Genomic DNA, 125,755 nt, shown 5'->3' on the forward strand with positions numbered 1-125,755 from the left:
AACACTCTTTTTATAGTTTTGCTTCTACTTTTGACATCACTGAAAAGCAGCTCAGAGCCATTAGTGTCCACATCTTGGAAGAAAAATACAGTAACTTTATTTTGGGTAATTTTTTAAAAAAATTTTTTTGCTTGTTGAAACATTCTCTGAAACAGAACATGCAAATATTGAAACAAAAATCAAGACTCACAAAAGTTTGGTTCAGCCCTTTGTGGAAGCTAAGGTACTTTTTGTCATAGCCATTAAACTTTTATCAAGTATCAGAAATATAAAAAAATGTTTTAATCAGTTAACAAACAAACAAACAAACAAACAAACAAACCCAACCAACACCATTTTTTGTTTTTAGGGTAAGTTGCTTCTCCAGAAGCTGTTGAACAGTTAGGCAGCTGTCAGAGTAAATGGAAATCACTATAGTCCAGCCCTGATCAGGCTTTAGCCGAGGTACAGACAGGTTGGGCAGAAACTCCTTGTTTTATCATGATAATCTTAAAGTACACTATTAAGGTGTATACCCTTAATGTATCATATAATAAGGTACCATAGATTTCTCAAAATTCTATAGCCTATATCAGTCATGAAAATACTGCATTCCCTTCACATTTTCAAGCCTTTTTTCACCCCTTCAAGGGTTAGAAACATGTTCTTTCAAATTAAAGTTGAGATTCTGAAAGTACTGAATTCTGCACCCAACTTGCAACATTTTACAGATTAGCCAATGCTTTATTGCCAGGTAAACTGTTTCAGCTCTCCACTTTGCAACATATCTGGCTCCAAAATTCCTGCACAATGTCCACAGCCACCCCACACGCTTGTAAAAATGTATAATACAAAGAGGATCATTGTACAGTGGAAGGTTTAAAAAGTACATCTCCTTAATTTGCACAAAATATTCTGTCTACAGTGGATGGAGGTGGGTGGAGAAAAAACAACATTCAAGTAAAACTGAGTTACATTAAGTAACTTTAAAGTCAATAAAAATGAAGCTATGTTTCAATCTCTTGGATTTATTTAATGCATCCTTATTTTATGGCAGTAAGATACCTTCCACAGAAAAATATGAAATTGCAATTTGACACCAAGATAACATACCAGTCTAATGAGAACTTGGAAAACTGGACCGTGTAACGGGGTACAACACGTCGGGGTCTTCGGGGTGATCGTTCCCTCTCTCGCCGAGGTGATCTTTCTCTAGAGCGTTTTCTCTGGGGTGATCTTTCCCGTGACCTACGTCTCTCACGCTCCCTTTCACGACTTAACCATGTGTGAAATATAAATGTCTTGTTTTAGCGTCTACCATTATGAACGCAGAGCTCACATGCCTATAACTCTAGAACCAACAGCAACAAACATCAAAACATACAGAACTTCCATTCTCAAATCATCATTAACAAAACTGAACAGTACTTACATTCAGACTTCAAATACTTAAATTATTTGCTGTCTGTAATATGTACAGAAAATTGAGAGGAATTTTTGTATCACACCTTCTGTCATCTTTTCTGTTAGCCATGGGGTCTCCTCTGTCATTTCGCCCCGAAAATCTGGGTGGTGGATCTAATCTCCGTGCTGGCTGAGGCTGTGAAACTATCCGAACAGGGGGCTGTAGCAAACCAGCTAGGAGGGGGGGAAAAGCCCACAAGTTCTTAAGAATTTCATATCAGTAAGCAAATTATAACACAAAAATGTAGCTTATTTGTTGGACTATCCGTTTTCATGCTTTTTAATAGCGTAGAACATTTGCTCATTTGTTTTGCAGAAATGAATGTGGCAGCAATCCAACAATCATCTAATAACAATAGGCAACATAAGGTTTCTCATATTTAATCCAATGGGATGCATTCAGTTAACTCTTCAAATTATATAGGCAAGATGATGAATTTTTCTTCCTCAATGCAAGCCTCATCATACTGGGTTATGCAGCTAGTTTCACTTTAACAGAATTCAAGGGGAGGGACACAACTCTGAACAAAATGGTTCAAGAGAACATTATATTGATTGAATGTTTTAAACCTACATTACTCAGAAAATATTAACATGCTGGAAGATTTTGACTCAACCATTCAGTTTCCAGCAATGTGGGGTGTAAATCAGTGTCCATTTCAACAAAATACTGCTCTTGGTGTTTATTCTGAAGGCCAGTCCTCATTTTGAGGCTGTTTGTCCATCACATGCTCCCTGCTTAACACTTCTCAATATCTGATAGGGAAGCAAGTGCACGTAATCAGGCAGTGACTACATGCTGGAGAGTCACTGCTAATTAGTAAGCATCCAGAGACATGCAGCTTGCCCTCAAGCATTACAGTTGTTCACAAGAACACACAAGATGGGGGGAAAGGGTCACAAATAATTGCCAAGTAGTCTGAACTGGCCCTCAAATCATCAACAATCTATCATTTCTGTTGCTATAACTCCACAATGATTGCCTCATTAAGCACTGTGAGAGGGCAATGCCATAAACTACAACATGAACAACAGATAGAGGTTACTCTCATCAACTGGGCAATCCACAGTTCTCTGCAGCAAAGAAAAAGAGGTCTAGATTTGACTCAAGCTGTAGAAAAGAAGACTGAGCAACAGTACTCAAGAAAATGTCTACCAGAGCATATAACAGCATGCAATTGTGCCAGATGTCACACAACAGGATGAGACTCAGAAATAGTGCAAGCAAATACAAAGTCCACAGAGCAGAAGGAGGCCTAAGAAAGAACATGCGGGCAAAACAGATTTAAAACCAAACCAAACAAGGTAACTTCCCCTTAGTTCAGATTGTTCAAGTAAAGTCCAAAACATCAACAGTTTCTATGTAGACACTAAACAGGTTCTCTTGAAAGTTAAGGCTCTATATGAATGACACCCATCTTTTTTATTTACCTCTTCAGAAACCACAGAACTAGTCAATTTACCAGCCCTAATGCCAACCTATTTTACGCAAAAAGTAACCACAAAGTGATTATGAATTCTGGTCTTACGTTTTTTTAGAGGTACCTTGTTCTTAATGGAGGCTCGTAGAGGGGCTCATTTTTATTCTTTAGAAGGATGAAGCATGGTATTCTACAGCTGATGTTAAAATGCATATATATTATGGATACTAACAGGCAACACAAAGTTTAGACTATAGTTATAAACAAAATCATAGCATATCCACGGAGAACCTTGATTACAAAATGTGTGGCTGGGTTCTACATTCCAATGCTATAATAAACCAGTTTAACATTATGAGAATGTGCTATGGTGAATGTCAGGTTTATGAGCTACATTCCCACCTTTTGCACACAAGGCTTCCTGTTGCAGTTTGCAACAAGGCAGTTTCCCATTTAATCTGAATATGGGAATGTGTGGTTTATACATATCATAGCTAGTTAAATGAGAATTGAACTTGGTTAAATAACCATGGTTTGTATAAGCAGTTTTCCATACTGGGATAAAATTGGAAATTGTGGTTACAAACAGCAATTGGAAGCTTTAACAACTATACCCTGCGTGTGCGGGAATACGCAAGCCTGAAGTTCCCATCACAACAAATCATGGTTTGTTCTGACTTCGGAATGCAGCATCTCTCTTGCACTTCAGCTACAAGGTAAACTGAAGACCATATAGCCTTGATACTATTCAGTCAGTTATATTCTTCTACATTTTTTTTTTAAAGAAAACATCCAATATATGTCAAGTATTGAAGAAATACCTTTCTGCTGTGGCTGTTGTAACAAAGGCTGTGGTTGTGTCTGAAGCAAAGGTGTAATAGAAGCCGCTGATATCTGTGCCTGTAGCAGCGACTGTGGCTGCGGCTGTGGCTGCACACTGAATGCAGTCTGCTGTGCAATAGGCTGAAGTACAGGTGGAGGAGTCTTAAGTAAAGGCTGGGTTTGAGTCTGGTTCTAATGAGGAAGAAAAAGGGAACAACTTGTGAATCAGCTTTACACTAAAGGTGCCGACAAGAGTCAGACTGAGTGGCTGTATATACCTGATTTGGTAGAGTCTGAATTCTCTGCGCATTCCATTTGAAAGGCATATTAGGGTTATATGTTGCTTCTACCAAAACTCTGTCTCCTACTTGAGGACTCTTCCCTTTCACAGCACTGCAAAATGAAAAGAGTCGCATGATTAGATGTCACACTACCATATTTCTCGATAAACTTCTTTCTCTATATTATTTCTCATGCATTTTATCAGGATCACCACTTGTCCACGTATGGTAAAATTAAGTTACCTGAGCTGGAAGAATACATCTTCATCCACAAAACCAAACGTGTCATGTAGCTTTGTAACTACTCCAGTAAAGACACGCTGCTTCTGTGGTTGGCTCTGCTGCTGACTTGAGCGAGGTGCTGGATAAGAAACAGTTATCTGTGCTGCTGGCTGAGGGGTAGACAGGCTAAGGCTTGTTGGCAGTGCCACAGCTGGCTGCGTGCAAAATAAAACATGAAATTATGTAAGCACTGACAATCTTCTAAATAATGTAGCTGAAATAATTATAATAATAATTTGTATTTTTTCAATTTATTACCCATTCTTCACCATCAGGTCCCAACAATTTAAAATTCAATATTTAAAATGTTTTTTAAAATTACATCCATAGGAATAGGGTGGGTTCTGAAAACATGTCTCAGGTGTCAAAGGCCACACACTCTGAAAAATTATTTTGAACTAAAGTTGCATTGTACAAAGTGCAAAAAACTATACCTTTTTACATTGGGGGAGAAAAAAACAGATAAACCTTGATTTTTCTCCTATCAAACTGCAGTTGCACAAGCTGGTTCAACCAATATATCAAAACCCCACCTGCTTATTATGGTGGCCATTTCTTCCAAATCATTTCCTCAAACTGTAGGCTTATTTGTATTTCTATAAAAATAACCTCAAACATGAAAACTGTAAATGCACATCAGAACACAGAAATGCCTTCAGACTAGCACCAATCATGATCTGGAAGCAGAGATTGTTTTTCAGTTGCTATGTAATCAATGTTTTCCAAGAACATTTCCAGATTTTGAATTTTGCTTCTATTATTTAATTTGTGTCAATTATCTTTTCGGCAACCTATTCTTTCCTATGCTATATTTTGACCTCCCTAAAGTGGTTATGCACATTGAAACATGTTTACAACGTTTTCTGAAAGACTAGCACACAGACAAAAATATGAATGAATATCTTACATTGCTGCAAAATGTTTCATAATTTTCAAGTGCAATATAGGCTGCCTTGCGGGGGGGACGGGACGGGACTGTACATACCTTTTGTCCACTACTTTTTATGAACATAAAATAATTACTTTCCTATTCTAAGAAAAATCTCTTCAAATATCTGTATACTACTTACAGCACAATCCTATGCAGATTTACTTAGAAGTAAATTTCATCATATTCAATAGAGATTACTTCCTAGTAAGTGTGCACAGAATGGCAGCCTAAGTTTCTAGTCTTAACCATTGGTGTAAATATCTAAAAACTTTAAAGCATCAACAGAAGTCTAAGAGAAAATATGCATTAGAAATACCCCTTCTAATGACATGAAATTAATATCTCTCTATAACAGTAGAACTACAAGGGCACGTCTATTTTGGCTTGGGAGGGGGAGGTAATCAAAGGGATAAAGAGCACATTGGACTGAACTACCAGTTGTCTGTATTACATGAGACATAATAAAGGTCCCATTATGTTTAAAACTTTAAACAAAAGCAGAGCTGACAAGTGCACAGGCAAATTTATTATACAGTGATGAAAGCTTTAATAAAACTAACCTGGGTTAGAAGAGTTTGCTGAGGTTGCTGCAACTTAAAAAATACAAGACCATGAATTACTTTTTATGCTTTGTGCAAGTCCAGCTTCCTCTTTAGCCATATTTAGCTTTGAGAACTAGCTGCAAAATGTTTTCATGATTGCCTATACCTGCATTCTAGGATATTATTTATCTATACAATAGCTGCTCTTTATGCAGTTTTGGCCAACACTTAGCTTTCCACTCTTGCAGTAGTCCAAACTCACTTTGTGCTAGGCTCAGAGGGGATGAATTAGGTGGTGTCCCTCTGCTCAGCAATACTGGTCTTCCACTGGCTGCCACCACCAGGAGGACAGAAGCATCACTTTGCTGCCAGAATGGGTGTATGGAAGGAACGGTGTTTCCGTGCGCTGCTCTGGTTCGCCAGAAGCGGCTTAGTCATGCTGCCCACATGACCTGGAAGCTGTCTGCGGACTAAGGCCAGCTCCCTCGGCCTATAGAGCGAGATGAGTGCACAACCCCAGAGACGTCCGCGACTGGACCTAGCGGTTAGGGGTACCTTTACCTTTTACTAGCATAACCCCCACCAGCAGGAGCCAGCCGAAGGTCCCAAATTGGAGTATTCTGGAGGTGGGGTGGGCTGAGCTGGCCCAGGGTATGTTGGATCCTGAGCAGATATCATTACCATTGTGTGATGGCATCAGGCTGCGTCAAGTTCAGGCTCCTGCAGCTATCACCCTACTCCCACAACTTTTGCCCTGGCATGGTAGGGCTGTGGATACAGCAGTGGCTCCACAACTCCATAAAACCACACAGACCAGTGGCTGGGGTTTGGAATTTTCCCTTTTATGTAATACGGGATGAATCAAGACTAAAAATGGCAATGGCAGCGCAATATCGCCATGTATCAACAGCAGATGTCTATTGTCCAAAGATGAGTCCTTGAAAGCACATTTTCCAACACCACCGATATAGTTATCCCATCCACAAATTCTAGATTATAATGTGCCTCTATTTTGTGGCTCATTCTGAATTGCCCCAGTGGCGGAGGTTCAGGGGGAAGATGTGATACAAAGGATAAGGCAAGACCAATCCTCCCCCTTCTTAGTATCCAGGACAATATATGAGGGTTGGGGTACATCCACTTCCCTCATTGCCATACTCAGACCAACTTCAGTCTCATTACTCTTCTCAAAGAACCCAGCAAATGAAGCTTTTTTTTGACAACAATATAGATCAGTTTCATCACAGCAGAAAAACAGTTTCCAAGATGCCTTAGTTAAGTCACTACGGTTCTGTAGAGATTCAAATATAAGGGCACAGCAATTTGCACACATAGGGTTGCATATCACACTGCATTTGCAGAGATCTGCTCACACAGTGAGACTTTCCCTTCCTCTTCCTCTCCCCACATGTCCTCAGAATCTGCTCTGAAATGTCTTTCAACCCTCTGGAGCAGATTCTGAGGTTGTGGGCTGGGGAGGCTGAAAGAGATAAGAGGGGAAAGTTCCATTGAGCAAGCAGAAGTCTGCGGTTGGATACAACCCACTATGAGAAGGTAGCTATTTGGGTGGGGAACATATGCTGGTGTGTGTGTGTGTGTGTATGTGAGAGAGAGAGAGAGAGAGAGAGAGAGAGAGAGAGAGAGAGAGAGAGAGAGAGAGACTGAGTGTGTGTGTGTGTTTTAAAAAATGTACATGGTCTTACAATTTGTTAGCATATATTGAAATTGCTCAGTCTGATGTGACACTGGGAGGAGGAATATAAGACTTCATTGTTGAATCCTCCGCCACGTTATGAGTGTTGGAGGATATGTTAAAGTGAAGCTACGTTAAGTAGGGAGGTATATTGGTGGACAAATGGTTTTACATGTCAGTTAATGTGAACATTTCAATCATTTCTGTATTTAATGACATAAAACTAAAATACATTTTTGGGCTATCATCCAGAACTGGAAGACTATGGACCAATTCAGACTGAGCAAATAAGAGACTGACAATATGCACACAAAGAGGTGAACAAACCTGCTGTTGTACACTATAGAGGGTCTGCTGTGGTTGTGAATATTGCTGAAAAACAGAATCAGAATTGATAGCTAGACAGTACTCCAAAAAGATATATCTGTATACTACAATCTCAGAGAAATGTAAATATGGCAAAACCAAACTGTAGAAATAAAGTTTAAGACAAAAAAGACGATACTTGCATTTCTATTATTTCATCAGCTGAACAAAACAGTATTGTATCTTCTCTGAAAAGCATTTATTGTTTTTTAAAAATCAGTCTAGATATTACAACATGAACTAAATTAACGAATGCCGAGTACAATCTGCTATGAAATATCCATAAGCAAGCCTTAATGAAATGAACAGGAGCTTCGCAAGATCACAACACCCAGTTATGCCAGCTGCAGATTAAATATTCTAGTTCATTAACACATCCTAGTTTGACCTAATTTGGGTTAAACCACAGGGGACAGATATGCTGCAATGATTTTATTAGTGGCAAGCAAAAGGAGCCCTGCATGAACCTTTTCACCCCCTGTGAAGAGTGCCCCCTACTTTTCTGCAATTTTCACACCACTTTGCAAATATGTGAAGGTGAATTAGGCCAACACTCCTTCACTCAAATCTATTTGCTGTTTGCTAGTTATAAGAGAATGTCCACACATTTGGAAATACATCCCATTGAAAACAGTGGCAAGGACAACATCTGCATACAGCTGCAGTTGATCTACACTACAGTATCAATAGGATGCACATTCTCATCTATATTCTGTTGCAACTGGTCACACATAACTATGAAAGGTGGGGTACAAATTTAATATATAAATAGAACTGGATCAGGACACAAGTCATTGCTTGCCAGTACTGTGCATCAAGAAATCACCAGCATCGTTTGGCTGGGAACATCAGACTAATTGCTTTCGCAACAGGCAAATGTTTCTTCTTTTCCTCAATAATAAAAGCAATGTGAGGGCTGTGGTACTTTCAGTGACATCATCACGTAGCCAAATCCAATCATGTTGCTATAGTGAAGATCATACTGTGAGGAACGAAATTATGCTATACCAGCAGCATATGTTTGAGAGTTTTGTATAAAGTGACTAACAAATAATAATAACCACCATGAACATACTTAAGAACTAGGGAAAGCCACTAAGGGGTACGTGAATGTGTTTAGGTACTTGCCAAATCCCTTGAAAACCTACCTTTCTCCAAAAATGTTTTAAGCATTAAAATCTGATGCATCACTAGTTTTTACTCTAGTTTACAGAATTGTGATTTAGTGTTTTATTAGCTTTTCCAACGTCTTTTTCGGCATTGTTAGAGAAAGACACTAACAAATAACATTTGTCCCTACTAAAAAGATTTCCCTATTTCTGAGGGTATGTGATATTTTGAGAACACCAAACAGAGGCTCAGTGTAATTACGACAAGAAAGCCCTAGACATGACAGACTACACAAAAACTATATAGCATTCAGTATCTAAACAATAGTAAAATCATTTTACAAATAAAAATCTCAAAGCAGATTATAAAGTTTATCTGGACCTCGGCTTGTTTTACTGAAGTTGCCACTCACTGGCTGCACAAAAATAGGAGTCAGCAAATGCAGTTCCATTTACCTGCTGTAATGCGGCTGCTGCAGCTGCAGCTTGCTGTTGTAAAGCAGCTGTCTGACTGAGTTGATAGTTTGTTGGTGTCTGAGTACTGAGGCCTGCTGCTGCTAATGCAGTTTGTTGTGTATATATTGTAGGAGATGCTCCAAGTAAGGATGGTTGCTGAACACCAAGAGCAGCTGAAAATGTAGGATTTAAGCATTAGGACATCTTAGTTTGGGGTGGGTGGGTAGTACAGTCTCATCATGGTCAAACATGGGGTTTAACAGCACTAAGGATTTCCTCCTGTAAGTCAAAGCTTGTGGGGAAATGGCTCTTCCTTGCACCCCAATATACAGCACATGCACTTTTTATATAGGAGCTGCTGTTCAAATGCAGAAAAGGTTCAACTTTACTTTAGTTTAGAGCCAAAGAATATTATAGCTCATGTTTACTACATGTGGCTTAACACACACTTGGCAGGATAGATCCAAAGCAACAAATCAATGGAGTCTTCAGCAACTCTTCACTTGGAACATAAAACTGAGAGCAATAATAAAAACCTAGCCTTAAAGCTAATAGGTATATTCAGTTATAGGAAATTAAGGATGGAGTATGCTTTATGCCAAGACTTCTTGGTGTGCCAGATCACAGGCCATTTTCAAACCACATTGCAGACTTAATGATCTGATGCTAAATATAGATGAATTCTGGATCTTTTGAAAGCCAACATTTTGAGGAAAATAAATGCAATACTGGCTGATATATCAAACTGTAACTTAACCATTTAAAGATATAATGTGCTACTTAACAATTAACAAAGCAGTGTATGATATAAATCATTCTGCATTTATTCAAACAATTGTTACAAAATATATGTAGAATAAAAATGGAGCTGAAAACTGATGCACCATAAGAGTATGCAAGCACCTGCTATTGCCAGCTAATAGATGCAGCAGGGGAGAGGGAAGAAGAGAAACTATAACATGGTAAATAACATGGTATATTATTTGGACTTAGTATCAGCATCTAGGCCTCATCATGATCATGGAAGAGGTGCTGCACATGCTTAGAGGGGAAAGCCCAGAAATAATTATGCAATTAACAATTTCATTTCATTTCTGGCCTCACAGTTAAAACTGCTCATTCTCAAATTTTACTGGTCCTTCAAGCTTCTGTATTTTAAACTTCATTCAATTTTATTTCCATTATACCTAAGGGCACCAACAGAAAGCAACATATTATTTGTAAAGTGACCATATATTAGACAAATTCTGATATGTTCAGCTAAGCATTCTTAGCCTTGAACTTCATGCTCCAAACTCTTAAACACTTACAGAAACTTTGAAAACAGAGTTGGAAAAATACCAGCTGAAGGCCCAAGTCTGTCAAAATTATCAGGTTCTTCCCTTTTAAGCAGCAAAAAAACCACCTTGGGAACAAGGAAGAAAACCATGCTTCTGAAGAAATGTAGCATTCCTGTTTTAATAACTTGTCTGAATGTGGTATACTGCAAAGCATAGTTGGCTCAACAACTAACAAAATATGCTACTTACTATTTCAAGCTAAATCCAGTCTCTGTATAACAGGGGCACCAATATGTATTCAAAGCATGATGTATTCAAAGCAAATTTCCTGCCCTTTTCATATAAACACAATGCTACATTTAAGAATTGCTGAGTTTTAGGGATGTCACCTAGATAAAATTATTAAATCCACATATATATGCATATGAAAAATAAATACTACTAAAGAAAAGAGCACACCATCTTTATGATAATGCATATGTGTGTGGCAAAATCTTAGAAGAAGCATTCCTCATCTGTCACATCAGAATAAATTATTCATTTAAGGTGTTTGATGGCATGCATTTTTAATGAACTTATTAAAAAAATTTTTTTAAATAGTTCTGCTAATTAAACAGGATCACCTTGTTGGCTGGACAAAGCATTTTAATCAATCCAATTTATCAATTAAAACCCTTTGAACTTTTTATTTTATTTTGGTTTCCTCTGACAAAAAGTATGAAACCTTGAAGAATGTCAGATTGAAGCTAAGGCAGTAGTTACTGGTTAAAAAGAAATATAAACGCTGACCTGGCTGAGATACTGCAGTGGCTGTAAACTGGGTAGCCCAAGGGGGATTCTTCTGTCCTCCAAACTGAGCCATGGCGAGTGACAAAATTCTTTTGCTGTTTTAGTCTTCTACAACTGTGACCTATCAAAATAAATAACTTTATGAAAATCACACTAACACTTAAATTATTTTAATGCAAGTCTATTCCAGATTAGACAGACTGGTTTTCAACCCGTGATGTGGCAAATAACGTTTTAAAGTAAATTAACAATAGTACAATTATTAAACTAACCTTTGGTTGGGGAGGACTGCACAAAAGTCATAGGCAAATAAACACCTGGATGTTCTAAGTAAATGCATTAAAAAACCTGGTTTGTGACAAAAGTTCAATACGTAGCTGTAACCAAGACTTCTAGAAGCTCATCTTTCAAGGTGTGGATGCATCTGCAACATAATATGGCACCTTACCAAGAGCAACGCTATCGCTTTGTTCACAGAAGTTTAATTGACTTGCAGACTTTAAAATGGCACCGCAGTTAAAGAACAGGTCTTTGCACTGTAAATATCAGCGATTGTGAACCTAGGGGAGTCCAGCGACTGGAGCTGCTGCGCGAAAGAGCAGGGGAAAATACCAGGTATACTGAAACACTTAGGCCTGAGACAGAAATTGAGACTGCATTCCAAAGCAATATGTATTCGGAGAATAAAGATGAAAAGCAATCTCTTGAAAACGGAAGTTTCCCGAAAAGTTAGAGCGGGGGAGAGAAAAAGCAACGTCCACTAGAAACCTGCACGTAGGCAGACTGAGGTCGCGAGCACCTGACAGCCAGCTTAACTGAGCTCAGTCCGACTCGCTTCTTAGCAATCACACGTCCAATTGTCCTGCGTGAACCACTTGCAAAGAAAACCTCACCGGCAGGATGGAAGATATATTGTATTTAATGGGATACGTGGGGGGGGGGGCGACACAAACAAGGCCTACAAATAAGGAACGAGAGAATGCGAGTGGAGGAAATTCACGGAGTGAAACAAAGAAGTAATTATTGGGTGGCTCTCGCGCTGCCCATGCATGCGAGGCACGCGGGGTGGGGGGCGAGAAGAAGTGGATGGAGGGCGGGCGGGGACACAGACAAGAGGCCTTTGAGGGCGAAACTGCCAGCCAGCTCGCTCGCTCTTCCTCCTCAGGTGGAGGGACAGGGGCCCGAGGAGAAAGCAGAGCGGGAGACGCGCCTCCTCCTCCTCCTCCTGCAACAACAATGAGGGGCAGAGGCCTGCCTGCCGCCCGGGAGAAGAGCCTCCCTCTCTCGCATTGCCCAGCCCGCCCAAGGGCCGCTGTCGGAAACCTCAAGGCTCGTCACGTCTGAAACGGCCAACCCGGCCTCGGCGCCTTTGACGCGCCTCAACCCCGACGACCCTTTACCTGGCGCGGGCCGAATGAGGACTCACAGGGGCCATTTCAAACTCCTCCGGCACATTCCCCACCCCCTCCGACACCCCGCGCACACGGATAATCGAGGCACGGCGCATGCGTCGAAGTGGAGTGCGAGCGAGGACGGGTTGGAGGGGGCGATTCACTCGGGCGCCGCGCACCTCGGTGACGTCTCGAAGTGAGATTTCTCCGCCCCTCCCTCGTACACGTGCTCCGGGAAGATGGGGTCGCCGTCTCCAAAACAAGGAAGGGAAGTAACGGCGCGCATGCGTCAAGGGAAGCCCCACCCCTCCCCTAATGATCGAGAAGCGAAGAATCCTATGAGGAAAGCCGTCATTCGATTTGCATTACGTCGTATTCCGTCGCCACTTTGCTTGGCGGGTCATAATCGCAGCGCCATCTTACTGTAGAGTAGGCACCTTGAGGGAATGTCGAGGTTGAGAGGTCCGGGCCTAAAGAAGCGCCTCAGATTCTGCGCTGCCATGAGGCAAACAAACGCTTCCTGACGCCCGCTTCCTACCTGAAGCTCAGAATGCACCCCAAGCGTTGAAAAACCACGATCCCAAAATAGAAAACGAAATGTTACTGCTTTAATATTTATGTTTACACCAATCTTATAAATTTCCAGTGCTCAAATGCGCAGTGTCACGCCACGGGAATACTTCACATTTTCTCTCCAACCGCCAATACTGTAGTTTAATTATTTCAGGTACAATTAGAAATGTCACTTTAAATGAAAGCTGGTGGGTTATCCAGTGTTGAGCGTTCCGTGGACTAAATAAACAGAACTAAACGCCACAAGACGACAACAAAAGAACAAACCACACTGATTTCTGCCACAATATTAATTACTGTATCAACAACAGGAATACGGTTTTATTTTGAAAGCACTTAGCTACAAGAGACACATATGCTTTCCCCAAAACAAGCATTAGTTGCGAAACGTGCTTATTTTTGCCAGCTATTTAACTCTTTAACGGCAGAGGAGCTGTACCAGATGAAGAAAAAATCTCAGCCAATATAAATGCCACAAAGCATAATAGTACAGCTTTTCAGGACAAGCACCTGGTTCATCTGTCAAAGAAGTCACCCTTAGGGAATCAACAAGGTTTCAATTTGTGGTTTCCTCCCCTAAAATAATCCAAAATAACTGATCAATTGTGTTTAGCTTCTGTGCAATAGAATAGTGCAAGTGTGAAAATTAATTAAGCAATTAAGACAGAAGAGAACATTGTTAATCACAAACTTCCAACAGTGAAACCATATCCTGTCTTATATTTCCAAAGCTAAAAAGCAATTTAAATTAAAATATTTAAAGAGTGGCGTACTATGCAATAATCCTGTTGATTCTTCTGAACTTTGCATTGGCTTTTGATGTCCTGGACAGGCTGGATGGGTCAGAGTTTGGAAAGAAGATGGTGCTAGAGAGGTACAGTTCCACTTATTGCCATCTATTGCTATGGGACCTTGCACTGTTCTGCCATGTCTCCCAACATGTTTTGAGGTGACTTCAAATACAGATGACACTCATCTCTATTTAGAAATGTAGAAAACTGCCTGGGTGAGTAATATTTTACTAATACTTCACTAGACTGGGCTTCACTCCCTCAAAGAAACAAGCTAGAGTTTGGGGTGCTCCTTGATCCATCTGTGTTTTTGGAGGCACACACTGCCCCTGTGGCACAGTTTAGAACGATAACAATATCAGGACACCTCTATTGTAGCCGCTTACATGGACAGAGATACCCTGACCTCAGCAATCCATGCCCTAGTAACTTGATTACCTGCTAATAACAGATTAATGTGCTATAATATATTGGGCTCCCTTTGAAGACTCTTTGGAAACTGCAATTAGGCTATAATACATTATACCTGGAAAGCATAAGTGCTGGTTTTGATTTCCAAAAGCTTGGTTCCAGGATACTTTAACACTGCTTGTTTTCACATTTGTCTGCATGTATACCAAAATACTCAACTGAGGTGTGGTGGGTAACTACAGCGGTAAAGGCCTACTTAGTGGTGGCACCTTAACTGCAGCATGCTTTCCCCAGGAGAACTTGCCTGGTGTGTCATTTCAGCACCAGATGAAGCCCTTTAAATTTTCCCAAGGTTTTAAATAGTCTGCAAATTGTTTTAAGGCTAATTTTGTGTTTGCTTTATTTCTTATGTCTTATGTTTTAATTATTTGTTTTTTAAGTTCCTAAAGTAATTGTGCCTTTAACAGGAGCTTCAGATGCAGAAATCACTAGGAGTAGCTTCCACTCCAGACACTGAGGTGGAATTTAGTTGCATCTGCTAATGCCTGCAGATGAAACTGCTGTTAAAAGCACAAGAGCAGATAAAAGTGGGGAAAGGGCAATCTTACCTGTAGCTTCAAGCTATTACTAAGATGCATTTGTATGAATGGATAAAGTGCTCCTTTGCTGTGTGTACTATCCTTCAGAAGAGAAAATGCCCAAGAAATATAGAAAATAAAAAATTAAGACAATCAAGTGCAAAATAGAAGTATAAAATTTATTTGAAACCATCCACAATGTTCTGTGTTATCAGAAATGATACACTTTGTAATAATTTTTTTTTTGGAAAAAAAATCATGACAAAAATTTAAAATATATTTTCAATGACAGCAATTTATCTTGCCTTTTTAGGACATTTTTAAAGGAACATTTAAAAGTTTAAACAGATATGACACATACAAGAAAAAAACCAAGAAAAACAAAAACAAAAAACCAGAACAGACCATCTCCACAACAATAATTTTTACACATATGTTTCAATACAATTTAAATGCATCTTGCTACATAAACATGAAATAATGTACAACAACTGCTGTGCACCAAAAAGAGTAGCTTAGTAAGATCTTTCAAGTAACATGCAGTCAAAACCTACGTCTTCAAGTACTGCTGGTAAGCGTTCCCTTGTCTGCAGAGAATATTCAAATATATTTTCCCCCACCCAATGAAATGAAGTAGCTTTAATCCTTTTTCCTGTAAGTATTGTGAAATAGTGAAGTGCTTTCCTCCCATTTATTAGTAACTTAAAATAATGGTAAATGATAAAAATGTATTTGCCTTTTCATTTTTCAACCACTAGATCATCTAAATACAGTAGAATGTTAGAGGGAAAATCCACCAAAATCAAAGTTATATCTGTTGAAAAATAAATATTGTATGCACCCCAGTTTAAAAAAACAACAACACACTACACACAAGAAACAATACAATACAGGGAATATTAATCAACAACAGCTCAAGTTTCTTCTGCTTGAGCATAATGTATTTTCCTATTTTTGTTTTTAGGCTACTGAAACTGAATTTTTGAACATGTCTGCTGTGATTATTTTATGTATTACATTTTGGATACAATCTGGTGAGATTAGTCACAACTAATTCTTAATGAAATCAATGGGACATGCAACCTGATTATGCATTTTTAGTCAGAAGCATACTAGAAAGGAAGTCCCACTGAACACAATCTAATTCACTTCCAAACAAACATGCTTAAGCCTACGCACATTTAGCTGGAAGAAAGCACCTTTTAACTCAATGGGGCTAGCTTCTGAGTAGATATGCATAAAGTTATTCTATAACCTCACTGATTTTATTGACACCAAGGCTGTAGTCCTGTGCACAATTTACTCCCGTGTAATCCTCACTGAACTCAGTAGAATTTAGTTATGAGTAAACATTTACTGGATTAGATTGCATAACTGCATTCTTAAATTTACTTAATTTAATTCAGTGGTACATTTCTGAATAAATATGCCTAAGACTGCAGCTTTTACTAGATTGCACCCTTGGTTTCTGATTACCATAGCCATAATATAGTAAACCCCTTTATTCACACAGCAGCATTTCTGCTTTTCTAAACAGCATTCCTCCAACTCTCCTGATCAAGCTACTTTTGAAACTTGAGGCAAGAAGGTCCTCTAGATCAGTGTTTCCCAAACTTGGGTCTCCAGCTGTTTTTGGACTACAACTCTCACCATCCCTAGCTAGCAGGACCAGTGGTCAGGGACGATGGGAATTGTAGTCCAAAAAGAGCTGGGGACCCAAGTTTGGGAAACACTGCTCTAGATCACAGTTGTACTTCTGACATATTTTTGCAATGTGAAGATTTATTAAAAAAGAAAAAAAAGACAGCACTTCAAAAACTGGAACTATAAGGTCTTAAAATGTCTAACATCAAAATGTTTTGTTGCAACTACAATGAACATTAGATTTGTAATATTTTACAAAGCATTACCAGCCTATCTGGCTTCAACATCTTGGGCACTAGTTACATTCAGCATTGAAGGACACAACAGACAGAATCTCAAAGCTGCCATGTTTTGCTATAACTCTAAAATGGCATTCACAAATGCAAGAACATTGTATAGTCTTGCTAAACTGCAAACATTTATTAAATATTGATATACTATATAGCAGAAACCCAACTATCATAATTGCTTAATTAAAGCGTGTCTGTGTAGCTACATAGCGTTGTAACACTAGGCTTCTTTTTAAATGATCTTTGATTACCCTAACATTTCAGGTGCCTCTCAAGCCAGCTTGTATTTGCAGCCTATGCCACTACAACTTTTAATTCTCATTTATAGTGCTGTTTGCTAAATGAAACTATTTTTAGACAACTAGTAGATTTTTGCTCAATTTCATGATTACATTTTGAGGTTCTGAAATGATGGCTGCAATGGCCTGCACATAGAAACAGTTCAGCAAATTGCTAATTGCTTATAGACAAACGAAATAGCCACTTCCTAGAGTTCCAATCACATAATTGGCTATAAATCCTTCATTTGTGAACTTTTACATATCACAACTACAGGTTTGAGCAATTTATTTTGTTTTCTAGCATCAATCCTATAGTTATTTGTGAACACGTGTTAACTACCACTGTTATTAGAATTAACTGAAAATTACCTTCTACAAATGCTGTTTGATTTGCAACAGGGAATGAAGTTGGGTAAAATGCTCTTAAAGCTATCTCAGCAGGTCAAGGAGTGTGTAACATAGCTGTTCAATTAAACATTTGCCAAATGCTGAAATGATTCAGTCTTACCACATTCTGCTAGTATTATGACTCCTACCATCCCATGGAACAAATCAGTCAGTCACCCTGTTTTTTCTTACAGAAGGAATTGGGTAAGGTATGTCTACAGCTGCAAACCTATGTTCTGGATAATAAAAATATGTTTATTTTAATATCACATTTTTCTTCTGTTACGGAACTCAAGATACTGAATATGCTTCCTAGGGAGTCACCCACCCAAGCACTGACCAGACCTGCTTAGCTTCATCCTCAAATTTTCAAAACTGAAACCAACACATAATTGTTATTACTTGGCCTGTAGTAAAAGAAAGAAAAACTTCAAAGAAAGAATCCTTGATTGATTGCAGAACTGATTTATTTTATTTTTGTTCCCTTGGAGGAATGCTTTTCATTTATACTCCAAATGCCCATTTCACCCTGCAAGACGGACATAAAGAACTGGTGTTTATAAATGAAAATCTGTCTTTATTTTCAGCTTTTGAGAAGAGGCTTATGTTCATTAAATTGAAGCTCATTACATTAGAGAACACTTTTTCATGCTGCAACAGTACTTGTGGTAGTCATGGAGTCCTACATAAAGCTGCAACAGCACTATTTTTTTTGTGTGTGGTGTGTATTTTTGAAGGTTTAATTCAATTCTATCAATATACAACACTTGGTTAATTACACTTAAAAGGGGAGTAAGATGAAGATGTGGATTATAGGAGAATACATCTGCTTATAGGGTGAAAACTGATTTATTGTGGTAAGCTTTTGGGTAGACAAGAAGCCTCCCATACCTCTTAAGAGATGTTCTTCAATTACCTGACTTTGAAAGGGACAGCTCAAGAGCCACTTAAGTATGACTCTGTGGCTCAGGGACTGGGTACAGCAGTAATGTCTGCCATGTTGATGGAGTGCATTGCCAGTAACTCTCCCGGCAAAAGTCATGTTTGCCTTGGCTGCTAGCAATACTCTCCGGGCATGGTCAGGACCAGGGTTAGCTGTACAATTCTGAAGTCAGGGAGTTGTCTAGTTACTGGGATGATACAGCCTTATGGTAACATACAGGTAACTGTAGGGCTAAGTGAGTTATAGCAACCTCTTTTTAAATAGTGCTGGCATTATGTTGGACTTTGTATGCAACAACAGTGAGCTTCCATATCTTTCTCTAACAAAGAGATATGGTAGTCCTCTGCCAACCCCTCTAGGGAAAGCAGAGCTGGACTGCTTTGGCAGAACTCAAGGGAAGGGATCCCAGGTTGTGCTCTGCTCCTGGTAGAACTCTGACCCAGTTAAGCATAGAACACTTTTCATAGTAACTGTCTGTAGCAAATCAAAGAAGAATGATTATGTGGGAAAGTGGGTCTCTTTTTTACACATTTAGGTGACCCAACTGCAAGTCCCGAATTTCATGTTTTAAGAAATCCTGTTCTAGATAGCATCCTGTTTTTAATTCAGATTGTTGCTGATGCAGGGATGCTTCAAGTAGGAAGTTTAAGGGTGCACCAAGGTAGCAAGAACAGTTTGTGGAACCTTAAGCAAGATAGCACTAAAAGCAAAAACATTCAATGGAGAGACTTGATAATACAAGCAGAGTTTTTGTAGAGCATGGTAAAGCTAGGCTCTAAGCTTCCTAGTCTGAACTAGTAAAGGAGAACACACAGATTTTATGCACCTGAGACCCTCCCCATATTAACAAATCAGCCAACTATACACCATGTACAAACCTCACTGTACTGCCAATAACATTTTTTTTTCTGAGAAATCGGTTGGATGAGCTAGGAATTTAATAAAACAAAATACCACAATTCACAGGACCAAAATGTGATCTATGTATCTCAAGCACTTTGCAGAGCCAAAGCCACTGATAATTTGATCAATAGGAGTTATAGCAAATCAAGGAAAGCATGCATCTTTTACCATTCCATTCCTTTCATTTCCTTGTCTCTAGGCTCCTGAACTAGCTAGCATGGAAGGTCACCAATGAAAGCAATAGGGAGAATCTTAGACTAAACTGCTTTAAAAAGGGATTTGTGTTGCTACAGCAGTCTGAAGATTTTGCTGCTTGTTACAGCCCCAAAGAATCACTATTACAAGACAATAGTATTACAAACCTTTGTAGCTATAAGCTCATTCACAAAATTACATCAATTTCTATGTAAAAATGATAAATATTCTGAAATGCTACAATAAATAGCACACAGCTGTATATACAGTAAGTAGTTGCCAATTTGCACACCGCATGCATGGTTGATACCATCTGCTATTAAAACTGCAGTTAAATCAGATATTATAAAAATGTAGTTGGCTACATTGTATTCTATGTGTAACAGTAATAAGCAAGAGTATTTCATAAATTTATTCAAAAATAATTAAAATATACCACTGAAATCAGATTAAACACTTTTATTTCTTAATTTCAATAATATATTTTAAATGTTTTGGTAGCCTGATGAATCTAACGAAGTTTTATTAGCTGCTAAAAAGGATCATGCACTTCCATCTTAAACTCATTATATGGAAGGACAGCCCAATGAAATTAACAGGACTAATTAAAATCAGTGGGACTTCCAAGTAATGGATTTAGCATCAGGTTGATAAGTTACATTTTAAATACATATGGTTTTCCTATTTAGCATTGTCATTTTAAGACCTGCTTTCTTCTCCAAATAGAACAATACATTTTCCACTAGTAGCCATGTCAAAACTATGCAGTTCACAGAGATGTTAAGAGATATCCTAATTGGATGGGTCTATCCTGCTCTTAAGGACGCAGGTAGCACTGTGGTCTAAAACCACTGATCCTGGGGCTTGCTGATTGGAAGGTCGGTGCGACGGAGTGAGCTCCCATTGCTTGGTCCCAGCTCCTGCCAACCTAGCAGTTCAAAAACACGTCAAAGTGCGAGTAGATAAATAGGTACCGCTCCAGCGGGAAGGTAAATGGCATTTCCTTAGTCATGCTGGCCACGTGACCTGGAAAAACTGTCTGCGGACAAACGTCAGCTCCCTCAGCCAGTAAAGCGATATGAGCGCCACAACCCCAGAGTCGTTTGCGACTGGACTTAACTGTCAGGGGTCCTTTACCTTTTATCCTGATCTTAAGCTTTTGGTGATGTTTATTAGTTAAACCATCTAACTTTACATAAAGCGTGTGTGTGGTACAGTGTTTACCAAGAATCACAAGGAAATTCATTCATCAATGTTGTATCTGTAGTAATGTGTACACTGCAAATTTTACACAGCAAAATTTACAAGAACAAAGATGTTCTTGCTATAGTAGCATTGTAAGCTGGGTTTTCTTTAAATTTCTGAACTGGGTAAAACTGTGGCAGAGTGACATTAAAGTTCCCTATACAGTGGTACCTCTAGTTGTGAACAGGATCCGTTCCGGAGTTCTGTTCGCAACATGAGCAGAACGCAATCCGCGTCTGCACATGCCACGATTCGCCGTGTCTGCGCATGCACGTGACGTCATTTTGTGTGTCTGCACATGCGTGAGAGGCGAAACCCGAAAGTCACACACGAGGTATGACTATATAAGCAGCTGGTAACCCTTTCAGGAAAGTCCTTTTTGCAGAAAGATTGTATAGACAGCAATACTAAAAATCAACCCAGCCTTGCACAGATGAGTACTGGAGGAATTCACAACCCTATTTACTGTATAAACAGCTGTTATTTTTAATAACTTTTAGGCTCACAAAAAATATACAGATTTCAAAATGCAAATCTAAGGCACACAAAAATACCATAACAATTTAATGTTTATAGATATTCAAGAAGCAGAAAACTGCTGGTACAAAATGATGGTATAATATTGACTTTAGATTATTTACAATCCCTACATATCTTCTGTTTGAACTAATCATAATCTTTGAGCTAACAAAAATGCAGCATATGGGTGGGTTTTTTTTTTCTTTTTACAAAGTTTGTTTGCTTTAAAAATAGAATGACTGTGTTGAAATCTCGCTCTTCTTATACACTTTATAAGAATGTTATAATTCCAGCTGATTCAATGGGCGTAAATATTGGGGAAATGGTCTGAATGGCATTGCCATGTGACCAACATTGCTGAGTGGTAGGTGTGGGGGTATAATCTAAAATGCAATCATGCTGGCACAGTCTCAGAGATGTTCATAAAACCCCTCCAGGGTTTGCAGGATCATAGATTAGAGCCACAACTCTGAACAAGTTCGGCTTACTTGGGCCCCACAGAAATCAATGGGACTTGCTGTTTGCTAAATTACCACTGATTTTAAGGACACCAGTTGTTAACCTGGGCAGAGGAGAAAGGGGCCCCTGCATCTAGCACCCATTTTATACATAGTGCTGCTGTACCAGATCTGGATAACTTGAAAACAGTTTTAATCACTAATATAACACCAATCACATTGGTGTATGTGTGAGAAGCAGGAGCCAGATGTTGTCCAAACACCCTGTTCTTGCTCCCCACTTTGCCTAACAAGTTCTCTGTACTATTGAGAGTGATGATAATCTGAAAGATGGAGAAATGGAGGAGCCCCATGAGTGCAGGAGAGTTCTCTTCCAATGCTCTTTAATCCCTGGATTGGCATACACATCTAACATTTTAAAAAGTAGCTGCAGTGATATAATTGGGATGAATTCCACGTTTACATTTCTGTACGACCAGAATCATAGGCAACTAAGGGTAAACGGAAGAATTCACATATATGTAATTTTTTCCAAACCAAAAAGATTTTCAGATTGTACACACAACCATGGTAGACATTTTAAAAAAACAAAAGCACCATGTCTAGAGGATCTAGACATTATTTGTTACAGCACCACTACAATATCAAGTATGTTATCAGTAAAACTTCAAGCTCTGGTTAGACCTGTGGAATTTATGTACACGGTGGAGAATCACAAGTGTAACCAAAAAGCTTACCCTTATGGCCTGCAACCATTGCTCATACAAAATATGATAATTCAGAGCCCACTGATTTGAGCTGACAGGTCCATACCAAAAAAATTCCCCATGTCTAAAATGTAAACTGCTGGTCCTTGATAAGCATGATACTTATCAAGGCTGATATTTTGATTGTAGTTGGCTTAGTCAATTGAACTAAAATTAAAGGGGGGGGATAGAGAAAAGGAGTTGGATGCTATAGTGTTCCAGATCTGGAGTATCTACCACACCTAATGTTTAATTTACGATGCATTGTCATGAAAAGGTAAATAATTTCTAAGGTTCAATTCACACAATCTATGTATGGGTTGTAACCTGTTTTTACATAGGTCTACTATTCAAGTAGGTGTGATCAGTCCCATCTGCATTCCTTCATCAGTACTGCACCATCAGTTGTTCTGAGAACATTCAGTGCCCTGTGGCACCCATCTATTTGATCTGTTAGTAACCCCTTTGTCTGGGCATTCCCAACAGTTAATGAAATCCCTGGCATCTAGTCACCAGAAATTAGAAGCTGCTGCCTAGGAATCTGAATATCTTTCTTCCAGGACTAAAAATCTGGTCACCTAGAAATCTGAAACTAGTTGCTAGAAATGTGAAGGTTTTTTTCCAGCTTTGCTTCTTGTCAGAGCTACTAGAAGAGCAGTGTGGGCCATTACTATCTAAGAGATTTCAGATATTTGCCAAGATTGCTTCAAGATTGCTTTGTAGCAGGTTTATGCCTATTCAGGGCTCTTAAGCAAACCAATCAGTTCAGCAACTATGCTTCAAGGATGAAATCAGTAAGCTCTGGCATAAGCTTTACAAATGGGAAGTTGCCCTGTAGGACCAAGTGTCCACAGTTCCTGTGTGTGGCTGAAATTCTACCTGCATCTGTAATGTTTGGGAACATACGTGGCCTTAAGAGAGCATATGAAGCAGACTTTATTTGTCACACTGCAATCGTGCTGGATGAGTAAGAAAGTGAAAGGGGGGGGAGTGTACAGACCTAATGTGTAGTTTGAACTAAATATGCAACATAAACCAAAAAAACTTATCAAGTCAAGAGACTGTAGATAGCACTGATAACCTCATAATGTAACAAGTGAGAGTGAGAGTGTGTTCATGCGGTAAAGACCAAAGTGCATTTTAACTTCAGAAGATTTTTTAGCAGGACATTGTACAACAATATAAAAACAAAGCCATACCAGCAGACTATTATAAAACCAGAATCTAAAGGGTTTGAATTCTTGCAATGTTTGTGGTACCAGTTGTTGCTAAGGAGGAACCACATGCATACACATGAAAACTGTCCTATCCAGGGAGTTCCAGCCCAACTGGGAAGGGATTTGTTACATGTTTGCCTGGCAGTGTATTTTGATTTACTTCTCTGGACCTTATTTGGGTATTATATACACTTTAGCAGGGGTGGCTGAATTTAATTTAATTTTATTAAGGGTTACATTCACTTCAGCCATCCCTTTGAACCCACAAGCCAGCCACGAGTGTCACCCCCCCTACTTGCTTGCATGCATAAATGCACATGTGCATGCATGCACACATAGACGCAGACAGTCCACCACCTGGGCACTTCAACACTGCCTTTTCTTTTCCTGCTGTCAAAACAGGTGGGAACTTAAGAGTCAACAAAAGCTTGCATGGTGGACTGAATCAGGCCCTTGAACTGGGGGGGGGGTGCTTAGCCACCCCTGCCCTATAGCGCATAAGAACCAATTTAAATGTGGTGTATACAGAACAGATTCTATATGTGATTATTCTCTTTTTTACTAATATTTTCAATACATGGATAGAATGAGCTGGCATCCATGCATGTATCACGATGGCTCCTCCTGAACAACTGGTAACACAAACAATGCAATAATTTAAGAGGAGCCCTGCTGGGTTTAGAGACCAAAGGTCTATCTAGTCCAGCATCCTGTTCTCACTACTGATCGCCCCCAAGCAGGGCTAGAGTTCAAAAACACTCTCCCCACTTGTGCTCCCCAGTAACAGAATTCAGAGACATCCTTCCTCTGGCAGCAAAGGGAGTACACAGCCATCAAGCCTAGCAGCCACTGAGAGCCTTATGCACTGTGAACTTGTCCAATCTCCTTTCAAAGCCATCCAAGCTGGTGGCCATTATTACATCTTATGACATCAGATCCCATAATTTAACTATGCACTGTGTATAAGAGGGGAGGGGGGCATGGCAGAGGTGTGAATTTATATGCACCTCTATCATATTGTCCTCTTTAACACCTTTTTCCTTAACTCAAAAATTTGGAAGTGTTGTAACCTTCCCTCATAAAGGAGTTGCCCTCTTACAGCTGCTGTTTGAGTTGTGACAGCCAGAACTAGTTTGGGGTTTTTTACATTCTGCTGGTGTGGCTTTGCTTTTATATTTTGCATAATTTCTTACAGAAGGAAAACTTTTTGATACTGTCACACATTTAGGTCTTGGATACCCTCTCTTCTCCCCACACCATGTTGTCAGATTTATCAGTGTTATCTATTGTCTGTTGACTATCAATAATATTTTGTTTTAGTTTGCACATCAAATTAACTGAGATTTAAAATTATTTCCGTGCACTTTTCTCTAGTTTTGTTTTTGGTTGAGGCAAGATCATATTTCTGTTTTGTGTCGCTGCAATTGCGTCTCAACAAAAGTTATAATGCAGCTGGGCCCCAAAATGGAGACATAGCACAATACAGACTTCTGCCTACCTGAGACCTTGCTTTTGGCTGGAGATGCCAGGGATTGAACGTGCAACTTTTGGCATGCTATGGGTTCCTCTTTTGTGCAACGTCTGTGTGGAAATTAGAATGAGCCTGTGATCCTACAATTTCCTACCTGGGAGAAAAACCCAATGACAAAGTAGACTTAAGTTCTCAGTAATCACACACTGGGTTGGACTGCATGTTTATAACAGCTGGTGAAAATTCTGGAAGATTTAATGAACTCAAATATACTATAAAACAGCCGATACTGCAAATTTCTCTTGTAAATATTTTAGAGTCCTACTTTCCAGAATGTTAATAAGGCAACTTTAGGAGGGCAGTTGCTGATGCAATTAACAGTTCTACCCCCAAGACTCTAGGAACATTTGGTTGTCCCATGTAGCTTGCAATGCTCTGCATGAAAGACACACATGCACTTATTGCTGAAACAAACTACAGCAAATCAATTCTGACAACAAAACACCGTAGCAATACAGGTATAGACAAAATGATCCTTAAGCTTATATTTGCAAATCCAAACTCTCTGTTTTATTAACTGAAACAAACCAAAAATTTCAAGGGGAAAAGGTGGGGTGGGGGAAGAGTCTAAAAACCAAATATTCTTAGTATATGTGTATATGTGTACTGTTGTTGTAGCAGTATGGAACTCTACACAGTAAGAAAAATAACGATTTCTTGGTAGAGAATGTAGAAACCTTAGACAAATGTGATCCTTATACTATTTCAAGTTAACTTTAAAAATAGAAAGTGCTTTTAAATATATATATTTACAGGTTACAACCTCCAACCATCACTAGTGATACTGTTTGTGTGTGGATGTGTGTGGACCATACACGTGCACACACAAACCTATACAGACATGAAAGATCTGTACAAAGATAAATCATCATTGGTTTGTTATCCTTAACTTGGGCTTCACAGCAACGACTGGAAGCTGTCGGAGCAATGGCACCATGAAGGAAAAAAAAATCAGCTTATCTTTAACTGTTTCTTGTGATCGAGCACCAAGAGCTGTGTATAGCTAATACTGTCTAAATTGATTTTACATCATAAAAGTTGAAGTATGTTAAAATCTTTATAAAAAGCCCATTTGTAGTAAACAGACAATTCAAAGCACCAAAGTATAAATTCCAAAAGGTAATAAACTGAATAATTCAATCAGGATTAATAACCTAGCCAAAATCATTTAACTATACATATATTTTTTTTTTTGCTTAAAATGTGCTTGAAAATCACCAGATGTTAAAATATATAAAGTCACAGTTTAAGGAAAAAAATCATTTTTTTTTACCTCAGCCTTCAAAATGGTTGAGATGAACAAAGAGTAAACCATACAAGACTTTGTTCTTTAACAGCACCTTTAGGGATTATTGTGTAACACTGCTCCCAAAGCAAGGTTGTACAGTTGCTATAAAAACTTATGCCCAATGGTTATACGGCCCGGCAACTCGAGTGAGGGCATAAGTAGACACCGTTATGATGTTATCATGAGTTACTGTTAATGCTCGGCGCGATGGAATTTGGTTGAATTCATTGTCTTCATAGAAAATCTCTCTTGAGGCACTGGCCTGGTGCACATTCCTGTCATTGGGTTGTACATTGGTATTTTCAGTGCTTGATTTTTCCGCTGCTTTCTCCTTTGCTCTCTCGGCCATCTTTGCCTCCCACAGCGCTATCCCATGTTTTGGCTCATTTAAGTTTTTGTGTTGGTAGAAGACTAACGATATCCGTGTGGGATGATTCCGGTTCGGCTTTTTAATCGGAGTTGTGGCGTGTAGCTCACGGCGTGCACATTCAATTAAGATGGAGCCGTGTGATGGTGCTACAGCTACCCCACCTATGTCATTATCCAAAAAATTATGCTCACTGTCGGACCACATTTCCTCTGCTTTTTCTTCGGACTCTGTGCGCTTTAAGAGCTCGCAACTTGGGTGTTTATCCGCAGTGGCAGAATCGCAATTTGGGTTCTTGAAACCACCTTTTTGCATTGGACACTCCTGGGAAGAACCAATTTCATTTCTGACTATATCTTCTGGAGAATTTAACGGCACTGAGGAATCACAAGAGCTAGCCAACTGTGAGGCAGGAGAGTTTTCTAACTTTATTTCACAATTTTGCTTGCTGACTACTCCTTGTTCAAGTGTGTGGGGCAAGGTATCTCTGAAGGCTGTGGATTCTGAAACAGTGAGGTCTTGAAGAAATGGGGGCACCCCATTCCTCTTCTCATCCAGCAAAATTCCAGTATGATCGCTGATGGACACATCAAAGATCTTACCTTTGGGTGTCACATGAGGTTTGTTACTACTGCATTGCAAATACCCGTAGGGAGTTGAAAAATCTTGTTGATTATTACTCACTGGCATTATACCACCAGCTTTGTGAGTTAATGGAGAGCAAGAATGTAAACTATCCAGCTTTAAAGGGGAGGAAGGAGCATATTGCTTTAGTACAGAGCAATTTTTAGTAGTGTCTGAATTGTGTTTTATTGTAGAAAGGTGATCCCCACTCTCCATTTTTGTCCCAGGTTGCAATGGATTAGCTTTGCTCCCTGAGGAGAAAAGAACAAAATGTTTTAAATATAAAGCTGTACATTTTTCTGTAGCTGGTCAATAAAAAAAGCAAACTTAATTGTGAGAATATGAATTTCCCTACAATGGAGGCTTATCGTTTCCAGCAGAGAAGAGGCAGCTGTATCCTGGGTAAGAGTTTTAGCAGCCAGCGCTGAGCTGGAAATAGCATATGTGTGTCTTTGGGAGGCGTGGGGGAAATGTGAAGACTGGTTGGATATGGGAATCCAAAATGTGCTAAAGTACCCTGGCCTTTGACTAAAAAGGACTTCCTACTGAAGTGGCTGAAATTTTAAAATTTCAGCTGATGAAGTGGCTTTCAAACTCCAGCAGACACAGCTCACATGCACAACAGGTATACATTCTCTAAATATCATGTGAAAAATTACTATTAGTAGCTCTACCCAACCTAAATGCAGTACTTTTTCAGGATAGGAAATTAACAGAGTCAACACTGGTCACCTTCCGCTGAGTGCCTTCAGCAACTTACCAATATATAAATATAAATATAAATATAAATCTTCCTCCTGTAGGAGTCCAAGGTGATTCACAAAATTTTAAAATACAACCACCACAAAAAACAAAGCTTCTAAAATTACATTTTAATACTAAAAAAAGATGTAGCGCAACAAGTGATACTGAAACTGTTGGACTCCAGATTCCATTTGTGTCCCCAAAGTTCAGATGAAGGTGTCTTCGGTTGACACCTAAAGTTGCCAATGCAGGTGTCAGACACACTCTTCCAGGCAGGGAAATGTACCATGGCAGTATCAAGAAACCCCTGCCTTGTGTTACCTCACAAGATGCCATATTATTGGCAGGACAATGAGCATGGCCTCCCTCAACTGTCTCAAATCATGGGTCTGCAAGGTATTGGGAGAAGAACTCCTTTAAATATGGGGCTTTGAAGCCATTCAGGGTTTTGTATATCAGTATCAGCGCCTTAAATTGGGCCCAGGAGCTCACAAGCAAGCTGGGCAGTGCTTTAAGGATCAATTACATGTGATCCTACCTTGGTGCCCCACTTAACAATCTACCAGCTGCATTCTGCACCAGCTGTAGCTTTTGGACCATCTTCAAAGGTAGCCTATGCAGAGGGTGTTGCAACTTTAGAACTGTGAGATTGTCAGAATACGAATTACTGATGTCAGGCTGTCGCTGATCCAGGAACATCCATGGCTGGCAAACCAGCCATAGCTGGGCACAGGCACTCCTCACCACTGAAGCCACTTGGGCCTCTAACAACAGCTTTGAATCGAGAAGAACTGCTCAAGCTGCACACCTGTTCCTTTAGACACCTGTTCCTCCACCCAGAACAGGTTGTCTCCCAAATTCCTGGATCTGAGGACAACTTACCCACATAGGACCTCCACCTTGCCATGATTCAGTCCGTTTATTAAATGTACTCTTGAGATTCTGATTGCGCTAACGTTTTGCTTCATCCCACCCTCAATACCTAACTTATTAGACACACTGAGAGCTTGATTGTTGATTTCAGATTCTGAGAGTCAGCCCGACCTTTGATAAACAGATTTCTGCCAGTATCAGGTAACTTTCGAAACAAGGTTTATCGTACCTACCTAAACTTTTTGAAGCTTTATTGGTATTTTCCTGCACTCTGTTTTTTCCCTTTGCAGCAGTAGACAGCTTCTTCTCTGCTAAGGTTTGCTTCTTTGAGTCTGCTTTCTTCTTTTTCGTCGCTCTACGTGGCTCTGCTAGCATTCTTACTTCTCGTGGGAAAGCAGTAAGCACTTGGATTGCCCCAGCTTTTATCTTGGCTTCCAGACCCTCCTCTGTGCCAAATTCATCTGTCTGTGAGATTTTGTAAAGGGGCAGCACATGCAGCTGCTCATCATTGGGTATCACCCCAACCATGCGGTTATCTTCTTTTGTTAATGTACAAACCTAGCCAGAAAAATTGGGGGGGGGGATATAATAAATCATCTCTTATTTGTTAGTGAAGCAACTTTAGCAAAGGTGATATTTATGTTTTAGCATGCAGAATATTATTCTACTTAGGGTGCTTGTGTGAAAAATAAGGAAATTCCCTTCTCCTTCAAACATCAAGCCCACATGTCATGGTTTGAATAACATTGCACAATTTTAGAAACACTAACAGCACAATCATTCACAGCTGCTTTTCACCTTTAAAAAGTTCTTCTGTCTAATGACTTTCACAAGTGGGGAACCCCTGGAGCAGATTTTGGGCAGCAGAGGAGAGAAGTTTTGTTGCACTTGCGGAAGTTGTTCTCCACATGCAATGATTTGGTTCCCTTACCTCTATCAATCCATAAAAACTTTTAACTTTCAACCACGGCAACTTGAAGCGCCCCTTGCAAATTACTTCAGCTTTATAAAGGGGATTGCAACATATCCAAGAACTAGAGGTCTACTTAGGGCAGGAAGCCTATTATTTGTTTTGTCTTGCATTTGTTGCAGTTCTGAATTGCTTTTAATTTATTTTATAAACGTGGCTTTTTTGGATAAACTTTGCAATAAGACTTTGTAAAGAAGAACATAAACAATTAAGAACAAAAGCAAGTCTAGAAATAAGGGTGCATTCACAGCTACAGGGTAGCAACCTAAAGAAGCCAAGTAGATAAATTGTAAATGAACAAGCACTTGGGAAACTGAATCCCAACAATGTTGCATACCACAGTGCTTCCATTGTGCATGTTGTGTGTATCCTTATGGGCATGAGCACAAAAATCGATGCAAGCTGTGACACCAGAAAAAGGTCGGCCATCCTTAATCCCAAGTCGACAGTCAGGACCCAGGTGCTCATTTTCCACCTTAAAATAAAAAAAAATATTTATTCATTCATTAATTTTGTATACCACCCTTCATCCGAAGATCACAGGGAGGTTCACAAAATAAAAATACAAAATGAAAACACAAAATACATAATAAAACAAAAAAAAAAATTAATAACTGCCCTCCTACAAATACAAATAAATCTTACATGGACATAACATTGTATCTCACCAAACACCACCAGCTTCAGGGACAATTTTTCATTTGAAGTGAACAACTGGACTGAAAACACATAAACCCAATTTACATGCCATGGAATACCAAAGGTCACATAAGCATAAGATCACTCCTTTTTTGCCCCTTTCTTTAGCCATCAGGAACTAAAAACCACAATTCCTGGCTTAGCATTACTTCCAAACTAGGGGTTGTGGTTTGTTTTGCTCCAACAAAACAAAACTTGCACACTCCAAGAACGAACCTTGTGTTCACAACGTGGTTTGATTGGAGCAGAACAAACCATAACTCCCAAGGATTATGGTTTGTTGCTCTAACCCACTAGAGGAGAGCAGTGGCGTAGCGTGGGTTGTCAGCACCCAGGGCAAGGCAAGTAATTTGCGCCCCCTAACCCGTGGATTTTAGCAGGGGGCAGAGAGCTGCGAGTGCGAGCACCCCCTCCCCAGATGTTGCGCCCGGTGTGGCCGGCCCCCCTTGCACCCCCCACGCTACGCCACTGGAGGAGAGGACTACAGTAAGAACCATTTGCACACTCAAGGTAAACCATTAACCATGGCTTACTTGTTAGTGGTTTACCATGACATGCCAACACTGTCATTGTTATGCATTGCTAAATATGAAAGTAAATGCTTGACTTATTTGATGAGAATTGTGCTAAAAATCCTTAGATCTACAGTCTAATTAAAACAACATCTGTCAGGATTTATTGATCTACCATACTTCATGCAATACACTGATCGGCAATGAGGATGAAGAATACAACAATTAGTTTTTTGACCCTGTTAGTAAGCAGGGGACACAGCAGCAGGAATTTGAAAGCTGTAACACCAGCAGTGCATTTCTTTCTAGAAGTCCTACAGTGTTTAATGAGACATACTCCCAGTTAAGTGTGCATAGGATCGCAGCCTAGCTGTTCTTTCAGCTAGGCCAGTTAAGGTAACGAAAGGCCTTCAACTAACTTGTGCAGCTTTTCTTTCTGCATCACCAGTATTAAAACGATGATGTGTCATAATAGAGATAATGGAGTTTCTTTGATTTTACCTGGTTTTGAAAAGCATCAGGGGCTAGTTTCTGATACAGTGGAGCAACATCAGTGGCTAAAGTTTGCAAATTGTTTTCGAGATGTTCTTCCTAGACAGGGAAAGGAGTCATCATATCATTTTATAGCTTGAGAAGCAGACTAGTAAAACTGTGAAAGCAACATCAAACGTAGATTCAGTACGCTATTTAGTCAGCTTCCTGTGGTTTTGGTTACTAACCCACATGTAAGTTTGCTATCATAATGGCAAAACATAGAAACATTCTTGAGAGTTGCTCAAAGGAAGGGAAAAGCAGTCAGCAAATTAATTGCTTGGCACTAAAAGAAGTTCACAAAAGATCCCAAGTTCACTTTCCATTTCCAAGAGAAAGATATAATGGAGGTGTTGGATGGGAGTTCACATTGGCATTAAAATACAAACATATGTTTCTTCTTCAAATCAAGTACCATGTTTGGAAACCTGCTACATAATAATGAAAGTGTTTGTATGATGCTTTAGAGTGTTCCAAGCATTCACACACAACAGACTAGTTCACATGTCAAATTATGCCAAACCATGGCTACATTCCTCCCTAGTTATTTTGCTGCTGCACCATACTGACCGAAGCCACAGTGTGGCTTTGGGTGTTGTCTAAACCAGCTTCACTGTTTAGCTCTCTTCAGACTAATAACAAGCTGTAACCAAGATTTGTTGTCTGGTTTACAATTTGTAAACCATGGACCCAGGTTCATGCTAAGCCAAACTATGACATAGCTCAACACAGCACAGAAGCAAAATAACCTGAGAAGAGCAAAGCAGCCCATGACTTCACTCTAAGCCATGGTCTGGTTTTGCAAACCAGACTATTATTTCAGTAATACTTACAACTGTCCTGTAAAGTAGGTCATAATTATAATCATCCTAATGTTGCAGATGGGAGCAAAGTGATTCAAATTAAGAGACAGGAGCATACATTAGGCCGCCTACTAAGTTAATAGGGGAGATAAGTATGAGAACTCTCTGGGTGGATTTCAGTGATGCTTTAACACAATCATTGCAGCAGAAATTCTTGCCAGAGGGAAAGATCTCCCCTCCCCTCTCTCCTCCCTGCACCCTGTTCTCAGGGTTTGCTCAGCACCCCCAAGCAGATTTGGGGAGGGCGTGGGAGTGCAGGGGGGGGGGGAGACAAGGAGACAGTCCTGTTGTGCTAGTGGGACTTGTGCTGCTTTCCATTAATGCAACCACTTAGCTGAATCCTGCCCTCTGGGTCACAGCCAAGGCTATGGGGGGAGAGGGAAAGGAGAGAAGTGAAAAAGCAAACACACAAAATAAAAAAGTGTTTTATTTTAAATTAAAACATTACATTTGCTTAAAGAAAATTCACTTAGACCTATGCTAATATGGCAAGCACATCGGTTTGACCAAACAACTATTGTTACATTTCTCTGAGCACATAGTGGATATCCTTTAGTTTCTCCTTCCCCACCCCCCAAAAGTTTTTTGTCTACTGTCATCAGTCATTCAGCAATCCCTAAACACTGAGCATGCTTAGCTCTCACTGGAGTCTCCCTTGTTCCTTCCCTAGTTTTTTACCCTCCCTATAATTTTTTATACTTTGGCAAATCTCAACTTGCAGACTTCTCCAAAACCTTGTTGTGCCATTCTGGCTACATTAATCTATGGCCTGGACACTGAAAACAGAAGGCATGATGATGAATGGCGAGTGCCTTCTCGGTCTTAACTGAACAGTACAGAATACTCATTGCAATCACATTCTCCCAAGTTGATACACTTTTATGACTTTATTTAGGTTTTGCTAGTCTTGTAGTGGCTCAGTAGTTGAAGCAACATACTTATTTGCAAGACGCTCAGCATGACACTCTGATCCAGTGCGATGGCAATCTCACTCTCTTCTGTGAGATGGGGGAAACCACGCATATACCCCAAGGGATTCCTCTTTGCATCCGTGGATTATTCCCAGATAACACTCCTTGTGTACATGACACCCTCCCTGATCTCCCAAAGATTCCAGGGGATGCCCATGTTGCACAAGCATTAAGACGGCATCTGATGAAGTAAGACTAATCCAGGAAAGCTCAAGCCATAATAAGGGTGTTAATGTTTAAAAATGCTTCAAGCCTCTTTGCTGTTTTTGTTGTTGTTACAGCAAAAAACAGACTGAAGAAATCTGGTCGCTCTTAAAGGCATGCACAATATCATGAACTCCCACACACAAAAATGTTGCTATCTACCCAATATTTCTCTCTGACTGCATTCTAGCCGACAGAGATATCTGGCTTTATAAATCTATGCTACATGCTATTCTTACCTAAAAGAACAATCTTACACTTCTTTACATTAAACCTCATCTCACTCCGTCCAGTTGCTCAAATGATCCATATCTGTCTGTACTTTGAATCTATCTTCTTCTGCTTTTGCATTGCTATACTTCCTAGATTTATGTCATCTGCAAAATGATCAATATTCAGTATTTAGCTAAAATAACACCTAATAAAAACAGTGACAGAAACAGAAAACAGGTAAGTGATCCATCTTTTTCATCCTTAACATAAGAACTATATGATTTAGCACTTGCTTCAGCAGCACATAAGTATATGAAAATGCCTCATCCCACACCAGCCTGCTTGTTGATTAAGAATTGCACAGGAGGCCCTATTGTGGCCCTCTTACCAAAGGTAATTCACAGTGCAGGGACACAGGGGAGGATTTTCTTTGTGATAGCCCCAAAACTTGTAACAGTCTCTTCTCTGAGGTGCATTATTCCCCTACATGGTTTTCATTTAGATGACTGGCAAAAACACACCTGCAGACCCATGATTTTGGAAGAGATGAATAACTAGCACAAGGAGAAGGTTTTCACTGTACTTTCAACTTTTCCCTGTCATTATTGTATTTTACAATGGGTTTCAGTTTGTTTATAGCTAAATATGGCTTTAATGATTTTTTTAATGTTGAATGCTTTCAGTGTTTACTGTGTGCCACTCTGGGGCACTCAGATACAGGAAACTACTGGAAAATTTGAAAATAAACCAAAACCACTATCAGCATGCCCCCTATGCAAGCATGAAGTATTCCAACTTTTTTAAAAATTGGGACTATGGGAAATAAAAACTAATCAGTGGCTAAAATAACTGTTATTTAAACTGACACCTTGAATATGTCTGAGGATGTTCAATTTCTGTCTGGGAGGGCACATACATAAACTACAGTCAGCTATGGGCTATTGGAGGCATGAAAGGATGGCATTGGTGAAGGAGCCAGCAAGTTAACTGCAAACAAAAGGGTAAATAAAATGTCAAGAAAGACCTTGGTAAACCAATAATGTATGAGTGCTTTGGCACAAACAGCACTGTCGTGGTGCTCAGTCTTCACACAGAATCTATGTAGTAGGGATAGAGAGGGGGAAATGAGGAGATCGCATTAGGTATCATGCTGCCTTGAATGCTTATAAATGTATATGCCCAAGTGATCCAATTAGCAAAAAAAAAAAACCCTGCACCCTTTTTGCTTTTAGTCCCTAAAAAGTAAAATTAGAAATTATTTTGAGAAAGGCAGGAAGGACACTTACTTGTTTGTGATCATCAGTGAGAAGTCTAAATTTCCTGGGGGCTTTGCTTCTGGCAAACTTACAGCCATTATAATACATACTCCATGAACAGCCAAATGAGAAGGATGCTCCACATGTCTCTGGATCAAGGCCTTGACAGGCGCAGGTACGACTGTGGAAGATTTAAACAAGTGGCAATCAGCCAGCAGTGCAGCAAACTTCTATAAATGCATACCCCAAACATCTCTGAACAGAACAATGGAAAAACACACATGTCATAGTTCATCAGCGGTTTTTGATAATGACCGATTTGGGTATAAATGTTACTTTTCTATTACTGTGTATAAGAGATTTCCTAGTCAACTGACCTTCTAATGGGATATACTAAGTTTATAATTTAAGCTATTTAGAGAAAGATATCATGCTTGATAGGTTTGGTTGTGATTCCTTCACAGCATCAGAAGCAGCATAACAAGATGTGGCTCAAGTAAATTAAAATGAAGGGAAACACCTGTCTTCATGTAATTTCTTTTTTTGCCAGAGATGGAAACAGGAGGAGCAGAAAGCTCATTTTGGTCCTCCCACACTATACTCAAATTGGCAATTAAACGTTGGCTACATCCTACTCAACTACAAAATGACACTTTTTCAAGTTTTATGTACTAGGGCTATAATCTGAAATCTTAAGAAGACTAATTACAAGTCACAGAAGTAAATTATGTGGGAGAATTAAAACTTTCATGCATCAAAATATCAGTGTTCTGGAGTGCACTCACTCTTCGTTTAGTGCACATCTTCGGCTAGTTGGACAGCCATATTTTCTGAGGCTCTGGGTCAGTTCCTTGTATAGAGTGTCAGCCAGAAGATGAGGAATCCCCTCCCAAGCCAAAATAAGTATCACAATGACGGCATTTTGGCAGTGATGTCCTGCACGCTGTCGAACCAAGCAGAGCAGTTTTTCTTCATCGCTACTTCTTCGTATCACCTGAAAAACAGGTTGAGTTGTTTGTAGATCAAACAGAAAGGATCTAAGGCACTGATGCCAGTTATTTGTTTGCAGAGACCCTGCTGTCGTGTTGGATTTCTTCTAAAGATTGCATATTGCTACCAACCCTTATTTACCAGAATTTTGTTTTATTAGTGTCTTCACCATTCTCTCTAAGTTAGCCACATCTGGAGGGTTATTTGTTACCCATCCCTGTGTTAAGGCACACCAGAACTCCATTTCCTTCTCCTCTTCGTGGCTCATGTACAGAGATAAATATGTGCTAAAGTGAAGAGGGTAAAGTCAGGTCCTACAGAGCTTCTTCCAATCATGAGCACAGCATCAGACAGGAAAAAGGATTGTGCCCCAAATTTAGTGTTCATTTTGCAGAGATGATGGATTAGATTAATGGGATTAACTGGTCTGCACTATGTTACATGTTTGAAAGCTTGTAGATTCTTTTAAATTGGTAGGCAAAACAGTAAAATAATTATTACTAATCTAAACCCACCAGTGTTGTCGTCCCAATGCATCAACTGTAACCAGGTTACAAAACCACAGTTGGAGAGGGATTAACAAACTACATAGTTAGTTTCAGTACAGCAGTTAATGCTGAGCCACCACTAAAGTGGGAAAGACAAGGCAGAATTTGCAACAAAGGGGAGAAAGGGGAGGAAAGAGCACAGAAACCCATTCCTTGTTCAGTGATTGGACATGTAACATTGGCACTTTGGCCTATAAAAAAAATGCTTGATGGTAACATTCAATTTACACACTTACTCAATCCTTCTTTGAGAACAGTACCAGTAATGGAAGAGCACGCAAAGCATATGCAAGTCTGGATCTTAGGAAGTTACAGACCATAAAATACAGAGATACCTACTCACAGGCACATTATGTCACAAATGTGAATGAAATGAAGCGGATGAGACAGAAGGATGTCAAAAGAGGGCTTCTGCTGCCTATACCTCCCCTCCCACCCTGCTGAGTGCCATTGAGAACAGCTGTGGTGCATCCCCAGTAGTAGGCTCCTAATCTGTTTCAGGCCACACATGAAAGTCAGCTAAGGGCCCAAAGTGGCTCACCGATTTCCCAAATGTGATCTACACCCACACATTTTAGCAGTTACTTATGATCCTGGAACAAAGGCATCACTAGCTCATTTGTCTTAGAAACAACCTCCTATGCTATTTATTCCTTTGTAAAAGTACAACCTTGAAGTACTAAACAGAGATGGTCAGCACAAATTCACAACCAATTTTAGCAAAGTAGCAGGTTCTGTATTCAACTCTACTAGCAGCAAGTTACGTAGCGATTATTCAATGTAAGATATCAGATTTAAACTGCTAAAATACACCAGAAGCCTTACAATCCAGTCTCTCACTGAGTTGTATTCCACAATGCCATTTTTTTGACCAACACAGACTGTGTACTGTTAATAGCTGCAGAAATTCAATGTGAGCAGGTTTTCAAATCATTGCACATACTTGACAGCAAAAAGGCATAGCACTGAAATTTCTGCATGCCATGCAACTGTTGTAGGTTCTGTCGGGGAAGGAGGCACCCCTAAATTCAACATGTCTCCTCCAAATACATATCATTCTACTTAAAGTATTTTTGTTAAAACATTTGATGTTTCCAAATACCCAAGATTCCCAAACCACCTGGGGCAATTCTGAATCACACTTTTAAAGACACTTATGTTCCTTTCTAGACAGAGTGAAAATCTAAGGCCTATTGGAGAACAAACAAATAGTTTTTCAACAACTATAATTCACTGTGGATTGCTTACTTGTAGGGCTGTACCTTTTAATTGGTTTAAATGTTGGATTGAGTCAGCTGTAGCTTAGCTGTTAGTAGAACTATGAGTTATAAGTGCATTTATTTATGTATTTATGGCTTTGCTAAAACAATTTTATTTTTTGCTTGATGCTATGATTGGGAATGAAAAAGTATTAAAACAGGTCTACCAAGTCTACTACTCTTTTTTTTTACTGAGTTTTACAGAAGGCATGCCAGAATTTTAACTTCACATCTTCAGTAATGAAATCAAAATTAATTTAGCCCCAAAGTTCTCTCGAAACGGTCTCTCAATATTACACATCCCTCAATACTTAAAATGAAACCAGTGCTGATTTTCATAATAACACTAAGTCTATAAAAATAGTGGTATGATTGATTATTATTGCAAATTACTATAATAATAATAATAAACCTTTATTGACACTACACCACCTGCGTGCAGTGAAATTAAACAATTTTTCAGAATTTCTATTATCACCATCACATTACAGTGGTACCTTGGTTTAAGAACAGTCCTGTTTAAGAACGATTCGGTTAACGAACTCCACAAAACCAGAAATACTGTCCCACTTTGAGAACTTTACCTCGGTTTAAGAATAGAATCCGAACGGTGGAAGGGCACCGGCGGCGGGAGACCTCATTAGGGAAAGCGCGCCTTGGTTTAATAATGGTTTTGGTTTAAGAATGGACTTCCGGAATGGATTATGTTCGTAAACTGAGGTACCACTGTATACTGGAATTCGCAGTACTGCCTACAGAACAGGAGTAGGCACTATCCCAGTAACCACAATGTTCTGCAAACTTCCTGGGCAGAACAGTTGTGGAGCTCTATTGACATAAGGTTTTTATTTTTGAATTTCACCCTACTCTATATCAACAATGTTCAAACCTAGGTTATTCATCCTTTCTTTTACAAAGTTTATATCCTGCCTTTCTTCCATGGTATTCAAGGTTACCTACAAAATTCCCAAGCAGTGTCCCATCCAAGCACCAGCCAAACTGAGATCAGTTTAGCTTCAGACTGTCTCTATATGCAGCATGTCTATACTGCTCACCTTTACAGACATACAGTTACTCACAAACTCATGCAAAAAGTTAAACGTACGTTCTATTCTTAGGAGTCATTCTTGGTAACTTAATTGTTTCAAATCATGATGTTGAACAAATCCACTTACGTCTTCAACATCTTCAAGCAAATGAGAATTTTTATTTGGAACCACAAACAACAGAATAACTGAACACATTCAAAGCACTATCTTTCTCATTATTAAAAACATCAAACGCAGAGGATTATGAAAGTATATGATCTCCCCCTCAACTAAAGTTTGAAATGGTACAGTACAGGAAGGACTGGACCATGTGCTACTTCTGCATTTTTTTTTAATTGGCTTTTTAGATTGTCTGCTTTTCTGCTAAATTACATGCGAGAGAACCTGCTGTAGCCTGAATTTATCTCACACACTGGGGACTCCTGAATATGAAATGAGCAGGTAATAGATGGCATTTCAACATACTTCAAACTTGAAATACCTTCCCACTACGTTGGTGTTTCATAATGGCATATAATCATCAGTCATTATGCAGGAGTACTTTTAGGATCTTGCATGATCAAATATTCTAGAGATACTTAAATCTTCCCATGTTATTGACTTGTATATGTAAAAGACTATTCCTTAAATAAATTATTAAAAATATCCGTTTTTACAAAACCACATACCCCAATGTCTAGAATGCACTTATAAAAGTTAATGCCATGGGCAAGCATACTTCCTGCAGCAGTTTTAACTGCTTGGGTTCTACTTACTTGAAATATCTCTTTTAGATTGCTGAAGCAACTGTCTCAACCCTTGGCAGGAGCTCTGGAATAAGGAATAAGTTCTCTGTGAATAAATATTACTTGATGTAGACTGTCCCTTCAACATCAGCCAACTAACTAATATGAACGTGCATGGGTTCACACACATATAAATGATAGAATGAATTACACTTATGTGAAATCCAGACATAAGGTAAAATAGCTTCTCTCTGTGGCAGTATAGATTAGGGCAGTTAATTCCAAAATGGAACATTCTGCAGACAAGATTCCATCTGCCTGCAGAGACAGACAGCAACTCTAAGAAAGACTGTAGAGCAGTGGCTTACAATGCGTGCAAGACAAATGGAACCCAGAAAAAATACTCCAATCAATAAAACACTTGAAATCATATGAGTTTATAAAACCTGGTTCGCATAAAACATAAAGCCATGGTTTGTTTGAATATCTGGACTCAGCCCAGCAGTCTAACCATGGTTTGCTTTTGGCCATCAAACCACAATATGAAGCTGTGGCTTGTTATTGGCTTAAAAATAATGTCTGGTTTTAGCTTTATGCTTGAACACAACCATGGAATGCTTGGTACCCCAACCCAGATACTCAAAGGGACAAGGCAAGAGGAAGCAAACCAAGGTTGGGAGAAACAAGTCATGGCTTAGCATTATGTGCAAATACACCAAGTGTGTCACTTCCGCCAGTATAAAAAGCAACAATGCGGCAAAAACTAAATAGGAATTGAGGTATGCATTAACCAGCCCCAGGGGAAGAATGTAAATTGTGGCAATTTATTTGAACTCTGACACATTGCTCAAACCTTCATGTAGCAAGATCTCTAACCTATTATTCTTCCATCACCAAAGATACAACCATGGATTTAAATTTTCTGGATGCCTGGTCCAATCACTACTGAAAGATTGTGACATGAAGATATAACACAGGTGAGAACAGTAAGCTCTAAATGAAACGGTACAGTGTAGATATGCAAAGTCAAGTCTCTACTGGTCTGATATGAACAACGCTTTAAACCACAATTACAGAAAACTGTGGTTTTAAGGTGAACATGAAGCATACATGTCTCTTCTACCCTGCTTTTATTGCTGCCAGGAGCTAGGCGGCCATGGTCTGGCTAAGTGTTACCTCTGAACTTGAGCTTGTGATTCATTTCCTCCAAACAAGCTTAGCTCCCAACAGGGGTGGAAAACAAGCAAACTGCCCATGGTTTCAGTAAGGTGCAGCCGCATCCTGCGTGTTACTCTTGAAGCCATAGTTTAGTTTAACTATGGTTTAAAGGATGTGAAAATGAGACCACTGTCTAGAATGCAGGAAAGTGCTGAGCACTTCAGCTTTTTAAAAAGATCCTAACCGCAGCTTTGTTTTCTCTCTTAATTGTACCCTGTAGCTTCTTCAATGAATTATAATCCTTATCACACCAAGATGACATTTAAGAGACCAGTCAGATATAGACTGCAGAAAGGACCTTGTGATTCTATTGAGCAAAGGTCTATTGAACAAAAACACTGATCTTTCACACTTTTTTACAGCATTAGATTTTATAATTTAAAATTTCGACAGTGGAACAGACTCCCTCGGAAGGTTGTGGACTCTCCTTCATTGGAGGTGTTTAAGCAGAGATAGGATGGCCATCTGTCATGAATGCTTTAGTTGAGATTCCTGCATTACAGGGGTTAGACTAGATGACCCTCAGGGTACCTCCCAACTCTACAATTCTATGAGAATTTGAAATTGTAGACAAACTATAGGAACAGCTCAAAGCCACATGACAAAAAACAGGATGAAGCTTTTAGAAGATGGTCAAATAAAGACTACAGTGGTACCTCAGGTTAAGTACTTAATTCATTCCGGAGGTCCATACTTAACCTGAAACTGTTCTTAACCTGAAGTACCACTTTAGCTAATGGGGCCTCCTGCTGCCGCCGCGCCGCCGGAGCACAATTTCTGTTCTCATCCTGAAGCAAAGTTCTTAACCTGAAGCACTATTTCTGGGTTAGCAGAGTCTGTAACCTGAAGCAAATGTAACCTGAAGCGTATGTAACCCGAGGTACCACTGTACTGAGGTTCATCTCCCTGCTTTAGCAGATAATTACAGATAATTTCCAAACTGTATATATTACACTTTCCCCCATTCTCACTAATGTTATCTGTTCTTGAGACTTTTCATTTCTGTCTTTTATAGCTTGGGACCCAAGTGCCTAAATGAGCACCTCCTCCAATATCATCCATCTCAAGTCTTACAGTCAGTGGGGGAGGCCCTGTTGGTGGTGTCTGCCATCTTGGTAGTTCCCCATTTATGGAATGCTTTCCCTGGTGAGGTACATCTGCCTTCCTCATTATTAACATTCAGAAGGAATTTAAAAGCCTGCATATTCACCCAGGCATTTGCTGGCTGAAATATACTGCTTCCTGGCAAACTTGAAATTATCTAGGTGCAAGGATATCTGATTGTTTTCAAATGATTTGCATTGTTTTTAATTACAAAATCAATATAAGTGCTTAAAAGTTGGGGAGAAATGTCCCCAATAGTTTAAATACATCCTAAATCATTGTAATTTATTCTCTCTCTCACTCCCAATATATAAAGTAAAGGGACCCCTGACCATTAGGTCTAGGACGATTCTGGGATTGCGGCGCTCATCTCACTTTGCTGGCCAAGGGAGCCGGCGTACAGCTTCCAAGGTATGTTGCCAGCATGACTAAGCCGCTTCTGGCGAATCAGAGAAATGCACGGAAACCCTGGTTAACTTCCTGCCGGAGCGGTACCTATTGCACTTCGTGCTTTCAAACTGCTATGTTGGCAGGAGCAGGGACCGAGCAATGGGAGCTCACCCTGTCATGGAGATTTGAACCATCAACCTTCTGATCAGCAAGCCCTAGGCTCTATGGTTTAACCCACAGTGCCACCCGCATCCCTCCCGATATATAGATATATGCCACTTAATATTTTTATAATTCTTTAACTGGTATACAGCATAAAAACAATATAATTACAACAAAAATAAAGCAGTAGTATAAAAGCATCATGGATGACTTTGTTGGATACAACCCCAAACCAGGAATTAATATAAAGAAAAGCAGGATGAGATTCTTATGGGTCAGGGAAAGCCTGGGCGAAAATATCTGACTTCACAAAACATCTGAAACAACTGGTGGTTGCTGCTTCACTTACAGCAAAGGGTATTTCTTAATGCAGGGCAATAACAGAAAATGCCCATTTTCATATCATTACCCTATGACATTCTGTAGGGTACAGTACTACAAGAATTTCCTCAGATTATCTGATTGATCCTACAAGGGCAGGCAATCTTTCAGGTATCCTGGTCTGAGTTGTTTATTCATATGTTAACAACAAGACCTTCAACATGGCCCAGTACCTGATCGGCAGCCAGTGCGGTTTCCTCAGCACAATGTAACACATGCCTATCCAGGTATTCCACACAAAAACCGGGGCACAGCATTCTGCACTAGCTGCAGCTTCCAAACTAATCTCAAGGGAAACCCCACAAAGAGCACATATTTAACACCAATTCAGCAAAAATATAAACTATATAAATATCAAATATTAAGTTTGGTGTTATAGATGACCACAGTCTATAATAACAGAATACAAATGTTTCAATCCATTTTTGTATTCAGCATACAATTTTTATGTACACAGCTTGGAAACTTTAGTAATTCATTCATATATAAATACTTTAAACATTTTTTTTAAATGCAGGAAAAAATATTTAAAATTTAGTTTTCTTCAGTGTTGTCTACCCTTATATTGAGCACAATGGCCAATGTTGGTTCTCCAGTGTTTGTTCTATAAGAACAAAGCACAACAAATTGCCATTATTGTTTCACCTTAAATTAGTTCTTAGCACAACTTTGAAAGCCACACTTAAGCCAGTGAATCTCTGTGAATGGCATAAGTTTTCCTACTAACACAGAAAGTGGCATAGAGTTTACCAGTCCACAGACAACTCTGCTCCAAATAAGCTACTTCATTGTGCTATCCTAACTGCACTGCTTAGGTAATGCCGCAGAATTAAAATGGAAGAGAATCAACACAGGCATTCACTTTCAATACTGAAACCACAATACAAAGCTCAGAGCAAAATAGATCTTAACCTATGTGCATAGTTATATAAGAAACTGACACCGAACAAACCTTAATTTGCTCTTAATTTTCCAAGAACAGAAACAGGGGTTAGTTTACTCAGAAATTAATTTTATTCGAATGGTGTAAATACCTGCAGGTGAGCAGTGATAAGATAATGGGAGCAGTGGCATTTACTTTAGAATGCTTCATTATCAGTTCAGGTACAAACAAGGGCAAAAAAGCACTGCAGAATGACTCATTCCAACAGCTGTCACATTAAATGGTTTATTGGTAAGGAATAACAAATTGATATTCCATGTTCAAAATCAGACACCAGATTTAAGGCACATAGCAAACTGGAACACCTGGTTCTTCCATGGTTTTAAAATGCAGAGTTCACACACAAATACAGTACCTAGCACCCACAAATACACTGTGAGGAAGGCAGCATAGTATCATAGTTTAGGACCCCAAGCTGGTATAGTAGATGCTACAACCCATCCTAGGGATGAATTTGCTGATATCCATAATCTTCAGAACAAAGCCATTTAATAAAAACTGGACTAGACTATTGAAATCCAATATGCCTCTGTGAACAAGGCATAGCTTGCAGGTGGCTGGTGTAACATAGTGGTTAGTAACATAAGCTGTGATCTGAGAAGTCTACAGCTCATATCCCAGCTCAGTCATGAACTTACCCATTTGGCCTTTGGCAGACCAATCACCTTCAGCCTCGGGCCTCTTGTTTGTATCGTGACAGTAATACTGCCCTGTCACAGAACAGCTGTAAAACTTACCAAGATGAAATCCAGAGGTTCGGTGTGCAGTGACACCTGCATGCTGATAATACCCATGCCACCCTGCATTGTCTAAGGAGGCAATTGAAGTCCTCAGTGTGGGATTGGATAAGGCTAAAAACCCAAGCAAAACTTCAGTCCCAATAGTACCAGCCACCAATGAAGAAATTTCCGTCTTTGGATGATCTACTGAGCAGCTCGTAAGCTTTTTCCTGCTGGTTTTTGTTTTGTTTACTGCTGCTGGTTTTTAATTCAATTCATTCATTCATTCTTGGTTGACTGGCTTATATTAGATCATTGGTCACATTGTGCAACCTTTTTGTTCAAAGGGGGTAACAATTATTTTAATGTATAAATAAATAGCGCTTTGATCACTAAGAAAAAACCACTTCATGGGCGTTAAGCACCATAGCTGCAATAAAAAAAATGAATTTCAAGAATACAAATAAAGATATATTACTATAAAACAAAAACTTACCCACTTGGCAATTGGACACCCTTGGGAGCTTTTTCCTTCTCTGCCTGTATACACAACTACCTCAATTCTTACAGCACTTCCTTTTGCTCCATATCTGTAGAAAGGAAAAACTAGTAAGGATTATGAAATGTCCTAGTAATTAATTTCGTTAACAAGCAGAGAAGCAACAGGCCCCTTCCAGGCTTATGCCCACCACCACTTGGGGAAGGCAGCTATTAACCCCTTGCTCAGTCCTTAGGAATGGACCCAGTATGCATCTCCACCCCCATCGCTCAGCCCAGACACTGAGGTCCTCCTCTAAGGGTCTTCTGCTGGTTCCCTCACTGCAAGAAGCGAAGTTACAGGGAACCAGGCAGACGGTCTTCTTGGTAGTGGTGCCTTCCCTGTGGAACACCCTCCCTTCAGATGTCAAGGAAATAAACTACTATCTGACTTTTAGAAGATGTCTGAAGACTGCCCTGTTTAGGGAAGTTTTTAATGTTTCATGTTTTTACTATTCTGCTGGGAGTCGCCCAGAGTGGTGGGGAAAACCCAGCCAGATGGGCAGGGTATAAATAATAAAATTATTATTATTACTACCCCTTCTGTGCCACTGAAATAAAAAACCACTTTCCCAAGCTCCTTTTTCACATGTTGTCCAAGGGATCCCCTTTTCATTGCTAGCATACACTACTTTGACTATAGTACTTTAGAGAACCATTCCTATCTTGTCCTCTTAATTCCAGTTCTTTCTATCCCACGCAATAACTGCTATTAAAAACTAGGGCTGTCATCAATTATCTTAGCTGATCATATGAACTGTAATTCAACCAATTAAATCTGCATATGTTTGCACATTAATACAACAATGGTTTTATCAAATAAATGTTATAGCAGGAAGCTTTAAAAAGAGGCATTCGCTCCAGAAAGAGAGAGAGAGAGACCGAGAAAGAGAATGTTTCTTCCCCATTTGCAACTGAATGAAAAATGCCCTTTTAAACATTTAAGATCTGCTTTCCAAGTAATTGTGGCACCTTTCCAGCCAATTTAATACATTCTGTTAATCCAACCAATAAATTTACTAAATGTGGGAGCCCAAAGTAAAACATCTACACTTTACAAACACACCAGATCTTCAACATAACCAAACGGAGAACTCCAACAAAATAAGAATGGGATTAACCTACGTCATGTGCCCTCTCACCAGAAGTGCTGTGCAATGACTTCTGCTTGTGCAATGGGGCTTCCCTCCTCTTCCCATATGCCCCTGAAATGGGCTCAGGAAAATCCCCAGAACAGCATACCGGGGGGGAAGGAGAGTGTTATTCCGTCTGGCAAGCAGCATTCAGAATGTCCGGAATAGCATGATGATGCAACCCACCCTAGCACTATAGTACTAGATTCATCTGACAAAGTGTCCATGAAAGCTTGGGCCGTACTAAATGTGTAAGTATGTTAAGGTGACCTCAGTATCTGGAGTATGTGGAAAGCATATCATGATGCAGCATGGGATGCTGTACTTCAAAGAAACTTATTCAAAGAAAGCAATCAGAAGTCCTGACGGGCATACCCAATTCCTTAGGCACACCTAAATGAGAACTCTGGATTGTAGCTGATGATAAGCACCTGCCAATGTGACTTGGCTCTGAAAAGGAAAGCATGCACCTTGCAACTCTTGTTCAGGAAATCATTTGGTCTCTCTCCTTTGTCAAGATGGTATCTGAACTTCCCTCAAGCTCTAGCTGGCTTCCAGCCCAGTACTACAATTGGCCACGTTGTCCTTTATTTACCTCCTGTGACTGACCATCTGCCTTGGATACAGTCCTAAGAAACCAGCACGGAAGAGATGACTCTTCCAGACCTCAGCACACCATGTCACATGCCCACTTCCTGTCCAACTCCCAACACCAACTGTCTTATGAGAGTCTCAACCCCTTTCCTGAAGACAGAGTCAGCACTCAAAAAGCAGCAGCATTCTAGTTACTGCAGCTCAAATACAGATAGTGTAGTTCCGACCTAGTATAATCAGGCAGGGAGGCCTTAGGTAAGTACCGCAAGAGAAAAAATACCACTTATACTATCATCATATATATTTGATTTATTTTTTTGGGGGGTGTATAGCGCTGTGCCTATATTTATTGAACCTTTACTCACTGATATGTATTTTCTCACCTGTCTTCCATTATTTCCCTGACTGCAGCGACACTTGGTCCCGTTCCAAGGTGTGTATAATATGGCCCTTCATCCTTCTCTATAATTTGCTCTACAGAAAAAATTAAAAATAGCTGTTAAAATTATTTCATGTACCGAGTACACACATGCAGTTGTGGGTTTTTTTTAAAGAGGAGAAAGATAAACATATACAGTGAAATATTTATTAGGCATGTCATACACTCCAGGCTGGAGTTAAAAGACTTGGTGGATCTCCAAGGCTGAGGAATATTGATGGGATTAACAATGGAGCCTTTATCAAAACAGAAATGCTATGGAATCTTTTGAAAATGTTCACATTTTGAACTAGAGTCAAGTTTATTATTGTTAACTGGTTTATCATTAATATAATACTTCATTCCCTTTCAGATACTGAAGAACAGGAGCCAAATGCATACATACACATAAAAAAACTGGGGTCGTCCAATACACGGATAGTGGCATGGGGGGGGGGTGCTGCACTGCCAGCCAGCTCGATGGCGGGAGCTCGACTTCCCCTGATGCTGCAGCAAGAGGGGAGCGATCTGGAGGGTGTTTCCTGCCTAGGGGAAGAGAGAAGCTGTGCACCGCCAGCCATCTGCACGGGAGCACAAACTCCCCCAATGCTGCGGTGCACAGCGGGCGGTCCCTGGGTCATTTCCTGTGCATGGCGGCATCGGGGGAGGTTGCGCTCCCAACTGGATGGCTGGCGGGAGTGAAACTTCTCCCAATGCCACTGCATGCAGGAAATGATCTAGGGAGTGTTTCCTGCCCACAGCTGCGTGGGGGGAGAGGCTCAACAACTTTGGGCCATCTCCCCTTATTTTCCTAAAATTGACTCCCCAAAAATATGGTGGGGGGGTCCTTATACATGAGGGCGTCTTATAGATGGAAAAATACAGTAAATAACATACTGCTTTTACCAAGGACACATTGGAATTCAATGAGACAACCAAGGAGGAGCAGTGATAAAGATACCCCCCCCTGTATTATTTATAAAGGTTGTTATTCCCTAATTCTCAACAAACCAACAAAACAATTTTCCTCCATTTGTTGCAGAGAAACAGGAAGCCAGCAATTCCCTGAAGTGCAGGGCTGAAGAAGTATTTCCAACTGATAACATCAACTCTTTAGGTAACTAGAAATTCTTCCACTACTGTTGGAAGTCACAGCCAGATGGTAAATTCAGGTAATCAAGCAGTTACTTGATTAGTATATGGAATGATATGGAGTCATCTTTTCACTTATGTGGTGGAGACTTGGAGACTCACTTCATCAGAGCAGGCAAGAGGCAACATTTGCAAGATAAAAATTCTAAAGGAATCCTCAGTGAGAAAACTTTCAGAACTCCATGCAAAATGAAGCAAATTACACTTACCAACACAATCACAGCTTGGAAAATCAGTCTGTCCTTTCTTTGTAGGTGTATCGATTAGGTTCTTTGTAGGGGTGTCCAAGAACTTCATAGGCGATTCAAGAAAACTACTGAGTGTATTCTTTGTTGGAGAACACCCTAAGATCCCTGTTCTCTGTGTGTTCTCAGTCTCCAAGCTTCTTGATGTTGGAACTGTAACTTCACTTGCACACTCTGCTTTCCTGAGAGCCTGCAAGGTTTCCCCTGGGGAGGCTAAGCTACAGTTAATGGACATGGTTTGCAATTTCTGGCCCATTTGTTGTTCCATAGCACCGCACTCAAGTTTTGCTTGGTTTTCCTTGCACATTTCATCTGCTCTTTGACCAAAGATCTGAGGCAAAGGATGCATCTGAGCCATGTTCATTGTTTGCTGTACCTGAGAATTCTTGTCTTTTTCTGTAAACATCTGTACATTTTCACTTCCTTGGTTCAAACAGGATTTTGCTTCGAAGTGAGGGACTGTCAGAAGACTATTGGAGAGTAGGCCACTATGGTGCAGAGCATCTGGGGCAGCACCTGGAGGATTGGTGCCCCGTGCCTCATTGGAGCCCATAGTTTTCATGTGCTCAGGCACCATTTCAAAGCCAAACAACTTGTCTTTCACTTTGTCTTGCGTTGAAGCAGGCAAAGGCCTGTGGTATATTATTTGAGTTTTGGGAAGAAATAATGCAGCTGCTTTTTGTTGTGATGACAAAGTATTCCGATTCCATGCCTTCTGTACTTTGGCTTTAGAAGATCTTTTCCCCAAAGCAGTTAGTTTCGAATCCTGTGACGCGTTACGACCAACCTTGCGTAGTTTAGAAGGCTTTTTCGGTATGTCCTGTAATTCACTAAGATGGCAATCTTGTTGTAGCTGATTTTGTTGGTCAGGCATTACTTGAGGCTTCTTTTTTAATCTTTTTGCCCTCGGTACTGGTTTTTCATTTTTCCGTGTTGGTTGCCTTTGCTTGACTAACAATGGACTATAATTGTTCCTTACAAATACAGATTGTTTCTTCTGCAATAGGCACTGGTCCTGTTTATGTTTCGGTTGCATATCGGGTGGTATTCGACTGAGAAGCGATGTCTTCTGGTCTGGGCTTGCTTTGCTTGATTCAATTATTGCTGCAAGTTGAGTTAATTGGGTGGCTACCTCTTCCTCATCCTGGCTATGAATATTTCCCCTAAATACAGAATTACTTTTTGAATTTGAGCCATGGACAGCCTTCCCCTCCCACTTTCCAAGCATGTCTACTCTGCTCCTCCGCTGTTTGACAACACTTGAGATTTTGGAGCATGGCCCAATGGCAGCTTTATGATAAAGAGGGTGTTTCTTGGTAGTATGACCTGAAGTTCCCCCAGACACTAACGCAGATAAAGACTTAGTATCTCGTGGGGAGAAATGTAGCCTACGCAATAAGCTAGATGGACCAGTGGTTTTACTGGGGAATTCAGAAATAGCACCTTGACCATTGTAAAGCAAACTCTTAGGAAAGATTCTTCTCTGTGAAGCACCATGAGAAAAGAGCTGCTGGTCTTTCTGTGGACAAGCCCCTTTGATTGCTATCAATGCAGATGACGTCAAGGGACTTTTAGGAAGGGTTCTTCTCTGCGAAGGAGCATGAGGAAAGAGCTGCTGGTCCTTCTGTGGACAACTTCCTTTGATTACTTTCAATGCAGATGATGTCAAGAAACATGAATTATCCTTTTTGTAATTGTTAAGTGAATGTGAACTTTGCTCTTCTATGCACTGAACTCTTTCTGGTTTAGCTGGTAAGGGAGCTCCTGGAGGGACTTCCGACAAGCGTGTCAATGCCTCAATAGCTACAACCTGTTCTACAGTTAAATTTCGGTTTTTAATCAAAGATAAAAAAGTTGACTGAAGTGACAAATCTTCAGGTTGCAAATCTTTGCTTGGAGCACCATTTGAAGCACCATCATCAAGGCAGCCATCTGTGTCATGCACGGGAGTGCAAGATGGCTTGTCCTGAAGATCTAAAAGTGAAATAGTTTGTAAAAGTGAGTTCTCAGATTCCTGAATGGCATTAGAGTTTTCTGTCTGCTGCGCTAGAACGCGATCCTTCTTTTCTGGAAGAGCACCACATGTTCCAGTTGTCAAAGTGCTGTTATTGTTCAGTTGAGCAGCGCAACCCAAAGAGGCATCCAAGTTGCTTTCTGGGCAGCTGTTTGCCGGATCAGCACCTGTTTTTTTCAGCAACAAGTCACATTCTGCTGGTGAATAAGGAATGCTTTTAATGCCATTTCTAACAGTTTGTGCAAGCAACTTTTTGGGGTCATCTAACACGTTGGAAGAATGAACAGCTTTTGGATCCTTTTCAAAATGTTTTGAGTTCTCATTCCTTGCTCTAGCTCTACAGAGGTCACCGTTCACATGGACGCTAAGCGATGGCTTCTCATTCTGTGCCCACTTCTCCGTTTCTAAGCCAGTCATACTTCCCTTTTCATCTGCCTGTACATTTTCCCAAGGCAGCAAATGGCTTGGTTTCACCTTGGGTTTTTCGCCATGGCCGTGGGCAACACAGTCCATGAGCTCTGGTCTGCAGCCATTGACTGGTTTGTTTTCTAAGTCTCCCTGAAAAACAACACAAAAATAGTTTTAGCCAACGCTGTTATTCCTGAATATACAGATGCATCGGAACTACCCTAATTAACCTTTTTATGGGCAAAAGTATTTAAACATCAGCAATGCAACACTGTAGCAGCGGTAGTGTGAGAATGCAGCCCGAAGGAAGGTGCTTGCTTCCGAATAAAGGAGATTAAGATTGTTTTTCAAGGGTGGAGGTACCAATTCAGTGATTTCCACTGAAATAAAAATTATGTGTGTGAGAAAAAAAGTTTAGGAGCAGGTTATATAAAGTTTTGTTTTTTTCCAATATAGAGAGAGTATACAGTAACTGTAAGTAACACTTGCACGCTGAAGCCTAACTTTTACCTAACTGAATTTGTGTCTTGGTTGGTTCAGTGGTCTGTGACTGAGGAAACAGTGTGTACATATTACCAGGAAAAGGGAAGAGGTGGACTACAAGGTATGTTGAGGAATATTCTATCTTATCAATTCTACATTTGAGAGCTATTCAAACATCAGAATATTGCCTTTACCAAACATCTTATTATGAATATTGGAGTCCAGACTCATCCACAGTTGTCTATAATGAACAATAATCTGCCTTTTGCCATTTTAAAGTTTTATTACACTATTGTAAATTCTTCATCAGCCACATGTAATGGGGTAGAAATTTTACTGGAAACAAAGATCATCAACCAGAGTCCTTTTAATTGGACAGGTCAGCTAATACTGTACATTCTGAAGCTTTGGTGCTTTTTTCTGGAGATGGAAAGAGAAGTCTGGATTTCAGACTTGCAACAAAGACAAAATCAACTTTGGGACCACACTGCATATTGTCATAGGTATGGAACTACATTATTTGTAAAGGGAAGGAAAGGGGGTTGACTTCTGCTATATAAAACGTGAAGAGGTAAAACACCAGTATACTGAGTCTCACAGAGATTTACCTTCACCCATTAAAAAAATTAACATAAATGGTTTTCATACCACAACCTACATTCCAATTTATCTTGGAGTAGTAAAATGCCCCTAACCAAGGGTGAAATATCTGGGTAGGTCTGTTTCCCCAAATCAGTTTTTGTTTGAAAAACCCCACGGAACATTCTTTTATCCCAATATGTTAACATTAGCTAGGACAAATAAGCACACCAGTGGCAAAAATCAATCAAATCCTTTTTGTCCCAGGCTCTTTATGTGTACAGAAAGAAAAATTGAAGAAGTAAAGTAGTTAAAATTTGGGGGACACTGGTTTGCTGCTGTGCAGGTAACATAGTGCTTAGCTGGGGGTGCTTTCTATGAATGGGATATTATCAGGGTGATAAGAATGATAGTATGGAAATGTGGCACACAAAGGGCAAAGGCCAAAGCTCAGTAGCAGAGCACAGACTTTGCATGCAAAAGATCCCACATTATATCTCCAGCATCACCAGATAAGGCTGGGAGAAATAACTGCCTGAAACCCTGGAAGGCCACTGCCTGTTAGTGTACAGAACAATGCTGAGTTAGATGAACCAATGGTCCAATCAGGTATAGGGCAGCTACCTAAGTTGCAACACATAAACACTTGAAGGATATTTATGCAGCAGGAACACAGAAGACAGACTTACTGCTGGGGACAATTGTCTAGGACCCAAAACGCTATGTTTCCAAGTGCCGTAAAGCTTTCAGTGGTGATATTCCTGAAGATTCGCATTCCTTAAAAGTGTTTCCTGAAAAGGCAGAAGCTCTGTACTACAAATCCCCCACGCCCAATTTTTATTCATTTTTGTATATAATATCTAGCTTTGACCCAGGAAGAGGATGAAACTGAGCCCAAAAGCCGAAGTAAGGCAGCAGTTTCAACATTTGCTCCAGCCTGCGCTGTTGCTGTAGAAACAAAGAATCAGCTTCCCTGAAGATTGTGCCTGAAAAGCAACGAGCTCCAGGAATACCCTTTATGCCCCCCCCCCAGCCAACCTCTTCCCAACCCCAACTCACTGTTTTAGGCTCCAAGCCCGACTCTGCATTGCTCCCTGCTACTTCATCACTCCATCCGACTCAAAGTGGGAGAAGGTCAAAAGGGTATGAACCCAGTTCAGCTTGCCTGCTGCCAGGATGCCAACCTGGTCCATGGGTGCTGGTGCTTCTTTCAAGCAACACTGTTGCATCCAAGGGCTTTCAGTTTTATTTCCCCTCAGCCGCTGGCTGATGATGTGCACAAACAGCCGGCTGATGCTGCGACTACTGCCGTCACTGATTCAGTTCCCCCCAGCAACACCAGCAGCCAGTGTCTGGGCTGGTCCTCCACTGTAGCGTAACAGCAGCCAGGAGCCCAGCACTCACTGAGCTGGAGTTAACTCCTTGCAGGCCAGATACAAGTACAGGGAGGCAGAATGAACAAAGAAAAGCTGCCTCCAGTACAGAGGCAGGCAGGCGGAAAGTCTTGCTATGTATTAAAACAGCTGTAAAGTCAAATGCAGCCAGTTTGCAAAACAGTGTTGCGTATAAAACTATTCAAGTCTGCTCCTTGTCAATCACCCACTTCCCCTGCACCTCAGCTTCTATATCAAACTGAAACAGATGCTAATCTGCAGGTTCACATGCAGAAAGTCCCAGCACATCAGAGTACCCTAAAAAAGATGGAAGGGAAATCAAGCCAAGAAAAAAACATGTTATGTTTTGCAACAAGCTGAGCTTATCTCCTACTTCTCTGCATCCAAAAATGGAGCGGGCTGGCTCACAAGAGGTGGATTAAGTCCAAAGCAAGCTATTCAAGCAATGGTCACAAGTGCATTTGAACCAGGGACATCAAAGCACGAAAGGGTAGATCGAAGAAAGTTATCCTCTTTGACCCAAACTTCATTCAAATTGGCCACATGCTCATGCTGCAGTCTAGACTTCATCTGAAGCGACATTCTCACTATAGCTACGAGTGGCTGCAATACAGTTCCATTCTGCACAAATCAGCAGTGGCAGCGCTGTAAGAAAAAGGTTTGCAGCCTTCTTTTTAAAATGCGTAGTTTATGACTCTGCTACATTTTGCATGCAAAAAGTGCCTTTCTTTCAAATATGCTCAAGGTGCCAGAAATTGACAGAGGAGGAATGCAAGCTACTTGTCTCAGAAAGCGCAGGACCCTCTTGGCCTCTGCCCCCCTTTAGTGTGATGTATACTACTCAGGTAATATGTGAAGCTCCTCTGGGTCCCATGGAGGAACAACTGCTCCTCTCTGCTCTGATAGGAAACAAGAATGACATGTGAAATAGCTCCAGCGTGGTACAGCTCAAAGGGCGCCACCCCACAAATCTTAATTGAAAAGCAGGCAACTGAGTTCACAAAGCATTGCTTCCACTACCTGTCTCACACATGGTACACACCATGGAAGGTATTGGTACTGTTTGAAATAGTCATTTAAGTTCAACTTGAATGCCAAAGTCTCCTGCAGCTATCTTGGGAGTTGCTTTGTTCTGTTTTTATGGTGTACTGTATGTTTTAAATGTGTTGTAAGTCACTTGGAGACGTCTGGGTAACAACCAACTGGCAAGTCTAATAAATAACAGCAACAACCTCAGTCCTGAGTGTTCCTGGGCTATTCCTGCCCTATCTTATCTGTCCCAGTTATGGCTCTGTTAGGGTGGGAGCAGGAGAGTGCTTGTGACTTCTGGCTAACACATTACATTTGTTTCAAGATTAAAGCTAAAATGTCCTTTTTCTTAAACTCAAAACACGCTGTTCATTCTATGCTTCCTCAAACTATCATCTTTGAATCTTTGTCCCTCCATTCTTCCCACTGCAGACCAGGGGTATCCAACATGGTGTTCTCTCCAGATGTTGTAGGACTCTCAACATTCCTGACTCTTGGCAACACTAGCTGGGGCTGATGAGAGTTAGTTCAACAACATCTGGAGGGCACCATGTTGCTCTATGCTACTCTAGACCTTATTTAAAGGGGATAGGCTCAAACAGAAAACAGTATTGTTTTATCAGATCCCTCTTTCTCTCTAAACAAACTTTAGGTGAACCCCCTCCCACCCCAAGAAGTGAACAACAAGAGACTGGGGGAGGGTAATTGCAATTATTTTGTTATCTGCAAATAGAGAGAGGGGACGTCTGCTTACTGTTCTTGGTGCCACCCATTATGAAAACTCAACAAAGTAATACTTTTCTAAAAACAACAACTAAAACAATCTTAATCAAACTGAAGAGTCGAAATGATAAAGAGGCAACTAGTCTCCTGCTGGGAGAGAGCTTCAGCGGATTGTTAAGTATATTTATATTGTAAACCGCCCCACAATCCTCGGATGAAAGGTGGTATATAATTTAATAAACTAATGAAATGAAAGTTACCAAGCAATATTATACCAACGATTTATAGCTTTTGTTAATGCACAGGGGGAGCAGCAAATAAATGGTCAGTTATCCATTACAGTGGTACCTCGGGTTAAGTAATTAATTTGTTCCAGAGGTCCGTTCTTAACCTGAAACTGTTCTTAACCTGAAACACCACTTTAGCTAATGGGGCCTCCTGCTGCCGCCGCGCTGCCAGAGCACGATTTCTGTTCTCATCCTGAAGCAAAGTTCTTAACCCAAGGTAATATTTCTGGGTTAGCAGAATCTGTAACCTGAAGCGTATGTAACCCAAGGTACCACTGTATTGGATTCTGGCCAAACCCTACCAGTTATACAGCCAGGTCTCGGTCTCAGGACATACAGTTATCCAGATGCTGCAAGGTGCATATTCAGAAAGTGTCTGTCTAGAATTGCAGGTACGGAAGAAAAGTGAGGGATCTGTAAATTCTAGAGCTATCATACAATTAATTACCTGCTGAAAACAGAGACCCTCTCCCAAAAATCTTGGTTAGAGTCATAGGCAAGGCTGACCTGCCCCTCAAGAGGTATGAAGCCAATTGGATTCTAGAACTCTCAAGAGGATAAATACATTGATCCTTATGGTTAAGTTTCCAATGTCCTGACCAAGCTATCAGACAACAAATTGGACTACAACACATTGGCAATGTTTGTGGGTACCAATAGTCAACAGCCTTGGCTTAACAAACCACACAGTGCACACAACCTGATAACTCCCACTTTGATGATCCCTTCATAAGAGATGGTAAAAACCACAAAAGGATACCATTATCTGAACCTATGATAATTGTTTATCTCTCTCTAACAAGCCAAAAATCACTAGCTAGCCTTAAAGCAAAGTTTGTCATTGGTTTATAAACTGTGTATTGCTAGGGAAAAACAAACCACAATTCCAGATTCAGATATAATGTGATGCTATGCCCTTCCTGGTTTGTTTACCTGCTCATTCAAAGAAATGAGCAAAAAGTACACAACTCTGTACACAGTGCACAGGCACTCTGCTTGTGCAAAGTATCGTTTGTTAAAGATAAACCAAGAACCTTGGCTTATCATTATGTGTAAACGTGGCCAGTGGCATGCAGGAATCATTTTCCATTTTTTTATTACTGCACATCTCCTCGCCTTGAAACCCAGAAAGAAAAGGGGATATTTCAGCCAAATCTGTTATTTGGTTTTATTTGCAAAATGGCATTTTGAAGGCTATACTGAAATCTTCCTTGCCTCTTACCAGTGCAATGCCATCCTGCTAACCACCTCAGAATTATGAGAGGGCCTGTGAATCCAGGATTTCACCTTACAGAGATTAAGCCATCTATGACAGTTTGGATGGGTTTCCCCATCTATCTGGCAAGAACAAGTCACTTGCATTTGGTTCAGCCTGGGACTCCAAACCTAAACTGCATTTGAGATGTCAAACTCAGTCTTGCTTGTTTTATTTGGATCAGTTTCAATTAGTCTCATTTACAGATGCAGAGGGCATACACTGAAGTGGGCCCATGAGCTACAAAACACAATTTGGATCCATGCCCATCCTAACAGATGAAAGCCAACAGGGCAATGCTGTGTTCCTTATTAGCTGGTATTACCAATGCACTGCTCAGGGAAAGCAGAATGCCAGATGGTCTCAAAGCTATACCTATTTGTACCCTGCTAAACAAACATGAAGACACAATGCCGCTCATTGACTGCTCTGCTTCCAGCTTTTTCCTTTATGGAAAAAGGCTGTTGAGTGGGCTGCCCAGCAGCTTCAGGCACATCAGAAAACCATTACCATAATAGTAGTCAGAACTTTTACCCAGAGGGAACTAGAAGCTTTGTAGAGGAAACTAGTGGTAGATCTGGTCACATAAATCTCCAGCAAGGGTTCATTTACCCAAAGATACCCTTTATGTACCAAAGCATATTTAGTTTGCCTTATACCAGGAATGCATTATGAAAACTTCTGCCAGTTTGGTATCAGACGCAAACTTGGCTACCTCATTGCTTGCCCCCTAACTCAAGTACATTTACGAACAACTTAAAAAGCATGGGTCACAATATTGATCCTTCTACCTACTGCATCCTTCCATCTCTGCTTCCTATTCCTTAGCCATTTACAGATACATGAGAAGATAATCTCCGACTACTGGCCATGTTGGGTGGAGCTGATGGGAGTTGTAATCCAGCAATATCTGGAGGGTACCACATCAGCAACGCCTAGGATAACCTCAGATCCACAAAGGATGCTGTTTCGCAGTAATCAGCAAAATGTTAAGAATAGCAAATAACAGAATGACGATCCTTTGCAAAAGAATTTTTAATTAAATTAGGGCTAATCATTCAGGTCTTGCTACAAAAACAAATACACAAAGTATTTTGTAGATCCAGTGGCAGCTTATCAAAACTGTGCACCACATAGGATCTTTAGTGCAGAAATTCAAGTTTATAAATGGCATGTTATTATGGTGAGCTATTAAAAGAACAAAGTCAAATGAAGGCGTTCCTTCCTCCAGCTCTACCTCGAAAACTACCACCCAGGTGTTTTAACACCTAACACAGGGAACACAGAGAGTTTAGAGCAGTGTGGATGTCCTGGTTCCCACCCTTGGATAAAAGACTCTTAGATAGGGAAATCCCAAAAACTTTACTTATAAAACCATGGCCTCATCATCAGATCTACTAACCAGACTTTGAAATTAGCAGGGCACCAGGCGCATTTTGTACCTAAAGATTCTCCATTTGCGAACACCTCAAAAAGTCTGGGTGCCATTTTTTGCACCTGGCTGACACTCAAGGATTATGGAAATGTATGGGCTTTGAAGCCTCAAAGTATATGTTAAGGATAGGCAATATGTTAAGGAGTTTAACAATAAAGAGTAATGTGTTTTGAAAACTGAAGTATGGTATCAAAAATTTTAATGTAAACACCAAATTAAACATGTATTAACAATTTATGTTTAAAATGTGATGTTAACAATGTGTAACTTATGTGAATTGTGTATTGGTTCATGCTCATCAAAATAATAAATAAAAAGTGTTGCTACCTCTCCCAAATGGTGACTAGACATTCTGTTTTGGTGCCCACAACCCAGGTCCTAGAAGCCATTTGGCTCCTATCTCAGTTTCTAACACTGCTATTAACGGTTTATAAACAGAGTTCTGGGATACCTGGCTAGGCATAAGCAAATATGTTGTCCCAACACTTGACTCACCTCTCCTGCTCTGCTTTTAAAGAGAAGGACCACACAGTCACAAGCGACAGCTCTTGGTGGTGGCGGCGGCGGCAGCTGCTGGGTCTACTGGTGCATCCTTGGCAACAAGACCTGAGCCCAACCCTCAAACTCTCCCTATGTCTCCAACTCAGCTGCCTCTGCCAAATTACCAGCTGCCTCTTTCACTATCTTGGGCACTCTGTACTCAGGAGATGGAGTAGGAACTCGTCCAGCTAACAACTCCCCCCTGTCCCTTACAAAAGCATCTCTACCTCAACCGCAGAGTTCTCATCCTCTGACAGATCCTGCCATTGCCACCCTGTCAAAGCTGATGCCACAGGACTCATGGCACCTGCCTCTGCCATCTACCTTGACCCAGCCTATTTTGAGCACCTGCTAATGTACCTACTATGGATGCTTAAAAAGAGAAGCAATAAGGAAAGTGCTCTTCACTGTCAAAAATCAACACTGTGGAGTCAGAGCACCATTCACCTCAACAAGGCAGTAAGCTGCTGCAAGAACTGGCACCTTTATGGCAAAGGCAAGGATCAGTTAACTTTTAACAGCAGGTCCTCTTTTACATAAGAATGTTATAGCCCAAAAGGGCAGGAGGCAGGTGGAGGGGCAAGGAGTGTTGAGAAAATAGTTGTTTGAACAGAGGTTACACACTTCTCCCGCATTACAGAATCACAGAACTGTAGAGTTGGAGGGGACCCCGAGAGTCATCTAATCCAACCCCCGCAATGCAGGAATCTCAACCACAGTCAATTATACTTGCAATTTGCCTACTTGCCTGTGACAAGTAGCCATTGCCCTGAGCAGATAACCAAATAATAAACTGCACCTGCCCAATGTGGGGCACTTGCCAGAAAAGGCTACACATACAGGTTCCACAGTACAGTATCACATTACGGTGGCAACACACATAGCAGAACTACCAGCCCTAGGAACCAGAGGGAACATAGTTCCACAAGGCTGCTAATACTACCTACAGTAGACACCTTTAAGGTGTTTGGGGAAGAGAGCTCTGAAAAGCTTGCCAAAGTGCTAAAACAGAGAGAGTCAGTAGGGAGACTGCTCTGGAAAAAAGGAAGCAAACATAGCTTACCAAGCTGACTGGCAGGTAAATGGAAGTGAAGGAGTGGCTGATAGCCCAAGAGAAGGAAGGCAAAGATTGCCTCCCCGCACAGCTTCCTAACAAAAAGGTCTATCAGTTCTTTAATATTACAGGATTATTCCAAGATGCCTCCCCCAGTGTGGTGTAGTGGTTAGAGTGTCAGACTAGAACCTGGGAGAGCACAGTTCAAATCCCCATTGAGTCCTGAAGCTCACTGGGTGACCTTGGGCCAGTCACTCTCTCTTTGCCTAACCTAACTCACAGGGTTGTTGTGAAACTAAAAGTGTGCACGCCACCTCAGAATCCTTGGAGGAAAGGTAGGATAAAAGTATAAAAATACATAAAATAAATGTGAGCACACTATTGCTTGGTAAGGTAGGACTGGGTCACCTCTACTCACAGCTTGGGCTCTTCCTGCCTCTTCTAGCCTTAAACGGCAGTCTGTGCTTGTATCCAGCTCATTGCTATCTCTGTGTTTAAATGGGCAACAAATGTCCAGCAGTGATAGAATCAAAACTACCAGGCAGAACAATAATTTGGATAATCCTATCCTCACAATAATTGCATAGCTATTTTTGCAGATCAGCATCCCAAACACCCAATGTCATTTTTTGCTTCAAGGAGGATTTTTTTTTAAGTGTGTGAGAAGAGGGCAACTACAATATCAATAAATATAGAAAAGCTTTTTTTAAAAAAAGCAACCAAAAATGAAATCAGTTATTTCTTCCTTCTCATGATGGCACCTGGAAAGACTGCAACATTAATTGGAAAAGTTTGGCAATATTGCAGTGCTGAAAGAGGAGAAACACTGGAAGGTTTTAGTCAGCAGATGTGTCCAAAGTTTGTTGCAACTGTTGCATGGGGAAAGACCAATCAGCAGCTCAGCTTTATATATTTTTCCCTACAACAAGATGCCACAGGGAAAATAACCAAGCAGGGCAACTTAGTGCCCCTACAGCAGCTGGTGTAGGCTGGGGATGATGGGAGGTCCAGTCCAAAAAAAATCCAGAACAGGTTACAGCAGGTTGGAGAAGCTGAACTTCAGGGAGGCTCTGCTCTGAGAGGCAGAGCCATATATGCCACCTTCAGACATAAATGTAAAAATCAAATCAAAAGCGTGAAGGACATTTTGAGCCCGGTTCTTCCAAAGATCATAGTTGTCTAAAAAATCAAGATATCACGTTCAATGTCATAAGTCCACAAGCACCTGTGCAGCACAAAGCAGGGACAAGTAATACACAACTTCTTGTTTGCTCAGGAAAACAGACTCAAATATCGAGAAAATGCCAGGAAAAGCAACAAGAATGTGTGTGCTCTATCTCTGCATGCAGCCCTTGCTCCTACAGTTTTAGCACCCTTCACAGGTCTGTTGCCCCCTCAAAAGACTGCTCTTTCTGCCCCTCTGCTTGGAATTACCACTAAGATGACCGCAGCGATGCCACCTCTTAGTCTATTCAAATGCCTCCTTAAAACTTAAGTTTTCTGTGAAGCCTCTTGCTCAACATCCCACTTTCCCATTCCCTACTGCAACTAAGCCTCTAAACAAGTTGAAGTACACAAAGCTGAAACCAAAGCACACTGCTTCCCTATCTGCCTCCCCTTCTCTCCCCCTTTCATTTCTCAGTTGTTTCTTCCGTGTAAGATTTTAGGTTGTAAGCTCCTTGGGGCAGGGACGTATCCTCTTGCGCCCAGTGCAAGGATGGATGGCATTATATAAATATACAGTCATTCCACATGGGAAACAAAACATTTTGCTAACTTGCACTTTAAAACGCCACTCATACAAGAAACAAATAAAGCAGGAATAGAACCCAGTATTTATTTTAGACATTTCCTGCTTTTGCTTAGAATAGACCTGCTTGTGTTTATAGAACCTAACAATACTGGCTCTGCTTCATCTGAAGCACGAAATAATGAATTATGAACAAACAACTGTGAGCACATCCAATGGAATATCTGTGAGGCTTTAAAAGATGAGACAAATTCATGGAGGACAAGACTAGAAACAGCTACTAGTTATGATGCCTACCTTTCTACCTCCACTGTCAAAGGTAATATGCCTCTGAATACCAGCTGCTGGGATCTGCAGGTGGGCAGACTGCTGTTGCACTCAGGTCCTGCTTTCAAGGCTTCCCAGACATATGGTTGGGCACTGTCAGAACAGGATGCTGGAGTAGATGGGCCACTGGCCTGATCCAGCAGGCTTGTCTTATGTGCTTATGAGAATCAACTGAATTTTAAAGCAAACGTATGCCGTTGTAGTACTCCATTAGAACTGCGCCTGCTATTATGGATTCTAGATCTCGCTTACTGTTCCTGCTTTTTAACTCCCGCTGTGCAGTTGGCCTCAACCACCTCTTTTCCAAAAGTAGATTTGGCACTTTTAGAACTTACTGAAATGACACGGGACTGTGCCACTTCATCAGCTATTATCTTGTTTATCTGATCATTTTCTGATTTCTTTGAGTGCCCTCTTTACTAATAAATATAACTCTCATCCTATCCCAGTATGCCACCATATTTGACTTGTTACATTTCACCAGGCATAGGCAAACTCGGCCCTCCAGATGTTTTGGGATACATCGCCCATCATCCCTAACCACTGGTCCTGTTAGCTAGGGATGATGGGAGTTGTAGTCCCAAAATATCTGGAGGGCCGAGTTTGCCTATGCCTGCATTTGACCATCCAGTTCATTTAAGTTACAGAAACATTGTATGTCATGTAGGGCCAACTCACACATTTAAGGCTGAGGTATCCACAAAGCAGCATTACTACTGTACCCATTTTCTCATACGTGAAGCCATTTTTAAAGAAAACACTCCAATATTGAAATTACACAAGTTAAGGGAAGTTAAAACAATGCAATGACTTCATCAGCTCAGATATCAAAATATGAGTGAAGCCCAAGACCAGTGATACCAGGTTATATCCCAAACAATTTCATTCAATTTGTTGAAGGGGGGAACTGTAATACACCATTCTACAAGGGCTTAACAAATTTGTCCCAGGCAGAAACTGAGTTTTTAAATCCTGCCTGCTAAGTACTTAGATCAATGAATCAGATGCACCACACAAGTTAGTCTTATTCTAAGCAAAGGAAGCCATATTGGTCTGAGAAAAAGCTTGGTCATTATTTTAGGATGTTTCAATTGGCCCTAATAAAAGTGTTGCCCAACTGCAGATTCTTGACTTCACACCCAATGCTAAGCATGGCTTAGCATGCGGAAAGCAAACATCAAAGTGTACTTTACTGCATATTTCTATGCATCTGTTGTGCCTCTTAAAAACTGGTGGATGATACACTGCCTCTGCCATTAGCTGCTTTTGCAATAAGCCACACATCTCATATCATTGTATTGAAGTAAATGTTACTTTTGGTGGATTTCACTGAAGCTGTACACAGATATTGAATTAGTAACCCAGCAAGCTGGGCAGCATGTAAATATAATAATAATAATAATAATAATAATAATAATAATAATAATAATAATACCAATAACCTTTATTAGATATGCCTTTTTCTTTCTATAACCATCTGCCTATTTTAAGTTACACAATTATATTAAGAAGCAATACACTAATAGCGCTTTGTGAACTGGTTATTTGATGGATAACTTTCTAAACTGTTCTTGAAGGTAGGAAGGAAATGTCAGTTGTAGGGCTTAAGGTAACTATTTTATATTTTTCAAAACATGTATGTTTAACTTTTCTGTATGCTTCTGGCAACATAACATAGAAAGCTCTTTCAAGGATGGAGGGGGGCAGAGAGAGACAGCTTTTAGCGATTCACATTGTAAACTCATTTGAACCACTAATTTACTGCAGCATAAATCAGATACCATCTCTACACTTGACCCCACGTCCCTCCAATTCACTGTGTGACACCAAAACCTCTGATTTGCTCCTTAGAATCTCCAATTCACTTAGCCCTCTTGGAGAAGTTTAATCATCATTTGAGATTATCTAGAGGGCATAAGCTAAATCCAACTCCTGAGTAGCATTCTTATACAGTGTATATTAATAAATGAAGTGCTGCCTCCATGGACACCTATATCCCATAAGCAATTGTAGAATGATACCTTCACCTAGCTTCATGATGATTCTGTTCCTAGTTACATTGTCTTTCTGACCTGACAGCTTGTTCTCATCTCTTCCATACGTGCCACTGCTCGACAGGTGTGATCTTGTTAATATTCCTTTCATATTAAGAGGAATCTCCAGTCCTCACACATCTATTATCCACTGCCAACACACTGATTTAATTCTAAACTTGCCAAGGGCTAGTCAGTACGATGGATGGTATTTTCTTTCCAATACAAAATTCCCCTTCAATCCTCCAACCTCTTGAGTTCCCTCTCTGTCTGCTCCGCCTTCTTGCTTCTATGTTCTCCAATGTAACAGAGGACCTTCACAGACACAAGTGTCACAGCCCAATGAGCACCATTAGCTCAGCTACGGACCAGCTGCTAAGTGCTATGGGGGACTTTGGATGGTGCCGTAAGCATTAAATCCTTAAGTCGCCAACAGTAAACTTTCTTAAAAATCACTTTTACTATTTTACATATGGCAACTTAATGCCACAAATTGGTTTGTTAGGAGCAGACGTTTTCTACATATTTGTGAGATATATTAGTGGTTTATTAATTTACATTTGAAGCATTGTATAGGGTGGCCAATAAACTATTGAGAATTTGCAAAGTCCATCAAAGTGTAAATTGGTAATAGCCCTTGAAATTTGGAAGGGAAAATTCCACATCAATCTGTATACCTCAAAGTCTGAAACCTGCCAAAAGTAAGCTAACCAATTATCTTTGAGTATTTAGGAAAAAGCATTTGCGTCTGAAAGCGTTACATATACAGTATTTTTGGATTTTTAAAAGTGGTTTTAAAAAAAATACCTAAAAACCCCACCTTGAAACTGGGTACACCTAATAATCAGAACAGATCATTAACATGATTAGTGACATGTTATGACCACCTCTAAAACAACAGAAATAGAACAGCATGTTTGTGAGATAGATAATACAATATGTAGTTTTAAAATCAGACTTTCCTTTTTAAAAAAAAGTTAAGATGCCCTACAACAGGGGTCAGCAACCTTTTTCAACTGTGGGCCAGTCCACCACCCCTCAGACTATGTGGTGGGCAGGACTATATTTTTTGGGGGGGAATGAACAAATTCCTATGCCCCACAAATAACCCAGAGATGCATTTTAAATAAAAGCACACATTCTACTCATGTAAAAACACGCTGATTCCCGGACTGTCCATGGGCTGGATTGAGAAGGCGATTGGGCTGCATCCAGCTCACGGGCCTTAGGTTGCCTACACCTTCCCAACAATATGCGTGCACGACAGAAACACCCAACCACATATATCCCATTGAAGAACATTTTTTAAATCCCCACTAATGTATTGCACAGAATCAATCCGGAGGAAGTTAGGCCTATCTTCCTCCCCAGCTAAATCCCAGTGGTATTAAAGAATTTGAGAATTATAGGCTAAAATTGATAAGATTTATATGAGAGTTCAATATGCCCAGCTTTCTCCAGATTGAACACGAAGTCAATCTGTCTTTGTCTATGTTTATCAGTCCAGATAAATGTATAAATACTCAGGCAGCATAATCCTATACTGTTTCCTCAGTAGTATGTCCCTCAGAGTTTAAAGTGATTTACTCCCTCATGACCATGCCGGAAATGGCAGCCTTAAAAGTTCAAAATGCTTAATGACTACTATCGCTAGTCCTCTTTGAACAACTATAAAGGATTATATGCATCCCAACTCCTCACCATATCCAGACCATGACTGCAGAAGTGGATGAAAAGGACAGCTGGGTATTATGACAGTAAATCCCAAGAAAGTGTGCAAAGGATTGGATTGTTAAGTATGTCTGGCAAAAAAGGCACAGTCTAAAAGAATACACTATATAACAAAATACTAATGCCTGGTGGGTAACACAGACATTTAAAATCTATTATTAAATACACGCAAGGGCTTATGGATTTCAAAACAGTGTTAGAAACTGATATGAAAGCTAGGAGCTAAATAGCACCTTGAATGGGTGCTGCAATGGAGTGTCTAGGCACGTTTTAAAAAAAACTAGAATACAAAGTTGAAAATGAATGAACCAAAAAATCCTGTTCATTATTCACATGGTCTAGTCCTTTCCCTGCCCACCCCCCTAATATTCTTAAGAGGGTCTCTTCTCCAGCCTTCAGAGAGTAGCTGGAAGTGGGGAGGCAGAAAAAGGTCCTCCTTCTCTTTCACTCAGCATTTTTAATTTGAAATCTTAGGTGCAGCACTGTACCCAGAGCTCAGAAGCTGCTTGCGCTAATGAAATTCCCTGTCGCAAAATGCACCTAGAACAATGGGAGTTTCGATCACCGTTTCCAAATGAGAGAGAAAAAACAGGAGGCATGCTATGACACCAGATTAGAGCAGGGAATATCTTATGTGCTGTGTTCTTATCTCAAAACAGTAAGGAAACAAAATTAAATTATCTTCATTTAAATCTGCTGGCAGGTAGGGCAACAAAGATGTCACATAGAGCTGAGAAGCCAAGGTACATGGAGGAGGAGAACAGAATATTAGGAGTAATCGCAGCATACAGTAACATGCCCTCATACAAGAAGAATCTAACGACATGAAATATAAAGAACCCAGTGCTACTTGGTGTGATTTAAGCTTGCTCTAAAATTAACAGATGCAAATCAAACTATCTAGATTAGGGGAAGCCAATGTGGTACCCTCTCAATGCTGCTGAACTGCTATTCCCCTGAGCACTGACCATGCTGGCTGGGATTGATGGAAGTTGCTCTCCAAAACAACAGGAGGGCACCACATTCATTGATCTAAACTTAATGCCACTGTTAAACTTTCCGACCCATTTAAGGAAAGACCAACACAATAAGCAATCAGCTTCTGGAAAGCACTAATGATCAACAGCACAGTGGAACAGAAGCCCTGGGAAAGCCAATTGGTGGCACATAGGCTGCAACAAAACTTCATCCTGCCAGTTTGCAGTTCCCTACCTCAACCCAGATTGGAGACAAGTGCCTACCTGAATCCCTGTCACCTAACATGGGATGCTCATCATGTTGGAAGCGATGCACACAACATACTGGTTTCAACCTGGCAAGTGTCCACAAAAAGCAATAAATGTGCTCCAGGGGCCTTTAATTTTGCACTGGGTGCCTGCCAGGTTAGAGGCAGCATCAGCAACTAACTGGGTGCAATTTCTAATCCAGCAAGTGCCCCGAGGGCCTCCACAATGACACATGTGAAGTCTAGATTGTACCCTTTCAGCAAAGTCAGCTAAGTGCCACTATCCTCAATGTAGTAAAACTGAGACAATCCACTAGGAAGCTTTTCTTTATTTATTTGCTGTTAAGGCTGCCTTCCCACAGCAGCTGAAAATAAAAACAAAATAAATAAATAAATAAATAAATAAATAAATAAATAAATAATTGATGCTAGAAATGAATGAGAGCCACACAAGAGTACAATGGAGCTAAATGAATGGCAAAAGAACATCCCAGTAGACTATGCCCAATAGATTGATTGATTGATTGATTGATTGGTTGGCTCCATTGTAAAAAATAATAATACAATTGCTTCTTACATATTGTAACCATTATCCAAAAAGAAACTTATATATTTGAATTTACAACCCATTGATTTTGATGGAACTGATGTCCAAATCAGACTGCAACCTAAATTTTTGGGTTGTCAATTAAAAATGCCAACAAAGTGATTATTTAATTTGCAAGCACACAGCATTGTAAACATGACATTATTTCTAAAGACATAGAAATCAACCATGTATTTGAGATCCAAATAAAAAAAAGACATAAAATGCTCACACTTGGAAGATAATATGTTAAGCGCAGTGCAAATAAAATTATGAATACTTTTTTTCAAATGCAAGTGTGTCCACACACGCAATTCAAGTATACTTTAGCATCCTAAACACAAATCCAACCATAGCACCTTCAAGTAAATAGCACAATCCCATGCACATTTGCTCAGGAACAAACCCCACTAGGTTCACTGGGTGCTCTTGGATAAGTGTGTACAGGATTGCAGCCTAGTCTATCAAAGTGGAGATTTTAAGGATACTTAATTTCCTCCTAAAATCTACTTTAAGTCTCTATAGGTTTTTATTTTTATAAAATAATTATCTTTATACACAACTGCTTTGTTTAAGGACCATATGACTAGTTTCTAAATAAACTGAAAGCTATCGTACACAGCAAAATACATGTTAACTATTACTACACTCATACCAAGTATTCTTACCACAAAAGAACAACATCCACAGACCTTCCAGCCTGGTCACAGGAGCTAACGCATGGTGTACCAGCGAGTTAGTAAGTTTGCCAGGACTTCAGTCACACTACAGAACATGCCGCTATGTCAGAGTTGGAGGCAAACACCCCAGTACAAATATGGCAACATAAACGCGCAATACATTTTCACTTTCGAATCCTGAGACTAAACACATCCGCCATGATCCAGAATTCTGGAAAGCTCCAATGACATTCAGCACTCTGCTTGTGTGGGAGGGGCCCTAATTCTCTACTATGGGATGGGGATTCCCCATCGTAAACAGGGATTTCCTCTGCACGTGTACAGGAATTCCCTGACTCACTGAAGAGAACAGGGTTGCCATTTATATATGCACAAGAAACACCGAATATGCACTAGGGTTTTTTCCCCTCCCGATTTTTGCTTCAGCAGCTCCACGCCACACCAAAACACTTATGGAACGCCGCCCGATTTAAAAACCATTTTCAGACCAACACACACTTATTGAAGAAAATGCATACCTGTAGTATTTTTTTAATTTCGAATTGCAGGACACATTTACCTGAATATGTCAATTTTACAAAACAAGAAGCAAATCATTTGGGAGGGGGGAATGCAAGAACAGCCAGCATTTAACATGATATTATCATTCCACGGTTAACATACACACAGCCTGATATCTATATGAAGACAGCCCTCGTCCAAGAACCAAAGGGTCACTTTCAGCACAATTTCTAAACACATTTACTCGTAAATAACTCTTACTGAATTCAGTAGGACCGACTCCATCATAATAAGCATGTTTAGGACCACAGCCTTTAAGAATCAAGGATGACACAAGTCATTTTCAGTGCACTGCAAGTAATTTAAAATTCTATCCTGCAACTCTGTGCACAAAGAGTTAAATCTCTACAAAACACACTTCATCATACTGAGGGAAAGACAAAAATGTTATGAGCTTTTAATATTCACCATAAATATGAAAATCAGGAAACTAATACTTTCTAGAATTTCCACCCTTCTACCGCCTATTTCACAGCCAAAAAAAAAAAGTGTGTATGACAGGTTGGGGTTTGCTTTTCTATAATTATTAATAAATTAAATGATCCGTTATTACCTTTTGAACTCTTTGCTTTCTCCTCTGAGGCCTTTTGTTTTCAGTTAGCACCTAAAGAAAGACACCAAATTGCAAAGTAAGGCTTTGTGAATAAAGCAAATATTTATTTTTAAGCATTCCCCCCCCCACCCGCCTTGTAACATTAGAAGACTTTAAAGCAGAACCATACGGGCTTTTCTCTCTCTCTCTCTCTCTCGCTGCAGAACTTAAGAAGGAACTGATGAGTAGACTTTAGGCGTTGAAGTCACCGGAATCAAAACAAAAAGAAAACGGGGGGAAAGAGGGTTAGCGAGGAAGGAGGGGGGGAAATAGTAGTAACCTTCCCCCCCTTCAGAGTCGGGTTTAATTAGGCTCTGCATTCTTCACAGCAAAACCCACAAGGTAGCCATCTTGCTTCCTTCTGCTGAAGAACCTTCCACAGTACAGCACTACTTCACGCTGCTTTTTGAGTATTATTATCATGGTGTTTTTAAAAGGAACAGCAGCGGCGGCGGCAGCAAAAAGCAGCACAGCAAGCCCTGCCTGCCAACACTGGGGACGTGCTGGGCATGCCTCTCGAATATTATTACACACACACACACACACAGACCCAAAAGGAAAAAAAAATCCACCACAAAAAAAAAAATATCAACCACCAGGCTCTAGAAAAGGACCAGCCAATAGCAAAGCGAGGCCAGGCGCTTCCAAAGCGCTTCTTCCCTTGCCTAGCCCTTCCCAAACAAAGGGTCTCCTATGTGGGGTTTTTACTCGGAGCAAGAGGACACAAGGGGCGGGCGCAAGCTGCGACATGGACTCCCTGCGACCGTGGATCCGGCCGAGGGGTGGGGTGGGGTGGAAATAAGGGTTGGAAAGCTGGAGGGTGGGCTAGGCGGAAGCGAGGTGTGTTATTTATTTATATCTATATATATATTAATGACTGGAAAAGCAAAGCCACCAAACGCCCCCCCCCCAACTCCTGGTTTGCCTGACTGATTGGTTTAAAGCTGAACGCGAAAGAGAAGACAGAGAGGAGAGATCCAGAGCAACGGAGGAGGAGGGATCAATTGAGCCCGGGGGGGGGGGAGAGCCTGCGGACGCTGCGCACACACGCACTCACCAGGAAGGTATTGTGCATTTTGACTTTATAAGGCGAGGGCTACATATTAGTGCTAGTTTTTTGGTTAAGAGGGAGGTTATGCGAGGACACCGACTCCGAGGCGGCTAATGCCTCGGCAACCCCCCTTGGCCACACCTCGGCGGCAATTAATAGCTAATGATAAGGAAAGCGGAGAGAGACGAGGCTCTGGCTGTCATCCTCCACCTACTGCCACTGAGAGAGAATATTGCTTCCTCTTGTGTGCTCAGAAAGGTGCTAATTTCTTTATCCTTTCTTTAGCTTGTCTAAGGTTTGTTTGTTTGTTTGTTTGTTTGTTGAATCCCAAAAGACTGGGGAGGGGGGCAAGGTCATGGCAACATTCTGGCAGGGGTCTCCATTTTCTATTGATGTGTGTGTGTGTGTGCACGCACACCCACGTTCTCATAGATATATATATAGAGACATATATAGATATACACACACACACACTCACAGATAGAGACACACAATTGTGTGAGAAGTCAGTCCTTATTCACAACAGTAATCAGATTAAAGGACAGAGTAAGCTGTCTGCAAAAAAACAACAACCCACCAACCTAGAGCTTGTAATTGAGTTACTGATGAGCAAATATTTCACATTAAATGAAAACTACACAGAGAGGGGGTGAGGAAGCGGTTTAACCAGCTCAAATGGCTTTGGGAGTTAAAGTGACAATGCCGCCTCCACTTTTACCTCCATTCAATCTTCTCTGTTCTGGAAATGCCACCTGTCATCGGAGGGTACTGCTGCCCTGGAGTGACTAATCATGAGAGTCAAGGGGCTTTAGATTGTGTTCCAGAGAAGCTTATTGGAGGTTCCTCAATGTGAAGATCAGTTAAGGCAGACATGCTGCCCTCCATTACCAGCCCTCCTATGCAATGCTCAGCCTCAGGGGAGGGGGGGGGCACTTCATGTGAGAAATAATGAGGCTTTGTAGGCCGGGCCAGTTGGCTCGCTGTGAGCAGGCTGCGCACCTGACCATGCCCTCTCTGAATCCCCTATGAATTTGCAAAGTCACATGACAGATACACAGTGGGGTTTTTGAACAGATGACTTGTAGTTGACAAAGTTCCTTGAAGGCAAAGAGTTTAAAAACCATCAATGTAAGCAAAGCCCCTTGCTTGTATGGCTCATATAGCACAGTGACTAAGAGACTACAAATCAGCTAGTTTTGCCTCCACAGGAAACTAACTAGGGTACACACCACAGCTTTAAAGTACATGGCTTCCCCCTGGGAAAGGTTGCTATTTTAACAAATGACAGTTCCCAGGATTCTTTTGGGGAAGTCATGTGCTTTAAATGTATGGTGTGTACATAGGCTAAGTGGCCTTCCACAAGCCTCTCTCAGCAGTCTCAGCTCATCCATCTACAACATGGACAATAATAATAGGGATGTACTTACAGGGCCACTGTAAAACAAGTGTGGTGAACCTGTGGCTCCAACTCCCATCAACCAGCATCTTCAGTGGTCAGGGATGATGGGCGTTGGAGCCTGTGGCACTCCAGATGTCACTGGGCTACAAGGATCAGCTAAATGCTGCATGTGGAGTGCTCAAAACACTTGAAAGTACAATAGAGAATATAGAAGTACTATAGAACTCTCCCAGCTACTTTATCATCTAGCTCACTCAGTTCACAACAAATATCCATGTATTTATATTCTTCTTGTCCTAGATGCTTCAGAGCATGCTAAACTCACACTGACCTTTCCAAGCCTAGGCAGAGTACTCTTAGCAGCAAACACACCCTGGCTACCAACTCCAATTTAGTCATTCATTCATTGTGTTTGTATCCCACCTTTTCAGCAAGGGGCCTAAGGTGGTATACATGGTTCTCCATCTTCTCACTTAATCCCCACAACACCCCTGTGTGGTAAATTCAGCTGAGAGGCAATAACTAGTTCAAGGTCACCCAGTGAGCTTCATGACCAAGTGTTTTTCAAACTTGGGTCTCCAGCTGCTGTTGGACTACAGCTCCCATAATCCTTAGCTCATAGGACCAGTGGTCAGAGATGATGAGAGTTGTAGACCAACAGCAGCTCGAGACCCAAGTTTGAGAAGAAGTGCTCTAACCACTAAACCACGTGGGCTCTATGATTACAAGAGCGAAAGGGAAGTATCTGCCATGTCCCATTCTTCAGAAATGAGTGATGACTTCCATCCCACCTAGAAACAAAGATGTCACTTGTAGCATAGAAGGAGATTAGTTACCGCTAGATGCAAAGTGACTGCATCAACAGTCCAATGTGGTTAAATACTGGTAAAAGGTCAATTTCATATACTTTCAATGCAGGCTTCTGGAGTAAGAATTGTAATTGCAATAGTGGATGACTGCAGTACGAACACATGATCTTTTGTACATGATGCAAGATTATCTTGCTCTTGGGAGAAGAGAAGTAGCAGGTGTCTTAAACCCAGGCTGCTTCTGAATCTGGGATGGGAATTAGTGCATATTGGGAGTTAGTTAAACTTCCCCCCACCCCCACCCCCAGAGAGCTACTTCACAAGCTATGTTTTTCTTAAAAAGAAACAAGCAGATGTGAAACGTATGTATACACTGACACACGCAACAATTGCGTAAGTTACCTTTTTGCATTTATGCACAGACTCAACAAAATTGCATCTATTAGAACATAAAGTGCATCTGAAAAACTTTCACCCATTTTCTGGCATTGCATCTACTAGTTGGCTTTGTCAGATGAAAGATAATTAGGTAACAGTAGGAAGTCTTGAGGTTTAGACACACATAATTCAGTCTAAGTGTAGAGTATCAGCCAAGATTTCTCTGTCTATCTATGCTACATTCCAGGAGCTGATCATATCAGCACTGCAGAATAGATACTCAATTTCTCACTTTCCATGTTGCAGCAGGAACGTATCTTTGAAGACTATTTTGCTTAGAATTTTCTACCTCTGCTGATACAATATACTTCTCTGCCTGTTTGTCCATTGTACTGGCCAGACACAGAGTTTACCGATACAATTGTCTAGAATTCTCAAGATGAAAAGTACTTGTTGCCATACAAACTGAGAGCATTATGTTCAACATACAAATTGTGTGTGCGCGCGCACACACTAGAAGTGCCCAAGAAAATGAAACTGACAGCGAAAAAGAAGTTAAAGAATAGGGGGTAGCTCATTAAAAAAGCAGAGAAGACTTAAAGAAAAGGGTGAAGAAGCAAAGCTGCTATACAATGAGGAGGTCAGAAGAAATCAAAGGGAGGCATGTTTAGTCTGGGGAAAAGATTGACAGAAGAGCTAGAATTCATCCTTTGCTTGAACTGGCCTCTGTTAAAACCTTTTTTGCTCCTTGCCTTAATCGCTTCCTGTCTTAGCTCCCACCATTCTTTTCTGGTGACCTTAGCAGATGTCTGCTTTGCTCAATAATTAAAAATACATAAGTACCCATAATATTGCAACTACAATGCTCCTGTGAAGAGGGAACTTGCTTATGTACTCAATTACATTCCTATGCCTGCTTTTGATCTTTGGATTAAAAACCCACCTGCCTTTACTGGTTTTTAGCCTTTCTTCATTCACTTAGTTTTGGCAGGGATCCTCACCCAACTATCCAAAAGTATGTTATTTGCCAGCCTGAAAGGACATAATCTGGTCCTGAACCTACTACTTTGGCCCCAGTACAGCCAGAGAGGGCCCAGTTCTCTCACTCAACTCCAGTGGGCTCAGCGTATGCTTCAAGGTGCTGTCTGAGGCCCATCTGCATTATACATTTAAAGAAGTTTAATACTACTTTGGCTCCCCCCCCCCCCCGAATCCTGAGAACTGCAGTTTGTTAGGAGCGTTGTTAGGAGATCCCCTATTCTCCTCAGAAAGCTACAATTCTCAGAATGGTTTACTGATCAATCTATCTTACAAGGGAACTTCAGCTCTGTGAGGAAACTAACAACATGCTTGACAAACTACCGTTCCCAAGATTCTTTAGAAGAAACTAAGGCTGTTTAAAGTGGTGTGATACCGCTTTAAATGTCTAGTGCGGATGGGACCCAGCAGACACAGCTTCACTGCTCTCTGGGCAATGTAGGCCAAGCAACAGTGGAGAGCATGGAAGACTACTATGTCCACAAGCTGGCAGCACAGAGCCTCTGGCTGCATACACGTCATAAATTTAAAACAAACCCTCTCCGACCCCAAAAAAGAATCCTTAAAACTGTAGTTTAACCCTCACAGAGCTACCATTCCCAGCACCCTTAAACCACAGTTCCCAGACTTCTTGGAGGGGGGAATGTGCTTTAAATGTGTATACGGCCTCATTCTCCAGATCTAATTTGTGTGGGGGACTTCCCCTCTCTCAGAGCTCAAAATTAGTGGGGCGCCAGGCACATTTTGCGCCTAAAAATTCTCCATTTGCAAACACCTCAAAAGGTCTGGGTGCCGTTATTTGCACTTGGCTGTTACTCATGGATTATGGAAATATATGTGCCTTGAAGCCTCGAAGTATACGTTATGGATAGACAATATGTTAAGGAGTTTAACAATAAAGAGTAGTGCAGGCTTCCTCAACCTCAGCCCTCCAGATGTTTTTGACCTACAACTCCCTAGCTAGCAGGACCAGTGGTCAGGGATGATGGGAATTGTAGTCTCAAAACATCTGGAGGGCCGAGGTTGAGGAAGCCTGGAGTAGTGTGTTTTGAAAACAGAAGTATGGTATCGATATTTTTATTGTATACATCAAATTAAACACGTAATAGCAATTTCTGTTTAAAATGTGGTATTAGCCATGTGTCACTTATGTGATTTGTGTATTAGTTCATACTCATCAAAATAATAAATAAAAAGTGTTGCTGACCCCCCACAAATGGAGACTAGATATTCTGTTTTGGCACCCACAACCCTGGTCCCAAGAGCCATTTGGTTCCTAGCATTTCTATCCCAGTTTCTAACACTGCCCTCCCTTCCTCCTCCACCAGATTAGCAGGAAAAAGGAACCATCAAGCCTCTACACCATGGGGGCCCAGATCCGGCCTAATCGCCTTCTAAATCCGGCCCGCAGACGGTCAGCGTGTTTTTACATGAGTAGAATGTGTTATTTTATTTAAAATGCATCTCTGGTTTATTTGTGGGGCATAGGAATTTCTTCACCCCCCCCCATATAGTCTGGCCCCCCACAAGGTCTGAGGGACAGTGGACCGGTCCCCTGCTGAAAAAGTTTGCTGACCCCTGCTCTACACAAACTCAACAGCAGCCCTGTGTCGCTTGCTTTTGCTCCAACCAGTTTTGCTTCAAAAGGTGTTTATCCCCCCACCCACAAGGGTTATCTGCCTAAATAATGTTATTGCCAAATAGGACAAGGAAGATAAACTGCTGGAACAGCTTGGCCACAAGATCAAAGCACAATGCTTTGCAAGAACTCAGCTCCTCCACAGGCTAACTAAAATAATAAGCCAAGCTATTTAACATTCAGCAAGATACCCTGTAAGTGTGAGTGTAATGGAGCAGGGCGGATTTAGGCTATTGTCTTATCCTTCAAATATAGCCACAGAAAGCAGGGGCTTTCAAAGTGGCCTTTGTTGATGACCACAGGCATGGCAGCTAATATACTGTACATGGTGCGGCCCTTCTCATCAGTGGTTCACCCTATCCAGAGCCTATCACTCTTTGCCCTTACAACTCCAGAGGGTCGACTCCCCATCACTAGTTCTGCCGCACTGCTCACTTCTGCCCCTGCTGCTGTCAGCTTCTGTTCTTGTTGCTGCCATGCCCTTCCTGACTTGACTCTTTGATCCACCTCTTTTCTTCCTGTTTGGCCCCTGTAACTTGGCAACTGCGCCAAACTACCCTTGAGGTTGCATCTGGGAAGCTATTGTTTGAAGGTGTCAAGTATTTTGCAGCATGGTCCTAGCAATTTCTACTTGCAAACCTACTTTTCTAAATAAATGATATAGTGCTACTATGTATACTATCTATTTAATATAAGACAAAATGAATATGGGGCAACATGGTGTAAAAGAGGAATATACCACACACTATACCTAAATCAGCCCTTGCCTTGTTTTGCCTTTGTTCGACTGTATCAAGCAGAAATTGCTGGGCAATTATTGCTGTGTTTTGCAGCCTGTAAAAAGTACATTCTCAATTCACTAAAAAGCGACAAAGAAATTTTCTTCCAGCTCAAGTTCAAAAGCCTTGCCCAAAATTGTAGGGTGACATGTTTTCCCTAATTTATCTGAAAAAGCATGCCATTTAATTCCCAGCCTTAGCACTGAACTTGATTCAACTGTCGACTGAGGCGCTCTTGTGCTGCAAGCCAATGTAGTCTTGTCAACGGTTATCTGCCATAATTTTTGTTTGTGTTAGACACTAGATACCAGATGAGACCAGACTCAAACAAGGTAATGTTTATAGATCACAGAAACCATTTTGAGGAATCAGTATGTAATTTAGGATAGCAATGCTGCTGCTCAAAAAAAAGTAGAGGTCACTATGTTTTCCCCTCTGGCACTTCAATTTTAAATAATTTTTTGGGAAGTTAAGTGTACTGATTCAACAGCCGGTTCACACATAATGCCTATTGTGAAGGAGCAAGCATCCTGGTACTCCACCCCCATTCCTGCTGCTGCTATGCAGCCAGAAATGAAGCTTTGCATTACATCTGAATCTGGACCTCTCTCCCCCAAGCACACACTTTTTTCTAGGGATGGTTGCTCTTTTATCTTCTATATGCACCTTTATAGTTAATGATGAGTTAAACCTTTGTCCCACATTATTGTCCGGCTTCTTTTAATGCTGCACAAGACTCATAAATTTAGTATTTTAATGTGAGTCATGATAAGCATTCACAATCAGCGAGTCAGTATGCTGCTGCCAAACCTTATTCAATTATCCATGTTCTTGAATGTAAGGAGTAATTGATATTTCCCCCAGCTTTCTTCCGCAGCATATTGAAAACTGAATTCTAACAACATGCACAATTAATGCAAAATATACTCCCAGGCTTATAGGGTCTTAAAGTGGATCCAGGATCCCTACATTGTTGTTGTTCTAAAACATCCTCCCCAACATAAAGGAATATCCTCTGCTGAGAAGAAAACATCCAAGGAATGCTATCTATCACCCAGTGGAGTCTGGCAGCATAAAGAAAGATAAGATATGCAATTCAAGGGAAGCAAACCATAATCTACTTCTAAATCATCATGATCTGAGCGGAATGGTTTTAGAGCAACTGAAGCACTTATTTGCTGGCCTGTTGGCTTTCCTGTAGCTCCATCCTCTGGCTAAAACTGAGAGGCAACACACAGGCAAAATTCCTTGTTTGACACCAGAAGTTCACAGTAGCAAAAAGGGTTTAACTCTTTCCATTTGAATATAGCTATTTTCACTGCTGTACTACCAGAAGCATGTCCTACACTTTCTTGTAAGAAAAGGGATTAGAAACCACAGCTGAGACTGTTTGCATTTGGAGAGATCAAAGCTTTAAAAATGCAGCAGTTCTATTCACAGGGGGAAATTCAGACCAAGGCAGCAAGAGGAGAAAAAATCATCCCTTAATTCAACTAGGATGTTGATATCTCAGGATCCCTCTGATCTATAAGCCTGGCTGTGATTTTCTACCCTGAAATGTTACACACACAATGCCCCCAAAGAAACAAACTCTATGCAATTACAGTGGAAATAGGAAAAACATATCATGAAATTTACTGGCCATAAACACTGTATTTCTGAATAAACTCTGTTATTAGAACTGCAAAAATCTAACAAGTGCAGTGGTACCTTGGGTTAAGTACTTAATTCGTTCTTAATTCGTTCTTAACCTGAAACTGTTCCTAACCTGAAGCACCACTTTAGCTAACCTGAAGCACCACTTTAGCCTCCCGCTGCCGCCGTGCCATCGGAGCACGATTTCTGTTCTCATCCTGAAGCAAAATTCTTAACCTGAGGTAATATTTCTGGGTTAGCGGAGTCTGTAACCTGAAGCGTATGTAACCAGAGGTACCACTGTATGTATCTACCTTCAGCACTACTTAGAAGTTAGTATTAAACCAGTCACTTTAAAAAAAATCACAATGCTTGAAGTTTCCATATACAATATATATATATTGTATATATATATATATATATTCCATGCACAATATATATGTATATATTCCATGCACTAACATGGAAAAAAAGATGTCCTAAGTCATACTTGTTTTCTGGACCTTTGGTTCCCATGCATATGCAAGGTATTTATATAAAAATAAGTTCCACTGGATTGATTTCGGTGGGCATAAATGCACTTAACACAATCCTGGACTGAGGTCTGCATCTTTAACAGCGCCAGGATTTAGTAACATTTAAACTACGTTACATAGTATTTTTTATTTTTTATTTAATGACTTTATGGTGCCCTTCAGATGTCATTGGTCTATAATTCCCCTAATTTATTGCCCACTGGCCATGCTGGCTGGGAATGATGGCAGTTGATGCCCAAATACAGCTGGAGAGCACCAGGCTAAATAAGGCTGTGTCATGCACATTTAATGAATCGTCTTTTTCCTTACCTCTGATGGTACAAAGGGCAGCATTAAGGGCGGCAGTGGCAGTGGAGGCTTCTTCAGTTCTTCACATTTTCTCTTTTTACATATCCTGTGACTAGTTTTGCGTTTCCTGCAACAGCTGCATTCTTCACAGTTAGTTTTCCGCAAACATGGCTCGCACACCCCACATCGCCTTCGCTTCTTCTTTTCTAGCACAGGTTGCAAAGATGCAAGCGAGACAGGAAGGCTGCCAGTTGGGTTCCCACAGGAGGCAGTCTCTGAAACTGCAACTAGATTAGCACCACATTTCCCGATGTCCTGAACAAAGTTCGCAACAGACCCATCACTTTCCAACTGCAACAATAGATCCTGAGGTTTTGGAATGGATTCATCTAGCACAACTGTCTTGGTATCTGTACCCTCTGCAGCAGCTGATGGAGGCCCTGAATTAGCATCTTCAGACAAGTTTGGAAAACTTTCCTTAACTATGTCGCTGCTTACCAGAACGGAATCTGCTGTACTTTCTAGGTTGAGAGGTGCAACAGGCACAGCACCTGAATCTAAAGTGAAAGTTTCTATGGCGATCTTTTCAAGTGTCTTCTCAAGATCTCCCAATATAAAACTAGTCAAAGAGGTATTAGAAACCTGTTCACATGCCAACGTGCCATTTGTTTGGTCACATTCTAAATAAAGTTGTCTGGAGTTGAAATAAGAATCAAGTGCTTTACTGCTTAGCTCCAGTTCCAAGTCCTTTGGTAAATGAGATTCCACACAAAGGCCTGGATCTTTTAAATAGCCTTCTGATTCAGAGATGCAGCATGAGGCAGGTTCTACTTCTCGAATGGTAGGCTCAGGATCCTGATTGAGCTGAGACCCTTGTAACACACATGGGTCATCTAAATGCAATTTCGAGATCAATTCAGAGGTAATCAAAACGGCAGCATCAGGATCACCATCAGTTAGCACCAAATCACAGGTAGTTTTGGAGTGAGTGTCTGTGGAAAACTCTGACCTTTCTACAAGTTCCTTTGAGTTTGTTTCCGAGGAAAGACTTAATGCAGAATCGGAATGTGAACAGGTATACTGTTTGGGGGCAGGAGACACATCCAAACAACTCTCAGAATGTGATTTCACAAATGCTCCTGAGTCATTCTCTTCATGTACCTTTATAGGAATAGCAGAGTCAAGATGAAAATGTGCAGGGGCAAGTTGAGTGAATTTTTCTTCACAGGTACTCGGAGGTAAATATTTCAGAACCTGCTCTGTGGGCGCAAGTTCTGTACACTGGCATGCCTCCTTTAATATCTCTGGATTTTGGGTACCTGGTACATCACCATTAGAAGCAGAAATACCTTCTTCAGGTGGTGTCTCTCCCTTTTTGGCTTGACTATCACATTCAGAGCAGTGGCCTCCTTCTGGATCACACAGATCCTCCTCCTCCTCCTCCTCCTCCTTTTCCTTCTCCACCACAGGAGAAGATAATGCACCAACCTGGTTTAAATCCTTTCCAGCCTCTTCTGCGTCCTTCCTTTCTAATACACAGGAGGTTCTTGATTCAGGCTTCTCTCTTCTCCCCACACTTTTCTCTGGGCCAGCTTTAGTTGCTCGCGTGATTGTTGGCGTCTGGAACAGTCTATGGGGAAACGGTTTCCTGCGGAGAGTCATGGTAAAGCCATTGTAGCTCAAAGGAGGCTGGTTACGCAACAGAACATTATCAGTTAACCCCAGATCCATCCAAGGTGTTCCAGACAAGGCTTTGGTGACGCTGCTCCTGAGAAATCGGCATGTTGCATTCAGAGGTGGTTTCTCTTCCTGTGTTTTTTTCTTGCTGTCATTCTTTTCTTCCAGGTGCTTTTTGCAGTTTGCTGAACTTTCTGCTTTTGGAGAAGTTTTCTTGGCATCTTTTGTTACTTGGCAAGATTTCTTTTTGACTGGGCTTGATTTCTTTTTGCTTATCTCTTCCTTTTTAACTGATCGTGAAGATCTGGCATCACGAGCCATCTCTGTCAAGCAGCAGATGTGCAACTAGGAGTGGACTTAAAGATCATGGAGTCTTGCAAATGTTCTTCAGTTCAGTAAAAGACGGCATATCCACCTGTGTCGTCCTTGTAGAGCACAGAGCTGAAATAGAAGATAGGAGTTTAAGATTATTATGGATGATTATAATATTTACGTTGTGGTTGTGGTTGTTGTTGTTGTTACATAGAACCCTGAAAAGCACTATCTTTGCACTATTTCTCTGCATTCTTACAGACTGGGAAGAGGGAAGCTGAGTGACATATCTTGCCTAATGTCGCCTAGAGAGTTCATGGCACAGAAAATATGTTAGCTAGGGGCTTCCTGGTCCAAACCTCAGTCTGTTTGGCCACTATGCTACAGTGGTATAGTGTCTAAAAGTCACTAACAAGTTTGCATTGTGAGTGGAAAGGGCCATAACTCAGTGGTAGAGCACATATTATTGTAATGTAATAAAAAAGTCCCAGCTTCAATCCTTGGCACTTCCAGATATTGCTGGAAAGATTCCTGTCCAAAACCCTGGACCTCTTCTGCTAGTCTGTGGACAATATAGAGTTAGATGGACCAACAGCCTGATCTGATACAAGGCAGCACCTTATGTTTTAACAAGTTTATTCAAATGCTCAACTAAAACACAGTATAGTGGTTGTTGTTTAGTCGTTTAGTCGTGTCCGACTCTTCGTGACCCCATGGACCAGAGAACGCCAGGCACCTCTGTCCTCTACTGCCTCCCGCAGTTTGGTCAGACTCATGCTGGTAGCCTCGAAAACACTATCCAACCATCTCGTCCTCTGTCGCCCCCTTCTCCTTGTGCCCTCCATCTTTCCCAACATCAGGGTCTTCTCCAGGGAGTCTTCTCTTCTCATGAGGTGGCCAAAGTACTGGATAGTATAGTGGTACCTCAGGTTAAGTACTTAATTCGTTCCAGAGGTCCGTTCTTAACCTGAAACTGTTCTTAACCTGAAGCACCACTTTAGCTAATGGAGCCTCCTGCTGCTGCCACGCCGCCGGAGCCATATTTCTGTTCTTATCCTGAAGCAAAGTTCTTAACCTGAAACACTATTTCTGGGTTAACGGAGTGTGTAACCTGAAGCGTATGTAACCTGAAGCGTATGTAACCCAAGGTACCACTGTACACTTGTAAAACAGTTGCCACATTCTGTGTAATATTCCAAAACTGCTTAGAACATTTTGAGTTGTCCTTGAACTTTGATCCTGTTTGCATTCGGTATTACAGTGGTGCCTCGCAAGACGAAATTAATTCGTTCCGCAAGTTTTTTCTTCTTGCGAGTTTTTCTTCTTGCGAAGCACGGTTTCCCATAGGAATGCATTGAAAATCAATTAATGCGTTCCTATGGAAACCGCTTGCCAGGCTGGCGGTGCGGAGAAGGGCTTTTCTCCCCACTGCAAGCCTTCAGGACAGGTACGGGAACAGAGGGGAAGGCGTGCAGCGCTTCTCCTCTGTTCCCGGGGCTTGCGGTGGGAGGAGGGTTTTTCCTCCCCACCGCCAACATTCAGAACAACATTCAGAACAGAAGGAAAACCCTCCTCCCACCGCAAGTCTTCAGGACAGCCATCCGAAGGCTGGCGCGGGGAGAAGGCCTCTCCGCCCCACCGCCAGCCTTCGGAGCAGCCTTCCGAAGCCTGGCGGGGGAAGAAGGGCTCTCCGCCCCACCGCCAGCCTTCGGAGGAGCCTTCCGAAGACTGCCGGTGGGGCGGAGAGACCTCCTCCCGCCGCCAGCCTTCGGAGCAGCCTTCCGAAGACTGGCGGCAGGGGGAGGTCTCTCCGCCCCACCAGCAGCCTTCGGACAGGTACAGGAACAGAGGGGAAGGCACGCAGCGCTTCTCCTCTGTTCCTGGGGCTTGCGGTGGGAGGAGGGTTTTTCCTCCCCACTGCCAACATTCAGAACAGCATTCTGAATGTTGGCGGTGGGAAGGAAAACCATCCTCCCACCGCAAGTCTTCAGGACAGCCATCCGAAGGCTGGCGGGGGGAGAAGGTCCCTCCGCCCCACCGCCAGCCTTCGGAGGAGGTCCGAGGACAGTGGGGAAGACGCGCTGCGCTTCCCCGCTGTCCCGGAGATTTCCCTATGGGCTTTCGTCTTGCGAAGGAAGCCCATAGGGAAATTCATTTTGCGAAGCGCCTCCAAAATGGAAAACCCTTTCGTCTAGCGGGTTTTCCGTCTTGCGAGGCGTTCGTCTTGCGGGGCACCACTGTATATTGATTTCCTCATAATACCAATACCAATTTATTCAAAACAGCCACATCCAAAATTTGACAGACTAGTCCCTCAATCTGGGGATCTACAGTAAGCTTGCAATTAATATGCAGGTTACGTTTTAGAGATTGTGCCTAAAGCCAAAATCTTGCATACTCAAAATAAATTGGGTATAATGATGGATGGGCTTGGCACAGCTTTTTCCTGGATTCCCACCCCCTTTTTATTTATTTTTAAATTGCCATGCATGTAAACTGAATGTGTACAAGTTAAATGTGTTTTAAGTTGCTGGCTCACTGTATTTCATTTTCCAAATGTGTCTCTTTGATCTTAGCAACATTTCCTTTTGGCATAGTCACTACATTTTCAGATCTAAAATAAGTTTGAGCTTACGCATGTTTACTCATAAGTAAATGCCACTTGAACTCAGTGGAATTGCTAGCAACTAAGCATGCAAAGGATTGTAGACCTAAAATCTTGTTCATTCCCCCAGGATTTGTTTCCAGAAATTATTAACTTCCCTGCAACCTCACCAACAGTGATAAAAATCCCTGCACACTTTGAAGAAAGCTAGGGATATCCCTGTTGTATTTTAGGCATGCTCTTTTGTTTGGTTTTGTTTAAACCCACTCTAAAATATGTGCTGCAGTGATTTATTGTGATGAGAAGCAAAACTCGGAGGAGTTTGGAAAAGTATGAGTACATTTAAATAATGCCAACAAGAAGGATTAAAGGGAGGAGGGGGAAATGTAATGTATCATCCTATCCAGCTAAGTTAATGTAATGTATCATCCTATCCAGCTAAGTATTCTAGAGTCCAACAGTGCAATCCTATGAAAACTTATCAGAAAGTCTCATATCCTCAGTGAAACTTGCTTCTGAGTAGATTGTAAATCCAACTTATCTGAACAAGATGACTGGGTGGTTATACAGGTTACAACTACCACATAGTCACTTAGTCACATTCACCCACCGATTTGTGTGCTAACAATTCATCTGGTGTTGAGCTTTTGATGGCTCACCATGCATGGCCAATGACATTAAATACCATTACAAGCCTCTTGTGCATCAACATTTGCTTTAATAAAAATCACTCCATGTGAGGAGCTGCCACATCAAGAGTCCTCATTTGAGAGTAATTTATAGTAGCTGCAATGTGGTAATCATTATGCTTGCTCCAACCATCGGGTGTGCAGAGCTTCTTTTGGATGTGCCAAGGAATTGCACATTTCCCCTTATTTTTCATATTGCTTTCTGCAAGACACTTTTTCTTGCACAGTTCTCTCTTCAGTAGCTGAGCCCTTCCACATGGAATTCACAAAGGCTCATCACATGCGTTAAAATACGATGTACAGACATATATATGCAGCAACTTTATGTTGAACAAAACCGTTCCATTTCCACCATGTTCAGCACAAGAATCCAGCTGTAGCTGACTCCCAAAGAAACAAATATAAAAGGATACATAGCACAATCTTATGTAGGAAGGTAAGTCCCACTGAGTTTAATGGAGTTTAAAGCTGTCAAATGCAGCTTTTCCAGACTGAGCAGGATGAAGAAGAGGAAGAATTGCTATGTAGCCAGTAGGTGCTATAGATTCACAAATGCCCCCATCACTAATAGACAGTATTTGTCACCTAAAATACTATTCTTCAAAGCACCATTAATCATCCATATTTGAACAAGATACTCATTAGATTTGCTCAAAAGCGTTGCAATCAATGCTGTGAACTGTTGAGGACTGACACCATTTTTTATATCTTTCCCAACTTGAACCCATCTTTTGCAATTGCTATGTGTTGCTATGGCAATTATTCTTGCATCTTACTAATATAGGAAACTGCCTTATACTGCGTCAGACCATTGGTCCATCTAACTCAACATTGTCTACAATGACCGGCTGTGGTTCTACAAGATTTCAGGCAGCAGACATTCTCAGCTGTACCTGGAGATGCCAGGGATTTAATCTGGGTCCTTCTGCATGTAAAAGAGATGCTCCAACAATAAGCTATGGCCCTTCCTCATGGTCTTGCAATGACCACTTTCAAACAGTACAGTTTACAGGATCACAATCCATTGCAGCTTGACACAAATATTAAAGAAGTATGATGAAGACGAAGTCCACTTCCACAACCCTCCATGCTGCATATGTGCTTTTGGCTCAGCCTCACACATCGCCCATGCATTCCAGTGCCAAAATTCAGAAGCCCTTCAAGTGTCCAGAAAATGTGGCAGTCCAAAGAACAAGAGAACCAGAACACTGGTCTGCAATATGACAAAATTTAACAAGAATTTAATGATGCAAGCATTTATTTAATTAAGTGAGGGGGAGGGATACAATTTCTCCCCCTTAAATAGAAGAGCACTTGAACAATGAAGCAAGACACAAGGGGGTTGAGAAATCCCCTTCCTGTAAGAATATTGGTCAGGAACTGCAAAGATAAGAAATCTCTAGTTCCAAGTCTACTGAAGTAGGAAGCAAGCTCTTGTTCCCTTCCAACAAATGGATAACTCTTTCTCATATGTTGCCTTTTTGTACGTATTTCATATGCACACCCAGAATGATTTCCAGTTGTATACAGCATTAAGGTGGCTCGGAATTTAATGTAATACTTCCCAGAGTTTGGTGGAGGCAGTATAATCCTGGCAAATGCTTATCTCATCAAGATAAAAACTAGAATCCTCCCTATTCTTGAGGAACGTTCTCTCAAGTGTAATATTTCAATGCTGCTTTGCAACTGTTTATAGGTAGGCATGCATAATCCGGAATATCCAGATATGAAAACAACATTTATTGCTCCTTCCTTGCGCCAAACTAAATGCTTTGAGCAATGCACCTACACTGTCCTATGCCCTGACCTCGATACGCTGGCCCCAATTCAGTGTATCATAAATTCAACGGGATCTTATGCATGCATACTGAGATGCTATCAAGGATGCTGCTCCTCCCCAGATTCTGTGGGGATGGATGTGTTGTTTAAGTAGCCACACATAGTCTTACAGTAAAATCCTAAGCATGTGTGTACTTTGAAGTCCCATGGGCATTAACAATGCAATCCTCATGTTTACTCAGAAGAAAGTCCAACTGAATTCAATGAGACTTGCTCCCAGGTAAATGAGGTTAGGACTGCAGCCTTAGTCTCTAGTAAGAGTGCTTAGGCAGTGTGATCTTACACATGTTTATACATAAGTAAATCCCACTGTGTTCAACTGAGTTGAAAGTGTACACGTATTAGATTCCTAGATGCAGAACTTCTAACATACATTAATTGTGGAGAAGTCAAGTTTCCCAAGTCTGACCAGGAAAGGGTTAACCTACTGCCAAGAGAAGATGCCACTGATAGTAACTATCAGAGGCACAGGGCTATGCTATGCTTAAGCCAAAGTCACATGACCAATTGCCTAAGAAAAGGACAGGCTAGGCTTAAGAGAGGGATAAATTTTTTTAGAAAGAGAGTTGTATTTGGAGTTGGGGGAGGGGGGAAATAGAAAAGGAGAGTAAAAGAGAACAGAGCTTCCTATGGGGCTTAAGGAGAAAGGGATCATATATTCCCCAAATGTAGCTAACCAAATTAAAAACAACACTGAATTTGAAAGAGGGGGGAAGTATCAGGCACTGAATTGCAGAAATTGTAATTTTATGCACAACCTGTGCAAGTTGTCACTTCACACTCTGTCATTTCCTCAGAACATACAGGCTTCACTGTCTCGGTACCAGAGGTATGAACTAGCCTTAAAAAATGAGTTGGGGAAGGAGGGGAAGTGGGCAGCCAGGACATTAGTTTGCTAACAGTGAATCCTCTGCATTCTTGCTCAGAAGTAACTCTGGATTACCAAGGCTGAGTGGGATTTGGGGGGGGGGGGTTAGGGGAAGGATAGTACCTCTGGTGGGGGGAACATGTCATGGTCCTCCTGGGGTAGTTTGTCTACCTTTGGTCCCCACCCTGCACTCACCCGTGGCTCCTAGAAGCTGTCAACGTGTGACAGCAGCCATACCCCGGAAACGGCTTTGACTGGCCAGCTAAGCCAGGTAAGGGTAGCCAATAGATCATTCAGTGAGTCTGGAACTTTCCCTGCATGCGAATACAGCCTCTGGCGAATTGAGCGGATGAGACCCATATTGGGACCAGTGGTCAAGAAGGCAGTTTCTGCACATGCTGTAGAGGGAGGTGAGAAGCAGATGGGGCTTGTCAACCTGGAAAGGCAGCCCAAATTCTGACCATAAACCTTGCAGGATATCTTTGTGAGATCAAAATGGTAAGGAGTAAACCCTACACAAATACAGAGTACAGTGGTACCTCGGGTTACATATGCTTCAGGTTACAGACTCTGCTAACCCAGAAATATTACCTCGGGTTAAGAACTTTGCTTCAGGATGAGAACAGAAATCAGGTGGCGGCGACACAGCGGCAGCAGGAGGCCCCATTAGTTAAAGTGGTGCTTCAGGTTAAGAACAGTTTCGGGTTAAGAACAGACCTCCAGAACGAATTAAGTTCTTAACCCGAGGTACCACTGTACAGTCCCTAAGGCAGTTGGATGGTGCCTCGTAACCTCCTTCCGGCAGCTCTTGCAGCCAAGCTGGTGCCAAATGTATTACTCGGCTTTCCTTTGGACCACATCAGCAAGGCTGGACAGCCTAGGATCTCCCTACACACTGCCCAGACTTGCAACTTTGGTACTGCTAAGGCAGCGGTTTGACTTCACCCCCGGAGGTGCACTCCATTGTCTCTCGAGACAGATAGATGCCAACAAGAACCACCAAGGCTGAGAGAAGGCTGGCTCCCCTCAGGTAAACAAGAGAATTTGTGGCTGATGTGAGGTCAAGACAAGGAAGGCCACCTAGACCTTCTCCATTCTTCTGGAGCCAGGTAGGTAGGTTGGGGTAACTGGGCTCACTAATAATCACCATCCACTTAAAGCCAACTTTAGCAACTATGAATTTCACAGTAAAACAAAAACAAAAAACACCATTCCTAGTGCTGCCATGGTGCAAAAGCATGGAGCCAATTCACAGAACCTTACGGCTCCTCATAATTTTACACGGTCTCCCCCCTAACAAAAAATAAATTGATTCATTAATCTGTGTCTACATATGTGTCCTGTGATTTGTTGGTGGTTTTGTTGGTCCCCTGCGCAAAAGTCATGAAAACCCATGGAGACCCTGGAATCAGTGTTTTTGCAATAGAACTGCATTTTTTTACTATGTGCCAGTGTAAAGCTGATGGTGTATTTTTAGGAAAAACATATCAAATCATGCTGATTCAAGAAGGTAACATTTAATTCTACTGGAACCGATTTTTACTCAGACCCTGTGGAAAAGCAAAAAGCATGTGTGGCTAGGCACATTTTCTATCTGTTGGAAGAGAAGAGGGAGTAGAAACTCTGTCACTTTCTCAAAATTCCAAAATGTGTCCATAAAGACTAATGAACTCTGAACTAGAAGCTAATGAGCTTCTCCCTCAAGCTGGCTTCATCACAAAACATATTTGAGGAGCTGCCGGGGCCCACCAGTGATATCTATTGTGGGATCCCCTTTTAAAAATAAAATAAAAAATCCAGCACTCTAAGGTCCAGGCAGTGGTGTCAAGAGTTTATTGATAGACTCATTGCTGCTGACCGCTATTGTTGCCGCCAGTGGAGGCACCAGAAGGCATTTTGCTGTGGGTTCGCTGAAGCTCAATGCATCTGCTTGCATTAAGTGAACAACCTACAGGCACAAGTGTGTTTCAAACTGACAGCGACTCTCACAAGGAAAATCCTAGACCAGGTCAAGCCTAAGAGAGATAACAACAACAACAATATTTATTACGGCCGTAGGCCCATACCAGTAAAAACAACACATAAATAACAGCTTGTGCACGTGGGGAAAAAAACAGCCGCTAAAACACCACTATAACAATAAAATACTATAAGATAGAATGGCATACTACGCCTTAGTTAGCTTGTAGTGCTCCTTGGCGTCGCTTTTGGGTAAGGACAGTGACCAGGAACCTAGCCACTTTCAGGGTCGTATGAGTATCCTTATCCTGCCAGATTTGGGCAAGGTGGAATTTTGGTGGGGTACCCTCTAGTTTCTGTATGATTGATCCCAACAAATTTGCCCGTGGCACGTTGAACGCCTAAGAGAGATGTTTTCCTTGGCTTTATGCTCTCTCTGTGGCCAAATACAACCCTAGTTTCATCGGAATACAAAACTTCCAGTAAATCTACACACTGCTTCAAGATTTAATACAATTACTCTTCTCACTAAGCAATGCTTCAGTACCAACATCTCTTTTGTCACTCCATCCAAGCGATCTATGCACAAAGCCATTACACATAAATTACTTAACGATGGACTGTGGGCTACACTGACAACTTTTTTAATGGGTTCCGTCCATTTTCAAATCGAATGTAAATGATATTTTAAGCCACGATGACTGAATCTCTCGAGTTTCACAACTTGCTTATTACATATCTGTGTTTTTAGAAATGGAACGTTTTCATTTGGCTTTGGCAAACGAGTGCTTGTCAATTCAACTCCAATCAATCCATTTGTTCCCACAAGATTTTAGAACCACTTTGCGCTTTATGGGACCGTCCAGGAAAAAACAGTAAACATGCAAGGGAGAGACACCTTTGGGTGTTCACCCTATTTAAACGTGCTAAGAAGAAAATGTTCAGAAATGTTATTCATCCTGCACAAAGTGCAACATATCAAAAATCCAAGCAGCTGTAGGATAGAGCTGCTCCAAACACTTATATCCCTGCTTATATCACAATTAACAAGCTAATGCAAATATAACATTTATTATGTGATCTGCCAGTAAGAGCTGCTTTATACCAGCATTCCAGCGGTGTCCACTATGAGAAGCACATAAAGTGGGAAGGAAATACACACGCCTCCGAACATGCGGTGCGCAAAAGGGAACGACAGCCAATCACAGCTCCCTTACCCATTTCCCCAAGCGCTTGAGGACACGTGTCTCCCTGTCACAATTCATATTGGAGTAATATGGACAAGTTCAAACGGCAGTTTCGTCTGCAATAAATGCAACACTTGGGTATTAAAACCAGGAAGTGTATACCTTGAAAGCAGCAGGGATTTTCCCTGGTGGGCTCAAAAGCGCAATTCCAGCCACTGCACACTTCTTGCAATTGCCGCTGTCTGCGATGTGTTTGGGCAAGGGGGACGCAGATAAGTCAGCGTGTGTGCATTTACAGACACTGTGTGGACGGCAGGGATCGGATGCACATCTGCCCCCTTTTCAAACAACTGAAAGGCCCATGCCTTTCTGCAAGGAGAAATGCAACAGTTCCCCACCACCCACCCCCGCAAAATACAAGCACCAGTGTGTCTTGCTCAAAGCCCCTCGCTGTCAGGACCCTTCAGCCTGAGGAGATTCTGCAGCCCCCTGCAGATCTGGCTTTTTTGGGGAAGCAGAACAGAGAACTGCTCGCTCATGACTCAGGCTTATGCAGTGTGACAAGAAGACTGGCTTCCCTCCTGACTTTTTGCATCTGCACGTACTCCAGGGGCAGTTGCATTTGCAAGAGGGTTCGTATGCAAATGGACAGCTTCCTGCGCTCAAATGGTGACTGTGGAGGCAAGTATGCAGAGGCAAGCCTCCTTCCTGCCCGCTTCTCCTCCAAACTGGCTTTTAAACAAGCTGCCCTGTTGAGCAATACTACTGACATATAGAGAAACTCACCCCCCCCCCAAGCGAGATATCAGCAGAGAGAGGGGGAAGGGGGAGGACCAAGCCGCTCTTGTTTCAAGCAGATGGCTTCCTGGAGTGGGATTTATTTCTGCAGGAGGTAGAAGCCAGCGGTGGCCTGCAGCTCTCATTGTACAACTGCTCTCACAAGGGCTGCCGAGGAACCAAACAATGGGTTAAATTCGATTTTAAATTGACGACAGTGCGATGATTAATTAACTCTACTGAGATCAGCCAAGATGCACTGCTGGGAAACCGAGATATACAGCAGAGTTTAACCCATTGCGTGGGGGGGGGGGTTGCATTTAAAAAGTAATAGTAATGCAGTTTAAGCAAACAAGGGGGTGGTGGTTTAAAAAAGGCCAGTTCGAGAAGTTGCTGTTTGACCTTTCCTTTTCCCCAAAAAACAAATGCTTGAGAAAGAGAGCCAGTTTCGTTAAAACTGTCTCGCCCCCAACCCCTTTGTATGCAGATTTGAGGCAGTTTTGCTTGCCTGGCGGGTTTTTCCGGGCAGACTTGGGCTGCTTCAAGGCAAACTTGCACTAAGGCGGTCACAGGTCGGAGGATTTTGGGGGTTTTTTTTTTTATTAAAAAAATATAAATGTGGGAATTTTGTTTTTTTCCTTTCCTTTCCTTTCCTTTCCGCAGCCGGCAGCAGAAACTTCCCCGGGACTTTTCTCCGGGTTCTACCAACTTTTAATTGCATTCCGCTTCTCCACGTCTATCCTGGAGGAAAGTGCAGCCAACTTTTCGGAATGGGCTCTTCTCGCCAACCCGCTGGGCAGACAAGGAAGGTTCGCGTACTAAGCGAGGCTGCTTCTCCAACCATCCCCTCCCCACCCCGACCAGCTTCTCTGGGAACAGATCCCTTAATACGTACCAGGCTCGTTGCGTTGTCAATAAGATACTAACAGGAAAAGGCGCTCCGTGCATGACTTTGCAATCCACAGCTGCAAAAAAGCAAGGAAACTTTCATGGCTCATCCATGAAGGAAGGAAAATAAGCACCTATGTGGAACATGGAGAGCCCCCGCACCCAGCAATGGGGGAATAAAACGTGCTCTTCCCGGAAGGTTAGTATCTTCCCCGGACAGACCCTCCGAGAGGGAGGCTCGGCTGCGCTTTGCTCTGGAGCTGGACGGAGCCCTCCTAGTGAAAAGTAAGATGCGAGCTGGATCGCCACTCCGGAGTCGGATTGCTTACCTCTCGACCCCGGACTCTTGGGGCCACTGACCAGCGCAACTTTAAAAGTTTCACTCAAGACGCCCCTGCACAGTATAGTGCTTAGGTCAACAAAGGTGGGAGGAAAGAAGCAGGCATAAAACTGATTTGAAGAATCAGGCATGAAACTGTTTGATGATTCAAATGCATCTAATGATGCAAAAAATTTGGCTAGAATATACATTTGGCTTATTTACTGCAGTTTAACACTGTTCACATGTGGGACAAATATTCCCTAGTGCTAAATGGCCTCTAGCATTCCGCAAACTCCAAATATATCAATTCTTAATAATAACAGTGATAATATTTGTTACTTGCTTGTGGCACACAAAACTTGCAACATATTTAAAAACATAAGCACGAGTAAAAATACACTACAGAAAGAACAGTCACAAAAAGCACATGCCATTTCTACAAATACTCAAAGCCACCCTCCAGCAGAAAGCTTTTAATTGTCTTTTATTTAAAAATTAATGTATGCACACGATAATATTCACTCCAAAGTTTGATCTTACACATTGTTGGGAATGATTATTCCTATTTATTTAAACTGATTTAGGCATGCCTAATTCTTCTTAAGATCAGACTGTAGAAGAATTAGATGCTGTCAGTGCTCAAATTATTATTGCCTACAACAGAGATTTGATACAGGTGCATTGGGAGTAAAGGACCTCTCCCTGTAGCCACCCTTCTTGACACAGGCATGCCAGCAGAGTATCCAAAGCAGATCCTAAGGTATAGGCAGGGTAGTACAGGTACAGGTGTTCAAATAAATAGCTTGGGCCTAAACCATTTATGGCTTAAAGGGTTAAAACCAGCACTTTTAAATTGGCCTAAAATGCACTGGTGTCTTGGACTGGCTGGATGCAGAGGAGTAGTGGGAGACATCAGCTGGGGAACACTCAAGGGACAAAGGCTCAGAGCTCAGGGACTGGTGGTGGGATGGCAATGAGTGGTCAGAGGGAGAAGATTGGGAAAGGTGGTGTTGGAAGCTGAAGAGGCAACAGGGTTTAGTGAGTAGGAGGAGTCTGTGGCAGAGAGAAGTCCAGAAGGAGAATCTGAGGAAGAGGGAGGCCAAGAGGCGGAGATGAGTCAGTCTGGAGTTTAGATTTGATATCCCGCTTTATCACTACCCGAAGGAGTCTCAAAGCGACTAACATTCTCCTTTCCCTTCCTCCCCCACAACAAACACTCTGTGAGGTGAGTGGGGCTGAGAGACTTCAGAGAAGTGTGACTGGCCCAAGGTCACCCAGCAGATGCATGTGGAGAAGCGGAGAAGCGAACCCGGTTCCCCAGATTACGAGTCCACCGCTCTTAACCACTACACCACACTGGCTCTGGAGAACAAGCTAAGGTGTCTCCCACTCCTGCTGCAACCACCTCCCCTCAGCCCTGGTCTCCCAGAACTAGAAGAGGAATGGAGGAGGAGGAGGAGCAGAGAGAGGTGTGCTGGCAGAGTCTTGGAGCGACCTGGGAGAGGAGGAGGCTTAGACAGCTGTGGGAAGGCAGGGACCCTCAGTCCTCACAACTGCCTCAAAGGGGAAAAACCTATGGGAAAGAATTGCTGTGCTCACTAGGCATGGCACTACTGAGCAGCCTGGTTCTTCTAATAAAGAGTTAATTTAGTCTGTGTGATTTATTGCTGACCCACTCCTGACAGTGCTGAACCACTGCAGCTGATATTATAAAGATGCTGCTCACCTTGTCCCCAATAGGACTCTGGCCGCCACATTCTGAACCAGCTGAAGTTCCTACAATATCTTCAGTACGCACATAGTAAGAGCATGGATCACTGGAAAAGTCGGCCTTCTGTATATATTTAAGCCAGGAGCATTCCTATTCTAAGATCGCCAACCCAATCCAATATCAGCCATCTTCCAGAACTCGGAATCTCCCTACCCACAACACCTCAGTCTTGCTTAGATTAAACCTCAGCTCATTTGCTCACACCCATTCCAGAACTATTGCCAGGCCTTGGTTTAGGATTCCGACAGCCTTCCTGAGATCAGAGGTTGACTGATAACAATGCAGTATAAACCTTTGGATGGCTTTCCTGGAAAATTCATGTTGTACAGCTTGCAGGTAAAAATGGACTCTACAAGCCAATGGCCACCAGACAGAGCAAAAGTCCCCCAACACCATTTTCTGGGAATGACTATTCAAGAACAACCTGAACTATTGTAATACAGAGCCTCCTAAATCCCAATAATTGACCCAGGATGTTACAGTTGATAGTACATACTGAAAGCCTCTGAGGTCCAGGAGGATTATCAAGGTAGCAGCATCCTACCCCTGTCCACCCTATCATGAATCATCCACCAGGGTGACTAAGGCTCCTTCCATCCCATAAATAACCCTGAATCCAGATTGGACTGGATCCAAGTAATAATACAGAACTGCCTAGAGTTGAAAAGCCACAATGCGCTCTATCATCTTGCTTTGTAAAAAATGCAAGTTAGACAGAATGGTATTTGTTAATTGCCAAATAATTTAAAGTCAATTATAGGAGAAGTCTCACTTTGCATCCTTGAGACAGGAACCACTTCTTATCTTAGGGAGGCACTCACTACCTCCTAGGTCCTTGATTTCAAAACCATGAAGGGGAGGATCAAGGGGGAAGTCAAAGGCCTCACTACTCCAAGCTATTTAACCACATCCTTGGGTAAAACAAGCTGAAAAGTATCTGCCCCAACAGTGCAAAATAGTATTCTGATCCCATCCATGTCTGCACACCAATATGCATACTCAGGTTAAAGAATTAGTGTAAAACTGCAGACATCATTTAGAGCTTATTGGAATAAAGTAGCTAAGCTACAAATTTAAGAAAAAAACCAAGCACTTTGCATTCTGCAACATTGTGGTTGATATGACCACCGTCAAAACAACAAACAACTTACATGCCTCTTCTGAGTTAGAAGTAAAAAGCCAGTCACAGAGACCACACAACCAATGGCTGATCATACAGTTCACTTCTCTCTGCTTTTATCATCACAACAATCCTGTTAGGTTGAAGGAGGAGTTGCCAAAGTTCACCTAATTAGATTTGAACCCTGGTCTTCCTAGCCTAAACCCAATGCTCAAACCACCACAATTTATATACATAGCCTCCTGCAGCTGTTGAAACCAACCTAGATGAAGCTACTCATGCACATAAACAACAAGGATTGCCTGTACTACATAATTGCATCCAATCCCACCAATTAAAACACAAATATGCTTATTAGAAGCTTTCTACCGGTTTTCTGTTGTCCATTTGCAAAAGACAAACAGTGCTAGATACTTAAGGTAATTTACCATCACCAGTGCCTGTTACCAATTTTTGTTTTACCCCATGCTTTTGACAGCAGCTCAATTTCCATATATTAGTCAGGTGATAAGCATTTAGAAACGTCCCCTGGTGATTTATCCATACCAAATTGTGGTCAAAAACAGAAAAACAGATACCTAAGTCAGAATCTGAAAAGACTCAGCTTAAGAACTACCCTCCCATCTCACTCCTGAATGTGGATTACAAAATATTTGCAGACATTTTGGCAAGTAGATTTAAAAAGGTACTAAATGAAGTAATTCACAAGGACCAAGCAGGCTTTCTCCCTGGTAGACATTTGTATGAAAATACTAGGAACATCATTGACATTTTGGAACTTTTGCAAACCAACAGGAATACAAGAGCGGTGTTAATTTTTATTGATGCGGAAAAAGCATTTGACAACATATCTTGGAGGTTTATGAAGAAAAATTTGGAAGGGATGGGAGTGGGACGGGGGTTTGAAAATGGAATAGAAGCAATTTATTCAGAGCAAAAAGCCAAATTAATAGTGAACAATGTGGTGACGGAGGAATTTAAAATTGAAAAAGGGACAAGACAGGGGTGCCCTCTATCCCCTCTTTTATTTATTTCAGTCCTGGAGGTGCTACTGAACATGATTAGGGAGGACCGGTTGGTACAAGGGATAGAGGTCGGAGTGAAACAATATAAACTGAAAGCCTTTGCAGATGACTTAGTCTTGACATTACAAGAGCCAGAACCCAGCACAAAAAGAGTTTTAGAACTTATATCAGAGTTTGGTCGGGTTGCGGGATTTAAGTTGAACAAACAAAAAACTAAGGTTTTGACTAAAAATTTGACACCCGCAGAAATAGAAGGGTTCCAGAGAGAAACAGAATTAAGTGTGGTGAAAAAAGTGAAATACCTAGGGATCTATTTATCCTCCAAAAATCTGAATTTATTTAAAGATAATTATGAAAAATGTTGGTTGGAAATTAAAAAGGACTTGGAAATTTGGTCAAGATTGAAACTTTCCTTGTTGGGTAGAATTGCAGCTATAAAGATGAATGTATTGCCGAAAATGTTATTTTTGTTTCAAACCCTACAGATTGTGGACAGAGTGGAATGTTTTGGAAAATGGCAGAAGGATATATCTAGGTTTGTCTGGCAGGGCAAAAAGCCCCGAATAAAGTTTAAAATTTTAACTGATTCGAAAGAAAGAGGGGGGTTTGCCCTGCCGGACCTGAGGTTATACTATGAATCTGCAGCCTTCTGCTGGTTGAAAGATTGGTTTTTGTTGGAAAACACGGATGTCCTAGATCTGGAAGGATTTGACAATGCTTTTGGTTGGCATGCATATTTATGGTACGACAAGGTTAAAGTTCATAAATTGTTTAAAAACCATATTGTTAGAAAAGCAATTTTTGCAGTCTGGTTGAAATACAAAGACTTATTAGAGAGTAAAACCCCGAGGTGGTTATCACCGATGGAGGCTAAGGCTCGAAAAAGACTCAATATGGAGGCCTACTGGCCGAAATATTGGGAAATAATTGAAAAAATTGGAGACAACTGGAGGTTGCAGAGCCTGGAGAAATTAAAAAATAAGGTGCGGGATTGGTTACATTATGCTCAAATTCAAGAGGTTTTTAAAATAGATAAAAAAGTTGGTTTCCAGGTGGAAAAATCGAAATTGGAGACAGAATTGTTAGAACCAAAGACCAAGACATTATCGAGAATGTATAACTTGCTGCTTAAGTGGAATACACAGGATGAGACAGTTAAATCTGCCATGATAAAATGGGCACAGGATGTTGGACATAACATAATGTTTGAAGACTGGGAAAGGTTATGGAACACCGGAATGAAATTTACGGCATGTAGTGCCTTGAAGGAAAACATTATGAAAATGATATACCGGTGGTACATGACCCCAGTCAAGTTAGCTAAGATATATCACCTGTCTGATAACAAATGTTGGAAATGTAAGGAGGCAGAAGGGACATTTTTTCATCTCTGGTGGACCTGCCCAAAAGTGAAGGCCTTCTGGGAAATGATTTATAATGAATTGAAAAAGGTATTTAGGTATACCTTTACTAAGAAACCGGAGGCCTTCCTGCTGGGTATGGTAGACCAGAAAGTGTCAAAGAAGGATAGAACTTTCTTTATGTATGCCAGCACAGCAGCAAGAATACTCATTGCAAAGAACTGGAAGACTCAAGATTTACCCACGCTGGAGGAATGGCAGACGCAGTTGATGGACTATATGGAACTAGCCGAAATGACTGGCAGAATCCGAGATTCGGAAGAAGAAACAATTGAGGGGGATTGGAAAAAATTTAAAGATTACCTGCAGAAATATTATATGTTGTATGAAGCTTAAGTTTGTGCACGATTAGGAAATGTTATGCTTTAGCAAATAGGATTAAGTAAATGGTAAAATAAGTCATAAAAGAGAAAAGGAGACAATCTGAACTAAAACATTATGTTTATTATAAAGGTGTTAAAATTGAGATACAACATATTGAATTTGAAGACATAATGATTGGAAGTTATAATAAGGTTTGAAATAAGGTAACAATTTGCTGATATTGTTAATTTAAAGAACGCAGATCTGGAAGGTGTGGGGAAGTCCAAAAGGGATTTAAGGACAGTTGAATCGTTAAGTATTTTCTTTTTTTTTTTTTTTTTTGGTTAAAAAAAATGTTTCTTGTATTTCTTGTTTCTGTACTGTTTGGAATGTATAAAACTATGAAAAGAAACGCAATAAAAAATTTTTATAAAAAAATATATAAAAAAAAACAGAAAAATGCAACAGGCTAGGCTTCTCCCCCCCCCCCCCCCCCGGTAGCTGGCAGCTATAAAGTAATTTAGGACAAATAATATAACTCAGTATATATCTAACTATTGTTTCCCATCATAGTGGAAAGTATTCAGGTGAGCTGTGAGAAGGCACCACACCTTATATTCATAACCACATTCATATTTCCATATGGGAGTACTTTGTTCTCACTTTGACTTCAGTCGTAAAGCATTACATTGCTGTTGCTCTCAGATTTAATTACTGTTTTCTTTGTCCTGAAAAGTAGTTCCTACCTGTTTATCTGTGCTGGGTATCACCAAATATTTTGCCTGTTAAGAGGGCACCCTAACTAAAGTACTTGCAAAAGGGGATGGGAGGTGTAACCATAGATCAGAAGGTGGTGGTTGTTTTGTTAAAATTTATATACCACCCTTCATTTGAAGAATAGTTAGTTAAAACAAAACAGCCCCCCAAACATCTATACTAGTATGAGCTACTAATGAAGCATGACACCAGCTTACATCACATTCAGAGATAAAGAGAACCGTATTTATAGGACAAGTATAGTTTGTCAGTTATGGGAATTAATACTGAGATTACACCTTGTTTCTTATTCCATTTATAAACCATTTTACAACCTTGATGCTTATTTGTATGCATGGTTTTATCCCTGTCACATACGTCAGTAAATGTGCATTAATGGATCTGATCCATACACACACAATTTGAATGGGTACCAGTTTATGCCCACAAAAGCATTCAGCAGAACACAATTAACTACTGACATCACATTGCAGAGAAGGATTGCCATTTAACTGGAGGCAGTGACGACTTAATGAAATAAGTATGTACAAATTATCGTATATAGAAAACTATGATGGGCCGAATAATAGCACTTTTCGCTTTTCACTAAGCCTTATGTTTTCAGAAATGTGCAGGAATTGAGTGCATTTATTTATTTATGTTATTGAGGAATAACCTTTTGAAATTAAAATTTCCAAAGGCTATTTTACATCTACTTATTTATTTATCAATAAAATCATTTATAGGCTAATACAGTTAATGTAATAACACTTGAAATCAGTGTCAACAGCAGGCTACAACTGTTTCCAATTAAACCAGTAAAAAGCCATAGCCTTTTTAAAAACAGAAATGAATGACAGTTTAAAGTCCAACTCACCATTTAAATAAAGAACAGATTGGAAAAGAAACGTATTTAAAGCCCACCTAAATGCAAGCAGGGAGTGGGCTTGACACACCTCTCCATGATGAGTGGGGAAGTTTCATAAATGTGGGGCCGCAGTTCAAATGACGTCCTTTTCTTTTTTTTTAGTACTCTATGCAATTCTACCAGATCTGCCAAAAGTTGGAAGACATGGTGTGCTATTGATTTAGCTGGAAACTCTTTTATGGCAAGAGCGGAACAGTGCAAATTCCTTTTATAAAGTCAAAAGTATGAGTGTGAAAAAAGCATTGATGGAAGAATTAAAGGTGGTAATTGAAGTTCTAAGAAAGTGCCTCACCCTGACTAAAATATAAAGCAAGAACTTCCCATAGGCCCTGCTGAAATTTTCAACAGTGTAAGTGTATATTTTCTCATCTTGCAACACTTCCTTCCTATAAAACATGGGTAGGCAAACTAAGGCCCGGGGGCCGGATCCGGCCCAATTGCCTTCTAAATCCAGCCCGCAGACAGTCCAGGAATCTGTGTGTTTTTACATTAGTAGAATGTGTCCTTTTATTTAAAATGCATCTCTGGGTTATTTATGGGGCATAGGAATTTGTTCATTTCCCCCCCCCCCCTTCAATATATAGTCCGCCTCCCACAAGGTCTGAGGGATGGTGGACCATCCCCCTGCTGAAAACGTTTGCTGACCCCTGCTATAAAACATACTCCCATGTACATCAAAATGATGTCTGTACTACAGCAGCAATTGCCACGTTGAGGGTCATGCTCCATTAGTGGGTTAAGGGACTTCTGTGAGGCTTCCTAGGAGGACAGGCTGTAGTTTAAGAGACTAGAGTGTTATGTGGGAAATGTCACATTCATAAACTAGAAACAGGATCACGAAACCTTTAATTTTCAGCACGTCAGTCCCACAGAACAGAAAAAGGTGATCTACTTCAAATTGCATAAGCAAACCAGATCTCTCCAATGAGCTGTGTTTCTGCAGTTTTGAAACAGCATCGTTAAGAGTGGAGTATGGTCCAGTGAGCAGCTTCTTAGGCTTGGACTTGAATGAGTGGGTTTGCCTGCTACGGATGCACTAAGCAGCCTGGGAGAAATCCCTTTCCCTCACCTTCAGATCCTCATCTGTAAAAAGGCAAAAGAAGTTACCTACCTAGCGCATATCTTCAAAGGTTAGACATAGCAAGGGTCAACACTGACTGCAAGGTATCCCCTTAGAATTGGATCTGAAAGTCCCCCTTTGCTGTGTTCCTATATCTGTTGATAATGCAAAGAAAAGTTTTACCTATCCCTTACAATGAACAACAGTGTAAATACTGAAATGTCTTTACTGTTTTAAAGTGTTAATTGCCACTATCTTTTATTTGTTCACTTTGAATTTGGAGATTTGTATGGCATGGCTCAAACTGCATTTTAGCTATCTAATCTTTGGCTATATACACATTAGCAGCTTAAAATGCAGCAAACTAATTTCCCCCACTGTGTTTCAAATACTGGTACTTTTAAACATTGCTGTACACAGCAGAGAGAGAGTGGGGACATCTTCATTTGATGCACATTACCTGACCTGGAATGCCCTTAAAGGGACGCAGGTGGCGCTGTGGGTTAAAGCCTCAGTGCCTAGGACTTGCCGATCGAAAGGTTGGCGGTTCGAATCCCTGCGGCGGGGTGCGCTCCCGCTGCTCGGTCCCAGCGCCTGCCAACCTAGCAGTTCGAAAGCACCTCCGGGTGCAAGTAGATAAATAGGGACCGCTTACCAGCGGGAAGGTAAACGGCGTTTCCGTGTGCGGCTCTGGCTCGCCAGATGCAGCTTTGTCACGCTGGCCACATGACCCGGAAGTGTCTCCGGACAGCGCTGGCCCCTGGCCTCTTAAGTGAGATGGGCGCACAACCCCAGAGTCTGTCAAGACTGGCCCTTACGGGCAAGGGTACCTTTACCTTACCTGACCTGTATCTCCATGTCCCCTGTCCCTCCTGTTCAATAGAGATGTCATCTGCCCATTTACAATGGCTGTTTGAAATGTAAACATCTCAGCTTGTGGCTTATGTTTTCAAACTGGATGGAAGCAGAAAAATACGCATGGATTGTGACTAAATATACCAGTGGTGGGAGCACACTGGAGCTGGTAATGTGTGGACAGCCTTTATCTCTACCTCTTTCATAAGGGCTTTTTGAAGGGCATAAATAGAGATTCCAAAAAAATAGTAGTTTTGTATCACAGTGAAAAGTTAAAGAATTTTTTTTAACAAAGTAATGAAATGTGAAGGTGATGGTGACAGGGTGTTCCACCTCACCCCTTATATATAGCTTCAGAATCCACTTTGGACAACACCTTTATTATTAATTATTATTATTAATTGAATTTATATACAGGCCTATACCAGGGAGTCTCAGGACAGTTCACAGAATAAAATCAAGATATAAAGCCGCAAATACATAATAAAAACAAAAACAACTGTAATGTAATCAGGAAATTCTTCATTAAGGCAAGATGTTACACAAAGGGAGGCAGGCTTTTTCCTTTTTTTTAGTACTCTGTGCACTTTTTGTACCAGATCTGCAAACTGTTGGAAGGCATGATACCGAGCTGCTTGGCGTGCTGATTTAGCTGAAAACTCTTTTCATGGAAAGAGCAGAATAGCACAAAGACCTTTTATAAAGTGAAAAGCACAACAAAGAATTCTGGATAACGCCAAGGCTTGCCACAATTTTGTGCCTAGTAAAGGGTATTACATAACTGCAATAATATATATATAAACCTGCGGCAATGGCTTTTTCTATGTGTCGTCCCTCCACCCCACGGGCGGCAAGGCTATGCAATGATAAACTCTGCCAGTGGAATTTCCGCCCGCCCTGCCGTAGTTAAAAAGCCAAGAAGCCCGACCAGGGGGCGGGGGCTGTTGGGGGAGAAGAGGGGGCGGCGGAACACCAGAAAAGAAGGCGCATATCTACGCGCCCTTCTCAACCGCGGGATCTTCCTTGCACTTCAAGTGGGCTGGACTGGATGACCCTCGGGGTCCCTTTCCCACTCGACCTCCCCCTGAGGCCCATTCGGGGACGCCTGGCCGCTCTCCCTTCCCACTTCTCCTGAAGCCACACAGCCGGCCTCCTCAGTTGGAGCGGGCGGGGAAAAGGGAGCCGAGGAGGCCGGTGGGAGGAGACGCGCCGCCGCCGGCTGCCGAGCGAGCTTCTCCCGCCGCCTCCTGACGCGATCACGGGGCGCTGCCGCGGGCCTGGCCGAGCAGCTCCCGTAGGCCGTGGCCCTCGCACCATGCCCGGGGCGCGGGAGAAGACGCTCCTCCCCGGCTTGCAAGGCCTCCGATAGAGGAGCCTGTACGAGGAGGCCCGTCTCTTTCCCTTTCTCCTCCTCTCCTTTGTCGGCGTCCGCGGCCGAGCCCCGCCTCCCAGCCGGGCTGGGCGGAGGCAGAGCCAGCCCGGCAGCATGTGCTGAAGGCGCTGGGTGCTGGCCGAGCCCGGCCGCGTCTCCCTCTTCCCCTTCCTCCTCCTGCCGCTTTGCTTGCGAGGGACCCAGCACGGCCCGATGGCTACGGAGGCGGCGGCGGCAGCGGGGCCCAGCGCCCGCCTGCCTTCGTCGCCCGCGCGGAGGGACTTCTACTGGCTCCGCTCGCTCGTCGCCGGAGGTAAACACGGAACAATCCTCTTTATTTGGCGGGCAGGGGTGGCGAGGTGAGGGGGCGGGCGGCTTCTTGGTGCTCGCACGACCCCCCCCCCAAAAAAAAAAAGAAAAATAAATGTTTTGTGACGCCCGGCTGCTTTTCCCTATTCGAGGGAAGCTCGGAATCCCATTAACTCTGATCCGTGGAATTCCCACGATACGCTCGTCTTGGGTTTTTTGCTTACACGCGCCCACCGTGTTGCCCTTGACTCCGTTTGCTCTGCGTCTTAGGCTCTCGTCGCTCTTCAAGGCTGCCTACTGTAGAGTTGAGAACCGAGGCGGAGCTTGTTCCTTGAAGGAGAAGCTATACTTATAGCCACGACACCTGTCCCGGGGTCGGATTCTGCTCTGCTTTGCCCCGAGTCCTCCCCCCCCCCAGCTTTCTTGGTATAAATAGTAGATCGAACCGAGCTGATAGGGCAGACTTAAATAAACTCTGAATGATAGTGTCTGTTTCCTAAGAACTTGACATGCATACCTGTATCCGTTCCCTAGGTAAGAAAGAGACATAATGTACTACAGGAAACATCTTGAACCCTGCTTAATAATCGCTATCAGATTAATTGTAAGCAAAATCAACAATAAGCATAAGACAGCAGCTTGCTTTCCTCCCCAACCTTGAAAATCTGACGTTCAAAGGTTATTTAAATGACAGTTGCAAAGTGGTAAGGAGAGAATTAAGAGCCGAATACAGTTCGTAACCAGAGGTACCACTGTACTGCATCCTAAACTGCTTGTAAGCTTTTGTATTGTTTGTAGTTGATCTGATTTGGAAGTTGAGTGATACAGCACAGATGCTGCATAAGGCTTCGTGGTATGGTGATGGTTGAGAGTTAACATCCTGATACAATTTATTTGTGGGAGGTGAAGAAGGTCTTTAACAGAAGAAGATACTATAAAAGAGCTGATCCATAATTACTGCTGAGCTGTACCAACATTTAGTGATTGATTTGGAAGGACTGGAGTTGGTGAGCCTTATGAAAAAAGTATTTGATGCCTTGATATACTTGGCAAAGATACCTCTATACTTGCAATAAATTAAATAAATACAATACCTATAATGGGTTCTCTGTGTGCTGAATCACATGCCCATATTTCAAAAGAGTAGACCTGTTGTAGCAAACACAGTTGTGAAGGTTTCATAAGATTCTTTATTGTTTTCATATGACCAAGAGTGTTAGGTTTTTCACAACTTGGAGGAGATATTAGGAAACAGAATCTCCACCATTAGGTGAGGCATTCCTGGCAATGAACATCAGCATATATAGTACAATGAATCAGCTTTATGTTGCTCAAAGAAAATGGAACAGAATGGGAAACCTTGTGCATAGATTGCATAACATGACTACTTTGCCAGAGAGATAATGCCCACTGAGTGAGGGAGGCCATGCTTTTCAGGTATGGGATGAACCTTGAAAAGATAAAACTTTATAAATAACTTGCTGAATGTTTGACATGCTGTAACATTTGGCAGTCAGCAAACAGAGTTGTTCATTTTTGTCTCTGAAAGGTGTTGCGGGATGCTGTGCCAAAACAACCATTGCTCCATTGGATCGAGTAAAGATTTTGTTACAAGCCCATAATCGTCATTACAAAAATCTTGGTAAGACAGTTTTCATGTATTTTGCATTCTTGTATTTGTAAGGGAAGTATATTTCATTTTCAATTTCCTGCTATATTGTCAGCAAATACAGTATTTGGAGGCAAATTTGTGTTTAATCCCTGTGCTTTTCAATGAGATTTCAAAGTTAAATTTCGCAAACCTTGAATTTGAAAGATAGGGTTGGTACTGTTTTTTTCTCCACAGGTTAGATATACAGGCAGTGAGCATTTTGTGTGGGGGTTCCATTCTCCCTCCTTGTGTGTCATGTAGCGCATATAAGTGCACCTCCCCTGTTACCCCGTGCCCTGCCCCCGTTGTGCCCCTTTCCCTTACTCCTCCGTTCTGACCAATGTGTCAGTGATCACTCATCAGTTGGCTGGGCCTAACATGGTCACTGGCAGCACCCTATAAAAATGGCTGACTTTCTTTAAAATTAATGTTGCCAGGCATTCTTTTCAGAGCTGGAACCCACATTTAGCCTAAACATGAATTTGGAGACTCACTTCTTCATGATTCTCCATATATTTTTTATGGTGCTAGTCATGCGCATAGCCAGGATTTTTGTTGGGGGGCAGCAGCCAAGGTTGAGTTTTTGTTTTTTTAAGGAGCTCACCCCCTAAAGTGGTTGAATTTTTTTGGGGGGGGAATCACAGGTAAAAATACCCCCAAAAATACATTATGGGGGGCAGGCTTCTGCTAGGGGGGTGGGTGGGGGGAAATCATACCCACCCTTGCCTATACCCATGGTGCTAGTTCTGCTATTGCAATCCACTTTAGGTCAGGCTGCAGTCTGGTAACAGATGCTAGTGTTTGAAAATCCAAAAATTGAAGGTATAGTTTGACTCCTGTATTCTGATGCACAGTGAATGGAAGCCAGTAAACCCAATAAAAATTCAGATCATTCTTAAAAGCATGGGGGAGATGTTCATGATGCCATATTTTAAGGTTAAGCTGCTCTCATTTGTTCCCCCATTTTGTATGACAGAATCAACATTGGCTTAGTATGATTACCAGGAGCCTTGTCTGAGGCCCTCAGCTGTGGGGACTTCACTCATTTTACTCTCCAACTGCACATTCTCACTGACCTCACATGGATGTTGGAAAATCCCATTGAGTTTGAGTTATTTTACTCACCAAGGAGTGAACATAGTTGTACTTACCGTATTTACTTTAATCTAATGTGCACCTTTTTTGGCCAAATCACGTTGAGAAAATTAAGTGCGCATTAGATTCGGTGGCACATTTACATTCGCCAGCAAATACTTTTTTTGGTTTCAAGGTTCTGAAAACTGTGCGCATTAGATTCGATGGCACATTATACTCAAGTAAATATGGTATTTCTGTGTAGCTATGTGTAAGATTGGGAGAAGAGAGGCAAACTCCTAGTTTGCACACACTTTGACTTGATTGCCAAGTTCAGCTGAAAGTGGTAAATGTTTTAGCACAATGTGATGAAAGAAGTTCTAAGGACACTGTATACTAGAAGGTCCTAATATGATATTGTTGTTGTTTAGTCGTTTAGTTGTGTCCGACTCTTTGTGACCCCATGGACCAGAGCACGCCAGGCACTCCTATCTACTACTGCCTCCCGCAGTTTGATCAGACTCATGTTTGTAGCTTCGAGAACACTGTCCAACCATCTCATCCTCTGTCGTCCCCTTCTCCTTGTGCCCTCCATCTTTCCCAACATCAGGGACTTTTCCAGGGAGTCTTCTCTTCTCATGAGGTGGCCAAAGTATTGGAGCCAATATGATATTACTTTGTCCAAATTGCCAATATGGTATAATTTAACCCCCCCCAAAAAAAGAATGCTTCTGTGTTCATTATAATTTGTTAGATCAGTTTTAAAATGTTTATTAACTAAAAAGGAGCCCCATTTAAATCAGTAGATTAAAACAAACCCTATTTTTAAATACATATGCTGATAGAAACTGCAGTTAGTGAATACTCCCTTAACAGGTGTTTAGTTTGGTAGGTGTCTGAGAGAATGGGGAATGTTGCTAAGAAAATCTGATATAGCACTTGTGTGCATAAACTAAAACCAGAGGGTTTTCTGTAGGAAGGTAAGTGGAATGAAAATGCAATCTTTTTATCTGATTCTAGCATGCTGAGGGTGTATTTGTTGCAGACTTGCAAACATTCTAACTACATGTGTCCCTGAACACAGCAAGGTTTGTAGAAATTAGGTGAGGCTGAGTAAATATCAGTACAGACTGTTTGAGCAAAGTCCTCCTCCACTGTTTATATGCCATTATCAGATGTCATTTTTCCTTCCTCCCAAGTTTTGAGATCCGACTTTCCCTTTTTATTTCTTCTTCCAGTTACTGTTTCGGGGGGTTGTTTATAGAAATTTTGATTTAGTCTCTCATTTGTCCACTCACCATTTCTCTTCACTTTTCGGTTCTTTCAGCCTGTTTGTTTCTATCATTCCTCCTGCCCAGCTTCCTGAACATGCTGCTTATCTTATGATAAAATCTTCTTGTACTTTGTTGGATCGTTTAGCTATCGCTTTCTGTTGGTTGTCTGATCATTTTCTTCTGGTTTTCATCCTTTATTCATCACAGGTGTGATCTCTACATTGCGTGCTGTTCCCAAAAAGGAGGGCTACCTGGGATTCTATAAAGGAAATGGAGCAATGATGATTAGAATATTTCCATATGGTGCAATTCAGTTTACAGCATTTGGCCAGTATAAAAAGGTAGCTGCATTTAACTTCCCTGATGTCAGCTGTACTATCTGTGGTTGGTTAATATGTATAAATTGACATATTTATTATGTATAACTGCCAGTTGCCTTATTTCTTTCCCCCCCCAAAAAGAGTGATTTGAGTAATGCAATTACTTCCAGCTTTTTATGTTTATGCTGTAAACATCAAGACTATTATCTCTGCAAGTCTAATTAAAAACTAAAATTGAACAGTATAACAGTAATGATGGGTTGAGTGAGGCCGAATAAACTTGAGCCCAGCAAGAGAAATTAAAGGAGGAGCGGCAAGAAAAAGCACTCCTGTTAGGGGCCTTGGGATATACCACAGCATTTTGTGGTCGGACATCACTTGTATAAATTGTAATATATTATGAGTTGCATAAAACTTGTTGAATTTCTTAACACCAGTTACCCTCTCTACATTATGGACATTTATTGACCTATAAATACGTAATCTATTTAAGCAAATCATTTTACATTTCATTCTATATATCATTAAAATGTCAAATATGTCTTTGTATGTAAATCACATAATCTGCACAAGTTGGCTCTTTCCGACTTCGATATGAAATGGAGCAACAGGGGAATATGCAAGTACAGTGGTACCTTGGTTTAAGAACAGCTTAGTTTATGAACAACTTGGTTTAAGAATGCTGCAAACCCAGAAGTAGGTGTTTTGGTTTGTGAACTTTGCCTTGGAATAAGAACATGTTTTGCTTCCTGTTGAGTGTGTTCTATTTGTAAATTGAGTCCCTCACTGCTATGGGAAAGCACGCCTTGGTTTAAGAATGCTTTGGTTTAAGAACGGACTTCCAGAACAGATTAAGTTCGTAAACCAAGGTACCACTGTACCGACTTCTAAATACCTGTTTATCCCAAATGCTTACCTACGGTATAAGATGGATAACAGCATGTATAAGAGTAGTGTTTGAGATACAGCACAGCCTTTTCTTTAGTGGTGTTTACCCTTTGGAATTCTCTGCACCTGGAGAGCTGCCAGGCTGCTTCTCTTTCTGTAGATCAGTGGTTTTCAACTAGTTTGCTGTGGCACCCTGGGGTGCCTTGAATGATGGTTAGGGGTGCTGCATGGTGCCTCTGGGAAGCACCTCTCTTTGGGGTGGTGGGGGCGAGGGGAAGGGTGTCAGCTCAGAGACCAGGGACACTGCCCAGAGGACTCTCAAGGAGAGGGGAGAGGAGAGGAGGCTGAGGGAACACTCCACAAGGGAGGGTGATTGAAAAGGGGTGAGGGGCTGCCATCTCTGCAGGCAAGGGGTGACATAACTGGGCTCCTGAGCTCCTCAGGGGTGCCGCAGAAAGAATGTAGTTGGTCAAGGGAGCCGTGGACCCAAAAAGGTTGAAAACCTCTGCTATAGATCGATGAAGGCTTTCCCCAGCTATTGGGGATATGGAATCACTGCTATTGGTGCACTTAGGAACTTAGTACTGAAACGAGGGGTGGGGTGGAGGGGAATCCTGAGGTTTGCAGAATTGCAACACATTTTTCAAACATACAAAAAAACCTCCTAAGTAGCAAAAGAAAACAAAAAAGACAATTAGCTGTCGAAGGATATGATGCATTCCCCCCCCCCCATATTTGATGTGCTGTGTTCACCTTAATCAAAACTTTTCTTTTGTAAGACATTGCAAAAAAATCAAAATCAGAAATTGGAGCCCCAAAGTGGTGCCCATCAGATGCCCCCTTGGTAACTGCCAAGTCTCTTGTCTCTCATTATTTAATTAAGGATTTGGGGACTTTTTTCCCTTTTTCGTTTAAATGGGAGGATTGTCTGCTTTGGGGATGCTGCCTGCTTTCTTGTTTGTTTTATTTTTTTGAGGTGGTTTAGTTGTTTTGCCTGGGTTCCTTTGTTTGGTTATGACAATGGGAGGGATGTCTGAGCATTGCCAGCTTTTCTGTGTAATGGGTACTTTGTGGTGCCTGCAAGTTTCTTTGATTTCAAAAGGATCTCCCAGGCCTGAAACAACTTCTCATCTATGGGAAGAAAGCAAGTGTATGACAAAGCCTAGCACTACAGGAAACCAATAAATAAACCAATAAAATAAAAATAAGACTGTAGTACTGCCAGACAGCAAAAACTGGCATTGCTATAACATAAACCAAAATTAAAATAGTTTAATAAGATATCTGTTGTATATAAATACCTTAAAATAAAATAAATATAATGGTGTTGTTTTGCCACCCTGGTTGCCTTTGGGAGGAAGGGTGGGATATAAATTAAATAAGAAATATATTAAAGTAGTGTTGAGGCTGTTATTTAAAATGTAGTCAGAAGCATTAAACCATTTGTGTTTGTTTTCAATCTACTGACCAGTGAAGCTCACTTAAAGTGTGCTGGAGGATGATTGTTTTTTCACTCTATAAATTTGATCTTTTCATAGATGATAAAGCAGAAGCTTGGCATTTCTGGGCATATTCACCGGTTAATGGCTGGATCCATGGCAGGTATTGCCTTTTTATGTATATTTAACTATTCTTTTGTTTTGCTTGTCAATCTTTAAATTGCAGTTTAGTAATCAAAATCCAAGCTAAATGCTGTTGTCTTTAATCAGTTAAAGTTAATAAAATAGAATTGTAGAGTTGGAAGGGACTACAAGGGTCATCTAGTCCAAACTATTGCAGTGCAGGAATTCCTTTGTCCCCGTGGTGTTCAAACCTGCGACCCTGAAATTAAGAGACTTCTAACAGCATCCAAATCCATTTGCATGATCAGAAGTGGCTATAGAACTTTCTGAACAAGAAAGCTGTGGTTTACATGCTCTCCCACTCTTTCCTGATGGCTGTAGCAAGCAGGGCATACACAAGTATGTAGTCAGAATTTGTTTCCAGTGGTAGCCACCTACGTGCTTCTGAGAAGTTCACAAAAATGGCATGTGTTCTTCATCTTTGGATAGTCAGAGGGTCATGGTTGCATTTTTGCTTACCCTAGCTATTAGCCAGTCATAATTCCACATAATTTGTATAGCCCCCTTTTTAAAAAGCCATTTAAGATGTCTTGCATGATGAAATACTTGGATTTCATCTTTCCCAAGTCCATTGCTAATCAATTTCATTTGGGTATTCTTGAAGTATTAAACAGGGATAAATATCTCCCCACCCCAATTATAGTTTGTTAGGCATCATAACAAGGTAAATGCTCCTGAGGTCTATTTTAACTACATCATAATCCTCATGGATCGAAATAGTTGGTTAGAGCATCTTTTCCCGCTACATACTGTACACAACACTGCAACACATGGAAATAATTTCACAAGGAACTACATATTTATGGTCTCTGAAATTTATGTGTAAGCCGAGGAATAGAAAGGGGTAAGAGAGAGAAATAAAAAAGGAGAAGGAAATAGAAAGGGAAAGTAACTGCCAAGAAATTTTGGGGTAGCAATAACACCTTTCCTGGTGTAGCTGGCAGGGCACATCTAGTGCAGATGGATATCTAATGTATTGTATAAGAAATGAGCACATGAACAGTCTTCACAAGAAGTGGCCTGGATAATATTAATATGGAAGGAAGAATGAAAACACACTGAAATGTGCAATCTGAATGTGAATTTGAGGTTTTGTATTAGTGTGCTAACACCAATGTAGTTTGAACATTAGAAATGCAGAGAAAACTTGTGAAAGCTTCCATTGTTCTTGTTTCATTTCATTTCACTTTTATACTACCTTTCTTTATTACTATACACAAATTGGTTTACAAGCTGAAGAAAACGAAGGTCGCACAACTTATTAACAACCTGATCCAATAAAAAAGTCAGAATTAAACATAACTTTAAAATAGACTTGTATCAAATAAAGTAATATTCAGTAACCCATTAGAATATAATACTACATAATAAAATAAAATTAAATATCAGCAAATAATAAACAGAAATTCACTCTTAACAATTATAATAATTGATTTCTAAACTCTAATCAGTTAAAAATGAAAGCAAGTCACAGTGCATAAATTAACACAAAACAAATTGAGAAGCAAAGACACAAATTGAGAAGCAAAGATGCATAAAATTACACACCCCCCCAAATAGTCATCCTTCTAGCACTAGGGGGGGAAATTCCTTTGCATCAAGGCTATTGGGGGGGGGGGACGCCAAGAAAAGTCTGTTGTAATGCGTCTTTTCGAAGTAGCAAAGATAAACATTGTGGGGAAAACTTTCCACCCTGGATTTCCTGAGTCTTGTGTAATTCAAATCGTGGTAGTAACACTTCATTGGTGGATAATTGCCTTAGTCTCCTTTAAGGAAAAAACAACTAGACTGAAGCAGAGGGGAAAACATGATTTCAGCTATTCAAAACACAAGTGCCATTCATCCCAGGCATTTTGAGAACAAAGAGATTTAAGCCTTCCAAATGCAAAAGCAGGAAAAAGTACCAAACACATGTGGTTATGCTGGCTTCATTTCCTGGGGGTGGGTGGGGATAGTGTGCTAGTTTAAGCATATGAAACATGCACATTTTAAAAGTGTCATTCCTTTTTTTCTAAGTTGCAGTGATTTTAAGGAAGCAGCTTAGTTCTTAACCAGAGTGATTGTGACTTAACTGATTCCTTAAAGTTCTGCATGACGTCATTCATTCCTGTGTGCAGCCTCCCTGACTTTAGCATGTTACTTGCATAAAAATTATCTGTGTTCCCAACTCTTTGGAGAAGTTACTTATAAGCATGAAAGTACAAGTCCTCCAAATGTGAAAACAAAGTTGAATTTAAAAAATCACCCTGTAATTAAAGGACCCTCTGTGTTTTTCTGTTAGCGATGTTCTTGATATTGCCATGTCACAACTGTGTATTTTTTGGTTTTTTTGTTTTGAAGGTATAACTGCAGTAATTTGCACTTACCCTCTTGACATGGTGAGAGCACGTCTGGCATTCCAAGTAAAAGGGGATCACACATACACTGGAATTATTCATGCATTCAAGACCATTTATACGAAGGTAGCTTGTTTATCTCTTGTTTTAGTGCTATTGTGTTGCTGGTTTCTGAGGCTGACAATTTTTTAAAAAAATCAAACATTTAAGGATCTTGAAACAGCTGTTCTGTGTAAACATCTCTCACTCTGTTCTGCTGTTTGTGGGCAGATGTTGATAGCTGCATACTGGGAGAAGAGTGGCAGAGTGAAAAATACAGTTTTGAAAATGATACTGCTCATGAGATTTGATAGTGGTTCACAAAATAAAACAATAGAAACATTTATATTTTAAAGGTTACAATTATCTGTCAGCCCTCTTGTGTGGCTGTGCCCTAGAATGCACCCTAAATCATAGTAACAAATAAAAGCATTCACAGTAAACAGCAAAATTGGCAAAACAAACAGAACAAGAGCATGCAATAGTAAAAAACAACAACATACTCTTAAGTCATCAACTCTTTGGAAGTACAATAGAAGACACAGTTTTGTCTTTTTGGGAGAGAGCTTCAGAGCAGTGAGGCTGCCTCAGAGCACTGAACTAGGTGCACACATGCTTAATAAACATGTATACCTGTGTACCTCCAGGAGCAACTCCACCCCCATCATTCAGGCCGGACACTGAGATCCACAACTGGGTTTGTCCCTGAAAGTTTGGATCAGATCACAAAATTTGCTTATAAAGAGACACCTTTTTTTAAAAAAAAAACCTGACCAAAAGGAAAAGGCTGATTTCATTTCCTTGTGCAAAACATCACTCTAATCTAATGTATATGTGCATTTTGTACTCAGTGCAATTAAATATTTGTTGTTTGTTTGTTCTTTTCATCATTGGCTTACTCCAAAAGGAAGGTGGTTTGCAAGGATTTTATCGAGGGCTTACGCCAACAGTTGTAGGAATGGCTCCATATGCAGGTGAGTTGAACTTGAATGAGAGTCTTTCCCAGTGAACCTCTTGGTTTTTAATTTTGATTCGCAAAACTGTTCACATTGCTGCTGTTAAAATAAAAATTGCACATGTTTAGTGTTACTAGGATTTGTGTAGATACCAGCAGAGAAGGTTTCTGCCAGGAATTTATTATATAATTATAGTGACTTGTTTGTGGAACGTGCCCCCCAACTAGTACAGATGTACACTGAGAGCCATCTATAAAATGCTCTACTGACTGTCCTTAGTTGTCCTAACAGTCTTAAAGATCTGCATAAGCACAAAATCACTGGTAAAGTAACCAACTATTACAGACTGTTAACAAAAATGGAAATATGCAGTCTTATAGCCACACGGAGTCTCTTTTTTCTTTGAATTTTAAACTGTAATCTTGACATCTATTCCACTATGCATTCTAGTATTTATAAGGGTTGTTTTTGCACCAGTCTATCTGCACTTGTATATTCCTCAATTCTGAAACCAATTGTACAGTTCCTGTTGCCTTTTGTCTTGACTACTGGTGTTGATTTTGAGTATCTCCTATCACTTTTTTCTTTCATTTGTAGTGGGGAAGGTAGTTTTCTAATATCAATACATGTTTCACTGAACCTGGAATAGACTGAAAGGTGTAGCATGGCGTTACATATTCATTTCCTTTCCAGAAGCATTTTAACTCTTCCCCATAACACTGTGTGAAGTTTTTCTCACCTGCCTATCAGTACTAAGTGCCTTCAAGAACCCCAGCCTGGTTCTTATCATTAGATCCCCCTGCTGAGCCCCTCACTCTTCCAAAGTAAAGATAGAACTCTTCTCATTCTTAGGCACCTATTTATTTTTTAATTTGGGTTCAGGGTTCCTGTCACCCTTCTTAATTTCTGGCAGGTAGGGGCCTTACCCTACCCTGTTGCTTTCTGACTTTCCACTGTGCAAATTACCCATAAACAACCGTCTGTCCTCCCCCCTTAACTCTCTCTCTGACTGGTTCCTTTTAGCCAGAGCTTACCAGCCTTCCTTCTGCTTGCTATTTCGTTTACCACAACTACTCCCCTGCAAAGTTTCTCAGCCCATAGTTACCCATTCTTGCCCTCTCCTATTCACCATCAAGCTTCTTCCTCCATATTTCTTCCATACACACATGCTTCTTCCCTCTCTCTCTCTCTCTCTCTCTCTCTCTCTCTCTCTCTCTCTCTCTCTCTCTCTCTTTCTTTCTCTTCGTCTTCACACACGCATTTACAGTGGTACCTCGGGTTAAGTACTTAATTCGTTCTGGAGGTCTGTTCTTAACCTGAAACTGTTCTTAACCTGAAGACCACTTTAGCTAATGGGGCCGCTGCTGTGCCGCCGGAGCACAATTTCTGTTCTCATCCTGAAGCAAAGTTCTTAAACTGAGGTACTATTTCTGGATTAGCGGAGTCTGTAACCTGAAGCTTATGTAACCTGAAGCGTATGTAACCCGAGGTACCACTGTACATGCTTCGGTTCCCGAGGTGCTACTTTGAGGCATGCCTCAAGGTCTCTTCAAAGCACCATAGAAACTGTGGTGCACCTCACACCCCAATTAAAACTCTTAAAATACACGTCCCAACATAATTCCCACATCCCAGATACTTTGTGCCAGATTGTGGTGTTGGTGTCAGATGCAAGTGATAAAAACGAAGACTGATTCTTCAATACATACTTGAAAACAATTTCACAATGTGACTCCTCAAACAGAGATGATGTGACTCAGCTATGGCCAAGCCAGAGCTTTCATGTTGGTGACAGACTTTTCGTGACACAGTAACACAGTTTTACTAGCAAACCAGAGGTTAAATTCACCCCTTTCCAGCCCTGGGAGGAGCACGGGGAGCGTTCATGTGACATACCTACACACTACAGCCAACACACTGGTGTTGTGACACAGTTTGGAAAGCTTTGATAAGTATCATTGATTTTTTTTCCTCCATGAGGAAAGAGTTTTAACTGTGCTTAACCTTTGGTTGGATTGTGCCTTTGTTGTTTATGTAGCTTGTTGTGGTATTGTTTCCATTAAAGTTACATTTTTCCCTTTCAGGTTTCCATTAAAGTTACATTTTTCCCTTTCAGGTTTCTCATTTTTTACCTTTGGTACCTTAAAGAGTGTGGGACTTGCCCAAGCGCCTACCCTGCTTGGGAAGCCTTGCTTAGATAATCCTGATGTCTTAGTTTTGAAAACTCATGTAAATTTGCTGTGTGGTGGCATAGCTGGAGCAATAGCACAGACAATATCGTAAGTTTTTCTAGTATTTTACTGCACTGAATTGTTAGGATAGCTTGCATTAGTATTGTAAGTAAACAAAATTCCTACCTTGGAAATCATTTCGTCATAATCTAAGGCATCAGCCACACCTTGGTGGTATGGGAAGAAAGCCTATTGCTCATTTTAAAATGGGGCAATAATGCCCCAGGCAAAAAGAAACTTTCATACTTTAATAGTAAAGAACAGTATATTATGGCATTTGACACCAGAAATATCTATTTTCAGGTCTCGCCCTATGTTTTGTGATTGCATTTTTATGGCTTCAAACTGTTTTTTGTATTGTATCTTAAATTGTTGTAATCCACCGTGGAACCTTAGGCTGCTGCTGATAATCATGATGATGATAGATGCTGCTGACAGCATATTGTATTCTGCAAAAGTTTTTGAAGGCTGCAACTCTTATTCATTATGACTTCCTTCAAAAACATTTGAAATGATCAGTTTGTTTGTTGATAAGAGTGCAGTCCATTAGGCAACTGCTTTCTCTGTCAATTTAGTAAAACTGTACTATTCCAGCTGGAAGTTGGAAAATCATAATCTTTATACAGCAGTGATAATGTGAGTTATAATAACTTGTATAGTTGTCAAATTAGACCTCTGGGAGGATCAGAGAATGGTAGGAGTAAGTACCTCATACTACCAATTTGCTAAGCCAAGCCTATCTGCGCTTGATCAATGACTAGAAGTCCCATGTAAGAGCAGTGTACAAATATAATAAAAAAGCTAGACCCCAGAACATGTTGTTTTCCAAGGAAGGGTTTTCAAAATCCAACTTTAAACATGAGAAAGTAAAACAAACCTTAATAAAGCTACAAATCTATTCCCACTTGCCTAGGAGTAAGCCCTACTGAACTCAGTGGGACTTATTTCTGAGTAGAAATGTTTAGGATTGCACAGTAAATATGTATTGTAACATACAATAAATGTTTTTCCAATATAGTATTTATGAATTACATAGGCTGACATTCGCATTAAAATGTATTTTAATTTTCTCAGTTTAAGTATTAAGAGTGAGAAAACTAAAACACATTTCTCTGTATTCTGACCTATCATTCCTTTTTTCCAAGGCGCTCATGGTAGCATAAATAACAGTTCTCTCCCCATTTTATCCTCACAACAGCCCTGTGTGGTAGGCTAGGCTGAGAATTAATGACTGACCCAAGGCCACCCAATGAGCTTCATGGCTGAGTGAGGATTTGAATCTGGCTCTTATGTAACACTAACTGCTAAACCACACTGGCAGTACAGGGTGTTAAGAATTTTAGATGCTGCTTTAAATATTATAGGTCAGAAATTTTTTAAAAATGAGCTGCAAAGGTGTTTCACACAACTTGATGCCAGTGAGTTCCATTATTTTCACCCTGGCATCTCCTTTTCACATATAATATGTTTAGTTGTGTGATGGGCAGGTATGTTACATTTTTTTGTCCTTTAAAATATTGGGACTTCTGGTTACTATGGTGTCAGTAAAGGAGATGTAAGCATGTGCTTTCATTAATTTGGGCTGGATTGTGGCCTTTTTCTCTTTACTTCATCCAGTGCAAATGTGGTATTGAGCCTAAAACCTTATTTTTACACAAACCATGCTTAACTTCAGAGATTATATTTCTATGAAATTGAATACATCCTGTAGTTCTCCATATTTGTTTGATTTTTGTGTTTCTTTTTCTGATAACTTTAAGTAGCATAAACTTGAACCTCCTATTTTCTTGTAAAGGAAACGCTAATGTAAAGAAGTTCATAGTTCTGTAAAAACAGTTCGTGCTTAACATGCAAAAAACCGTAGGCTCTATCTTCAGCTTCTCCTTTCTAAAAAAAAATGTGTGGGAGATCTTCGACATTGGAGCTAGGAAATACTTCTGCCTGAGACCTAGGAGAGCTGATTCTAGTCAGAGTAGATACTGTATTTACACGAATATAATGTGCCATCAAATCTAATGCGCATCTCAATTTTCAAAACCTTGAAACCAAAAATTTATTTGCTGGCAAATGTAAATGCACCATCAAATCTAATGTGCACCCTAATTTTCGTGATGTAATTCGGCCAAAAAAAGGTGTGCATTACATTCGAGTAAATACGTTAATACTGGGATAGGTGGACTAATGATCTGATTCAGTATAAGACACCATCATATGTTCCACACAGTTCTTATTTCTCATATGAATTTCCTTTAACTGTACTTCATTGTGCAAATACTTGCAGCACTGTGGGGTTTTTTAAAAAAAATTTAATTTATTGAACAACAAAAAAGCAGACAATACACACAAAGAAAAAAGCAACAACGCACAAACAAAAACAAACAACAAACTAATGTAAGTTCAACACAAAGAGCTTGTTTTGGGGGAAAAACCCATCTTTTTCTTCCCAGATATCCTCTTGATGTAACACGTAGACGAATGCAGTTGGGAGCAATACTTCCGGAGTCCGAAAAGTGCCTGTAAGTTTAGTTTGGTGCCTTAAATGAAATTGAAAACTGATATCTTATTCTGCTACTTTATAATAGCTCTTTACAATTTTAGCAACCTTTTCTTGTCCTTTGGTTAAAAGATATATATTATTTGCAAAGTTACGAAATTTATACCAGCCAAGGATGCATTTTGGCAAATTTCTACAGTGGTACATTCAAAAAAAGTGGGTAGAGATTTGTTCTCAGTGTATGATCCTAATGCATCAGTTTCCTTCCATCACTTCTTATCCTTGATGTAGAGATGGGATTTTGTCAGTTTTTAATAGGCTGTGTCACTATGTGAACCATAGTGGACCCAAGTTTTCAAAAACAGCAGATGAAAGAGGTGTAAGCCGGTTTCTGGACTGTGTCCCTTCAGACTACAGGTGGGGATTCATTCACATAACAGTTGGTGGCATCTCCATACATAACTGGCATGTCAGGAAGAATTCTTGTCTTCCGAAATGCCGGTTGGTTCTTCCATATAACATGCACATAGAATTGAGATTCAGTCCCTTCAATCAAATCCCTTCTGCTGTTTAAAGTGATACAGTCCTGAAACAGGCTTCCCATTGCATTTCCACCCCTCCAAAACAGTTCATTATGTTGTGCCTATCAGAGGCAGTTCAACTGTGACTTAAGGAGAAGTGGCTGCCACAAATGACTGGTCTAGTATGCATTCCGGGGTTGCAGAATAGCAGCTCTGAGCCACAGGCCACAAATTAGAAATGAAGACTTCTTGATGCATTATGGCTAGAGTCCTTAACAAGCCTTTGGTGATTTTTGTCCTAATCATTATCAGACTTGAACTTTTAAAATAGGTTTTTATTGTTAAATTGCTTCAGGATGTTTTGTGGAAAGCGATTGATTGATTGATTGATTGATTGATTGATTGATGTGGATGTGAAGGCCCAGGACTTCCCATAGACTATTCCTCATCTCCTGTTTTCATCTCTCTCTTTAAATTGCTGACAAGAAACAGCCTGCTACAAAACTAAGGCAGTTATGCTTTTTGAGGTTGCAACCCTATACAGTATGCATTTACCTGGGAGTGAGCTCCATTAAGATAACTGGATCTGAGGAAGCATTGATAGAATTGCTCTGTAAATTTCATAAATATGCCAAATACAACAATCTTACTGGTTTATTACTTTATAAATAATACATTTTGTTACAGTACAGGTCAGATAAGAAAATGAATATTGCATAGATTTCCTAAGGGAATAAACTTTTTCCTCATGACTCCAAATTTTCCAGAAATTTTACATTTTTGGGTAGTGCTCTATGCAATTTTTACTAATTTCTGTGTAACTTTTCCAGGAGACTTCCTGGTGGATTGTGTTGCTTGTTATGGTGGATTCTGTCCTAGTTCGTAAGTAGGAGATGTGGGACAGTTGGATTTTCAACCTAAAGCAACAAATATTTGTGCCTTTTCTGCATGCTATATTTCTTATGTCCTTTCCATATGTTAACAAAGAGACCTAATCCACAACTTGACAAAGTTTTGCATCCTCCTTTTAACAACCACCTTGCTTTTCCCCCCAATTCCAATTTCCTGTGCTGCACAAGTGAAAACATTTTGTAGCCATTTTTAGTAACCAGTTTGTAAAATTCAAATATTGTGTAGTAGTTTCTAGATTTTTAAAACATTATTGAAAGCAAATAGTAAAGCTTTCATTTCAAGTATATTAAAATTTACTCTGTTCTGTTTCTAGTACAATGGTACAGACACTGAAGTATGTTTATGGAAATCATGGAATACGAAGAGGATTATACCGAGGATTATCCCTGAATTATATTCGGTGTATTCCTTCACAGGCTGTCGCCTTCACCACCTACGAATTTATGAAGCAGTTCTTGCACCTCAATTAAAGACTCTTAAATTTTATTAAAAAACAATTCTTGTTTTTGCATTGTATTTATCTGTGAAAATTCCCATGGGAATCACTGGTTCTTATAGTGCTTTCTTTACCAGAAGAAGTATAGCATGTAAATGGGACAGAAGTTGAATAAGTTCTTTGTTATGCATACATACAGTGTGGAAGGTCACTGATGGAAATAAAAATAAATTGAGGAATTTACTGTGAAAAGTAAACCAATTTTAGGAGTTCCAAATGATTATTTTTTTAATTGGAGAGTTTAAATATCTGCTTTTCTAAAGAGTTGACAATATACCTTAACTAAAACATAAAAGTAATTGTAGATCCGCTTGGAAACCCATTTCAATGAATTCACTTTGACTTGCTTTCATGCAATTAAGTTTAAGGTTCTGCTGTACTTCTGCAGTTAACATCCCAATTACTTCAGAATTTATTAATGTAATCTCATTAATATTACAGTCCCTTCATTTTATTTTCAGATTTTCTAGTAGCTAGAAAGTATATAATTTCACAATTTATTTCCATGATACAGATCTCCTTGAGTGGGAACTCAAAAGTGGTGCCCGGTTTCTTCCAAGGGGTTTGCAGTACTTATTTTTTGTCTTTGAACTGTTCATAATGCTGTTTTAGAAACTTCTGTTAGAGGTTGGAGTAGATGTGATATAGAAGATCATGTGATGTTTGGGGGCTTGCTTTTAAAATTAGGAAAGTGGTGCTCTAGGAGGCTGTGTTTAGGCCTTTCCTACAGTTTATTCCCCCCCCCCCCTTGCCCCACAATAAAGCTGATACAAGCTTCATGGGATGCAGGAGAGTAAGAAACAGCATCTCTGAACTTCAAATCAGCCACATGGAGTTCTTGGATATAAAGCAAGCATAGGTGATTGTTGTCATGCATCTCCCATTTCATTTCTATTTTGCCCCTAGAACAATTTGTCATTAAGCTCTGGGAACTGTTTCAAAGAAAGTAAGTCTAAAGCCTTATTAGACTCCTGGAATTCCATGACCTTTTGGATACTGGATCTTACTTTTCTATATGATGCACCTCCCCATTCTAGTCATGCCTACTCAGAAGTAAGTCCCACTGAATTCAGTGGAGCTCTCAGATAAACGGGTACAGGCAGTAGCCTAAAGAAGCCTATCTTATTAATCCAGCACTATCCAGCAGTTCTCAACCTGTGGGTCCCCAGATGTTGTTGGGCTACAACTCCCATCATCCCTGAGCTCTGGCCTTGCTAGATAGGGGTGATGGGAGTTGTAGTTCAACAACATCTGGGGACCCACAGGTTGAGAAAGGCTGCTTGAAACCCTTTCATGCCATTTCTCACTTCTCTCTGATGTGTCTGCATCACCTGACCCCTCTGATTTCCATGTGTTGGAGGGGGAACTTTTACAGTGGGGCGGCTTCCTGATGCATATATTCACCCTCCAATGCATAGAAGGTGGAGAGTCTGGGGGAGGGGACATGCGGGGGAAAGAGGTACAGTCTTACTCCCCCTTCTCACAGACATGAGCAATTGCACAGATGTTATGTGATTGATTAATTAGGAAACATATTTAACTTGTTTTAAGCTGCTGTTGATTTGGATTTGATTTACTGTATATGATTCAGTACTTCTACAATGGTAGGGGGCATGAGGAAACAGAAATGAACTTTATGGGTCCAGTATTAAAAGTACACAGGGCTATTGAAAGTTGAGGTTCTCCTACAATTTATAGCAGTCTTCACGAAGCTGGGGCTGATGGGAGTTGTATTTGGCACCAGGTTGGTTAAGGTTGATTGATAGCACTTCATCTAATGCTGTATCTCTATGCGTAAGCAGGGTCCTGTCCTCATATGGGGTTTGTTTTGGTCAGATTGAGAGCATCTAAAACATTTTGCGTATGGACCAAGATGCACACACTTCTGCTGGAAGGTTAATGAATACTTTTACTACAAGGCCACCTTTCTGAAACAAGCAGGAATTTACAGCTTTAACTACTTGCTATGTTTCCCCCATGCAGCCTGTATTACAAAGATGAAGAACCTGTTCTTCTCCAGATGTTGTTGGACTCCAACTCCAGTAAAAACAGTGATCCGGGATGAAAGTTGTAGTCACAGAGTTCTGGAGGGCCATAGGTTCCCCATCCCTGCTGTACGCTGCAGTATATTCTACTGCACTGAGTGATTTTCTTCTTCTGTGCCTTCTATTATGGCTCCTCTGGTAACAGGATGCAACTTTATTAATTCTTCACTTATCTCTCAACGCTGAAAAAAGTCTACCCAGCAGTGGGAGCTTGGGCTTTTCAGTCAAGTTCTAGCCACGTTGCATGATGACATGGGGGCGGCATATCCTATTTTGCTGCTTGAGGCTGTCTGTGCCACATGCCCCCCCCCCCCGCCCACGCTGGTGCAGAAGCATCAATGCTGATTTCCAGTAAGATTTTGCAATGCTGGCATTGCTTCTCCCCCAGTGGTGGAGGTGGCAGGGCTTCCACCATGAGGTGGTGGCATCACCCCACCTAATGGCTGGCCCGTCCCTGAGATTACAGCTTTGCTGTCCACTGTTGGTTTGGCTATGTCTTTTTTTTTCAAGAGGACCTGCCCACTTTTTGCAACAAATCCTACCTATTTTGCCTATTGGTTTTATGGATAGGTCAGTTTTAGGAAGCCTGGATAAGTGTCTTCCCTTTCAATAGCAGCCTTCCAATTTCACCTTCCTATTGCTAGGAACAATATGTATGTCTTGGTTATTTTTTAAAAAATGGTTTATTTGATTAAGAGAGTCTGATTTTGCCAAACGTAAATGCTAAAGCTTTTGCAACACTTCTCAAAATGTTTTATGTAAAGCAGTATAATTTATTTTTTGTAAATATTGTATATGGAGTATGAAACTGGTAAGAGCTATGTTACCAAATCTAGCAGCAGCTGTAAAAATCGCTTTTAGTAATAGTCCATAGCTGGGACATAATAAGTTCTGTGGTTTGGCATTTTTATTTTATTGAAATATGTGTCTTTTGACATTTGATATTATTATTGTCCAAGAGATGTATATTTTATTTTAAACTGAAATGTCTTGAATAGCAATATAACTAAGCATACCAGCCAATATAAAAGCACGTGTTTGGAATTTTATATTTTTTTCTGTTTTATGCAGATTTAAAATGTTTGATGAAACAATATTAAAGTGACTGCAGTTAATCTCTGGCCTTATTTGTGATTTTTAAAAAAGAAAACTTACAAAGGTGTATCTTCTAAACATCTTAAAATTTTTTTAAAGTATGATCATTAAGAAGACAATCAAGGCTTTTATACAAAAACCCCCCATTTGCATCAAAGTTCATGTGCCACAAATTACCCAGTAGAACTTATTTCTAAGTAACTGCTCAGAATGGCAGCAACATAGTTGACAATATTGCTTGCTTTTCTTGGGCTGACTGTGGAGCTTTCTTTGATTCTGGTAATCCGCTTTTCTCTTGAATGTTTGGCCCATTTCCAGCGGCTTAGTAAAGTTACTATTGGAGAATAGTGTGTAGATCCTGTATTCACTAAATTTATAATCAAACACCTTTTTAAAAGACTGCCTATATAACAATGAAATGTAATGGATTTCATGTGACAATCGTGCTTTTGAAAGATACTTTAAGAAACGTTAAAAAGTTTTTTCATATTCTTTCTTCCTAATTTAACAATGGACAGACTGTATTCAGACATGCTAAACCTTGGTTTTAGCATTATAAGAATGAGCCTGGCCTCCACGCTGGGCTCAAATGCGTTCCAAATGGCTGCAAGGAGGAGATAAGAACACCCCCCCTCCATTATGCATAATATCATAAGCCATTGCACACAAAACACCCTGCTGTTCAATGCAGGGATAGCTTAGCTGTTAGAGCATGAGACTCTTAATCTCAGGGTTGTGGGTTTGAGCCCCACATTGGGTCAAAGATTTCTGCATTTGGAGGGGGGTGGGATTAAATGGCCCTTGTGGTCCCTTCCAACTCTGGTTGTATGACTATGAAAATAAAATCCTACTAACAATATTGGTGGCATGTGTATCCCACACCTGTATATATGTCCTGCAAATTTCTATTGCAAAAAAGTTTTCATTGAATTGGGGATTTTTTTTCCAAATCTGTAGGCACAGTGGTGATTCAGATTGCGTCTGCCATGACAGTGCGGTGCACCTATCAGGCTAAACATAAATCAGTACTTTTGCTTTGCCATCTGTGTCCATGCGCAAAGGGATTTTTTTTTAGTGAGCTCAGCCATTCTGCAGCCCATTGGCACCTGGGCAACCTACTGAGGGGGCCGCATGCCAGTTGTGGACAGGACCAGAGGAAAAACAGAATGAACATTTTATTGTTCTGTTGTAGGATAGTTTCTGCACCCATCCCTCTCCATCCTTCAGACATTGGAGCTAAAAACATTCAGGGAGGGTATGAAGCAGGCCTGATGAGGTATGTGGCCTGGGGAGAGCAGGGGTCAGAGAAGCCTGGAAGGCTGCATTTAGCCCTCGGACCTGAGGTTCCCCACCTTTGTCTGAGATGTCCCTCATTCTGGAATAAAAATGGCATCTGCTGCCTAACGCCAAGTCATACTTCTGATCCTCCTAGCTCACTATCGTCAGCCCTGCCTGGCAGGAGTACTCCAAGGCTTCAAGCAGAAATCTTTCCCAGCCCTACGTGGAGACAATAGGGGTCTTTTTCACCACCCCTTCCCTAAATACTTCTGGAGGCAATTTTATATAAAAGTAGCCTAATCAACGTCAGGCCAGTAGGTGTGCCTCTCAATCCATGGTGAATTACAGTGCAGGCGTAGAATCGCAAAACTGTAGACCTGGAAGGGCCCCCGAGGGTCATCCAGTCCAACCCTCTGCAAAGCAGGAATCCCAACAAAAGCAGATGGCTTTAAAAACCTCCAAGGAAGATGAAGGGCTGTGCAAGAGCCAGCACGAAAAAAAGCGTGGCAGGATTTCACTGCAGACGAAATGGAGAGCAAGCAAACGACCACTGCTCTTTGTTTTGAAGAAAGCAATTCCTTCCCACCCACCCAGCTCGTACTCCAAGACGCTCTCAATAACAATAATAACAATAATAATTTTTATTTATATCCCTCCCTCCCCAGCCGAAGCCGGGCTCAGGGCGGCTAACAACAATAAAGCACGAGGAAGAATGTCTTCAGATTAAAAGAAACGAGTTTCAACCGTTCTTGCAGCGCGGAAAAGAAGAGAGAGACCAGGCGCTCCCGCGCAAACAGGAAGAGCCTCAACTCCACCCCCGGCGCCTCATAGGGGAGCGCGCTTGTTACGCCTGCGCCCTCGCGGGCTGGGCGGGGAGGGGGCTTATTAGCTCCTGTCCCGGCTTCTGGTTTTTTTCCTTTTTTCTTTCCCCTTCCCGCTTATGCTTCTGGCGCCTTGGAAATGGCGGCGAGGAGGCAGGAGAAGAAGGAAGAGGCGGCTGAAGTGACTCTGGAAGAACTGATGGAGAGGAGTTTCTTCGAGG

The 125,755-nt window shown here is 41.0% G+C and overlaps 4 protein-coding genes and 2 long non-coding RNA genes across 10 annotated transcripts in view; 3 read left to right on the top strand and 3 right to left on the bottom strand.

The window, feature by feature from the left end:
- CCAR1 (cell division cycle and apoptosis regulator 1) overlaps positions 1 to 12,963 on the bottom strand; it is a 26,039-nt gene extending 13,076 nt beyond the window's left edge. The window contains exons 1-10 of one of the 5 annotated variants that reach the window (XM_081913078.1): positions 12,816 to 12,962; positions 11,416 to 11,536; positions 9,347 to 9,519; positions 7,743 to 7,787; positions 5,741 to 5,773; positions 4,211 to 4,404; positions 3,965 to 4,079; positions 3,686 to 3,878; positions 1,488 to 1,617; positions 1,093 to 1,254 (exon numbers count right to left, since the gene is read on the bottom strand). In XM_081913078.1, coding sequence (XP_081769204.1) covers positions 1,093 to 1,254; positions 1,488 to 1,617; positions 3,686 to 3,878; positions 3,965 to 4,079; positions 4,211 to 4,404; positions 5,741 to 5,773; positions 7,743 to 7,787; positions 9,347 to 9,519; positions 11,416 to 11,488 — 1,118 coding nt within the window. In that variant the 5' untranslated portion in view covers positions 11,489 to 11,536; positions 12,816 to 12,962. Of the gene's footprint in view, positions 1 to 1,092; positions 1,255 to 1,487; positions 1,618 to 3,685; positions 3,879 to 3,964; positions 4,080 to 4,210; positions 4,405 to 5,740; positions 5,774 to 7,742; positions 7,788 to 9,346; positions 9,520 to 11,415; positions 11,537 to 11,687; positions 12,771 to 12,815 lie in introns of those variants that run through there. The other 4 variants (XM_081913077.1, XM_081913074.1, XM_081913076.1 and 1 more) reach the window with 4 other exon arrangements.
- A 13,037-nt stretch (positions 12,964 to 26,000) lies between these two features.
- On the bottom strand, positions 26,001 to 92,331 carry TET1 (tet methylcytosine dioxygenase 1). Its single transcript, XM_081913070.1, has 12 exons — positions 92,247 to 92,331; positions 79,460 to 81,556; positions 69,848 to 69,898; positions 49,165 to 51,772; positions 47,769 to 47,859; positions 45,618 to 45,711; positions 36,419 to 36,627; positions 35,664 to 35,814; positions 32,097 to 32,186; positions 30,722 to 30,859; positions 29,648 to 29,972; positions 26,001 to 28,048 (listed from the first exon to the last, which is right to left on the bottom strand). Exons 2-12 carry the CDS (start codon positions 81,434 to 81,436, stop codon positions 26,919 to 26,921), a joined length of 6,864 nt encoding a protein of 2,287 aa, XP_081769196.1. The 5' UTR covers positions 81,437 to 81,556; positions 92,247 to 92,331; the 3' UTR covers positions 26,001 to 26,918.
- Positions 92,309 to 100,455, top strand: LOC309370958. The gene is made up of 2 exons (XR_014168764.1): positions 92,309 to 92,438; positions 99,988 to 100,455. It is a non-coding gene; the product is annotated as an uncharacterized lncRNA (long non-coding RNA).
- A 259-nt stretch (positions 100,456 to 100,714) lies between these two features.
- LOC309370947 lies at positions 100,715 to 105,021 on the bottom strand. The gene is made up of 2 exons (XR_014168754.1): positions 103,706 to 105,021; positions 100,715 to 100,968 (listed from the first exon to the last, which is right to left on the bottom strand). It is a non-coding gene; the product is annotated as an uncharacterized lncRNA (long non-coding RNA).
- Positions 102,201 to 120,527, top strand: SLC25A16 (solute carrier family 25 member 16). The gene is made up of 9 exons (XM_081913200.1): positions 102,201 to 103,485; positions 105,031 to 105,123; positions 107,688 to 107,821; positions 110,227 to 110,290; positions 112,651 to 112,772; positions 113,593 to 113,659; positions 115,758 to 115,920; positions 118,320 to 118,388; positions 120,113 to 120,527. The coding sequence occupies exons 1-9, from the start codon at positions 103,386 to 103,388 to the stop codon at positions 120,267 to 120,269; spliced, it is 969 nt and encodes a 322-aa protein (XP_081769326.1). The 5' UTR covers positions 102,201 to 103,385; the 3' UTR covers positions 120,270 to 120,527.
- Positions 120,528 to 125,521: 4,994 nt separating this feature from the next.
- DNA2 (DNA replication helicase/nuclease 2) overlaps positions 125,522 to 125,755 on the top strand; it is a 19,770-nt gene continuing 19,536 nt past the window's right edge. The window contains exon 1 of the mRNA XM_081912557.1: positions 125,522 to 125,755. Within this exon, the coding sequence (XP_081768683.1) occupies positions 125,674 to 125,755 (82 nt within the window). The 5' untranslated portion in view covers positions 125,522 to 125,673.

This window comes from Podarcis melisellensis, assembly GCF_964234715.1.
Source record: "Podarcis melisellensis genome assembly, chromosome: 5".
In the NCBI taxonomy this organism is placed as follows: Eukaryota; Metazoa; Chordata; class Lepidosauria; order Squamata; family Lacertidae; genus Podarcis; species Podarcis melisellensis.

Excerpts from the sequence above, each read along its gene's own strand:
- TET1 (XM_081913070.1), bottom strand. The coding sequence starts at position 81,436 with ATGGCTCGTGATGCCAGATCTTCACGATCAGTTAAAAAGGAAGAGATA. Across the intron at positions 32,187-35,663 it reads TCACTGATGATCACAAACAA|GAAGAACATCTCGAAAACAA; the intron begins GTAAGTGTCCTT and ends TTCCCTGTCTAG. Across the intron at positions 30,860-32,096 it reads CTGATGCTTTTCAAAACCAG|GTGGAAAATGAGCACCTGGG; the intron begins GTAAAATCAAAG and ends TTTTATTTTAAG.
- SLC25A16 (XM_081913200.1), top strand. The coding sequence starts at position 103,386 with ATGGCTACGGAGGCGGCGGCGGCAGCGGGGCCCAGCGCCCGCCTGCCT. Across the intron at positions 107,822-110,226 it reads CATTTGGCCAGTATAAAAAG|ATGATAAAGCAGAAGCTTGG; the intron begins GTAGCTGCATTT and ends ATCTTTTCATAG. Across the intron at positions 115,921-118,319 it reads GCAATAGCACAGACAATATC|ATATCCTCTTGATGTAACAC; the intron begins GTAAGTTTTTCT and ends TTTTCTTCCCAG.